The sequence below is a fragment of the Somniosus microcephalus genome, chromosome 3 (assembly GCF_052327205.1).
Source record: "Somniosus microcephalus isolate GS21.2 chromosome 3, FLI_Smic_1.0, whole genome shotgun sequence".
NCBI lineage: Eukaryota > Metazoa > Chordata > Chondrichthyes > Squaliformes > Somniosidae > Somniosus > Somniosus microcephalus.
The window spans coordinates 364,552,397-364,661,179 of record NC_140989.1 but is presented as its reverse complement, the minus strand read 5'-3'; the positions used below and the strand labels follow the sequence as shown (position 1 = coordinate 364,661,179).

The 108,783-nt window shown below is 46.8% G+C and overlaps 1 pseudogene across 1 annotated transcript; it reads left to right on the top strand.

Annotated features, from left to right (window-relative positions):
* The first annotated feature begins 19,215 nt into the window (after positions 1 to 19,215).
* On the top strand, positions 19,216 to 86,088 carry LOC147122394 (di-N-acetylchitobiase-like; annotated as a pseudogene). Its single transcript, XR_015075710.1, has 8 exons — positions 19,216 to 19,315; positions 20,181 to 20,272; positions 47,271 to 47,409; positions 68,933 to 69,141; positions 72,637 to 72,808; positions 72,897 to 72,994; positions 74,519 to 74,680; positions 84,597 to 86,088. The product of XR_015075710.1 is annotated as a di-N-acetylchitobiase-like (transcript).
* The last annotated feature ends 22,695 nt before the right edge of the window (positions 86,089 to 108,783 follow it).

Sequence of the window (108,783 nt, the reverse complement as noted above, 5' to 3'; positions counted from 1 at the left end):
ATTTGTCTCGGCACAGGTGTTAATAACTTCCATGTCGGTAAAACTTTAAGTTTATCTTTTTTCCCCTTTTTTCTTATTTTGTTCAATTATTATATCCAACGGAGTTTTCGAACCCCCGATCTCTGTCAATTTACTATTTCCTGCCCCCATTTTCCCCACTCTTAGTATGTACTTGATTTTTTCCAATTTTGTACGTACTTGATTTAACCGGTTTTAACACTTTATGGGACTCTAACCTCTTTATGGGACTCTAACCCAAAGGACTCTAACCTCTTTATGGGACTCTAACCCAAAGGACTCTAACCTCTTTATGGGACTCTAACCCAAAGGACTCTAACCTCTGTTTTCCCCCACTTTATGGGACTTTCACCCAAAGGAATATAACCTCTGTAACCCAACATATCTGACTTTGAGAAAGTGTGATCACTCAAATTCTTACCTAAAGGATTCCGTCGGCACAAGGCCAGGATCACAGCGAATGCGGCAAGTCACTTCGTAACAGACAGAGCCAAAAGGTAAAAACCTTACCTGCGGCCACTTAGTTGCTCAGTCGTCCGAAAGCGACTCGTCAGCCTAGACCGCTGTGGTTTGGACCGAAGTGCTTTGGAATCCCATCCTCGTCGCCAGAATTGTTAACACCTCGCTTCTGTGAGGAGGATCAACCCCAAACTTGGGGAATCAAGGTTCGCTGCTTTAGGAGACTCAACACGCCGGTCAGTCTATTGTCACTTTCTCAGTAATACACAAAGTCAGAAACTGTAAAATAAGTAAAGTTTTATTCCGGTAACCGGTACTGGACTTCACTCTGAGAAATCCCTTGTGTTTGCACACAAGGAAGTCTCCTCTAGAGTGCGCCCCTAGACTCACGGGGCTACAATATTTATACATTTTCATAAATTGCAAGTCATCATGAGAATACAGAAAACTAGGCGATCACACGCTGCACAAGTCATTTGTTTCTTTTTACAGAGCTCTGTTTAAAATTCACTTTTAACTTTCAACAAAATTCGACCATGAGACTGTCTCCATCAGTTATCTAAACATTCTGTTCCTGTCCTTTCTTATCTATGTGTACTGCATTCCCACAGTCCTGCATCAGTTTTTACATTTAAACTATTCACTGCATGTCAAGTAGTCCATCATGCTTTGCGAATCATTGGTGAGACAGTATGGGATTAATCCAGTTTAACAGAGGCTCTTACTCCCTGTGAGGACGGGAACAGGGCCTGCAGGGAGGATGAGTAACCTGGCCACAGCACCGTGGAACGGGGGGCCATTCAAGTGGGGGGAGTAAAAAGAAATGTTGTAGTGGTAGGGGATAGTATCATTAGGGGGATAGATAGGGTTCTTTTCAGCCGAGAGCGAGAGTCCCGAAGGCTGTGTTGCCTGCCCGGTGCCAGGGTTAAGGACATCTCCTCTGGGCTAGAGAGAAACTTAGAGTGGGAGGGGGAGGATCCAGTTGTCATGGTCCATGTTGGTACCAACGACATAGATAGGACAAGGAAAGAGGTTCTGCTGAGGGAGTATGAGCAGCTAGGGCCAAATTAAAAAGCAGAACCACAAGGGTAATAATCTCTGGATTACTACCTGAGCCACGAGCGAATTTGGCTAGGGTAAATAAAATCAGAGAGTTAAATGCGTGGCTCAAAGACTGGGGTGGGAGAAATGGGTTTTGCTTCTTGGGACACTGGCACCAGTACTGGGACAGGAGAGAGCTGTTCCGTTGGGACGGACTTCACTTGGCCAGTGCTGGGACTAGAATCCTGGCGAATCGAATAACTAGGGCTGTAGAGAGGGCTTTAAACTAATTAGTGGGGGGGAGGTTTCAAGAGAGCAAAAAATAAAAATGTCAGCGGAGAAGGCAATAGAGCAAGGTAGCAGTGGGGGAATTAAAAGCCAGAGCGTGTCAGGAAGGGACAGAATGTATAAAGATAAAGGTAAAGTAGTAAAGGGGGTAAAAGCAGGAATAAATTGTCACAAAACATATTTAAAAGTTCTTTATCCGAATGCACACAGCATTCGTAACAAAATAGACGAGTTGACAGTACAAATAACTACACATGGTTATGATCTGGTGGCCATTACAGAAACATGGCTGCAAGGTGACCATGACTGGGAACTAAACATCCAGGGGTATTTGACAATTAGGAAGGACAGACAGGAAGGAAAGGGAGGTGGGGTGGCTATGTTAATAAAGGATGGAATCACTGCAATAGTGAGAAATGATATTGGGTCAAAGGATCAGGATAGTGAAATAGTTTGGGTGGAGATAAGGAATAATAAGGGGAAAAAGTCACTAGTGGGCATAGTCTATAGGCCTCCTAACAGTTGCAACTCTATTGGTCGGAGTATAAATCAGGAAATAGTTGGGGCTTGTAGTAAGGGAACAGCTATAATCATGGGGGATTTTAACTTTCATATTGACTGGACAAATCAAATTGGACAGGGCAGCCTTGAGGAAGAGTTCATAGAGTGCATTAGGGATGGGTTCCTTGAGCAGTATGTTACCGAACCAACCAGGGGGCAGGCAATCTTGGATCTGGTCCTGTGTAATGAGACAGGATTAATAAAAAATGTCCTAGTAAAGGATCCCCTTGGAATGAGTGACCATAACATGGTTGAATTCCAAATTCAGTTGGAGCGTGAGAGAGTTGGATCTCAAACCAGCGTACTATGCTTAAATAAAGGAGACTATGAAGGTGTGAGAGCAGAGTTGACTAAAGTGGACTGGGAAAATAGATTAAGGTGTAAGACGGTACATGAGCAGTGGTGTACATTCAAGGAGATATTTCACAACTTTCAAGAAAAATATATTCCACTGAGGAAAAAGTGGCATAAAAGAAAAGACAGCCATCCATGGCTAAGTAAAGTAATAAAGGACAGTATCCGACTGAAAACAAGGGCATAAAAAGTAGCCAAATCTAGTGGGAGGATAGAAGATTGGGAAGCATTTAAAAGCCAGCAAAGAATAACTAAAAGATTAATTAAGAAAGGGAAGATAGACTATGAAAGTAAACTAGCAAAAAATATAAAAACAGATAGCAAGAGTTTCTACAGTTATATAAAAAGAAAAAGAGTGGCTAAAGTGAATGTTGGTCCCTTAGAGGACGAGACCGGGAAATTAGTAGTGGGGAACATGGAGATGGCAAAAACGCTGAACAAATATTTTGTATCAGTCTTTACAGTGGAGGACACTAAAAATATCCCAACACTGGACAAACAGGGGGCTATAGGGGGGGGGGGAGCTAAACACGATTAAAATCACTAAGGAGATGGTACTCGGTAAGATAATGGGACTTAAGGTGGATAAATCCCCTGGACCTGATGGCTTACATCCTAGGGCCTTGAGAGAAGTAGCGGTAGGGATTGCGGATGCATTGGTGGTAATTTTCCAAAACTCCCTGGATTCAGGAACGGTCCCAGCAGATTGGAAAACTGCTAATGTAACACCCTTATTTAAAAAGGGAGGTAGACAAAAGGCTGGAAACTATAGACCAGTTAGCCTAACATCTGTGGTTGGTAAAATGTTGGAGTCCATTATTAAGGAAGCAGTAACAGGACTTTTGGATAAGCATAATTTAATCAGACAGAGTCGGCATGGTTTTATGAAGGGGAAGTCATGTTTGACAAATTTGCTCGAATTCTTTGAGGATGTAACAGGGTGGATAAAGGGGAACCAGTGGATGTGGTGTATTTGGACTTCCAAAAGGCATTTGACAAGGTGCCACACAGAAGATTACTGCACAAGATAAAAAATCACGGGATTGGGGGTAATATACTGGCATGGGTGGAAGATTGGCTATCTGACAGAAAACAGAGTTGGGATAAATGGTTCATTCTCAGGTTGGCAATCAGTAACAAGTGGTGTTCCGCAGGGGTCAGTGCTGGGACCCCAACTCTTTACAATCTATATTAACGATTTGGAGGAGGGGACCAAGTGCAACATACCCAAGTTTGCCGACGATACAAAGATGGGAGGGAAAGCAGTGAGTGAGGAGGACATAAAAAACCTGCAAAAGAACATAGACAGGTTAAGTGAGTGGGCAGAAATTTGGCAGATGCAATATAATGTTGGAAAGTGTGAGGTTATGCACTTTGGCAGAAAAAATCAAAGAGCAAGTTATTATCTAAATGGAGAGAAACTGCAAAGTGCTACAGTACAAAGGGATCTGGGGGTCCTGGTGCATGAAACACAGAAGGTTAGTATGCAGGTACAGCAGGTGATCAGGAAGGCCAATGGAATCTTGGCTTTTATTGCAAGGGGAATGGAGTATAAAAGCAGGGAAGTCTTGCTTCAGTTATACAGGGTACTGGTGAGGCTACACCTGGAATATTGCGTACAGTTTTGATTTCCATATTTAAGAAAAGATATACTTGCTCTCGAGGCAGATCAGAGAAGGTTCACTCGGTTGATTCCGGAGATGAGGGGGTTGACTTATGAGGAAAGGTTGAGTAGGTTGGGCCTCTACTCATTGGAATTCAGAAGAATGAGAGGCGATCTTATCGAAACATATAAGATTGTGAGGGGGCTTGGTCGCGTGGATGCGGGGAGGATGTTTCCACTGATGGGTGAGACTAGACCTAGGGGGCATAATCTTAGAATAAGGGGCTGCCCTTTCAAAACTGAGATGAGGAGAAACTTCTTCACTCAGAGGGTAGTAAATCTATGGAATTTGCTACCTCAGAGAGCTGTGGAAGCTGCGACATTAAATAAATTAAAAACGGAGATAGACAGTTTCCTAGCTGATAAGGGAATTAGGGGTTATGGGGAGCGGGCAGGGAAGTGGACGTGAGTCTAGGTTCGGATCAGCCATGATCCTATTGAATGGCGGAGCAGGCCCGAGGGGCCGTATGGCCTACTCCTGCTCCTACTTCTTATGTGTCAGTCGGTCGTAAGAGATAGGTGAACGCCATTCCAAAGGGAGGGGCGATGGCCTCCGTTACCCTAAGCCGATTGAAAGGGATTCGGATTCAGATCCTAATCTGGAGTTGCAGAGATAGGCGTCTCACAGTGTCCAGTGCGGTAATACAAATGATCCCGGAGAAGCCAGTGGGAGCCCCAGGGGAGAGTTTTGTCTTTGTAAAGGGCAGGGCGCCCTGAAATGGGTTTGTTGTGAGTGAGGGATCCGTGCCTTGGAAAGCATCACTGTTCCAATGGCTTCCAGTGAGCTCGCGCTGGCCCTTGAAAATCTGGGGGAGATGGCGTAAATCTCACGCTGGGGCATACCCATATCTGCAGTAGGTCTCCAAGGTGAACAGCCTCTGGCATTTTAGAATATTGTCATTTCTTCTTAGGCAGTCCCTCGGAACCGAGGATGATTTGCTTCCACATTAAAAATGAGTTCTCAGGTGACTGATGAGTCCAATGCGGGACCTAGAGTCTCTGTCACAGGTGGGGCAGATGGTGGTTGAAGGGGCGGGTGGGTGGGGTGCTTGGGTTGACGTGCGCTGCTTGCGCTTGGCTTCCGCTTGCTCCCGGCGAAGAGTCTTGAGGTGTTCGGCGCCTTCCCAGATGCTTCTCCTGCACTTTGTGCGGTCTTGGGCCAGGGATTCCCAGGTGTCGGTGGGGATGTTACACTTTTTCAAGGAGGCTTTGAGGGTGTCCTTGAAGTGTTTCCTCTGCCCACCTGGGGCTCTCTTGCCGTGCCAGAGCTCCGAGTAGAGCGCTTGTTTTGGGAGTCTCGTATCGGGCATGCGGACAATGTGACCCGTCCATCGGAGCTGATTGAGCATGGTCAGAGCTTCGATGCTGGGGATGTTGGCCTGAGCAAGAACACTGACGTTGGTGCGCCTATCCTGCCAATGGATTTGCAGGATCTTGCGGAGGCAGCGTTGGTGGTACCTCTCCAGTGCTTTGAGGTGCCTGCTGTACATGGTCCATGTCTCTGAGGCATACAACAGGGCAGGTATCACTGCTGCCCTGTAGACCATGAGCTTAGTGCCGGGTTTGTGGTCCTGGTCTTCAAACACTCTCTTCCTCAGGCGACCGAAGGCTGCACTGGCACACTGAAGGCGGTGTTGGACTTCGTCGTCGATGTCTGCCCTTGTTGACAGTAGGCTCCCGAGGTATGGAAAGTGGTCCACGTTGTCCAAGGCCTTGTCGTGGATTTTGATAATCGGGGGGTAACATTGTGTAGCGGACCTTTGTCTTACGGATGTTTAGTGTAAGTCCCATGCTCTCATATGCTTCAGTGAAGGTGTTTACGATGGTTTGGAGTTCGACCTCCAAGTGAGCGCAGACGCAAGCATCATCTGCATACTGTAATTCGACGACAGAGGATGGGACGACCTTGGATCTGGACTGGAGGCGACGCAGGTTGAACAGTTTCCCATTTGTTCTGTAAATTAGTTCCACTCCAGTGGGGAGCTTACTGAGGGTGAGATGGAGCATTGCAGCAAGGAAGATTGAGAAGAGCATTGGTGCGATGACACAGCCTTGCTTGACCCCGGTCCGTACGTGAATTGAGTCTGTGGTGGAACCGTTGGTCAGGATCATGGCTTGCATGTCGTCGTGAAGCAGGCGGAGGATAGTGACAAACTTTTGAGGGCAGCCGAATTTGAGGAGGACACTCCATAATCCCTCACGGTTGACAGTGTCGAAGGCCTTTGTGAGATCAAAGAAGGCCATGTACAGCGGTTGATGCTGTTCCCTGCATTTCTCTTGTAATTGACGTGCAGTGAAGATCATGTCCATTGTGCCCCTTAGTGGGCGGAATCCGCATTGCGACTCTAATAATGTAGATAAGAGAAGTCAGCAAGTCAGATCTGTAACTTTAGGATAAGGATTGGCTCTAAGGGCTGGGGTAGTTGGGCTGGGCACATAGTGTGAGGGGCCTCAGTTGGTGCTGTTAGAAACTAGGGGTGCCTAAAATATATATGGTTATGAGAATGAAACTGTAGCACGAATAACACTGTAGTTAAATGATTGTATGTTTCTGCTCGAGACAAGTAAGGGATTAATGTATAAATTGTGCCTTACTGGAACTGTGTAAGTTTCATTTTCCTGGAGACTTGTATTAGACTTTGGAACAAAATGTCTTCAGTTAGTTAAATTAGATGAGACATAACATTCCACACAGGGGCCCATAGCATGGCCTTGCCCTGCCAGGCTTGCTGTCTGTTGTTTGTAAGTTAGGGTTTTGACTTTGTTAATGTATCTTTAATTTGGCCAATAAAGGCCTAACCTATGTTTCTTGCATTATTACTAATAACCATATTATAATGCTAAGGTAGGAATTGGAGTTTGTTTAACAGAACTGCTTGTGAAAATAATTAAAAGTTAATTATAAAGGACATAGAATAGAAGGAATTTAAGAAACCATCTGAGGATGGAATAGTATGTTAGATTAAGGGGAGATAGTTTGGATGGTGGCTGGTTGAGTTAGACAGCTCTGGCTTGGGCCTCTGATTTAATGGCTGCACCAGGGCGGACAAGACAGGATGAGATAAAGGAAGACAGTCCTCAACATGCTGTAAGGCCATGATTGGTCAAGTACAGAAGGCATTTGTAATGGTTGTGAAGACCCCTTGATTAAGGGGGGGGGAGGGTCTTCATCTGTAAGCTTAGACAAAGAACTCGACATGCCATTGGGCACCTTGCTTTATGGGGAACCCCTTTAGGTTAAATGGTCTTGTCCATTATCCTACCTCAGGCCCACCCCTAGAAAGAGAATAAAAGGAAGAGCTAAAGAACTCTTAGCTCAGACCGTGGAGCAAGGGGCTCCAAGAGTGGAAATGGTGGTCTAACACTCTTCAGAGAGTGGACCCATGAGAACCCTAGTCTAACACTTGGGTAGTTCAGAGAAAGAGAGAGAGAGAGAGAGACACGTGAGACAAGAAGGAGAACGAATAAGAAGAGTTGGTCGTGCACTCCAGCCATCTGTCCGATCAGGTCTGGTACCAGCTATTTGTCACGGTCGTATGCTTTTGCTGTATAACTAGTCTGTTTTATTCCATCCTAAACTCTGATTAAACACAATGGGGGAAAAATTCGGTATCGCTCGATTTGGGGCGCCATTATTGGCGGTGCGCAAAGTTTAGTGCCTGGCGCTAATTATTGCCTCCGACTGCAAACTTGGCTTTTATCGCCCCTGGAGGTGATTGGAGCACTAAATCAGGCGCTTCACACCTGTCTTAAGGTGCAAAGGCCGAGGAGCGAGGCGCTAGCTCAGAGCGCTGGTGAAGCAAGGAAGGGCAATTCAAAATAAACCTGGAAAGTGCTGCTCAGTACTCAAAACTCCTTCACACAGCGTTGAATCTCTCCAGAAGTCTCTCTCTCTCTCTCTCAGAATGTGTGGTGCAAAAATGTCACCGACAAAAAAAGGCAGGAAGCGGTCGCCTTTAAATAACGTTCCCCTAGTCCCTTCCCGACTGCAAAACGCTCCCCTCAACCTGTCATTGCTAGCGGCAGGTGGTAAGGCAGGGGGCATTGCACACTTGACTGACGTCACAATCTGCCAGTGCAGGAGATCGTGGTGGTAGTGTTTAGCGCTGCTGCAAAATGTCTAGTTAATTTCGCGGCGTTCGCTACCAAATATCGCGTTCAGGGCGGAATGGGGCGCTGCGCACACCGATGATGTCATCGGTGGTGGCACAGCGCAAATGGCTAACGCCACTATTAGCGCCCCTGCTGAATATCGCGGGAGGCGCAGCCAGTGGCGCTACAGCCACTGACTGCCTCTTTAGGCGCTAACAGGTGGCGCTACTCACCCAATTTTCCCCCCTAAGACTCTAAGATAGGGGTGGGAAATGATTTGGGCTGGAGGACCATTAGACAGGTTTTAGTGAGCTGTTGAGGGCCACACACATAAAATGAACTGTGTTAACAACAACTACCATTAAAATTTGTTACGGCATTTATTGTATAACGAACCATTCATGTAATTTCCATGCTTAATAAAAATACCAACACTTATTAACAGGCTAACGAAGATGATACAGGTTTACGAGTCACATTGAAAAGTGCACAGTCTGTTTATTCATTCTTATAGTGGAAAATGAGAGATCGACTCTGCTTCCACTGGCAATTATAAACAAGCTACAAGGAACAATCAAGGATAAAATCATTGATACAACCTTTAAAAAATTCACATGAAACTGCTACTTTGATGCCTGTGAAACCACGCTAAGAAATAATTAGGTGACATGGAAAATGATTTATACTATAAATTGTACCTCAGTTCAGCCATCAAATTGGGCTTGTTCATTGTCAACATACCTGAGAAAAGCGAAGAGGCCGATAGAGTTTGCGGACTTTCACTTCAGAATGGGCACAAGAAATGCACCATAATAATACACATTTCTTCCCTGAGTGTTAAGCGCTTTGGGTTGTCCTGAGGCTGTGAAAGGTGCTGCAGAAATGCCAGTCTTCTTTCTTTAATACAATAGCAAAATACTGCGGATGCTGGAAATCTGAAATAACAACAGAAAACGCTGGAAACACTCAGCAGGCCAGGCAGCATCCGTGGAGAGAGAAACAGAGTCAATGTTTCAGGTCTGTGACCCTTCGTCAGAACTGGGAAAAGCTGGAGATGTAACAGACATTAAGCAGGTGCAGAGACAGGGGGGTGGGGGGTGGGGGGGGGAGGAAGGAATACACTGTGCTTATGTAAGAGGCAGGAAAGATAAAATGTTGCAAATAGGAATGGCAAAATCATACAGCATGAAAAATGGGGGCAGGGGTTATAGTTTGAAATTGTTGAACTCAATGTTGAGTTCTTTCTTTCTTGGTCTGCCGGTCTCTTTCTGAAGAAACGTCTCAGACACAGCGAGTTGTACCAAGGATGTGGATCTGTGACTCTGTTCGGTAGAGTTACATAGAATGATGGAAAACCGTTTTACATCCCATATCTCAGCAGGACTGAGGCCAACGATGTACCTTCTACAACTGGTCCTGGTGTGGGCTGTAACAAGTTCGATACCTGGCTCTCGGTGTGGGTGCAAAAATGCTTTTATTTTATGAGACCAAATCCAAATACACACAATATCTTTAAATATTGACATACAGAGAAATAAACATACAACCGCGTGCTCTTTCTCTGGGTACAGCACCTTTGTTGCTCCTTCCATTGCTGATTTTCTCCACAAATTGTACAGAAAAGCTTGGAATATTCATAGTGGGATTGTCACGAATCAATGTCAGTAACAATCAATCATCAATAACAGGCGTTATTGAACAAGACTTCTGGAAAGGAGATATTTCCTTCAAAAATAACAGATGCAACGTGTTTTTATCCTGTTAAGTGTTAGCCATGGTATGGAACAAGGGTTAAGTGGCCACAAAAACAAGTCACGAATCCCACATCACGTGCTTCAGCAAACAATTGCAAAGTAGTGTCTGCTGAAACAGTTCCTTGACACATCAAATTCTAAATCATCTTGGGAATGAACAACTTTAAACTTTTCATTCAGTAGAAAGAAACCAAAATTTAATCATATGAGATTAAACCTAATCCTAATCCTAAGTAGTTAGGTATACATGACAACAGTATCTTACAGGGCGCAGGGACACCAAATTCTATCTCAGTGAACTCAGTCCGGCACCAGGAAGCCAAGTGGCAATCCCTGAAACCGAGCCAGTGTCAGCCATGGCTCAGTTGGTAGCACTCTCGACTAGGCCTGTATTCACTAGAGTTTAGAAGAATGAGAGGGGATCTCATTGAAACGTATAAAATTCTGACAGGGCTAGACAGACTGGATGCAGGGAGGATGTTTCCCCTGGCTGGGGGTGTCTAGAACGAGGGTCACAGTCTCAGGATACGGGGTAGGACATTTAGGACTGAGATGAGGAGAAATTTCTTCACTCAGAGGGTGGTGAACCTGTGGAATTCTCTACCACAGAAGGCTGTGGAGGCCAAGTCACTGAATATATTTAAGAAGGAGATAGATAGATTTCTAGACACAAAAGGCATCAAGGGGTATGGGGAGAGAGCGGGAATATGGTGTTGAGATAGAGGATCAGCCATGATTATATTGAATGGCGGAGCAGGCTCGAAGGGCCGAATGGCCGACTCCTGCTCCTGTTTTTCTGTGTTTCTATGTTTCTAAACTCGACTCTGAGTCAGATGATTGTTGGTTCAAGTCCCACTCCAGAGACTTGAACACATAAAAATCTAGGCTGACACTCCAGTGCAGTACTGAGGGAGTGCTGCACTGTCGGAGGTGCCGTCTTTCAGGTGAGATGTTAAACAGAGGCCCTGTGTGTGATCTCAGGTGGGCGTAAAAGATCCCAGATTTCGAAGAAGAGCAGGGGAGTTATCCTGGTGTCCTGGCCAATACTTATCCCTCAATCAACATCACTAAAACAGATTATCTGGTCATTATCACATTGCTGTTTGTGGGAGCTTGCTGTGCTCAAACTGGCTGCTGCCTTATCCCACATCACAACAGTGACTACACTTCAAAAGTACATAATTGGCTGTAAAGCGCTTTGGGTTGTTCTGAGGCTGTGAAAGGCGCTATAGAAATGCAAGTCTTTCTTCTTTCTTGGTCTGCCGGATTAAAGTGCAGAAATGAGTGCTGCCCTCTGTGGGTGATACCTGGTATTACCTTTGTAAGAAGTCACACAACACCAGGTTATAGTCCAACAGCTTTATTTGAAATCACAAGCTTTCGGAGCGCTGCTCCTTCATCAGGTGAAGTGGAGAGATGCATAAAGACACAGATTATATAGTCAGAGAATAATGCCAGGTGATTACAGGTAATCTTTCTAACTGCCCTTTATCACACCTCGGCAGAGAGATAATCACAGCAATCAAAGGTGTGAATGGTGTTCAAACAGGTCAGTCAGGAAAACATTACATCAAAGAACAATGAGGTGGGGTCACAAGGGGTCAAATGTTGTAGATGCTGGGGTCTGTATGAAAAACAAAAAACAAACAAAAAACAATAAAGAACAAAAAAATTTTTTTTTTGCTGGAAATCACAGCAGGTCCGGCCGCATCTGTGTAGAGAGAACAAGCCAGCGACGACTCGAGTCTGGGTGACCCTACGTCAGGTGGGGTTACATGTAGCATGACATGAACCCAAGATCCCGGTTGAGGGCGGATCATGGTATTACCTTGGTTTATTATTTCCAGTTATTCATTTCACCCGAACCGTCCGCCATGGTTAAAGGATAATATCTCCGGTGTACCGAGTCTAACTTCCTCCACCCCTGGCTCTTTCTGAAGAGCAGTCTCAGATGCAGCGGGTTGTACCAAAGATGTGGATCTGTGACTCTGTTCGGTAAAGTTACAAGTTCGATACCTGGTCTAGGTTATGGATGAAACTGCCTTTTATTGTATGAGACCAAATCCAAAAACACAATGGCCTAGAAATTCAGTTGTTAGCGCCAGCCACTAGCACCTTAGGAGGAGAAGTGGGGCGCGAAGTGGCTAGTGCCTGGGCGCGGCGCAATCTGCGCCTCTCGCGAACTTCAGTCAAGATTTAGCGGCGGCGCAAAACCGTAGCACCCGCTCAGCTGCGCGTGCAGATCCTGACGTCATTTCATGGTGCAACGCCCTTGGTGCGCCCCGAACCGGAACTTCAGTGGCGCCGCCCTTCTGTGCGCCTGGCGCCCCCAGCGACTGGTAGAGGGGAATGGTTCCCAGTCGCTGCGGGGCGCGGGGGGCGCTATTTAAAGGGGACACTTCATCCGTTCTTTGTGGCAGCCATTTTGTTCCACTCCTGTGTGAGAGAGAGAGATTTGCAGAGAGATAAAGGGAGAGAGCTTTCTGCTTTGACTCAGCGCTCGCACAGGTACTTCTGGCTTCAGGCCAGAGCTTTGCACTTGGATTTAACTTTCAGTGCCATAGCCTTGAGTCGCCACATATAATGGGAGCTGCAATGGGTGGAAACGTTGGCTTTCTGCATTGCATTCAAAGGGCTCAGAGACACCGAGAGAGCGTGCCAGTCATGGCCAGACAGAGAAGGGCCAACAGGCATCGGCACAGGAGGCCTTACCCACCCAGGGTATACCGCCAGCAGTTCTCATATCTGAACATGTCTGAGGAGCAGTGTGTTCGGAGGCTGCGATTCAGAAGGGAGGTGGTCACAGAGATCTGCCACCTGCTTCAGAAAGATCTGCAGCCACAGCTGAGGAGCAGGACGTCTCTGTCGGTGGCAGTGAAGTTGACGGTGGCTCTCAACTTCTATGCCACCGGCTCCTTCCAATCCGCTACTGGGGACATTGCCAATATCCCCCAGTTCGCAGTACATTGCTGCATCCGCCAGGTGACAAATGCCCTCTTCAGAAGGAGACGTCAGTACATCTCCTTTTCCATGACCCTGGACAAGCAGCAAGAGCGTGCAATGGGATTTGCAAGAATAGCGGGCTTCCCCATGGTCCAGGACGCCATTGACTGCACGCATGTGGCTTTGCGGGCACCTCTACAGAATGCTGAGGATTACCGCAACCGGAAGGGCTACCATTCGCTCAACGTCCAGTTGGTGTGTGACCACAGGCAGCTCATACTAGCTGTCAATGCTCGCTTTCCAGGCAGCAGCCACGATGCCTACATCCTGCGCCAGACTTCTGTGGCAGACATTTTCGAAGCCCCGGCACACCCAGGAGGCTGGCTTCTCGGGGACAAGGGCTATCCTTTGTGCACCTGGCTGATGACCCCGCTCCGTGTGCCCAGCACCCCTGCTGAAGAATGATACAATGACAGCCATCAAGCTACCAGGAACATCATTGAGCACACAATCGGCGTGCTCAAGCAACGGTTCCGCTGTCTGGACCGTTCCGGAGGAGCCCTACAGTAGTCGCCTGAACGAGTCTCCCATTTCGTTGTAGTGTGCTGCATGCTGCACAACCTGGCTATCCTCAGGACTCAGCCACTGCCAGCAGACATTGGAGGACCACCAGAGGAGGAGGAGGAGCACCAAGACGGGAGGGAGGCACAAAGTGCAAGGGCCGTCCATCGGCGGATTATTGCAACTCGGTTCTAGGCCCCCTCTCAGGGAATGGCTTGTGCCAATGAAAGAACATGAATGGAGCCGCTCCGCAAACCCTCAGCCGGTCAAGGCAACAAATTGTCCATGTTTGCACTTTGAACTATCTGAATAAAGACAATTTTTCATTTTACAAACTCTGTGCCCTTCTGCCCTTCCCGCATGACAAACAAATACAGAGAAACCCCCAAAAAATAGTCAGACACATAACTGGCTCTCACAACCTGGAGAAAATGAAAAAAAGTTAAACAAAAATGACCATGATGCTCGGCCTTCATATAAAAAACAAACACAACATTCTCGGCCTTCATATAAAAAACAAACACAACATTCTCGGCCTTCATATAAAAAACAAACACAACATTCTCGGCCTTCATATAAAAAACAAACACAACATTCTCAGCCTTCATATAAAAAACAAACACAACATTCTCGGCCTTCATATAAAAAACAAACACAACATTCTCAGCCTTCATATAAAAAACAAACACAACATTCTCGGCCTTCATATAAAAAACAAACACAACATTCTCGGCCTTCATATAAAAAACAAACACAACATTCTCGGCCTTCATATAAAAAACAAACACAACATTCTCAGCCTTCATATAAAAAAAACATTTTGCCACACCGTCTACTTTTTTGACTGCGAGGGTGATCCGCCTCGCTTCCGCGATTGGCCCCTTCCCGACCTGCAGCTCCTCCTCAATGGGACCCCAGTGGCTGCAGCAAGGCTGGGGGAAGGCTGCTGAGGGTCAGATGGCGAGACGGCAGATGCCCTTGGGGGACGGCCTGGACCAGCTCTGGGCCTGGAGGGCCCGGCTTCTGGCTGCTCCAACTCTGCTTGGGCGGCAGCAGTCTGTCCTATGGGTGGTGGCAGCTGCAGTGGAGGAGTAACAGTGTTGGCTGCAGGAATGCTGCCAACCTGACAGAGCACAGGCACTCCCTGGTCGGCCAAAACATTGGCACTCGCACGGGCCAGCACTGAAGCATGCGCAGCAATCTGCTGAAGCACAGGCTGCTGGGCTGCTGCGGCGCGGCGAGGGCCCCGATGATGCCTGGATGATCCAGTAAGGGTGGCAGCAGTTAGTGCCCGTGTGGCCCTGATCTGTGTCTGCATCACACCAGCCAGTGAATGCACAGCACGACTGAGCACTTGGCTGGAAGCCGCCTGTGCTGCCCCGAATTACTGAACACTCCTTGCCAGTGACTCTATGGAGTCAGGCATCCTTGCCACTGCAGCCATGAGCTCAATGTGCCTGCGCTCAGCCTGGGCACCCATTTCACCAAGGAGCCGCACCTCCTCTGCGCTCACCGTAGCAGGATTGGAGGCTGCACTCACCCTCCGGGCAGAAGGCCGCCGAGCTTCCCCACCCCTCCCGCGTTGCTGCAGCCCACTGGGCCCTGGAGCTTCACCCTCATCAGACCCTTCCCCCCTGCTCCCCTCCAGGGAAGACGTGTCCCCATCATGGCCATGGGCTGCCTCGGCTGAGGGTGGCACTGATGGGCCGGCTTCCTCTTCCTCCTCCTCAAATTCAGATTCACTCACAGTGCCAGCTTGAGGGCCCGCCTCCTCACCTGGCGAATCAACATCTGAAAGCAGGGAGGCACAAGAGTTGCTTTAGAGTGAGGACAGGGCGGCAGCGAGGGAGGCATGAGTGCTGCAATGCACTGCATTGGTTCGAGAGTTGCAAAGGATGCTGGTGTGAGGCGCAAGTGGAAAGAGAGAGGTCAAAAAGGGGATGACCTTACCATTGCTGTCCAGAATGGGGTCGGCATCTCCAGTGGCAACGGGGCCAATCAGCCGGCCTGCCATGATGCGCTCCACTCGCTGCTCCAGGTCGCTGAGCTCTTTAAGGTAAGGACGGCCTCCCCCGGTCCGTCGCTGCTGCCTGCGATTGTGGGCCAGCTTGCCCTGCAAGAGAAAGGACAGACTCTAAGTACACTGTCAAGACCTGATCTTGCCTGCACTGCCTCCCATGGTGGAATAGCCCTGACAGTGTCAAGCCCTGATCTTGCCTGCACTGCCTCCCATGGTGGAATAGCCCTGACAGTGTCAAGCCCTGATCTTGCCTGCACTGCCTCCCATGGTGGAATAGCCCTGACAGTGTTAAGCCCCGATCTTGCCTGCACTGCCTCCCATGGTAGAATAGCCCTGACAGTATGTAAAGTGCTGAATGTGCAAGTGATTTTCATGAGAGTCCCATAGCTGTTGGATGAGGGCTGGGCATTGGGGCTTTCAGGTCCCTTTGGCCATAAAGTGAGGTGCATATGCAGGGATGAGGAGGATACTGGAAAGGGTACTCACCCTGACAACCCGAGTGAGGTCGTTGAACTTTTTTCTGCATTGCACAGGAGTCCTGGCAACCATGCTGTTGGAGGTCACCCTGTTTGCCATCTCCCTCCAGGCTTTTCTATACTCGCTGGGCAGCGGCCTCCTGTCACTATCAGGGAAGAGGACAGGTCGCCTGTGCTCCACTGCACCAACCAGTAGCTTCAGGGCACCCTCGCTGAAGCACTGCGCTCACTCCCTAGCCTTATCCATAGTCCTGGGCGTTGAACTGGTGAAGCAGCTATGTTCAGGCCTTGATTCAGGGCTGCAGTGTGCAGGGTGTGGCAGCCAAACAAATCCACCCTCCCCCTTTAAGAGCTGACCGGTGCCAGCGTGTCTGCCTTCAATCAGCAACTCGCTGCACCTGCGCTGCGCCCGCCCTCGGTGGTAGCGCCTCGGCTCGCCGGCTTAGCGCCTTATGATAGTCGTGCACCACCTGCTTTAGCGCAGCAGCAACCTCTTGGGGCGATGCAACTCAATTTCGGCGAAGGTGGCGCTAAATTGCGCCGGTCGCTAAATTTAGCGAACACCCGGCTGTAGCACCCCAAATGTGGCGATACTGAATTTCTAGGCCAATATCTTTAAATATTGACATACAGAGAAATAAACATACAACTTTCTTTCTCTGGGTAGAGAACTCTTGTTGCTCCTTCCACTGATGATTTTCTCCACAAATTGCACGGAAAAGCTTGGAATCTTTATAGTGGGATTGTCACGAATCAATGTCAGTAACAATCAATCATCAACGACAGGCGTTATTGAACAAGACTCCTGGAAGGGAGATACTTCCTTCAAAAATAACAGATGCAACGTGTTTTTATCCTGTTAACCCTTGTTCCATACCATGGCTAACTCTTAATTGGCCAGAAAAACAAGTCACGAATCCCACATCACGTGCTTCAGCAAACAATTGCAAAGTAGTGTCTGCTGAAACAGTTCCTTGACACATCAAATTCTAAATCATCTTGGGAATGAACAACTTTCAATGAAAAGAAACCAAAAACTTTAATCATGTGAGATTAAGCCAAATCCTAATCCTACACATAGAGGTATAGAGTCATAGAGTTATACAGCACGGATAGAGGCCCTTCGGCCCATCGTGTCCGCGCCGGCCATCACGCCCTGTCTAATCTAATCCCATATTCCAGCATTTGGTCCGTAGCCTTGTATGCTATGGCATTTCAAGTGGTCATCCAAATGCGTCTTGAATGTTGTGAGGGTTCCAGCCTCCACAACCCTTCCGGGCAGTGAGTTCCAGACTCCAACCACCCTCTGGGTGAAAAAGTTCTTTCTCAAATCCCCTCTAAACCTCCCGCCCTTTACCTTGAATCTGTGCCCCCTAGTTATTGACCCCTCTACTAAGGGAAAAAGCTCCTTAGTATCCATCCTATCTATGCCCCTCATAATTTTGTACACCTCAATCATGTCCCCCCTCAGCCTCCTCTGCTCCAAGGAAAACAAACCCAATCTGCCCAGTCTCTCTTCATAGCTGAAGCGTTCCAGCCCTGGTAGCATCCTGGTGAATCTCCTCTGCACCCTCTCCAAAGCTATCACATCCTTCCTGTGGTGTGGCGACCAGAACTGCACACAATATTCCAGCTGTGGCCTAACCAGTGTTTTATACAGCTCCATCATAACCTCCTTGCTCTTATATTCTATGCCTCGGCTGATGAAGGCAAGTATCCCATATGCCTTTTTTACCACCTTATCCACCTGTTCCGCCACCTTCAGGGATCTGTGTACTTGCACACCCAGATCCCTCTGACCCTCCGTCTTGCCTAGGGTCTTACATGACATCGGTATCCTACAGGGTGCCAGGGCACAGAATTCTATCTCATTGAACTCAGTCCGGCACCGGGAAGCCGAGTGGCTGTCCCTGAAACCGAGCCAGTGTCAGCCATGGCTCAGTTGGTAGCACTCTCACCTCTGAGTCAGACGGTTGTTGGTTCAAGTCCCACTCCAGAGACTTGAACACATAAATCTAGGCTGACACTCCCAGTGCAGTGCTGAGGGAGTGCTGCACTGTCGGTGGTGCCGACTTTCAGGTGAGATGTTAAACCGAGGCCCTGTGTGCAATCTCAGGTGGTTGTAAAAGATCCCAGGGCACTATTTCGAAGAAGAGCAGAGGAGTTATCCTGGTGAATATTTATCCCTCTATCAACATCACTAAAACAGATTATCTGGTCATTATCACATTGCTGTTTGTGGGAGCTTGCTGTGCACAAATTGGCTGCCGTGTTTCCCACATCACAACAGTGACTACACTCCAAAAGTACTTCATTGGCTGTAAAGCACTTTGGGTTGTTCTGAGGCTGCGAAAGGCGCTATATAAATGCAAGTCTTCTTTCTTGGTCTGCCGATTAAAGTGCAGAAATGAGTGCTGCCCTCTGCGGGTGATACCTGGTATTACCTTGGTTTATTATTTCCAGTTATTCATTTCACCCGAATGCTCAGCCCTGGTTAAAGGATAATATCTCCGGCGTGCCGAGTCCGACTTCCTCCACCCCTGGCTCTTTCTGAAGAGCAGTCTCAGACGCAGCGGATTGTACCAAAGATGTGGATCTGTGACTCTGTTCGGTAGAGTTACAATAGAAGGACGGAAGACCGTTTTGCGTCCCATACCTCAGCGGGTCTGAGGCCAACTGGTCCTGGTGTGGGCGGTAACAAGTTCGATACCTGGCTCTAGGTATGGGTGCAAAAATGCATTTATTGTATGAGACCAAATCCAAATACACACAATATCTTTAAACATTAGACATACAGAGAAATAAACATACAATTCACTTTCTCTGGGTAGAAAACTCTTGTTGCTCCTTCCACTGATGATTTTCTGTACAAATTGTACAGAAAAGCTTGGAATCTTTATAGAGGGATTGTCACGGAGCAATGTCAGTAACAATCAATCATCAATGATAGGTGTTATTGAACAAAGGTGACGTCTTTCAGGTGAGATGTTAAACCTAGGCCCTGTGGGCAATCGCAGGTGGAGAGCTACCAACGTTTTTGGTTTCTTTCTACTGAATGGAAAGGTTAAAGTTGTTCATTCCCAAGGTGATTTAGAATTTGATGTGTCAAGGAACTGTTTCAGCAGACTCTACTTTGCAATTGTTTGCTGCAACACGTGATGTGGGATTCGTGACTTGTTTTTATGGCCGCTTAAGTGTTAGCCATGGTGTGGAACAAGGGTTAACAGGATAAAAACACGTTCCATCTGTTATTTTTGAAGGAAATATATCCTTTCCTGGTGTCTTGTTCATTGTTTATTGTGGTGTATGTTTATTTCTCTGTATGTCTAATGTTTAAAGATATTGTGTGTATTTGGATTTGGTCTCATGCATTTTTGCATCCATAACCTAGACCAGGTATCGAACTAGTTACAGCCCACACCAGGACCAGTTGCAGAAGGTACACGGTTGGCCTCAGTCCCGCTGAGATATGAGACGCAAAATGGTTTTGAGCCCTTCTATTGTAAATCTGCCGAACAGAGCCACAGCTTTGGTACAATCCGCTGCGGCTGAGATTGATCTTTGAGAAAGAGTCAGGGGTGGAGGAAGTCGGACTCGGCACGCCGGAGATATTATCCTTTAACCAGGGCGGTCGGTTCGGGTGAAATGAATTAACTGGAAATAATAAACCAAGGTACTACCAGGTTTCACCCGCAGAGGGCAGCACTCCTGGCCGCACTTTAAACGGACCCTGGCTCGGTTTCGGGGACCGTCACTCGGCTACCCGGTGTAGGACAGAGTTCATTCAGGTACCATTCGGTGCCCCTGGGCCCACACTAGGATCAGGTGTGGAAGGAATACATTCGGCCTTAGGCCCGCTGAGATATAGGACGGAAGGTAGTTTTCCATCCGACCACTACAACGCCAACGAGCAGAGTCACAGATCCTGCCACTTTTCACTGCCTGCTGAGTCTCCGCTTGCTCGTTGAAACGACTCATTCCCGGAGGAAATCGGACTCGGCTCGCAGGAGATACAAGACTTCAACCAGGGCTGAGCATTCAGGTGAAATGAATAACTGGAAATAATAAACCAAGGTAATACCAGGTATCACCCGCAGAGGGCAGCACTCATTTCTGCACTTTAAACCGGCAGACCAAGTAAGAAAGAAGAAAGACTTGCATTTAATATAGTGCCTTTCACAGCCTCAGAACAACACAAAGCGCTTTACAGCCAATGAAGTATTTTTTGGAGTGTAGTCACTGTTGTAATGTAGAAAACGCAGCAGCCAATTTGCGCACAGCAAGCTCCCACAAACAGCAATGTGATAATGACCAGATAATCTGTTTTTTTAGTGATGTTGGTTGAGGGATAAATATCAGCCAGGACATGGGGAGAACTCCCCTGCTCCACTTCGAAATAGTGCCCTGGGATCTTTCATGTCCACCTGAAATCACACACAGGGCCTCGGTTTAACATCTCATCTGAAAGACGGCACCTCTGACAGTGCAGCACTCCCTCAGCACTGCACTGGAGTGTCAGCCTAGATTTAGAAACATAGAAGATAGGAGCAGGAGTAGGTCATTCGGCCCCTCGAGCCTGCCCCGCCATTTAATGAGATCATGGCTGATCATCCAAACTCAGTACCCTGTCCCTGCCTTCTCCCCATATCCCTTGATCCCTTTAGCCTTAAGAAATATATCCAACTCTTTCTTGAATATATTTAATGAATTGGCCTCCACCGCCCTCTGTGGTAGAGAATTCCACAGGTTCACCACTCTCTGGGTGAAGAAATTCCTCCTCATCTCAGTCCTAAAAGGCCTACCCCTTATCCTTAGACTATGACCCCTGGTTCTGGACTCCCCGGCCATCAGGAACATCCTTCCTGCATCTAGTCTCTCCAGGCCTGACAGAATTTTATAGGTTTCGATGAGATCCCCTCTCAATCTTCTAAACTCCAGTGAGTACAAGCCCAAATGACCCAATCTCTCCTCGTACGTCATTCCTGCCATCCCAGGTATCAGCCTGGTGAATCTTCGCTGCACTCCTTCCATGGCAAGAACATCCTTCCTCAGATAAGGTGACCAAAGCTGCACACAATACTCAAGGTGCGGTCTCACCAAGGCCCTGTACAACTGCAGCAAGACATCCTTGTTCCTGTACTCGAACCCTCTTGCTATGAAGGCCAACATACCATTTGCCTTCTTAACCGCCTGCTGCACCTGCATGCTTACCTTCAGCGACTGGTGCACAAGGACGCCCAGGTCTCTTTGCACTTCCCCTTCTCCCAACCTATTGCCATTCAAATAATAATCTGCCTTCCTGTTTTTGCCACCAAAGTGGATAACCTCACATTTATCCACATTATAGTGCATTTGCCATGTTTCTGCCCAATCACCCAACCTGTCCAAATCATACTGGAGTTTCACGACATCCTCTTCACAGCACACACGCCCACCCAGTTTTGTGTCATCTGCAACTTTGGAGATACTACATCCAATTCCCTCGTCCAGATCATTAATATATATTGTGAACAACTGGGGTCCTAGGACCGATCCTTGCGGTACCCCACTAGTCACTGCCTGCCACTCGGAAAACAACCCGTTTATTCCAACTCTTTGCTTTCTATCTGCCAACCAGTTCTCTATCCAAGTCAATACCTTGCCCCTAATCCCATGTGCCTTAATTTTACAAGCTAATCTCTTATGCAGGACCTTATCGAAAGCCTTCTGAAAGTCCAAATACACCACATCCACTGGTTCTCCCTTATCTATTTTACCAGTTACATCCTCAAAAATTCCAGTAGATTAGTCAAGCACGATTTACCTTTTGTAAAATAACAACAGAAAATGCTGGAAAAACTCAGCAGGTCAGGCAACATCCGTGGAGAGAAATTTGAGTTGACGTTTCGGGTTGGACCCTTCTTCAAAACTGGAAAGAAAAGAAACTAGATCGGAGGCAGGGCTGCGATCGGACAAAAGAATAAAAGAAACAAAAGAAGTAAAAGAGATTAGAAGCTAGACGAGATAGTAATAGGCTGGGATTAGGTGTAAAGTGTACTGGCGGGGCAAAAGATAGCTACCAGGTGTGAGAGAGAAACAAAAGGAAAGGGGGGGGGGAAAAGGAGTGGAACAATTACAAGAGAAAATGAAATGGGGGCCGAGCTTATGATCTGAAATTGTTGAACTCGATATTGAGTCCGGAAGGCTGCAGACTGCCTAATCGGAAGATGAGGTGCTGTTCCTCGAGTTTACGTTGAGCTTCCGTGGAACAATACAAGAGGCCAAGGACGGTGAGGTCCGAGTGGGAATGGAGCGGTGAATTAAAATGACAGGCGACCGGAAGCTCGGGGTCACCCTTACGGACTGAACGGAGGTGTTCCGCAAAGCGGTCACCCAATCTGCGTTTGGTCTCCCCAATGTAGAGGAGACCGCATCGTGAGCAGCGAATACAGTATACTAGATTGCGAGAAGTACAAGTAAATCGCTGTTTCACCTGGAAGGGGTGTTTGGGGCCCTGGACAGTGGGAAGGGGGGAGGTATAGGGGCAGGTGTTACATCTCCTCCGCTTGCACGGGAAGGTGCCAGGCGAAGAGGAAGGGCTGTTTGGGGTGATAGAGGAGTGGACTAGGGTGTCTCGGAGGGAGCAGTCCCTGCGGAATGCTGAAAGGGGAGGGGAGGGGAAGATACGTTTGGTGGTGGGATCACTTTGGAGGTAGCGGAAATGCCGGAGGATGATCCGTTGAATGTGGAGGCTGGTGGGGTGAAAGGTGAGGACAAGGGGAACCCTATCGTGGTTCCGGGAGGGAGGGGCAGGGGTGAGGGCAGAAGTGCGGGAGATAGAACTGACACGGTCGAGGGCAGTGTCCACCACGGTAGAGGGGAATCCTCGGTTGCGGAAAAAGGAAGACATGTCTGAAGCACTGGTGTGGAAGGTGGCGTCGTCGGAGCAGATATGGCGGAGGTGGAGAAACTGGGAGAATGGAATAGAGTCCTTACAGGAAGCGGGGTGGGAGGAAGTGTAGTCCAGGTAGCTGTGGGAGTCAGTGGGCTTGTAGTAAATATTGGTCGATAACCTATCCCCAGAGATGGAGACGGAGAAGTCGAGGAAGGGAAGGGAAGAGTCCGAGATGGACCATGTGAAGGTGAGGGAAGGGTGGAAATTGGAGGCAAAGTGACTGAAATTGTCAAGTTCGGGGCGAGAGCAGGAAACGGCACCGATACAGTCATCAATGTATCGGAAAAAGAGGTGAGGGAGGGGACCCGAGTAGGACTGGAACAAAGATTGTTCCACATAGCCCACGAAAAGGCAGGCATAGCTAGGACCCATGCGGGTACCCATGGCAACACCTTTGATTTGGAGGAAATGAGTGGAGTTAAAGGAGAAGTTGTTCAATGTGAGAACAAGTTCAGCCAGGCGGAGGAGGGTGGTGGTGGATGGGGACTGGTCGGGCCTCTGTTCAAGGAAGAAGCGGAGCCCCTCAGGCCATCCGGGTGGGGGATGGAGGTGTAGAGGGATTGTACGTCCATGGTGAAAAGGAAGCGGTTGGGGCCAGGAAACTGGAAACTGTTAAAGTGGCGGAGGGCGTCCGAAGAGTCGCGGATGTAGGTGGGAAGAGACTGGACAAGGGGAGAAAAGATAGAGTCAAGATAGGAAGAGATAAGTTCCGTAGGGCAAGAACAGGCTGAAACGATGGGTCTACCAGGGCAGTCCTGTTTGTGGATCTTGGGAAGGAGGTAGAAGCGGGCTGTGCGGGGTTGGGGAACTATGAGGTTGGTGGCAGCAGGGGGAAGATCTCCAGAGGAGATGAGGTCAGTGACAGTCTTGGAAACGGTGGTTTGATGTTCGGTAGTGGGGTCATGGTCCAGGTGGAGGTAGGAGGAGGTGTCGGAGAGTTGGCGTTCAGCTTCCGCTAGGTAGAGGTCAGTACGCCAAACAACAACAGCACCACCCTTGTCAGCGGGTTTAATGACAATGTCAGGGTTGGATCTAAGAGAATGGAGTGCTGCAAGTTCAGAGGGAGGTAGGTTGGAGTGAGTGAGGGGAGCAGAGAAATGGAGACGGCCGATGTCACGGCGGCAGTTAGCGATGAAAAGATCTAGAGAGGGTAAGAGGCCAGGGGGAGGGGTCCAGGTAGAACGGGAATTCTGCAAGCGGGAGAAAGGGTCAGTTGTGCGGGGGGAAGACTCCTGGCCAGTGAAGTGGGCACGGAGACGAAGGCGGCGGAAAAAGAGCTCAACATCGTGCCGAGCTCGAAATTCATTGAGGTGGGGGCGTAAGGGGATGTAACACCTGCCCCTATACCTCCCCCCTTCCCACTGTCCAGGGCCCCAAACACCCCTTCCAGGTGAAACAGCGATTTACTTGTACTTCTCGCAATCTAGTATACTGTATTCGCTGCTCACGATGCGGTCTCCTCTACATTGGGGAGACCAAACGCAGATTGGGTGACCGCTTTGCGGAACACCTCCGTTCAGTCCGTAAGGGTGACCCCGAGCTTCCGGTCGCCTGTCACTTTAATTCACCGCTCCATTCCCACTTGGACCTCACCATCCTTGGCCTCTTGTATTGTTCCACGGAAGCTCAATGTAAACTCGAGGAACAGCACCTCATCTTCCGATTAGGCACTTTACAGCCTTCCGGTCTCAATATCGAGTTCAACAATTTCAGATCATAAGCTCGGCCCCCATTTCATTTTCTCTTGTAATTGTTCCACTCCTTTCCCCCCCCCTTTCCTTTTGTTTCTCTCTCACACCTGGCAGCTATCTTTTGCCCTGCCAGTACACTTTACACCTAATCCCAGCCTATTACCATCTCGTCTAGCTTCTAATCTCTTTTACTTCTTTTGTTTCTTTTATTCTTTTGTCCGATCGCAGCCCTGCCTCCGATCTAGTTTCTTTTCTTTCCAGTTTTGAAGAAGGGTCCAACCCGAAACGTCAACTCAAATTTCTCTCCACGGATGTTGCCTGACCTGCTGAGTTTTTCCAGCATTTTCTGTTGTTATTTCGGATTTCCAACATCTGCAGTATTTTGCTATCTTACCTTTTGTAAATCCATGTTGACTTTGTCCGATCCTGTCACTGCTTTCCAAGTGCTCTGCTATTACATCTTTTATAATGGACTCTAGCATTTTCCCCACTACCGATGTCAGGCTTACCGGTCTGTAATTCCCCGCCTTTTCTCTACCACCCTTTTTGAATAGTGGGGTAACATTAGCTACCCTCCAATCCATGGGAACTGTTCCAGAGTCTATCGAGTTCTGGAAGATGACCAGCAATGCATCTACTATTTCTAGGGCCACTTCCTTAAGTACCCTAGGATGTAGATTATCAGGCCCTGGGGATTTATCGGCCTTCAGTCCCATCAATTTTCCTAACACCATTTCCCTACAAATACTGATTTCTTTCAGTTCCACCCTGTCATCAGACCCTATGTTCCCCAGCATCTCTGGGAGGTTATTTGTGTCCTCCTTTGTAAAGACAGAACCAAAATATGTATTTAATTGGTCTGCCATTTCTTTGTTCCCCATTATAAATTCCCCTGATTCTGACTGCAAGGGACCTACGATTGACTTCACCAATCTTTTTCTCTTCACATATCTATAAAAGCTTTTACAGTCAGTTTTTATGTTCTCTGCAAGCTTACTTTCATAATCTATTGTCCCCCTCTTAATTAATCCCTTTATCCTCCTTTGCTGAATCCTAAACTGCTCCCAATCCTTAGGTTTGCTGCTTTTTTTGGCCAATTTATATGCCCTCTCTTTGGATCTTATGTTATCCCTAATTTCCCTTGTTAGCCACGGTTGAGTCACCTTTTTTGATTTATTTTTATGCCAAACTGGAATAAACAAATTCTGTAGTTCACCCATGCGGTCTTTGAATGTTTGCCATTGCCTATCCACCATCAACCCTTTGAGTGACATTACCCAATCAATCCTACCCAACTCGCGTCTCATACCATCATAGTTCCCTTTTATTTAAATTCAGGACCTTAGTCTCTGAGTCAACTACTTCACTCTCCATCTTAATGAAGAATTTGATCATATTATGATCGCTCCGACCCAAGGGGCCTCGCACAACAAGATTGCTAATTAATCCTTTCTCATTGCATAATACCCAGTCTAAGATGGCCTGATCCCTAGTTGGTTCCTTGACATATTGGTCCAGGAAACCATCCCGTATACACTCCAGGAATTCCTCCTCCACAGTATTGTTACTAATTTACCATAACTGGTAAGTTTATTACATGTCTTCTGTCAGTGTTAGTACAACACTGTTCTTTATTGGTCACTAAGGGAGTGAAGGGGAGGGGGAGAGTAGAATATACGCACGTGGCTCAAGGACTTGAGCAGCCAATAATTCATTCTCTTAACTGTTGCCGTCACTGAAGTTTTTCACAAACATTTCATTCATTATGCTAGATACAAAATATACCAGTAAACTATCGATTCAGCATCTAATGCCATTTTGCTTCAACGTGAAACACTTTCAGGTGCATATCAACAAACTACTACACAGAATATTGTGCTTAGAACCAGGCCATTCGGCCCATCAGCCCCATGCCGGTGTTTATGCTCCACACAAGCCTGCTCCCAACCCCACTTCATCTCACCCCTCTTCATCTCACCCTATCAGCATATTCTTCTATTCTTCCTCATGAGCTTATCTAGCTTATCCTTAAAAGCATCTACTCTATATGTCTCAACTATTCCTTGTGGTAGCGAGTTCCACAATAGTAGCCATATAACTCAGATGTGAGGCCAGCAAACGGACTGGCAGTGGTACTAAAGGTAAGTAACGTGAGAGACCGTCCATTCCCCTCTCCCCCAGTCCTGGAGGCTGCCCCGCACCAGCTTGTGTTGGTACCGGCTGCGCAATAATTGTCGTCTGATATAAAACAGCATTTTGAAACCCACCGACAACTTTTCAAACTTGCTGTGAAATAATTTTAATGTTCGGAGAAGTCAGACACTCCCATTCACTCCCTCCCTGTCATTAAACATTAGCTGGCAGAAAGTGGAGCTCTGTACCAGCATCCATCCAGACATAAGAACATAAGAAATAGGAGCAGGAATAGGCCACTTGGCCCCTCGAGCCTGCTCCGCCATTCAATAAGATCATGGCTGATCTTGGGCTCAAAGCCACATCCCCGCCCGCTCCCCATAACCCTTCACTCCCTTATCTTGCAAAAATGTGTCTATCTCCACTTTAAATGTATTTAATGACCCAGCCTCCACGGCTCTCTGGGGCAGAGAATTCCACAGATTTACGACCCTCTGAGAGAAGAAATTCCTCCTCATCTCAGTTCTAAAAGGGCGACCCTTTATTCTGAGACTGTGCCCCCGAGTTCTAGATTTCCCCATGAGGGGAAACATCCTCTCTGCATCTACCCTGTCGAGCCCCCTCAGTATCTTATATGTTTCTTACATGCACAGTATTCATTCACGGCTGACCCCAGTATAACTTTGGTGTGCCCACTCAGAATTACACTCGGCAGAGACTGGGAGCTCCAGCATAACTGCAGCCTTAGTAATGAGATGTAAAGTAAGAGGCAAATTTAGCACTGATAGTAGGAAATTCAAAGAGCGATCAACATAGGGAATGAATTCCCAGATCCGATAGTTGGAACAAAACTTTTTAAAAAATCATTTGTGGGATGTGGGCGTCGCTGGCCAGGCCAGCATTTATTGCCCATTCCTAACTGCCCTTGAGAAGGTGGTGGTGAGCCGCCTTCTTGAACCGCTGCAGTCCGCGTGGTGAAGGTGCTCCCACAGTGCTGTTAGGGAGGGAGTTCCAGGATTTTGACCCAGTGACGATGAAGGATTGGCGATATACTTCTAAGTCAGGATGGTGCGTGACTTGGAGGGGAACTTGGAGGTGGAGGTGTTCCCATGCGCCTGCTGCCCTTGTCCTTCTAGGTGGAAGAGGTCGCAGGTTTGGGAGGTGCTGTCGAAGAAGCCTTGGTGAGTTGCTGCAGTGCATCTTGTAGATGGTACACACTGCAGCCACGGTGCGCCAGTGGTGGAGGGAGTGAATGTTTAAGGTGGTGGATGGGGTGCCAATCAAGCGGGCTGCTTTGTCCTGAATGGTGTCGAGCTTCTGGAGTGTTGTTGGAGCTGCACTCATCCAGGCAATTCTTGGAATCATTTAACTTGATGATACAAAGAGGATAATTTTGACTATTTTATGGATGGGCCGATAGGCCTCCCTCATCTGTAATTATCTTGCTTGTGCATTAAATTGATTACATTGTACGAATGCTTCACCTTTGTATTGAATTCCTCTGACTGTCAGTTTTGATATTAGCCCACTTATCCTAAAAAGGGTTCATGCCGCTGTTAAAATCGAGGCAAATACATTCAAGAAAGAACTTGCATTTATATTGCACTCATGCCCTCAGGACATCTCAAGGCACTATACAGCCAACGAATAATTTCATGAATTGCAGTCACCGTCGTTATGTAGGCAAAATGCGGCCATCAATTTTGCGTACAGTGGAGGTCCCACAAACAGCAAATGAGATTAATAAGCAGTTATAAATGTGTCCTATCCAAAGTTGTTCCCTCAATCAACACTTAAAAAGAAGTAAATTATCTGGTCATTTATGTCAATGCTTTTTGCAGGAGCTTGCTGTATGAAAATTGTCTGCCACGTTTCCTACATTTGCAACACTGACTACAGTACAAAAGTTGACTTTTGAGGTCATGAGAGGCACTAAGTAAATGCAATATTTATATTTTCCTTTATTAGCTACTATGTTTTATGTTGGGGATGAATGTTGGCATGTTGGGAGGAAGGGGGATTTGAGGTTCAGGGGTGAATTTTGCCCAAGATAGGGAGGGAGGGTGGAGAGAGGTACAGGGATGAATGTTGGCAAAGACACAGAGCAAGGGTGACAGAGGTTCAGGGATGAATGCTAGAGAAGAGAGGGAGGTAGGGGACAAAAGTTCAGGGATGAATGTTAGACAAGAGTGGAAGGAAGAGGGGGATGGAGATTCAAGGACGAAAGTTGCTCAAGAGACAAAGGAAAGGGGAAGAGAGGTTCAGGATGAATGTTTGTCAAGACAGGGAGGTGGAGATGGGTGTGGGGGATGTGCAGGGATGAATGTTCGCCAAGATACAGAGGAAGAGGGCGAGAGAGTTTCAGGGCTGAATGTTGGCGAAGACAGGGAGGAAGGGTGGATAGAAGTTTGGGGATGAAAATTTGTTAAGACAGCGAGGAAAGAGGGAGAGAGATTCAGGGATGAATGTTGCCCAAAACACAGAAGAAGCAAGGAGAGATTTTCAGGATGAATGTTGGCCAAGGCAGGGAGGAAGGGAAGAGATAGGTTTAGGGATAAATGTTCCCCATGACATGGAGGAAAGGGAAAGAAGATTTGAAGATGAATGTTGGCCAAGACAAGGAGGAGTTGGGAGGAGCAGGCTCGAGGGGCTGTATGATCTAGTTCTAGTTGAGCAACTTTCGTCCTTGAATCTCCATCCCCCTCTTCCTTCCACTCTTGTCTAACATTCATCCCTGAACTTTTGTCCCCTTCCTCCCTCTCTTCTCTAGCAGGGGGTGGGTGAGGTTCATGGATGAATGTTGGCCAAAACAGGGAGGAAGAGGGGAAAGATGTTCAGGGATGTTATGCAAGACATGGAAGTAGGTGGAGGTGGAATTTCAGGGATGAATTTTGGCGAAGACAGGGCAGAAGGGGTGAGAGGATTAGGGATGAATCATGGTCCCGACAGGGAGGAAGGAGGAGAGCAGTTTAGGGATGAATGTTGTACAAGACCTGGAGGTAGGTGGGAGTGGAGGTTCAGGGATGAATATTTGCCAAGACACGAAGGAAGGGGGGAGAAATGATCTGAGATAAGTGTTGCAAAGACACAGAGGAAGGGGAGAGAGAGGTAAAGAGATAAATGCTGGAAAAGGCATGGAGGAAGGGGTAGATAGAGGTTATGGGATCAATGTTGGCCAAAACATGGAGGAAGGGGTGGATAGAGTTTCACAGATGAATGTTTGTCAAAATAAGGAGGAAAGAGGAGAGAGGTTCAGGGATGAATATTGGCTAAGACGGAGAAACGGTGGATAGAGGTTCGAGGATAAGAACTTAAGAAATAGGAGCTGAACTAGATCATACAGCCCCTCGAGCCTGCTCTGCCATTCAAGAAGATCATGGCTGAACTTTCATATCAACTCCACTTTCCTGCCCAAGCTTTAAGAACAAGCTTTTAAATCAACAGCCAGACCACTGCCTGTAAACTATTCAAACATTAGGCAAGTATTATAGACCTCCAAAAACACGTACAATTGAACCAACAGCCAGAAGAAATGATCTAGCAACTAACCCGAAAATAGTTCCTGATTAAATAGCGCTGGTGAGGGGTCCTTCATAACGCCTAACACGCGTTCAGCAAGGAGTTTGAATATGGCAAGGCTGGTGTCAAATCAGCATTTCATACTGATTGAGATCATAATCTGCCTGCTCTGCATGCTGTTGGCAATCGTTCCGCGCACGCGCGCAAACCACTTTAACAAGATGCCGCTCGCCGCACTTCCCATCGGAAGTGCCTGCTCGTATCTCGGGCCCCACTTTCGAGCATTAGGAGGCCTTGTAGCGCCTATTAAAAGGGCGTTACTGAGCCCAATCTCTCGTCCAAAATGTTTCAAAAACGTTTTCCTTTGCAAAACTTTAATCTGACTATACAGCAAAAATGTATGTGCAAATTGTACAAAGTGTGCTGCTATTTTGGGTTTTCTTCCTCCTGGACATCTTGAACTGAAGTACGTGCCCTGTAAGGTTGCAAATGATGTGACCAGTTGAGGAGATAACATTATTTTCTGAAGGATGCTGACGAATGGTTCATATCAGTTCTGTCACTGTAATATTCTCATTTCTTGTTCAAATGAAAATTCCAAGATAATCAACATTTGTTAGTTGGGTCTCAAAGTTTGCGGTATCTGGAAACTGCAACATTTTCCTGTTTTACTTTACATCTGATATTTTATATTGAGACCAAGTATTACATAAGAACATAAGAAACAGGAGCAGGAGTAGGCCATTCAGCCCTTTGAGCCTGCTCCACCATTCAATGAGATCATGGCTGATCTTCTGCCTCAACTCCATTCATCGGCCCTATCACCATATCCCTTGATGCCCTTACTAGTCAGAAATCTAGCGACTTCTGTTTTGAATATACCCAATGACTGAGCCTCCACAGCCCTCTCGGGTAGAGAAATTTCTTCTCATCTCAGTCCTGAATGGCGTACCCTTTATCTTGAGGCTGTGGCTCCTGGTTCTAGACTCCCCAGCCAAAGGAAACATTCTCCCAGCTTCCACCCCATCAAGCCCTGTAATAATTTTGTATGCTTCAATGAGATCCCCTTTCATTCTTCTGAATTCAAGAGAATACAGGCCTAGTTTACTCAATGTCTTCTCATACGACAGTCCCGCCATCCCAGGAATCAATCTCGTGAACCTTCGTTGCACTCGTTCTATGGCAAGTATATCCTTCCTTAGGTAAGGAGACCAAAATTGTACACAGTACTCCAGGTGTGGTCTCACCAAGGCCCTATATAATTGGAGTAAGACTTCTTTACTCCTGTACTCAAATCCTCTTGTAATGAAGGCCAACATACCATTTGCCTTCCTAATGGCTTGCTGCACCTGCACATTCGTTTTCAGTGACTCATGTACAAGGACACCCAAGTCCCTTTGAGCATCTGCATTCCCCAATCTTTCACCATTTAGGAAATACTCTGCCTTTCTGTTTTTTCTACCAAACTGGATAACTTCACATTGATCCACATTATATTCCATCTGCCATGTTCTCGCCCACTCACTGAGCCTGTCGAGATCCCCTTGAAGTCTCTTCACATCCTCTTCACAACTGAGACTGCCACCTCAGCAAATTTGGAAATGTTACATTTAGTCCCCTCATCCAAATCATTGATATAGATTGTGAATAGCTGGGGCCCAAGCACCGATCCTTGTGGTACCCCACTAGTCACAGCCTGCCATCCTGAAAAAGACCCGTTTATCCCTACTCTTTGTTTTCTGTCTGTTAACTAATTCTCAATCCATGCTAGTATATTATCTCCAATTCCACGTGCCCTAATTTTGTTCACCAATCTCTTGTGTGGGACCTTATTGAAGGCCTTCTGAAAATCCAGATACACCACATCTACCGGTTCCCCTTTGTCTACTCCACTAATTACATCCACAAAGAACTCCAATAGGTTTGTCAAACAGGATTTCCCTTTCATAAATCCATGTTGACTCTGCCCAATCTTACTATTAGTTTCTAAGTGCCCAGTTATTGCATCCTTTATAATAGATTCCAGCATTTTCCCAACTACTGATGTGAGGCTAACAGGTCTGTAGTTCCCCGTTTTCTCTCTCCCTCCTTTCTTAAATAGCGGGGTTACATTTGCTATCCTCCAATTTGCAGGAACCATTCCAGAATCTATAGAATTTTGGAAGATGACAACCAATGCATCCACTATCCCAATGGCCACCTCTTTTAAAACCCTAGGATGTAGGTCATCCGGTCTTTGGGATTTATCGACTTTTAGTCCCATTAATTTTGCTAGTACTGTTTTTTTACTAATAATAATTTCTTTAAGTTCCTCATTCTCGCCACACCCTTGGTTTTCTTGTTTTTCTGGGAGGTTTTTTGTGTCTTCCTCCGTGAAGACAGAAACAAAGTATTTATTTAATTTCTCTGCCATTTCCTCATTCCCCATTATAAATTTTCCCATCTCTGACTGTAAAGGACCTACATTTACCTTCGCCAGCCTTTTCCTTTTCACATACCTATAGAAGCTTTTACAATCCGTTTTTATATTTTTTGCTAGTTTGTGCTCCTATTCCATTTTCCCTTTCTTTATTAATTTCTCGGTCCCCCTTTGCTGATTTCTAGAAAGATCCCAATCCTCAGGCTGACTGCTTTTTCTGGCAACTTTATAAGCTTCCTCCTTTGACTTAATACTAGCTTTCATTTCTTTTGTTAGCCATGGTTGAATCACTTTTCCTTTTGGGTTTTTATGCCCTAGAGGAATATATGTTTGTTGCAAATTATGCATTATTTCCTTGAATGTTAGCCATTGTATGTCCACCTTCATACCTTTTAGTGTAGTGTCCCAATCTACCATGGCCAACTGTCCCTCATACCCTTGTAGTTTCCTCTGTTTAGATTGAAGACCTTAGTTTCAGATTGGACTACATCACTCTCAAACTTAATGTAAAATTCAATCATATTATGGTCACTTGTCCCTAAAGGCCCCTTTACCACAAGATTATTGATTAGCCCTTTCCCATTACATAGTACCAGATCCAGAATAGCCTGTTCCCTGGTTGGTTCCTCCACATACTGATCCAGGAAACCATCTCGCATGCATTCCAAGAATTTGTCCTCCACACCATTAATGGTAATTTGATTTGCCCAGTCAATATGTAGATTAAAGTCCCCCATGATTACCATGAGAATGCGGGGACAGTGTTTCAGGCTGAATATCGGCCAGGACAGGGAGCAAGGGAGGGGATAGAGATTTAAGGATGATTGTTGGCCAAGACATGGAGGTCCGGTTGTGGGGATATTCAGGGATGAAACTAGTGAGAGAGGTTCAAGGCTGAATGTTGTCCAAGATAGGAAGGGATAAGACAGGTTTAGGGATGAATGTTGCCCAATACACAGAGGAAAGGGGAAAAGTTTGAGGACAAATGTTGGCCAAGACAAGGAGGTAGGAGGGAGAGAAGTTGTGGGATAAATTATGCCAAGACAGGGCAGAAGGGGTAAAAAGTTTCAGTGATTAATGTTGGCCATGACCGGAAGGCAGAGGGAAAGAGGTTCAAGGATTAATGTTGCCCAGTCAGGGAGGAAAGAGTTTAATGATTAATGTTGGCCATGACGGGGAGGAAGGGGGGAAGAGTTTAAATGATGAATATTGCATCAGTGACTGAGGAAGGTGGGGGCGGGTTGTGGTGGTGAGAAGCGAGCTTTAGTGATAAATGTTGGCGAAGACAGGGAGGAAGCGGGAATAGAGGTTCAGGGATTAATGTTGCATAAGTCAGATTCAGATAGATTGAGAACAGACCTAGCAGCTCAAAAATGGACATCCATGATGCATTGTGGGCCATCAGCAGCAGCAGAATGGTATTCCATCACAATCTGTAACATCATGGATGCCCAGTTCATGGGCTGGCATATTCCTCACTCTACCATTACCACCATACCAGGGGACCAAATCTGGTTCAATGAGGAGTGGAGAAGAGCATGCCAGGAGCAGCACCAGGCGTACCTAAAAATGTGGTGCTAATCTGGTGAAGCTACAACACAGGACTACATGCATGCTAAATGGTGGAAGCAGCTTGCTATAAACAGAACTAAGCAATCCCACAACCAGCGGATCAGATTAAAGCTCTGCTGTCCTGTCACATCCAGTCGTGAATGGTGGTGGACAATTAAACAACTAGCGGGAGAAGGAGGCTCTACGAACACCCCCTTCCTCAATGATGGCAGAGTCCAGCACATGAGTACAAAAGACAAGGCTGGAGCATTTGCAACCGTCATCTGCCATACATGCTGAGTAGATGATCCATCACGGACTCCTCCTGAGGGCCCCACCATCACAGAAGCCTGTCTTCAGCTAATTCGATTCACACCACGTGATATCAAGAAATGGCTGAGCACACTGGATACAGCAAAGGCTATGGGCCCCGACAACATCCTGACTGTAGTATGAAGACTTGTGCTCCTGAACTAGCCACGCCTCTAGCCAAGCTTTTCCAATACAGCTACAACACTGGCATCTACCTGACAAAGTGGAAAATTGCCCAGGTATGTCCTGTCCACAAAAAGGACAAATCAAATCTGGCCAATTACCACCCCATCAGCCTATTCTCAACCATCAGCAAAGTGATGGAAGGTGTCATCGACAGTGCCGCCATGTAGCACTTACTCACCACTAACTGCTCACTGATGCTCAGTTTGGGTTCCTCCAGGACCACTCAGCTCCAGACCTCATTACAGCCTTGGTCCAAACATGGACAAAAGAGCTGAATTCCAGAGGTGAGGTGAGAGTGACTGCCCTTGACATCAAGGCAGCATTTGACCGAGTGTGGCATCAAGGAGCCCCAGTAAAACTGAAGTCAATGGGAATCAGGGGAATACTCTCCACTGGCTGGAGTCATAACTAGCACAAAGGAAAAAGGTTGTGGTTGTTGGAGGTAAATTATCACAGCCCCAGGACATCACTGCAGGAGTTCCTCAGGGCAGTGTCCTAGGCCCAACCATTATCAGCTGCTTTGAGAAGAGTCAAGGATAAATTTTGGCCAGGACAGGAAGGAAGGGGGGTGGGGGTGGTGTGGAGGAGCGGTTTAGGGATGAATGTCGTGTCAAATAAGGAGGTAGGTAGGGGTGCAGGTTCAGGGATGAATGTTTGCCAGGACATGAAGGAAAGAAGGAGAGAGGTACAGGTAATATTGGTTAAGACAGGGAGGAAGGGGGGAGATCGTTTTAGGGATGAATGGTGCCCAAGATAGGGAGGAAGGTGGGAAGAGATGTTCTGGGATGTGTGCTAGCCAAGACAAGAGGATGGGGTGGATAGGAGTCCGAGGATTAAAGTTTGTCAAAACAGGGAGGAAGTGCGGAGAGGTTAAGGAATGATTATTGCCCAAAACTTGGATAAAAGAGGGATTGAGTTTCAGGATTAATGTTGGCCAAGACAGGGAAGAAGGGAGGGGATAGAGGTTTAAGGATGAATGTTGGCCAAGATATGGAGGTGGGGGTGGGGATATTCAGGAATGAATGTTTGCCAAGACATGGAGGAAAATAGTGAAAAGAGGTTCAGAGAAGAATGTTGGCAAAGACACAGAGGAAGGGGGTGATAGAGATTCAGAGGTAAATGTTGGCAAAGACATGGAGTAAAAGACGACAGGAGTTACGACAGGAATGTTGCCCAAACTATGGCGGAAAGGGAGAGAAAGTTTCAGGAATTAATGTTAGCAAAGACATCAAATAAGCCTGAGGGAGAAGATTTGAGGATGAATATTGGCCAAGACAGGAAGGAAGGAGTGAGAGAGTTTCAGAGATGAATGTTTGCTAACACACGGAGGAAAGAGGGAGAGAGGTACAGGGAATAGAAACATAGAAGATAGGAGCAGGAGTAGGCCATTCGGCCCCTCGAGCCTGCTCCGCCATTTAATGAGATCATGGCTGATCATCCAAATTCAGTACCCTGTCCCTGCTTTCTCCCCATATCCCTTGATCCCTTTAGCCTTAAGAAATATATCTAACTCCTTCTTGAATATATTTAATAAATTGGCCTCAACTGCCTTCTGTGGTAGAGAATTCCACAGGTTCACCACTCTCTGGGTGAAGAAATTCCTCCTCATCTCAGTCCTAAATGGCTTACCCCTTATCCTTAGACTGTGACCCCTGGTTTTGGACTCCCCCACCATCGGGAACATCCTTCCTGCATCTAGTCTGTCTAGTCCTGTTAGAATTTTATAAGTTTCAATGACATCCCCTCTCATTCTTCTAAACTCTAGCGAATATAAGCCTAATTGACCCAATCTCTCTTCATACATCATTCCTGCCATCCCAGGAATCAGTCTGGTGAATCTTCGCTGCACTCCCTCCATGGCAAGAACATCCTTCCTCAGATAAGGCGACCAAAACTGCACACAATACTCAAGGTGTGGTCTCACCAAGGCCCTATACAACTGCAGCAAGACATCCTTGCTCCTGTACTCGAATCCTCTCGCTATGAAGGCCAACATACGATTTGCCTTCTTAACCGCCTGCTGCACCTGCATGCTTACCTTCAGCGACTGGTGCACAAGGACACCCAGGTCTCGTTGCACTTCCCCTTTTCCCAATCTATTGCTGTTCAGATTCCTGTTTTTGCCACCAAAGTGGATAACCTCGCATTTATCCACATTATACTGCATCTGCCATGCATCTGCCCAATCACCCAACCTGTCCAAATTATACTGGAGTTTCTCTGCATCCTCCTCACAGCACACACGCCCACCCAGCTTTGTGTCATCTGCAAACTTGGAGATATTTCATCTACTTCCCTCGTCTAGATCATCATTAATATATATTGTGAATAGCTGGGGTCCTAGCACCGATCCCTGCGATACCCCACTAGTCACTACCTGCCACTTGGAAAAAGACCCGTTTATTCCAACTCTTTGCTTCCTGTCTGCCAACGAATTCTCTATCCAAGTCAGTACCTTACCCCCAATCCCATGTGCTTTAACTTTGCACGCCAATCTCTTATGCGGGACTTTATCGAAAGCCTTCTGAAAGTCCAAATACACCACATCCACTGGTTCTCCCTTATCTATTCTACTGGTAACATCCTCAAAAAATTCCAATAGATTAGTCAAGCATGATTTACCTTTTGTAAATCCATGTTGACTTTGTCTGATCCTGTCACTGTTTTCCAAGTGCTCTGCTATTACATCTTTTATAATGGACTCTAGCATTTTCCCCACTACCGATGTCAGGCTTACCAATCTATAATTCCCCGTTTTCTCTCTACCACCTTTTTTAAATAGTGGGGTTACATTAGCTACCCTCCAATCCATGGGAACTATTCCAGAGTCTGTAGAATTTTGGAAGATGACCAGCAATGCATCTACTATTTCTAGGGCCACTTCCTGAAGTACCCTGGGATGTAGATTATCAGGCCCTGGGGATTTATCAGCCTTCAATGCCATCAATTTCCCTAATGTTGCCTAAGTTAGGGAGGAAGGGTTAGGGGCGAGAGAGGTTCAGGGACAAATGTTGTCGAAGGTAAGGAGGAAGAGGGAAGGATGGTGGGTGGAGGTTCAGGGATGAATGTTGCAAAATGTTAGGGAGGAAGCTGCCCAAGAGAGGTAGGGAGGAGGAGAAGAGAACTTCCCTACAAAGTTACTTTTGACAGTATGAAGTGTGCGTCAATGTTTCACTATTACCACACATACCGAGAAAAAGATAGAGATCCAGGAGATGTCATCACCAGTCACATACCGGTCAGTATAAATACATTATTGCGCTGCGTCTGATGGATTTTCATCTCTGGCGGAGAGGATGCGTTGGAGTTTGGCAGTGGCGCAGGCTCTGGCCTTGGGTGTGCTGTGGGCTGGCGCCCAGCCCAGTAACAGGTGTCCGTGCTCGAATGCGGCTCTGTGCCAACCCCTGGCCGCGGACAATCAGGCCCAAGTTGAGGTGGGTGCCGCGGGCCTTTAAATTCCCTCGTGAAAAGAGTTAGTTTACTTTAAGTTGTCTTTTGAAGTGTATTGAGCACCAACCCATGGAATGGAAATTGGGATGTGAGCTCCTTCCTTTCCTCATGTTGTTCAGTTCCTCTCACTCGCACTGTGGTGGAAGTTCTGAGATTCTCCTCTTTAGGATGTTCTTTCCCCCCTCAGGGGTCGGAGCTCTTTTCCTCAGGGGGGAGGTGGTTGTTAACGTTTCCGAGCACAAAGTACCGGGGTAGCGAGATTAATTTAAAGGGCCCTTGCTGTCATGAGCGGCCTTCTTTAAATGCCGTTGCCATTGAGACTGTCGAGTTCCGGCCTCTTTACCGCTTGGCTCGTTTCAGTTCAGGCCTCGATCTCAGCACAAACCCGGGTTTGAAAGACGCATTTACCAACCCCTGCCCCGTCCTTCCTCCCCTGGAATCAATGTCAGATTACGACTGCGGGGCAGGGGCACAGGCTGTATTGGGATGGGATGGGCTGGGTTGGGTTGGGTTTGCTTAGGGGTCTCGGGCTGGTCCCGTTTGGGTTGGGTGGCTCGAATTGGGTTGGGCTGGGGAGCTCGGACTGGGCTGGTTTGGATTTGGAGGGCTCGGGCTGGGCCTGGGTGGGTTGGGGTCTCTGGTTAGATTGGTTTGGGCTGGTGGACTCTGGGCTGGGCTGTGCTTGGTTGGGTTGAGAGTTCATAGGCTGGGCTGGGCTGAGGCGCTTGTGCTGGACTGTGCTGGGCTGAGGCGCTCGTGCTGGGCTGTGCTGGGTTGGGTTGTAGGTACACAGGTTGGGCTGGGTTGAGCTAGGGGAAGACAGTTCACTGGTCAGGCTCCAGCCTGGGGCACAGTTGAGATACAGGCTGGAGAGTTCAGAGAAGGTTCATGAAGAGGTTGACTTATGAAGAAAGGTTGAGCAGGCTGGGCCTATACTCATTGGAGTTTAGAAGAATGAGAGGTGATCTTATTGAAACATATAAGATACTGAGGGGGCTCGACAAGGTAGATGCAGAGAAGATGTTTCCCCTCATGGGGGAATCTAGAACTTGGGGGCATAGTTTCAGAATTACAGGTCGCCCTTTTAAAACCGAGATGAGGAGGAATTTCTTCTCTCAGAGGGTCGTAAATCTGTGGAATTCTCTGCCCCAGAGAGCTGTGGAGGCTGGGTCATTGAATATATTTAAGGTGGGGACAGACAGATTTTTGAACAATAAGGGAGTGAAGGGTTATGGGGAGCGGGCAGTGGAATGGTGCTGAGCCCAAGATCAGATCAGCCATGATCTCATTAAATGGCGGAGCAGGCTCGAGGGGCCAAATGGCCTACTCCTGCTCCTATTTCTTATGTTCGTATGGCAGGCCAAATATCAGTAATAGGCTGATGGGTGTGGGTTGGGGTCAGTGACAGGTGAAGCTAGTGGAGTGGTAAAAGGGGCAGATCAGATTATTTTTGAAATGCAAAGTGTAAGATACCCTACGTAGGATTTGATTTAATCTCATATGATTAAAGTTTTTGGTGTTGAACCTACATGTTGAACACAAAATGGCGTCAGAGCTTACACCAAGTCCGACTGCTTTTCATCAGTCCACAGCTTCGACTGCTCCTCCCCCGCTCTGGGCTTAACTATGTTGTAGATCGAGTTTCTTAAAGGTGTGATCCTTCTTAAAGGCATGACGCCTGATTTATAGACTACGGACCGAAAAGCGGATTGTGTCCTTTCTGTGATCGGTACGCCACACAGCTCCCCCCAGAATCCGCTAGTAGGGAGTGTACGAACCGGCGTGGCGGCTTGATGGCACGGCCGGAACGGCTCTTGGCGGTTGGTGTCGGGAGCGGGGCGGTCGGACGCGTCGGGCTCTTAGGCGGTCTGCCCTGCGGTGGGGGTTGGCCCACTTGAACGGGTTCATCGGGCTCTAGGTGTGCCAGCTTGAGCCGGTCGACCGACACCTTGTCAGTTCTGCTGCCCACTTCGAGGAGGAAGAACTTGTTCCCCGTCTGGAGTACCTTGTAGGGTCCGTCGTATGGGGGCCGTAGAGGTCCTCGGTGGGCGTCATGGTGCACGAAAACAAATTTGGCCATGTGCAGGCTAGGTGGTACGCGGGTTGCTGGTTCGCCGTGCCGGCCGGTGGGTACCGGAGCAAACTGTTGTGCTCGGTTGGCGAAAGCGCGGCGTTGCTGGTCAGCCGACAAGGGGGTCGTGGCGGTGGGCAGGAACTCTCCGGGTACGCGCAGTGGCTGGCCATACACGAGTTCCGCCGCCAAGGCTTGCAGGTCTTCCTTGACCGCGGAGCGTAGGCCAAGTAGCACCCACGGGAGGCGGTCGATCCAAGCCTCGTCCTCGAGGCTGGCGCGGAGGGACGCCTTCATGGACCTGTGGAATCGCTCGCACAGTCCGTTGGCTTGGGGGTGGTAAGCTGTGGTGTGGTGAACAGCCACCCCGAGGTTTCGGGCGATGGCGGCCCACAGATCAGAGGTGAACTGCGGGCCTCTATCCGACGTCATGTTGGAGGGGACGCCGAACCGAGCGACCCAGGTACCGATGAACGCCCTCGCGATGGCGATGGCGGTGGTGGTGGACGTCAGTGGAATGGCCTCGGGCCAGCGGGTGGTATGGTCCACGATTGTCAGCAGGTGCGTGTGACCTTGTGATGGCGGCAGGGGGCCGACGAGGTCGATGTGGACGTGGTCAAACCTTCTTTCTGGCACGGTGAACTCCTCGAGTGGGACTTTGACGTGCTGGTGGATTTTGGCACGCTGGCAAGCTATGCAGGATCTGGACCAGACGCGCACATCTTTGCGCAGGCCGCGCCAGACAAATCGATTGGCCACCAGTCTAATGGACGCGCGGGTGCCGGGGTGTGAGAGGCCGTGGACGATGTCGAACACCCGTTTTCGCCAGGACGCCGGGACTACGGGGCGGGGTTGCACCAAGGAGGTGTCGCATTTGACTGTGACGGCGGACGGGCCGCAGGCGACGTCGGTCAGTCACAGCCCTGGGAGGGTTGTGGGCGCGGAGAGCAGATCGGGGTCGGTGCGTTGCTCCGCTGCCAGTTGAGCATAGTCCACTGCCAGGTGGGCGCCATGGACGGCGGGGCGGGATAGGCAGTCGGCCACCATGTTGTCTCGACCGGAGACGTGCCGGATGTCCGTGGTGAATTCGAACACCGCGGCGAGCTGGCGTTGTTGCCTGGCTGACCATGGGTCCGCAGATTTCGCCATCGCGAATGTCAGGGGTTTGTGGTCGACAAACGCGGTGAAGGGGCGGCCCTCCAGAAGAAATCTAAAATGGCGGACTGCCAGGTACAGTGCGAGGAGCTCGCGGTCAAAGGCGCTGTATTTGGCCTCCGGGGGGCGCGTTGGCGGCTGAAAAAGGCCAGCGGTTGCCAGGCCCTGTCGACCCACTGTTCATACACGGCGCCGACCGCGTGGTCAGAGGCGTCCGTGGTGAGGGCCACCCTGGCGTTGGGCTGTGGGTGAGCGAGCATGGTGGCGTCGGCGAGCGCCTTTTTGGTCGAGTCGAAAGCGGTCAACATGTCCACCGACCACTCGATCGCCATTCTGTCTTTCTTACCCCAGAGGGCTTCGTATAGGGGCCGCATGAGGGAGGCCGCTCCGGGAATGAAGCGGTTGTAAAAGTTGATCATCCCCAAGAACTCCTGGAGGCCTTTGATGTTGGTAGGCCGGGGGAACTGCTGGACGGCTTGCACCTTGGCGGGCAGGGGAATGGCTCCGTCCTGCGTGATGTGGTGGCCGAGGAATTCGATCCTGCTGAGGCCGAATTGGCACTTGGCTGGGCTGATGATGAGCCCGTGCTCACTGAGCCGCTGGAACAGGGTGCGGAGGTGCTCGATGTGTTCCTGCTTGGAGGAACTAGCTACCAGGATGTCATCCAGGTAGACAAAGAGGAACTTCAGGTCCCGGAGGACCGAGTCCATGAGCCGCTGGAAGGCCTGGGCCGCGTTTTTGAGGCCGAAGGGCATTCGGAGGAACTCGAATAGTCCAAAAGGGGTGATTATGGCCGTCTTGGGAACGTCCGTGGGGTGGACTGGCACCTGATGGTAACCGCGCACCAGGTCGACTTTGGAGAAGACTGAGCGGCCGGACAGTCTAGCCGAGAAGTCTTGAATGTGCGTTATGGGGTACCGGTCCGGCGTGGTGGCGTCGTTTATGCGCCGGTAGTCCCCGCAGGGGCGCCATCCCCCGTCGGGTTTGGTGACGATGTGGAGTGGGGAGGCCCAGGGGCTGTTGGAGCAGCGGATGATGCCGAGCTGTTCCATTGTGGCGAACTCGGCCCGCGCGATCTCCAGCTTGGCCGGGTCCAGCCTGCGGGCGTGGGCATACACCGGTGGGCCTGTGGTGGGGATGAAGTGTTCTACCCCGTGCTTAGCAACTTTCGCGGAGAAGGTCGGGTTGGTGAGGGCTGGGAACTCAGCCAGGACTGCTGAGTAGTCGTCCGTTGAGTGGGCGCGGCACTGCCACGCCATTTTGGCAGGTTGGGGGGGGGCCATGGCGCCCGGGATAGGTGACATGGTGTTCATGTCCACGAGGCGGCGCCGAGGCATGTCGACCAACAGGCCGTGGGCGCACAGGAAATCCGCACCGAGGAGCGGGGAGAGCACCTTGGCGGTGATAAACTCCCAGTGGTAGCGACGGCCTGCGAGGTCGATGGTGACGGTGCGGGTGCCGTACGTCTGGATGTCGGTGCCGTTGGCGGCAGCCAGCGCAGGGCTGTGGCCGCCTCACTGGATCTCAAGGGCGGACGCGGGGATGATGCTGCGCTGCGCGCCCGTGTCGCATAGGAAACGGCGTCCGGAGGCGCTGTCTGTAACGTACAGCAGCGTGCCTGCTTGCCCCACGGCCATCGTGTAGGCCGGTGTGGGGGCGGTTGGAAACGTGCAGGGATGGCTGCAGCGGCGTGCCCGTGTGCCGAACCAGGTATGGAAGTAGCAGTAGCCCTGGGTCAGAGGGCTTGGGGGACGTGGGGGCCTGGTGGCCGAGCTGTGTGGCCGCGCGATAGAGGGTGGAGCGCGCGCCGACGCTGCGGAGGCCAGGTCGGGGGTGACGGCGTGGTTGGAGCCGGCGGACAGGAGCTTATCGGCTTCGTCGGCCAGGTCCTCGAGGTCCGTGAGGCTGGACGCCACGATCGCCGGGCGGATGCTGGGAGGTAGTTGGCGGATAAAGAGCGTGCGGAAGAGGGAGCTGGGCGGTTTCTCGTCGGTCAGAGCAAGCATGTGTGAGAGCAAGTCTGACGGCGTGGAGTCACCGAGGCCCGGGAGGTCGAGGAGGTGGCTGTTGCGCAAAAATTGGGAGGCTGTGAATTTTTTAAGGAGCGCAGCCTTGAGATGTGCGTACTTGCCTTCCTCCGGAGGGTCTTGTAGTGTTGTCCAGACTTTCGTGATTGTGGAGCTGCCCAGGGAGGCGAGGAGGTAGTCGTACATCGTTGCGTCGGCGGTGATGACGCGGAGTCGGAATTGCGATTCGGCTTGAAGGAACCAGGCGGTGGCTAGGTTCTCCCAGAACTCCGGCAGCTTCACAGAAACTGCATTTGTGTCAGCCATGGTTACGCTTAGGAGTCGTCCTGAGCGTCGGGGTCACCAATGTAGGAGTCTACATACTCCTAGCAAAAAATACTGAACTCGGAGAGGTTCAACAGAAAAGGTTTAATTGTTGAGACTACATGTTGAACACAAAATGGCGTCAGAGCTTACACCAAGTCCGACTGCTTTTCATCAGTCCACAGCTTCGACTGCTCCTCCCCCGTTCTGGGCTTAACTATGTTGCAGATCGAGTTTCTTAAAGGTGTGATCCTTCTTAAAGGCATGACGCCTGATTTATAGTCTGCGGATTGTGTCCTTTCTGTGATCGGTATGCCACATTGGTGTCTTTTCACTTAATGAAATGGTTAAAAGTTGTTCATTCCCAAATGCATTAGGGTTTAATTTGTCAGGTTACAATTTAGCTGACACTGTGGTTTAATTGTTTGCTGAAATGACAGGATGTGTAAGATTTGTGTGTGTTGACTTATGTTCATGGCCACATTGAGAAATGAGATAGCCAAGACAGTTGTGAGATAAGAAATGGAACAATGGAGGCAGAATAAAAACAAGTTGGCATCTATTGTTTTGAAGGTATAAATCCTTTCTGGGGGGGTTTTGTTCACAATAACACTTGTCATGGCATAATTAATTATCACTGACCAGTACTTGTGAGAAACGGATTATAACGATCCTAAGCTTTTCTTAACAAGTTTAAAGAGAGTTGGATTCAAAAAGGAACAGCAAAGGTTACCTGTCTACCGGGGGAACCCGAACAGGTAGTATCATTTATTTCTCTGTATGTCTACTGCTCAAAAATAATGGCTCAGATTTAGTGGTGGGTAATGACAGCGAACTGTCAACATTCACCATCATTACCCCTCTGAAACTGCCCACAACTTCAGGATTTACCGCATGTGCAGTCAGTCATTCACTGCTCCGACACAGGCTGCGCTGTGGATCCCCCTCCTATATAGTCGTCAATCAGTGGAACTGACAAAAACTTGTGCTTTTACACGCTAATATCGCTGTTAAATACCCCATTAAAATGTTAAGCCTTGTTGGAATAGGTGTAACTGGTGTTTTAACAGTGTATTGACTACTAAACAACCGTTCTGGCCCTGAGAAAATAATTTTTACATTTGTGGAGTGTCAAATTTCTGCATTATGATAAAATTTACAATTTTTAAAAGAAACTTACTTTTTTTTAACGTTTGTTCATGATATTTCAGCTGCTACCTTACCCCTATGAGAAAGCCCCAATCTTTATTTCACTCTCTGAAACATTTTTTAAGACGTGTGGACAAAAGCTGCTTTTCATTTCCTGGTTTGCTATCTGTGAGAATGCCTCAACGTGATTGGCTGCTTAGACAGCTTGTTGATATCACTGCAGCTCTTTGCTGGGGGTTCCCATTACACAGCACTACAATCAATTGCGCGTTGAGAAAGGCAAACTTCTCGCCACATCTCTGTGGGCAGCTTTGTCTGAGGAGAGCTGTGAGTGCCTTAACTTCGCCGCTGACTGCAAATTAGGGCCATTGTGTATATCTGGACTTTGTTGAATACAATAAATAGAGAAACTTGCAAACCTATATTTAGGTGTTGGAAATCGAACTGTTTACAAAAGAGTATTGTATTATAATATATATGTTAAAGTGTTCGGGCTCGATTTTCCAAGCCCCGAGGAGGCGGGACAGCATGTAAAATCGGAGAAAGTGGGGGCGGATGGCAAACCTGCCCCCATCCTGCCTCCGTGCCCTTTTGCCAGGAGGCGGGAGGATGTGTAACTTCGGGTCCCGTCTCCTGGAGGCGGGAAAGGCTTTTAATCCTTTTAACAGGTAGTTAACAGGCAGAAAAAGGGATTCGTGCCATTTTACCTTCACAGGTGAAGGCTTCCCGACCTCGGAGAACCCCGCCGGGTTGGAGGAGACGCGGAGGAGGTCTGCGGCAGTCAGAGGCACCTGGGAGTAAGGTGTAGAGGTGAGTGATGGGTGCAAGTGTGGAGTGGTAAGTATGCAAGGTGAGTGATAAGTTTAAAAAAGTGTTCACTTACCTTTTTTTTACTTCTGTAGCCTTTAGCCGTGCTGGATCGGGAGAGCGGACATCCACCTCGTCAATTTCAGGTAATGGCTGATGGACCCTCCGATCCATCAGACATCTGAAATTTACTTTTTTACAATGTTTTTTCAGTCCTCACCACAAAAACGAATCAAACTCAAGAGAATGTCAGTGTTTGACAGCTTCACAGAGCTGTCAAACGCTGTCATTTCTTCTTTCAAGAAGTCTTGACAGATAGCACGTCTGACGTTGAGGTGATCTGTCAGTGACTTCCTCCCTAATTGGCCTGCTGAGCCCGCCGGGCGGGCTTAACAAGCTCAATCAGGGGAAAATCCCTCTGAATGGTCAGGCAAGGATGGAGGTGGGACATTGACACGACAAGCAGCAGTCCCGCCTCCAGCTCGCCTCCATTGACAAAATCCAGCCCATAATGTTGGTATAGTTACAGCCCGTATAAAATAGGACAATCTGTAGCATTGAGCAGTGCAAAGATATTTTAACGAGCGCAGCATCAAAAAAATGTGTTTTTAAAATGTTTCTCCAATGTACAGCATCTTAAATCATTTGTGATCTAACTCTTACTGCCTAATACCATGGTTAAGGTTTGTGGTTTTCACAGAATATTGATCCCCAAAACACCAGTTAAAAATCCTGGAATCCCATGTAATAAAAATGGGATTTGAATTATTCTGTCATTGTAAATGTGGTGTGTGTAACCTGTTCCACCTTAAGAGAACTACCTTAAGAGATGTACTACTTTCTCTTGGCTGCTGTATACTGTAGTACCGGTGGTGACCACACCGGTATATAAGCGTTGTGTAGTGATTTACTGGGCAGTTCAGCCCTGACCTCCGAATAGTAAAGACCTGTTAAAGTTATTCTTGTGGTCTGTGTCCAGTGATTTATAATAAGCATAACTGGGACACACAGACTTAACAGTAAAGTGGGACCCTGGCCATGATTAAACTGAATACAGCTTATCAGAACTTTAAAAAACAAACACTGGTGGCAAATGACTATGTAACTGCTATGCAGTTGATGAAGTTAGTATTTACTTCAGAATAATGTTACTAAGTGAGCAGTGTGGCAGCAACAAGAGCTCCACCAATATACCCTGCAGGATAGACGTGTTGACCAGCCCTTCCTTATCATGTCGCCTGGGGACAATTATATTGATAGGGAAAATCTATATTTTTTATTGGCAGTTTTATGCCCTTCATTACCGCACATGACTGATTTGATTTTGTACTAGGTCTTTGTCTTCGATAACGGAGGAACGGATTGGAAGTATTATGATTGGCTTAAGATCACGACTATTGTAGCCATGGGACCGTTTGACCCTGAGCTTTTGTGTCACGCTCATGCAAATGACGTTCGAGTTGTTCGGAAAGGTAACTAATTTTATCACAGAAAAAACAAATGTCTTTCTGCCTTCTACTGCAAGCTATGTTATTGAGGATCACGTAAAGAAACATACAGTGTACAGCCTTGAAACAGGACATAACCAGGGATGGTGAGGGAGGAGTCTGGGACATTGGCTGAAAGTTATGATTCTGTGAGTCTTTTGCTTGACTAGTTTGTTCCTGGGACGTGGGCGTCGCTGGCAAGGCCAGTATTTATTGCCCATTCCTAAATACCCTTGAGAAGGTGATGGTAAGCCGCCCTCTTGAACTGCTGCAGTCCTTATGGTGAAGGTACTCCCATACTGCTGTTCGGGAGGGATTTTGATCCAGTGACAAGGAAGGAACGGCAATATATTTCCAAGTCAGGATGGTGTGTGACTTGGAGGGGAACTTGGAGGCGGTGGTGTTCCCAAGCGCCTGCTGCCCTTGTCCTTCTAGGTGGTAGAGGTCGTGGGTTTGGGAGGTGCTGTCGAAGAAGCCTTGGAGAGTTGATGCAGTACATCTTGTAGACTGTACACACTGCAGCCACGGTGCGCTGGTGGTGGAGGGAGTGAATGTTTAAGGTGGTGGATGGGGTGCTGATCAAACGAGCTGCTTTTTCCTGGATGGTGTCGAGCTTCTTGAGTGTTGTTGGAGCTGCACTCATCCAGGCAAGTGAAGAGTATTCCATTACACTCCGGACTTGTGCCTCGTAGATGGTGGAAAGGCTTTGGAGAGTCAGGAGGTGAGACACTCGTCGCAGAATACCCAGCCTCCGTCCTGCTCTTGTAGCCACAGTATTTATGTGGCTGGATGAGTTAATTTTCTAGTTAATGGTGATCCCCAGGATGTTGATGGTGGGGGATTCAATGATGGTAATGCCATTTAATTTCTGCTTTGTTAACCTGTCCTGGCACATTGAAACATGCCCAGGTCTCTCTCTTCTTGCACCCCCTTTAAAATTGTACCATTTAGCATAGAACATCGAGAAATAGGGGCAGGAGTAGGCCATTCGGCCCTTCGAGCCTGTTCCACCATTCAATATGATCATGGCTGATCCTCTATCTCAATACCATATTCCCGCTCTCTTCCCATACCCCTTTGTTATCTAGAAATCTATCTATCTCCTTCTTAAATATATTCAGTGACTTGGCCTCCACAGCCTTCTGTGGTAGAGAATTCCACAGGTTCACCACCCTCTTGTAATGATATCAGCAAATAGAGATGGTATTTGCCTGTTCGATTATGATGCCTTAATAGCATGTTTGCAGGTATTGATTACTTATGCCTGACCAGCAGAGGTCATGTGAGAGACAAGCAGTTTGGGTTTAGTTTCGGTTTCGTTCTAGATGCATCACAGCATCATGACTCCTGTAAAAGTTGTATAAAAGAGTTGAACAAGACTTTAGATTAAAACTCATTCTCTTTCATAAATGTCTCATCATTGAACCCACAAAGAAATCAATACATGGTGTCAGAAGTGATTGAAAGAGATGAAGAGAAAAAAAAATCTGAAGTTAAATCAGCTCTCCACAAATTAGCAAGCCAAAAGAGAACATCGTTGCTTACCATTGGAGAATAGCTAACGAAGTAAAAAAATGGAAGGATTACACCCACCGGCGACGCTTCAGTTAACAGGTAGTGTGGCTGAAAATTGGAGGAGATTCAAACAACGTGTGGGGTTGTATTTAGCGGCAATCGGAGCTGACGAGAAAAGTAATAAAAAGGAATCGTCACTGTTCTTACATGTCGTGGGTGATGAAGCGCTGGAGGTGTATAATAACTTCACATTCGCTGCTAATGGAGACAGAATGAAGCTAGATAAAATAATGGAACAGTTTGAGGCCTACTGCATACCTAAACGTAACGTGACGTTTGAGAGGCACAGATTTTTCACGTGTACAGAAAACGGGAGAGACTATTGATCAGTATGTGACTGAACTGAGAAACCGAAGCAAATCGTGTGAATTTGGGGGACTGACAGACTCGCTGATAAAAGACAGACTGGTGTGTGGTATTCCGGATAATGGTCTAAGGGAAAGACTGCTAAGAGAGCAAGATCTAGACCTGGGAAAAGCCATAGCACTGTGTAGGGCTACAGAGACTGTGAAGTTGCAGGCAAAGGAGCTGTTCAGTGACAATAGCTGCAACGTGGATGCAGTGAGTAAGAACGGACACAAACGGTTTAACAAAAAGAGCGCCAATGTGAAAAAAGAGGCGTGGCCAGCGAATGAAAATGAAAGGGACAATCGAAAGTCATGTAGTCGATGCGGTACACAGCATCCACCAAGAAAGTGTCCAGCATATGGTAAAACATGCAATAGTTGCAACAAGAACAACCATTATGCCCGTTGCTGTAAGAACCAAGCGCAACAAAGCAAGGTCCATACAGTAGATGAAAGCGAGATAGAGGAGTTCTATGTAGATGTTGTGTCAGAAAACAAAAAAGAAAAAAGAGACTGGATGTTGACACTAAAAGTGAATGACATACACATTCCATTTAACTTGGATACTGGAGCACAAGTTAATGTGATATCAGAGACTGATTTTAAGAAAATTAGACCCAGACCAAAGATACATGGAATCAAAGTGAAAGTGACAGGATACTCAGGTACTGATATACCAGTGAAAGGAAGATGCATTGTCAAAGTAACACACAAGGACAGAGAGCACACGCTAGCATTAATCGTGGTGCCAAAGGATGTGCAAGCCATACTAGGTTTAAAAGCCTGTGAGAGACTGAACCTGGTAAAGAGAGTCCTCATTGTGGAAAGCAAAGGAGAGACAGTCTATGATGAACTGAATGTTGCGTACACACCGGGTAAGCTGATGTATACAGCAGACACGTTGTCCAGAGCTGTTGACCCAGGAGAGCCCGCAAACACAGTGAAAAGACGGATGTACAAGGCAAAAGACAGTGGAACTGACTTCTACCAAAGCATGCTTGTATACCGCACAATGCCGCTCAAGTGTGGTATGTCACCAGCCCAACTCCTTATAGGACGTCTGCTAAGGTCAAACCTACCCATCCCGGAGAACCTACTGAAAACAAAAGAGGGGGAGAAAGTGAGGAAGTTCAAAGAACAACAGAAAGAAAAGCAAAAGTACTACTATGACAGAGGAACACAAAACCTACCTGAACTCCACACTGGTGACCAAGTAAGGTTCAAAGACAAAACAAACACATGGACTCAGAAGGGAACTGTCCTGAGTGAAGTTCAACCAAGATCATACACCATTCAGACAGATGAGGGTGCTGTTCTGAGAAGAAATCGGCGAGATCTTCTCATGGGACCAGCCACAGCAGGTCAAGAGACTGATACTGTTGAACAACCTGATCACACAGCTGAGAACCAATCATCTGAGGCAACAACTCAGATTCAAGGACAATCAATCAGAAAATCCTCAAGACACGTGAAGCCTCCTGAGAGACTCATTGAGCAAATTTAAGGACTATTGTTACAGAAGGAAGTAATGTTATCTTATTCTTTCTTCAAGTTCTAGTGTATTGACATATTTCATGTGAACACACAAAGCAAGGTTAAAAAACCTTGATCATGATAATGATAATGTAAGTTCATTAAGTGTTACAGTTAAAATGCAGATTAATACAAAGAAAACATGTTGTTAGTTAAAAGTAAAATACTTTTGTTTTAAGGAAAGGAGATGTAATGATATCAGCAAATAGAGATGGTATTTGCCTGTTCGATTATGATGCCTTAATAGCATGTTTGCAGGTATTGATTACTTATGCCTGACCAGCAGAGGTCATGTGAGAGTCAAGCAGTTTGGGTTTAGTTTCGGTTTCGTTCTAGATGCATCACAGCATCATGACTCCTGTAAAAGCTGTATAAAAGAGTTGAACAAAGCTTTAGATTAAAAGACATTCTCTTTCATAAATGTCTCCTCATTGAACCCACAAAGAAATCAATACACCTCTGAGTGAAGAAATTTCTCCTCATCTCAGTCCTAACTGTCCTACCCCGTATCCTGAGACTGTGACCCCTCAATCTAGATCCCCCCCCCCCCCAGCCAGGGGAAACATCCTCCCTGCATCCAATCTGTCTAGCCCTGTCAGAATTTTATACGTTTCAATGAGATCGCCTCTCATTCTTCTAAACTCTAGTGAACACAGGCCTAGTCAAATAAATCTCTCCTCATACGACAGTTCTGCCATCCCAGGAATCAGTCTGGTGAACCTTCGCTGCACTCCCTCTATGGCAAGTATATCCTTTCTTAGGTAAGGAGACCAAAACTGCACACAGTACTCCAGGCGTGGTCTCACCAAGGCCCTGTATAACTGTAGTAAGACATCCTTGCTCCAGTACTCAAATCCTCTTGCAATGAAGACCAACATATCATTTGCCTTCCTAACTGCTTGCTGGACCTGCATGTTTGCTTTCAGTGACTGGTGTATAAGGACACCCAGGTTCCTTTGTACATCAACATTTCCCAATCTATCACCATTTAAATAATACTCTACCTTTCTGTTTTTCCCACCGAAGTGGATAACTTCACATTTATCCACGTTATACTGCATCTGCCATGTATTTGCCCACTCACTCAACTTGTCTAAATTGCCTTGAAGCCTCTTTGCATCCTCCTCACAACTCACAATCCCACCTAGTTTCATGTCGTCAGCAACCTTGGAAATATTACATTTGGTTCCTTCATCCAAATCATTGATATATATTGTGAATAGCTAGGGCCCAAGCACTGATCCCTGCGGAACCCCACTAGTGACCGCCTGCCACCCCAAAAAAGACCCATTTATTCCTACTCTCTGGGCTGGATTTTGCCAGCCCTGGGGGGGCGGGTTTGGAGGCGGGACTGCCAGGAAAATGGCAGAATCTGTCTCTAATAGGCCCCACCCCACCTCTTACTACCCACTTACTGTTTACAGGCCGGTAGAAGATTTTTGGGTTCCCTTTTACGTTAATTGTCATTCTACCCTCATATTCTCTCTTTGCCAATCTTATTTTCATCTTCACTTCCCCTCTCAACTTATTGTATTTGGCCTGGTTCTCCCTTGAAGAATTCACCTGACATGCATCACACACCCTCTTTTTTTTGTTTCATCATCCTCTCTATCTCCCTCATCATCCAAGGAGCCCTTTCTTTGGTTCCCTTACCCTTCCCTCTTGTTGGAATGTACCTAGCCTGTACTTGGAACATCTCCTCCTTAAAGATCTCCCATTGTTCCGTGACAGTTTTTCCTGTCAGTCTTTGGTTCCATTTTACCCTGGCTAGATCCTTTCGCATCCCATTGAAGTTAGCCCTATTCCAGTTTAGAAGTTCCACTCTAGATTGTTCCTTGCTCCTCTCCATTGCTAATCTAAATCTTATGATACGATGATCACTCGTACCCAAGTGTTCTCCCACAGACACTTGGTTGACCTGGCCCACCTCATTCCCCAGCACCAGATCCAGCAAAGCTTCCTTCCTAGTTGGGCCAAGAACATACTGGTCAAGGATATTCTCCTGAACACATTTCCGAAACTCCTCCCCCTCCTTTCCCTTTACCCTAGCATTATCCCAATTGATATTTGGTTAATTAACGTTCCCAATATCACCACTCTATAGTTCTTGCATATCTCTGCGATTTCACTGCAGATTTGCTCCTCTACCTCTCACTATTTGGAGGCCTATAGAATACTCCCAATAATGTGATCATACCCTTTTTGCTCCTCAACTCTAAACAAATGGATTCTGTCCTTGTCCCCTCAAGAACATCCTTCCTTTCCAACACTACAATGGCCTGTAATTTCCGAAAGGAGGCTTCCTGCGTGCGGATGTCTCCTATCGGAAAAAAATCTACACACTTACCTGAGGACTCCCGAGGTCCGGACAATTCTGATCCTGGGCCTGTCCACAGGCGAAATGCGCAGGGCCCACAGATCACGTGGGCCAGGCGAGCCAATGAAAGAAGGGAATCCCCCTTCATACTTTTTACAGATAAAGCTGTCAAAAGTATGAATGGGGGTCACTGAAAAAAGACACTAAAACATTAAATAATTTTTTTTTAAATCACGTTTTTAAAATGAGTTAAAATTACAGTAAATTAAATATTTTATAAAATTAAAAAAAAATAATTAAAGTTTTTTACGGGGCTAAAAATAAACTTACCTTTTTTAAAAGTATTTTAAATTATAAATGAATGGAAAAAAAAATTTTTTACTTTTTTAAACTCTTATGCTGGTAAAAGCAGATCATACGCCTGCTTTTACCAGGCGTAAGATTTGTAAGGGTTTTCAGCAGGCGGAGGCTCTGCAGAAAGCGGAACTCTCCCCCCGCAGAGGCTCTTCTCCAGGGCAGGCATCTGATCTGTCAAGAGGATTCTTGACAGATCGAAAATGCCGGTTTTCAGCGCATGTGCTTCGCATGCCGGAAACCGGCATTTCTGATGTCTCTACGGGTGTGTACACAGCTCGTACATACCCGTAGGCATCTGAACATACAGGTCAATGTCTACCTTAATCAGCGCTGCCACCCCACCTCCCTTTTTTCCTTCCCTATCTTTTCTGAACACCTTGTACCCTTGAATATTAAGTGCCCAGTCCTCACCGTTTTTAATCCACGTTTCCGTTATTGCCACAACATCATATTGCCACACTGCTAATTGTGCTTGTATCTCACCAACCTTATTCACCACACTTTGTGCATTTACGTACATGCATTCTAAACCCATTTTTGAACTTTTCATAGCCTGCACGGGGCAGCACGGTGGCATAGTGGTTAGCACTGTTGCCTCACAGTGCCAGGGACCCAGGTTCAAATCCGGCCTCGGGTGACTGTCTGTGTGGAGTTTGCACATTCTCCCCGTGTTTGCGTGGGTTTCCTCCGGGTGCTCCGGTTTCCTCCCACAGTCCAAAGATGTGCGGGTTAGGTTGATTGGCCATGATAAAAATTGGCCCTTAGTGTTAGGGGGGATTAAATACGTGGGGTTATGGGGATAGGGCTTGGGTGGGATGGCTGTCGGTGTAGGGACCGGGTGCTAGGGTTTGGATGATCAGCCATGATCTCGTTGAATGGCGGAGCAGGCTCGAAGGGCCGAATGGCCTATTCCTGCTCCTATCTTCTATGTTTCTATGTTTCTTAGCCTGCTCATATCTAATATGGTACTACTTCTGCCTCTAGTACTACTTTCTTCGCTAGTACTATCCAACACACTCACTCTTTTATGCAGCTTATTCCTCTTTTCTACTCCTATATGTTGGTGCCCATCCCCCTGCCAAGCTAGTTTAAACCCTCCCCAACAGCACTAGCAAACCTCCCCGCAAGAATATTGGTCCCAGCTCTGTTGAGTTGTAACCCATCCGGCTTGTACAGGTCCCACCTTCCCCAGAAACAGTCCCAATGCCTCAGGAATCTAAAGCCCTCCCTCCTGCACCATCTCTCCAGCCATGCATTCATCTGTTCTATCCTCTTATTCCTGTACTCACTAGCACGTGGCACCGGAAGTAATCCGGAGATTACTACCTTTGAGTGAAGGGATAATTACTAGTCCTGGCCCCTTTAGGGCTACCCTGGATCAGGTGTATTCCCCAGACTTTCTCTTTCAACTAAAGTTAGAGGTAGCTGAATCCTAAAGATGCTTAATTGGGTCTAAAGTTTCAGGCTATCTCTCCCTAAAGGAAAGGAACAACCTGAAAATGTTACCGTCCTCCAGATAGCACTTTTAATAAGTTTAGCTAGACTGTAATGTTCTGGATATTATGAGGGTCTGGAAAACTCCCCCAGAATTCTGCAACGCCTCACCAAAGAGTGTACAGAGATTGAGTTTGCGAGTTTGATACAGAAGTACTATGTGAGACAATTCTAAAAATATATATATTTATTAAGGAACCGACATATAATTTACAGTTGGTGATTCAATCGCAACATTAACAGTTCCAAAAACAGAAATCTTACAATTCTATTATCAGAGATCTTTATTCTCACATCTCAACTTCTCTAGTTTTACAGTTCTTAGTTTATTCCAGGATATCCACCAAAATCAAATATAATACAGTTGATCCCCGAGATACAAAGAGTTGTAGACTTACAGAGCTTGCCTCTGAAGCCGAGAATCACTTTGCCCCTTTACAGTGAATCTATCATCCCATTTGAAAGTTCAATTTTTATACCCTTTCTCAGTGGTATTTCCTTTGAAGTTTTCTGCTGATGTAAGCTAATTATTTCTAGTCATTTTTCTGCTGACCCCTGCTATTTTCACAGTTAGATCAGCTTGTAGCATTAAGAATTATGTCTCTACCTTTAGGTGTTCGAAGCTTATCATAAAAAATGGTGTGAAGCAGGTGCATTTATTTGATGTCATTCTTACCAAAGTCTTCTATGCAATTCTTAAGTCACCTCAGCTGGTTGCAACACAGACTTGTGTCTCCTGTCTTTCATTTGATGTCATTTTTACGAAGGCATATGTTTCTTAATCTTTATGTGTTTCTTTCCGAAGTGTAATTATAACACTTTAACAGGGTATACCATTGTGTTCTTTCCAAGGCTTCAGACTATCAGGAACCTCCAACCTCCTGTTTCAATAAGGTTATTGATTCAGTGTCAACTACTTATCTTATCTCACTAGCCTGTATGCTGTTTACAGCTTCTCCATTGTTAAGGCTTTTAGATTTTCAAGCCCAGTATGTCATGTTTTAATAAAGTCAGAATTCTTTTATAGAATGGTGTATTTTTCTGAATAGGTATATTGCTTATTCCTTCACATGAGGTCCTGTTTTTTAATCTTTCCCCATGCTCCCTATTGTCTGCCTGCAGGCCTGCAGAGACATGAGTTCAAATCCCACCACGGCGCTGGGGAATTTAAATTCAGTTAATTAAATAAATCTGGCATTAAAAAGCTAGCATCAGTAATGACGACTGTGCAACTATAGGATTGTCGTAGAAACTCATCTGGTTCAGTAATGTCCTTTTATGGAAGGAAATCTGCCGTCCTGACCTTCGAGGAGTCATCACCCTCACCAGTATTCAATGCTGATTATTGGTTTTGGAGTGCCACACTCCTGGAGGATTCCTGCACTGCTTGCCTCTTCCTACCCTTCTGGGTGGTCACCCACTTGCTATTCTGAACTCTATCTGGCTGTGGGGTTGACCACCTTCCGGATTCTGAATCCAGGAAGTATTCAGCCACCCATATTCCCTGCAGTGATTACAGCTGACCCTCAAGCTCAGAAATCCTCAGCGTCAGTTCAAGCAGCTAGAGGCATTTCCTGCACAAGTGTGCCTCCGGGACATATGAAGTGTCCTTAAGTTCCATGTGGCACAGGAATTGCAGGCTACGGGTTGCAGCTGTCCCTCCATTTTAATTGGAAACTTGAAGTAAACTCCTTAGATATAAGGTGATTTTTTTTATAATTACTGTTAACCAAGTCTAAACTACACTGCTGTTTTTCTATTCGCTCCTCAAAGTGAACTGACCAAATACTATTTACTCAAGCTTAACAAGAACCACTGCCACCCTGGGGGAGTGACAGTGGCTCCGTGGAGCAAGAACCTGCTATCCTCTCTTAGGATAACAGCATTCATCCTCCCACTCTGCCAGTGCTCCTGCTGTTGCCTGTCAGCCAGCCCAGCCCAGACTGCTGCCTCCCATGCCGAGGTGGTGCGGTCCGCAGCCGGGCCTTCTAGGTGCAGAGCTGCTCGAGGTCGTCCTGCAAGGCCATCTGCAGTCTCCTCAACTGAAAGTTAGTAGCCTTCCAGCAGCCATGCTGCAGCCACTTGGGTAGCACTTCATAGGAGCATTAGGACAAGCAAAAGCACACTAAAGACAGGCACTAAGCGAATGCACAAGGTTGATTAGTTAACTTTGTTATGTAATGTTGGATGGATTAATGTATAAAGTTGGATTGGAATCTTTTGTGGTGGCTTTTATTTCAGCATTGTGGTCAAGAGGACACTTGATGGTCAGTAACAGAGGGAAGGTAAGGTGTGGGACTATTGAACAGGGAATTTGGGTTGCGTTCACTGATACCGCAGTCGGCTGAGTTGATCACGGACAGCCCGGCAGAAAGAGGACGTCTGGTTTGCCTCCTCCTCTTCCGCTTCCTCCTCTTCCGCCTCCTCCTCTTCCGCTTCCTCCTCTTCCGCTTCCTCCTCTTCCGCTTCCTCCTCTTCCACTTCCTATTCCTCCTCCTCCGCTTCCTCTTCCTCCTCATCCTCCTCCTCCACTGTTTGCCATATGCCAGGTGGCAAGGGCTATGCCCTCATGATGGCGAGGTTGTGGAGCATGCAGCACACCACAAAGAGTCCTGTGACATGCTCTGGTGAGTACTGCAGGGCTCCTCTAGAGTGGTACAGGCAGCAGAAGTGCATTTTTTTTTCCTTCAGGTACTTATCCAACTCCCTTTTGAAAGCTGTGATTGAGTCTGCCTCCACCACCCTTTCAGGCATTGCATTCCAGATCCTAACCACTCGCTGAATAAAAAAGTTTCTCCTCATGTTGCCTTTGGTTCTTCTACCAAGCACCTTAAATCTGTGTCCTCTGGTTCCTGACCCTTCTGCCAATGAGAACAGTTGCTCTCTATCTATTCTGTCCAGACCCCTCATGACTTTGAACACCTCTATCAAATCGCCTCTCAATCTTCTCTGCTCTAAGGAGAACAACCCCGGCTTCTCCAGTCTATCCACGTAGCTGAAGTCCCTCATCCCTGAAATCATTCTCGTAAATCTTTTCTGCAACCTCTCTAAGGCCTTCACATCCTTCCTAAAGTGCGGTGCCCAGGATTGGAAACAATACTCCAGTTGAGGCCAAACCAGTGTTTTATACAAGTTCATAATAATTACCACACTTTTGTACTCTATACCTCTATTTATGAAGCCCAGGATTCCGTAAGCTTTATTAACCGCTTTCTCAACCTGCCCTGCCGACTTCAACGATTTGTGCACATATACCCCTAGGTCTCTCTGTTCATGCACCCCTGTTTAGGATTGTACACTTTAGTTTATATTTCCTCTCTTCATTCTTTCTACCAACATGTACCATTTCGCACTATTCTGTGTTAAATTTCATCTGCCATGTGTCTGTCCATTCCACCAGCCTGTCTATGTCCTCACTATCCTCCTCACTATTCACTGTACTTCCAAGTTTTGTGTCATCTGCAAATTTTGAAATTGTGCCCTGTACACCCACATCCAAGTCATTAATATATATCAAGAAAAGCAGTGGTCCTAGCACCGACCCCTGGGGAACACCACTGTATACCTTCCTCCAGTCTGAAAAACAACCGTTCACCACTGCTCTCTGTTTCCTGTCACTTAGCCAATTTCATATCCATGCTGCCACCGTCCCTTTTATTCCATGGGCTTCAAATTTGCCGGCAAGCCTATTATGTGGCACTTTGTCGAACGCCTTTTGGAAATCCATGTACACCACGTCAACCACATTGCCCTTATCAACCCTCTCTGTTACCTCATCAAAAAACTCGATCAAGTTGGTTAAACACAATTTGCCTTTAACAAATCCGTGCTGGCTTTCCTTAATTAATTCACACTTGTCCAACTGACTGTTAATTTTGTCCCTGATTATTGGGCTGGATTTTGCCAATGGGGAGCTTTTGGAGGCGGGACTCCCATTTGTCGGGTTTCAGTCCCGCCTCCATCAACTCCTGGCCAACCCACGCTATTTTCCCTTAATTGACCTTGTTAAGCCCGCCCAGCAGGTTTAGCAGGCCAATTAAGGGAAAGCCAGTTCAGAGAACATCAACGTATGATGTTTCAGATGAATTGTCATCGTTTGACAGCTCATTCAAGCTGTCAAACACTGACATTCTCTGTAGTTTGATGAGTTCTTGAATTAAAGACCTCATCAAACCTCATCCTTTTGCAGAAATTAGATGGTTGTTGCATTGGAGAATGCAACGGCCATCTGTCATATCTGCCGCGGAGGTGCGAGACTCTCCACATACCCAACGATTGAAGCCTGCAGGAAGAAACAAAGGTAAGTACACTTTTACTAACACTTTCCACTTACCTCAGATACTCACCTCTCCACACTTGCACCCATCACTTACCTTCACAGCACACTTTTGCACCCCTCCAACCCCCGCAGACCCACTACTCGCCTCGGTGACCCTGGCGGGGTTCGGAGCCTTCGGGAAGCCCACACTTGTGTGGGCAAAATGGGGATAATCCTCTTATCTGCCTGTTAACTACCTCTTAACAGGCAGTTAAGTGGCTGTAATCCCTTCCCGCCTCCTGGCAAGATGGCACGGAGGCGGGTTGGGGGCGGGTTGGGCACGTGCCCCCAGATTCTGCCATTTGCCCAGCAGACCCTCCTCCAAACCCACCTCCCCAGGGCTGGCAAAATCCAGCCCATTGTTTCTAAAAGCTTCCCCACTCCTGAGGTTAAACTGACTGGCCTCTAGTTGCTGGGTTTGCCTTTACACCCTTTTTTGAACAAGGGTGTAACATTTGTAATTCTCCAGTCCTCTGGCACCCCCCCACCCCCACCCCCGTTTCCAGGGAGGTTTGGAAAATTATGGCCAGTAAAATTGATAGACAGGATGTACTAGAAAGGCTGGATATGCTTAGACTGGACAAGTCGCCTGGTGCAGATGGCTTGCATCTCAGGTTGCTAAGGGAATTGGGGGAGGAGATAGTGGAAGTGCTTGCCATAACTTTCCAATCTTCCCTAGATGCGCGGGAGGTTCCTGAGAATTGGTAGTGGTAAATGTGACACCATTGTTCAAGAAAGGGTGTAAGGACAATCGTAGTAACTACAGGCTGGTCAGTTTAACATCAGTGGTGGGTAAAGTTTTAGAAACAATAATCAAGGAAAAAATTTACGGGCACTTGGAGAGGTTTAAGCTAATTAAAGAGAGCCAACACAGATTTGTAAAAGGCAGATCGTGTTTGACTAATCTAATTTAATTTTTTGATGAAGTAACAGAGAGGATTGATGAAGTGAATGCAATGGATGTTGTCTACATGGATTTTCGGAAGGCATTTGATGAAGTACCACATAGAAGGCTGGTTAACAAAATTGAGGCTCATGGAATAGGTGGGTCAGTGGCAGCTTGGATAAGGAATTGGCTTAAGGACAGAAAACAGCGAGTTGTGGTAAATGGCTGTTTTTCAGACTGGAGGGTGGTAGACAGTGGTGTTCCCCAAGGGTCAGTGCTGGGGCCACTGCTTTTTTTGATTTCTATAAATGACCTGGATATTGGAATACAGAGTAGAATTTCTAAATTTGCCGATGACCCCAAACTTGGGGGTGTGGCAAACAGTGAGGATGATACCAATCGACTGCAACAGGACACAGAAAGGCTCGCAGAATGGGCAGACAAGTGGCAGATGGAATTTAATAGAGAAGTGTGAGGTGATGCATTTTGGCAGAAGGAACACGGAGAGGCAATATACAGTTAAAGGCACAGTTTTAAAGAGTGTGCATGGACAGAGGGACCTGGGAGTTAATGTGCATAGGTCCCTGAAGGTGGCAGGACATATTGAGAGAGTGATTAGCAAAGCATATGGGATCTTGGGCTTCATAAATAGAGGTATTGAATACAAAAGTAGAGAAGTTATGCTGAACCTTTATAAAGCGCTGGTTAGGCCACAACTGGAGTATTGTGTCCAGTTCTGGTCACCACACTTTAGGAAGGATGTGAAGGCCCTTGAGAGGGTGCAGAGGAGGTTTATGAGTATGATTCGGGCAATGGGGGATCTTAGCTACAAGCACAGGTTGGAGAAGCTGGATTTGTTTTCATTAGAGCAAAGGAGGTTGAGGGGTGATTTGATAGAGGTGTACAAGATTATGACGGGTTTGGATAGGCTAGACAGGGAAAGGCTGTTTCCACTAGTTGATGGTACAAGGACTAGGGGACACGGATTTAAGGTTTTGGGCAAGAGATACGGGGGGGATGTGAGGAAAATCTTTTTTACGCAGCGAGAGTGAGGACCTGGAACTCGCTGCCGACGGAAGTGGTGGAAGCGGAGACACTCAATGTTTTCAAGGGGAGACTGGATCGGCACTTGAGGGAAATAAACTTGCAGGGCTACGGGGATAGAGCGGGGGAATGGGACTGACTGGATTGCTCTACAGAGAGCCGGCACAGACTTGATGGGCCAAATGGCCTCTTTCTGTGCCTCTATGATTGTATGACCTCCGCAATTTCTTCCTTCACTTCCTTCGGCATCCTAGAAGGCATTCCATCTGGTCATCTGCATTACAGCCAGCCTTTCTGGTACTTCCTCTTTATTTTTGGGCAACAGCTTTGGATGCGACAATGGCACACCCAGCCCAGTCGACCCTGCAATAGTCCTCCCCATTAACATCTGGGGACTTGTGCCAAACTTGGGAGAGCTGTCCCACAGACTAGTCAAGCAACAGCCTGACATAGTCATACTCATAGAATCATACCTTTCAGCCAGTGTCCCAGATTCCTCCATCACCATTCCTGGGTATGTCCTGTCCCACCAGCATGACAGACCCACCAGAGGTGCTGTCACAGTGGTATAGAGTCAGGAGGGAGCAGCCTTGGTCGTCCTCAACATTGACTCCGGACCTCATGAAGACTCATAGCTTCAAGTCAAGCATGGGCAAGGAAACCTCCTGCTGATTACCACCTACCTCCCTCCCTCAGCTGACGAATCAGTACTCCTCCATGTTGAACATGAAACACTGAGGGTAGTACTGGCACAGAATGTACTCTGGGTGGGGGACTTCAGTGTCCATCACCAAGAGTGGCTCGGGCCTGTGGTGAGAGAACCAACACGAGGGAAAAACCTACTTGACCTCGCCCTCACTAATCTACCTGTCACAGATGCATCTGTCCATGACAGTAACCAGCGCACAGTCCTTGTGGAGTTGAAGTCCCATCTTCACACTGAGGACATCCTCCATCGTGTTGTGTGGCACTACCACTGTACTAAATGGGATAGATTCAGAACAGATCTAGCAGCTTGAAACTGGGCATCCATGAGGTGATGTGGGCCACCAGCGGCAGGAAAACTGTATCCCACCACAACCTGTAACCTCATGGCTCGTCATATCCCTCACTCTACCATTACCATCAAGACAGGGGACCAACCCTGGTTCAATGAGGAGTGCAGAAGCGCATGCCAGGAGCAGCACCAGATGTACCTAAAAATGAGGTGCCAACCTGGGGAAGCTGCAACACAGGACTAGATGCATGCTAAAAAGCAGAAGCAGCATTGTATAGGCAAAGCTAAGCAATCCCACAATCAACGGATCAGATCAAAGCTCTGCAGTCCTGCCACATCCAGACATGAATGGTGGTCGACAATTAATCTACTAATGGGAGGAGGAGGCTCCATGAATATCCCCATCCTCAATGATGGCAGAGCCACAGAAGCCAGTCTTCAGCCAATTCGATACACTCCATGTGATATCAAGAAATGACTGAGCGCACTGGACACAGCAAAGGCTATGGACCCTGACAACATCCCGGCTGTTGGGTTGAAGACTTGGGCTCCAGAACTAGCCATGCCTCTAGCCAAGCTGTTCCAGTAGAACTAAAACACTGGCATCTACCCGACAATGTGGAAAACTACCCAGGTATGTCCTGACCACAAAAAGCTGGACAAATCCAATCCAGCCAAATACTGCCCTATCAGTCTACTCTCAATCATCAGCAAATTGATGGAAGGTATCATCGACAATGCTATCAAGCAGCATTTACTCAGCAATAAACTGCTCACCGATGCTCAGCCTGGGTTCTGCCTGGACCACGCAGCTCCAGACCTCATTACTGTCTTGGTCCAAACATGGACAAAAAAGCTGAATTCCAGAGTTGAGGTGAGAGTGACTGCCCTTGACCTCAAGGCAGTATTTGACTGAATGTGGCATCGAGGAGTCCTAGTAAAATTTATGTCAATGGGAAATAGGGGGAAAACTCTCCACTGGCTGGAGTCATACCTAGCACAAAGGAAGATGGTTGTGGTGATTTGAGGTCGATCATCACAGCGCCAGGACATCGCTGCAGGAGCTCCTCAGTGCCATGACCTAGGCCCAACCATCTTCAGCTGCTTCATCAATGACCTTCCCTCCATCGTAAGGTCAGAAGTGGAGATGTTCGCTGATGATGGCACAGTGTTCTGTTCCATTGGCAATTCCTCGGATAATGAAGCAGTCCATGCCCGAATGCAGCAAGACCCAAAAGTCAGGCTTGGGCTGATAAGTGACAAGTAACATTCGTGCCACACAAGTGCCAGACAATGACTCTGCAAAAAGCAAGAGTCTAACCACCGCCCCTTGACGTTCAACGGCATTTCCATCGCCGAATCCCCCACCATCAACATCCTGGGGTCACCATTGACCAGAAACTTAACTGGACCAGCCACATAAATACTGTGGCTACAAGAGCACATCAGAGGCTGGGTATTCTGTGGTGAGTGCTGTAAAGTCTGTAGGTTGTGCAGTAAATAACTTCAGAGACTTTAGAAGTACAAACAAAACAGGTCTTTACTATTCAGAGGTCTGGGCGATTTTTGCCCTAGTTAACGTATCACAACCCTTATATACTGGTGTGGTCACTATCGGTATTACAGTATACATGAGCCAATAAATAGTGCCACCCTGAAGTAGTGCTCTTAAAGGCGAACGGTCACATTCTATAGTTCCCTTAAAGGTAAACGGTTACATACACAACACTCCTCCCTTCCTAGCTTATTACTTACAGAATCCCGTCAAACATACAATCTTCAATTTTATATAAACAGGTTGCAGATATACTCTCGATGGAGTCAACGTCATATAACAATTTACAGATATACTCTCGATGGAGTCAACGTCATATAACTTCATGTTTAACATAACATAATAACATATATAACTTCATGTCAAAACAGATCACAGATTCAGTCTCTGTGGAAAACAGTTCATAGATTCAGTCTCTGTGGTGTAGTCGGTTCACATTGCTGGAGTGACTCATTCAATAGTCCTTCCATGGGTTTAACAGTTTGAACTTCCGAACTGAATTGGCTCCGTTCGGAGGGACCACGTGTGTGATCTGGTAGAGGTAATCATGGTTCAGATGGGTCATCTTCTGTTTCGACTTTTCCTTTTCTGCTTCTTGGAGACTCTCTGGGCTCCACTGTCAGCTGCCAGCTGCATGCGCAGTTCCTCCTTCTCTTCCTCCTTTTTCCGTAGTAGAGCCACCTTCTCCCGATGTTCCGTAGACTTTCGGTGCTCCTCCATGATTTCTGTATGGTGGGAGTCGAAGTTACAAGTTGGGCAGGACAGGACATAGTAATATTCGGAGTCGTCCTGAGCTAGGCCAGCGAGAGGGTCTTCTATGTCCTCCCTACCCAGCTGGACGTCCGCCAGCTTTTGTTCCAAATCCAGACATCTTTCCTGAAGAGACTTCTTCACGTGTTCCGCTTCCTCTAACTTTTTCTGGGCTTTCAGCAAGTTGTTTACTAATGACCTCATTTGTGATTTTAATACTTCAACTTCCTTTGGAGATTGATTGATCGGACTATTCAATCCCTCTACCGGAGCAGTTGTTTCAGCGTTCTGTTGTTCAACCTTGACATGAGTCAGCGTACTTTTGGTATCTAAGGGTTGCTCTGCTGCCATCTTCTCAGTCTGTGTTGCAACCTCGGCTATTTCAATAACTTTTGAGAGCTCCAAACCCTTCTCCTCTGACGATTTAAGCTCATGTTCATGGCCCATTCTTACGGTCTCTGTGTTTCTTACAGTTCCCTTTTCTTCCACTGAAAAGATTTCCAGTTGCATCTGTTCTTCAAGTCGTTGGACCTCGGCCATTGCCGCTTCATATTTATTTTGTGTTTCCTTTAATAATTTAACGAGTTCTTGGACATCCTGTATTCCCTGTTCTGGTATGTCTTCCACCACTAATTTTTTTCCTATGGATTGAATCCCTAACGATGAGTCAGCCTTGGCCTGAAGCTCATCAAACATTTCCTGCAGACTTTGTAATTCTTGCTTATGGTCAACCTTTAGTCGTTCATGTTCTTTCACTAACACGAGCTTTTCGGAAGTTGCCAAGTTAACCCCTTCCAGGATTGTAGTCCGAGCCTGTTCATACTGTTCTTTCAACTCGTTACACTCTGCTTGCAACAAGTCGTAGAGGTGAACTGGAATACCATCCTGACTTCCTGAAGATTCCTCTTCCTTTGGATCGTTCTGTGTATATTCTAGTTCCTGAACAGCCTCAGGGAGATGTGATTGGTACTTGGCCACGATGGCTCTATGGTCGCTCTCTGCTTGAGCGAGCTGTCTCTGTTGTCTTTCCAGGGACTCCCATTCGGTGTCCCAGAACTTTTTCACCTTTTCCATCTCTTGTAGGAGACGGGCACTCAACTGTTCTAATTGTCGTTGTACTTTGACATAACGTTGAGTTCTAGCCCGGTGTTCCTCCGTAATGCATCTGTCTGTAGCTTGAACAGACTCAGAATTCTCTGTCTTTATGCACGCCATCGATTTCCCAACCTTAGTCCGTGAGTTCATGTTAATCTTGTTTTTCATACATAAGCTGGACTTATCGTCTTCCGGCTCGGAGTCTGAGCTGCTTGTCTGCACCGAGTCCTCACTCGTCATTGCTTGTCGGTAGTGCCATTCCATGTCTATTTTCTTGATCCACTCCCGTCCCAGAAGTGGTGGTCCTCCCTCAGGTAGTACGTACAGATACATTCGTGGGTGTTCTTTACCCCTATCTCTCACCTTGACTCGTATTTTTCCCAGGGGGTATACATGATGCCCCGTGTATGTCTGTAATACGAATTTGGTATTTCTTAGGGGTATGTGAGAGAATAGCCGGTGATAGTCCTTTTGGTTGATGACGGATACAGCTGATCCCGTGTCCAGCTCCATTCGTACTTGGACTCCCGCTATTTTTAGTGTGACCCAGATCAACTGTAGATCAGTTACTTTACCCACATGGTGGATTCTCAGACTATCCAGCTCCTGGCTGTTTGGGTCTGAGTCTGAATTTTGTTCGTCTGAACTCTTTTCAGCCACCTGATGCACCTTGTTGTACTTTCCTTGTGGTGGTGGCTTCCTTTGCTTGTTGGTCTTCTTTCCGGACCTGCATACCTTCGCGATGTGACCCAGTTTGCCACATTTCCTGCACTCTTGGTTCTTAAACCAGCACTGATTCTGGTCGTGCGTTGTCTTTCCACAACGGTAGCATTTGGGAGTGCTTGTTGTAATTTGGTCCACCCCGAGTGCCGCCGCCTTTAGCTGCATTTCCTCCGTCCCTTTCGCTGCGGCTTCGTGCGATGAAGCTATGAGGACAGCCCTGTCCAGTGTGAGGTCGTTTTCTTCCAGAAGTCGCTTCTGCGTTCCTTCTTTGGCCAAGCCGCATATGAACTTGTCCCGCAGCGCCTCTGTCAAATTCCCTCCAAACTGGCAGTATTTCGCTAGCTTATGCAGTTCGACTAAGTATTCCGCATTGCTTTCATCTTGCCTCTGGGTTCTGGCGTAAAATTTAAATCGTTCCGCCAGCATCAACGGTGTGGGGTTCAAGTGATCCTTCAACACTGTTACGATCTCTTCGAAGGTCTGGTCCACTGGTTTAACTGGTGCTATTAGATGTTTCAAAAGCCCGTATGTTTTTGCTCCCATCGAATTTAACAAAGTTATTGCCTTGTTGTCATCCTCAATTTCGTTGGCTACGCAATATATTTCTATGCGTTCCACATACGTGGCCCAGTCTTCTATTTCTGCATTAAAGTCATTAATATTTCCTCGCTTAGGCATCTTCTTCTCTTTTTGAGAACAGTACAAGTATTACTTTACTTATTATTAATTTTCTTCTCTCTTCTTGAGAACACACCAGCCTTTCTGAAAAATCTTATTACTTTTCTGAAATTCTTAATAATTTCCAAGATGGCGGTTTCCCGCTTCTTCCTTCTTCTTCAGCGGTTTTCCCCGAAAAATGGCGGCTTTCCCGCGCTTCTCGCTCTCCCCGCCCACTTCAATGGCGGTTTTCCCGCGCTTGGCGGTCTTCACCCGGTCCCCCGACGCCGTCTGTCAGCCCGAGTGCGGTCCTTATCTATAATGCGATCGCTGGATCGCGAAGCGGCTGCCGGCCCTTATCTGTAGATCCGATCGCTCTCGCGGCTCTCGGCCCTTATCTGGAGATGCGATCGCTGGCTTGCAACGCCTCCCGCTCGGCTCTGGCTCCCCCGCTCGCGCGGCTCTCGGCTCTGACACTCCCGCGCCTACTCGCAGGCTCAGCGCTTCGTGGCAGCGGTTGCTGCACGGCTTCTCACATTGCCCGCGGTCCGGCTGTCACCCGACGCCGTTGGACCCGAATGCTTTGCCCTTCTCCTCCAAATACTTCTACCCCGTTTTTTTTTTAAATTTATTTGTTTTAACTACTCACAGTCTCTTCGGCCGCCTTGTTTTAGGCTGATTGGCTCGCTCAAGATGTGGTAGCAGGGTAATCTGTGCCTGTTGCTGCCGCAGCTTTGCTGTTAATCTTCCAGCTTCCAGTAAGTACTATACTTTTAGTAGACGGAGCCTCGTGTTTTCTTTTTGAAGCTCTCTGCTACTGGTTAGTCTTGCCGCAGGGTACGATCGGACTCGTCGCCACTGTAAAGTCTGTAGGTTGTGCAGTAAATAACTTCAGAGACTTTAGAAGTACAAACAAAACAGGTCTTTACTATTCAGAGGTCTGGGCGATTTTTGCCCTAGTTAACGTATCACAACCCTTATATACTGGTGTGGTCACTATCGGTATTACAGTATACATGAGCCAATAAATAGTGCCACCCTGAAGTAGTGCTCTTAAAGGCGAACGGTCACATTCTATAGTTCCCTTAAAGGTAAACGGTTACATACACAACAAGTGCCTCACCTCTAACTCCCCCAATCCTTTCCACCATCTACAAGGCAAAAGTCAGGAGTGTGATTGAATACCCTCCACTTATCTGGATGAGTGCAGCTCCAACAACACTCAAGAGGCTTGACACCATCCAGGACAAAGCAGCCTGCTTGATTGGTACCACATCCACCACCTTAAACATTCACTCCCTCTGCCACCGGCGCCGGTGGCTACAGTGTATACCATTTACAAGATGTACTGCAGCAATTCGCCAAGGCTTCTTCGACAGCACCTCCAAAACCTGTGACCTCTACCACCTAGAATGACAAGGGCAGCAGGAGCATGGAAACACCACCATCTGCAAGTTCCCCTCCAAGTTACAAACCATCCTGACTTGGAAATATATCGCCGTTCCTTCATTGTCGCTGGGTCAAAATCCTGGAACTCCTTCCCTAACAGCACTGTGGGAGTACCTTCACCACATGGACTGTCGTGGTTCAAGAAGGAGGCTCACCACCACTTTCTTGAGGGCAATTAGGGATGGGCAATAAATGCTGGCTTTGCCAGCAATGCCCACATCCCAAGAACAAATAAAAATAAAATGGCCTACAAAGCACTTAAAGACTTCCTGAGAATCTGAAATGCAAGTTCTAGGTAAATCTTCCCTGCCTACTTCCTACTTGATGTTGGCAGTTTTGTCCTGCAAAGTGCCTTGGGACACTATGTTCTGCGAATGATGCTGTAAGTGTTTTTTCTTCATGCTTCACTAGCAAATGTTCCATTGCGATATCTGATTGAGAATGAGAAGCAAGCAGTTTGGATCAATCGTCATGTGCAGTTGGCAAAAAGACAATTCATGGATGGAATCAACTTGGACATGTGGCAAATGATTGCCCCTGGATCTGAAAATTCTGACAAGCTATCTCAATTTGTTCAGGAAGCCACACTAATCTTCCACCAAGAAATACCTGGGTCTCAGGTAAAACAGACATTTTTTTTAAAATGGGGACAATCAATTTAGTTTCTACTTAATTAAAAAGGAACATTGATATTTTTCTGGTTAAGTAAATTGAAATCATGATTTTTAGCTGCTGTTTATTAGTGCATCATCTTGTTATAAGGCTGCTTTGACCATTGCTGAAATTTTAGTTTGAATCATCTTAAACTGGATGTGCAGCAAACTTGGTGGTGCAGCACTTGTAGCCCAGAATTATACAAGCAAATTGAGGCCCAGCTTCCGGGGATGGCATGGTTCGAACTGTATTTTTCACATAAGTTCTTAGAATGATGCAGCACAGTAGGTGGATATTCAACCCATCGTGTCTGTGCCTGCTTCTCTGAAAGAGCTATCCAATTATTCCCATTCCCCTGCTCTTTCTCCACAGCTCTACAATGCTTTTCCCTTCAGGCATTTATCCAATTCCCTTTTGAATGTTACTATTGAATCCTCTTCCACCACCCTTTCAGGCAGCCCAATCCAGATCATCACAACTCGCTGCATAAAAACATCATCCTCGTCTCATTTCTGGTTCTTTTCATAGAAGGCCATTCAGCCCATCGTGTCTGTGCCGGCCGAAGAAAGAGCTCTCCAGGCAAATCCCACTTTCCATCTCTTGGTCCGTAGCCCTGTAGCTTACGGCACTGCAAGTGCATATCCAAGTACTTTTTAAATCCGTTGAGGATTTCTGCCTCTACCACCCTTTCAGGCAGTGAGTATCAGACCCCCGCCATCCTCTGGATGAAAAGAATTTCTCCTCAAATCCCCTCTAAACCTCCTACCAATTACTTTAAATCTATGTCCCCTGGTTATTGACCCTTCTGCTATGGGAAATAGGTCCTTCCTATCCACCCTCATAATTTTATACACTTCAATTAGGTCTCCCCTCAGCCTCCTCTGTTCCAAAGAAAATAACCCCAGCCAATCTAATCATTCCTCATAGCTAAAATTCTCCAGTCCTGGCAACGTCCTCGTAAATCTCCTCTGTACCCTCTCTAGTGCAATCACATCTTTCCTGTAATGTGGTGACCAGAATGTATGCAGTACGCTAGTTGTGGCCTAACTCGTGTTTTATTCAGTTCATGCATAACCTCCCTGCTCTTATATTCTATGCCTCGGCTAATAAAGGCAAGTATCCCGTATGCCTTCTTAACCACCTTATCTACCTGGCCTGCTACCTTCAAGGATCTGTATACATGCACTCCAAGGTCCCTCTGTTACTCTATACTTTTCAGCATCCTACCATTTATTGTTTATTCCCTTGCCTTGTTAGCCCTCCCCAAATGAATCGCCTCACACTTCTCCGGATTGAATTCCATTTGTCACTTTTCTGACCACCTGACCAGTCCATTAATATCTTCCTGCAGCCTACAGCTTTCTTCTTCACTGTCAACCACACGGCCAACTTTCGTATCATCTGCAAACTTCTTAATCATGCCCCTTACATTGAAGTCTAAATTATTGATATATACCACAAAAAGCAAGGAACCTAGCACTGAGCCCTGCGGAACCCCACTGGAAACAGCCTTCCAGTCACAAAAACACCCATCGACCATTATCCTTTTCTTCCTGCCACGAAGCCAATTTTGGATCCAACTTGCCACTTTGCCTTTGATCCCATGGGCTTTTACTTTTCTGACCAGTCTGCCTTGTCAAAAGCCTTGCTAAAATTCATGTAGACGACACCAAATGCACTAACGTCATTGACCCTCCTCGTTATCTCCTCAGAAAATTCAATTAAGTTAGTCAGACATGAACTTACCTTAACAAATCCATACTGACTGTCCTTGATTAATCCGTGCCTTTCTAAATGACGATTAATACTGTCCCTCAGAATTTTTCCCAAAATTTGCCCAACACTAAGGTTAGGCCGACTGGCCTGTAATTACCGCTTCTCCCTTTTTTAAAAACGGTACAATGTTAGCAGTCCTCCAGTCCTCCGGCACCACGCCTGTAGCCAGAGAGGATTTGAAAATGATGGATTTTGGCAATTGCCTTAAATCTGTGACCTCTGGTTACTGACCCTCCGGCCATTTGAAACAGTTTCTCCTTATTTGCTCTATCAAAACCCTCCATAAAGGGAAGAAAAACTTGTATTGATGTTGCACCCTATTACATCCTTCAGAAATGGCCTGCGGTTTACATTCAATGAGTTACTTGAAATAAAGGAACCATTAAGTAGGCAAAAAATGAACATAGAAACATAGAAGATAGGAGCAGGAGTAGGCCATTCAGCCCCTCGAGCCTGCTCCGCCATTCAATGAGATCATGGCTGATCATCCAAATTCAGTACCCTGTTCCTGCTTTCTCCCCATATCCCTTGGTCCCTTTAGCCTTAAGAAATATATCCAACTCCTTCTTGAATACATTCAATGAATTAGCCTTCTTTGGTAGAGAATTCCACAGGTTCACCACTCTCTGGGTGAAGAAATTCCTCCTCAACTCTGTCCTAAATGACTTACCCCTTATCCTTAGACTGTGACCCCTGGTTCTGGACTCCCCGACCATCGAGAACATCCTTCCAGCATCTAGTCTGTCTAGTACTGTTAGAATTTTATAAGTTTCAATGAGATCCCCTCTCATTCTTCTAAACTCCAGCGAATACAAGCCCAATCGACCCACTCTCTCCTCATATGTCATTCCTGCCATCCCAGGTATCAGCCTGGTGAATCTTCGCTGCACTCCTTCCATGGCAAGAACATCCTTCCTCACTGCTTTTTATTGGGTGATGGTTGAAGCAGATATTTATTGTTAAGAGGTTTTCATATGACAGACCTTGCTAACCTGGAGTGTAGTGATTTAATTCAGAGTTTAGGCTCACTAATGCCTTGTTTTTAAGGCAGGGATTACATTAGACATACACATCCTGGTCTGTGCTGAGTTATCTGATCAAAGCTGGGATGTTGGAGGGCACGATTTACCCCTAGTGCCACTGGGCCAGGGATGGTCAAATGAACCATTTGATTGCTAACTGGAAACCTCCCACTCAAATTGCGATCGTGCAAACATTGGGCAAGGACACCAATTGGGTTTGCTCCTCCCCCATGGTCTAATAGCCTGCCAGCACTCAATGTCTGGCCGTGCATTAAAAAAAGCGAGGCCACTTTGGCTCGGTATTGGAGCATGGCCGGCACTTTTGGGATTGCAATATGGCCACAACTCGATGCCTTTAGGAGAGGAGGACAGAAAAATTGGAGGAAAAAAGTTGGAGAGTGGTGGGAAATTGAACCTGATTAATATTTTTAAACCTAGGATCCTATTGATTCGAACTCGCTATTTTCCCCAACTTTATCACTTTATCATGTTCCGTTTGATACAGTTATGACTACTGTAGAACGACTAACCTGTTAAATTCGCAGCTTCAATGAACCATGCACGAGTAGGGTGTGCATATAAAATCCATATAACTACTAGTCATATCCGGTATAAGGTATGTGATGAAAAATTAACTTCCTCTTGTTACTCTTTGGTCCTTAGGTCACATTTAATGTGCCTTGGTCTCCAAACTGCATAGATGGCCGATGCTATGATTTTCTGACAATTGCAAATTCCTGTGACTTTTTATTTGTGCTGTCCTTTGATATGCATCGTGAAACGTCGGCCGTTTGCTTTGCAAAGCCAAATGCGCCCTATCACCAGACTATATCCGGTATGTACAATAAGACCTTCTGGTTCAGGGTCTACCTGCCCTATATCAATGTTAATCTAAGACCCTCATTATTTTTTTGCCCATTTAGGCATCTCCACTTATATCAAGCTGGGTATTGATTCCAGAAAGCTTGTGTTGGGAGTTCCATGGTATGGTTATGATTATGCTTGCGTGCAATTGTTTGAGGTAAGGTGTTGTCATTATCTGACTTTCACTTATCCTAATTATTTAGAATAATCTTTTATAAACTGTCGTCTTATTGTTATGCAAACTGTTCCATTGATTTCCTTTTCTGGAGAAAGATTGGGGAATGCAGATGCTCAAAGGGACCTGGGTGTCCTTGTACATGAGTCACTGAAAGTGAATGTGCAGGTGCAGCAAGCCATTAGGAAGGCAAATGGTATGTTGGCCTTCATTACAAGAGGATTTGAGTACAGGAGTAAAGAAGTCTTACTCCAATTATATAGGGCCTTGGTGAGACCACACCTGGAGTACTGTGTACAGTTTTGGTCTCCTTACCTAAGGAAGGATATACTTGCCATAGAGGGAGTGCAACGAAGGTTCCCGACATTGATTTCTGGGATAGCGGGACAGTCGTATGAGAAGAGATTGAGTAAACTAGGCCTGTATTCTCTTGAATTCAGAAGAATGAGAGGGGATCTCATTGAAGCATACAAAATTATTACAGGGCTTGATAGGGTGGATGCTGGGAGAATGTTTCCCTTGGCTGCGGAGTCTAGAACCAGGGGCCACAGCCTCAGGATAAAGGGTAGGCCATTCAGGACTGAGATGAGAAGAGCTTCTTCACACAGAGGGTGGTGAATCTTTGGAATTCTCTATCCCAGAGGGCTGTGGCGGCTCAGTCATTGGGTATATTCAAAACAGAAGTCGATAGATTTCTGACTAGTAAGGGCATCAAGGGATAGGGCGATAGGGCCGGTGAATGGAGTTGAGGCAGAAGATCAGCCATGATCTCATTGAATGGCGGAGCAGGCCCGAAGGGCCGAATGGCCTACTCCTGCTCCTATTTCTTATGTTCTTATGTTCTTAAATGCTTAGATTTAATTGCACAAGAAATGGGAGTGAAATCAGTTCATCTGAAACTCATCCCTCTGGTACGTTAACTGTCCCATCAGGGCATCTAATTGTATTTTGGAACAGCCCAGTATTTTTGCCTCTGTTAGCTTGTTTGTAGACTATTTAAAAAAAACTTCTCTTTTTTACATTAAGATTTTTAATAGCTGTTCTACCTTTACTTTTCGCTAATTTCCATTTGCATCCTTTGGCTTGCTCTCTGGCTTTACATTATCCATGCTATATAATATATTCTACTGAGGCATCCCTTCTAGGCTGTAAATCTTAAGCATCTCAAATTTTTTATCAAAGCTCATCCCTTTACATATGGAATCATAAGAACATAGGAACAGGAGTAGCCCATTCAACCCCTTGAGCCTGTTCCACCATTCAATTAGATCATGGTTGATCTGTATCTGAACTCCCAACTTCCTGCCTTCATTCCATAACCCTTAATACCCTTGCCTAACGATAATTTATCAATTTTAATTTTAAATTTTCAATTGACCCTTGGGTCCTAATTTTCCCTCATAGCATATACACTGGGATATCAGTCATGCTGTTACTGCATTTTTGAAGTTACCAAAGTAACTATATTCACAAATAATATTTTTTCATCCTTTTTGTATTTTTCAGGCTGGTAGATGTGTAGTGCCACTGGTTCCTTTTGGAAGTGCCCCTTGCAGTTTTCTTTCTGGAACCCAGGTCCCATACCAAGTAATCATGCAACACATGTCCAAATCAATTATCGGCAGATCTTGGGATGATGATCATAAAACCCCATTTTATATCTACATGGTAAGACTATCAATCAAAACACAATGGAGACCGGTGCATTGTAACATTCTTTGTAGAATGCAAACATTCTAGTCTTTCATGATTCAATATTCTCTATGTACAGGATTCAGCAAAGTTCAGAATATTCCGCTTGTATGGTTGAAAATGTGTGTAGTTGGAGAATTGCCAAGAAAATGGAAGTTGATGTACAAAGCACCAGACCTAGTTCACGGTACTATTTCGAGGAAGAGCAGGGGTGTTCTCCCCGGTGTCCTGGCCAGATTATCTGGTCATTATCACATGCTGTTTGTGGGATCTTGCAGTGTGCAAATTGGCTGCCACGTTTCCTACATTTCAGAAAATTACACAGAATATACAGCACAAAAGCAGGCCATTTGGCCCAAGCAGTTTATGCTCCACTCCAGCATCCTCCCATCCTTCCTCGTATAACTCTATCAACTTAACTTTCAATTCCCTTCTTCCTAATATGCTTATCTAGATTCACCTTAAATGCATCTGTACTATTCGTCTCAACTACTCCCTGTATTAGCAAGTGCCACATTATCACCACTCTCTGGTTAAAAAGTTTCTTCTGAATTCGCTATTTGATTTCTTGGTGACTATTTGCTCTTCCCCACAAGTGGAAACTCTCTTTGTCTCTACTCTGTCAATAGCTTTCATAATTTTAAATACCTCTATTATGTTACTCCTCAGCCTTCTCTTTTCAAGAGAAAAGAGACCCAGCCTGTTCATCCTTTCCTGATAGATATAACCTCACAGTTCTGGTAGCATTCTTGTAAATCTTTTTTGCACCCTCTCCAGTGCCTCTATATCCTTTTTATAATCTGGCAACCAGAACTGTACGCAGTATTCCAAGTGTGATCTAACTAAGGTCCGATATGAGTTTTGCATAAATTCTCCACTTTTCATTTTTATCCATCTAGAAATAAACCCTAGGGACTGGTTTGCTTTTTACGAGGAACTCGTGGACTTCTTGGTCACTAGTATTGCATAAGAACACAAAAAATAGGGGCAGCAGTAGGCCATTTGGCCCCTCGAGCCTGCTCCGCCATTCAATAAGATTATAGCTGATCTTCTACCTCAACTCCACTTTCCTGCACTATCCCCATATCCCTTGATTCCCTTAATATCCAAAAGTCTATCGATCTCTGAATTGAATATACTCAACGACTAAACCTCTACAGCCCTCTGGGGTAGAGAATTCCAAAGATTCACCACGCTCTGAGTGAAGAAACTTCTCCTCATCCCAGTCCTAAATGGCCGACCCCTAAATGGCCGACCCCTTATTCTGAGACTGTGACCCCTGGTTCTAGACTCCCCAATCAGAGGCAACACCCTCCCTGCATATCCTATAAGAATTTTGTATATTTCAATGAGATCACCTCTCATTCTTCTAAACTCTAGAGAATGTAGGCCTAGTCTACTCAATCTCTCCTCATAGAACAATCCCCCCATCCCAGGAACCAGTCTGGTGAACCTTCATTGCACTCCCTCTATGGCAAGTATATCCTTCCTTAGGTAAGGAGACCAAAACTGTACACAATACTCCAGGAGTGGTCTCACCAAGGCCCTATATAATTGCAGTAAGACGTCTTTATTCTTATACTCAAATCCTCTTGTAATAAAGGCCAACATATCATTTGCTTTCCTAATTGTTTGCTGTACCTGCATGTTAACTTTCAATGATTCGTGTACAAGGACACCCAGGTCCCTCTGAACACCAACATTTCCCAATCTCTCACCATTTATAAAATACTCTGATTTTCTATTTTTCCTACCAAAGTGGATAACTTCACATTTCTCCACATTATATTCCATTTGCCATGTTCTTGTCCACACACTTAGCCTGTCTATATCCCCTTGAAGTCTCTTTGCATCCTCCTCACAACTTATATTCCCACCCAGCTTTGTATCATCAGCAAACTTGGATATATTACATTTGGTCTCCTCATCCCAATCATTGATGTAGATTGTGAATAGCTGAGGCCCAAGCACTGATCCTTGCGGTACCCCACTATTTATAGCCTGCCAACCCGAAAATGACCTGTTTATCTGTTTTCTGTCCATTAACCAATCCTCAATCCATGCTAGTATATTACCCCCAATCCCATGAGCCCTAATTTTGTTTAATAACCTCTTGTGTGGCACCTTATTGAATGCCTTCTGAAAATCCAAATGCACCACATCCACTGGTTCCCCCTTATCTATTCTGCTAGTTACAACCTCAAAAAACATCTAGTCTGTCCAGCCCTGTCAGTATTTTATATTTTTGAATGAGATCCCCTCTCATTCTTCTAAACTCTAGTGAATACAGGCCTAGTCGACCCAATCTCCCCTCATACGACAGTCCTGCTATCCCAGGAATCAGTCTGGTGAACCTTTGCTGTTATCCCTCTATAGCAAGTATATCCTTTCTTAGGTAAGGAGACCAAAACTGCACACAGTACTCCAAGTGTGGTCTCACCAAGGCCCTGTATAACTGCAGTAAGACATCCTTGCTCCTGTACTCAAATCCTCTTGCAATGAACAAATCTCTCTAAGACTTGAGATTAGAAGAGATTTCTTTTCTACAGTGCAGCGGGTGTATGGGACAGATTTCAACAAATGCAGTTAATGCGCTGTCACTGGGAATAGAATTGAAGGTAAATTGAAGTGTTAAGCATTTACATGATGGTTTCTGTGCTACACTTCCGGAGAGAGTAAAAAGCATAAGATATTAAAGAGTTACTCTTGGAGGTCATTCCCGCCACCAACTCGCTGTTTGTATGTTTGCTTTCAGTGACTGGTGTACAAGGACATCCAGGTCCCTTTGTACATCAACATTTCCCAATCTATCACCATTTATATAATACTCTGCCTTTCTGTTTTTCCCACCGAAGTGGATAACTTCACATTTATCCACGTTATACTGCATCTGCCATGTATTTGCCCACTCACTCAACTTGTCCAAATCGCCTTGAAGCCTCTTTGCATCCTCCTCACAACTCACAATCCCACCTAGTTTCATGTCATCGGCAAACTTGGAAATATTACATTTGGTTCCCTCATCCAAATCATTGATATATATTGTGAATAGCTGGGGCCCAAGCACTGATCCCTGCGGTACCCCATTAGTCACCGCCTGCCACCCTGAAAAAGACCCATTTATTCCTACTCTCTGTTTCCTGTCTGTTAACCAATTTTCAATCCATACCAGTATATTACCCCCAATCCCATGTGCTTTAATTTTGCACACTAACCTCTTATGGGGGACTTTATCAAAGGCCTGCTGAAAATCCAAATACACCACATCCACTGGTTCTCCCTTATCTATTCTACCAGTTACATCCTCAAAAAACTCCAGTAGGTTTGTCAAACACGATTTCCCTTTCATAAATCCATGTTGACTTTGTCTAATCCCGCTGATATTTTCTAAGTGTCCTGTTATCACTTCCTTTATAAGAGACTCTAGCACTTTCCCTGCTACTGATGTTAGGCTAACCGGTCTGTAGTTCCCTGTTTTCTCTCTCACCTTTTTTAAATAGTGGGGTTATATTTGCCACCCTCCAATTTGCAGGAACTGTTCCATAATCTACAGAATTTTGGAAGATGACAACCAATGCATCCACTATTTCCATGGCTACCACTTTTAGTACTCTGGGATGCAGATTATCAGGCCTTGAGATTTATCGGCTTTCAGTCCCATTAATTTCTCCAGCACTATTTTCTTACTACAGGAAACTTTGTGCTATCCGGCACCCATGGGACCGAGCTGCTGCCGTTGCCTCAAAACTGCCGTACTCTCCAGAGTTAATGTTGAGAGATACGGAGATTCTTATCTCCGTATTTGACAACAAACACTGTTGCTTAGCAACAGCTTCTAAAAACTCGGGTGTGGCCTGCAAGCTCTGTAGCTGAAGCTGTTGCTATAGCTACAGACTTGCACAGCTTGACTGTTCAAAAAAAAAAAAAAATGGCTGCTGATTTTTGCCGGTGGCTCCAGATTGCCAGATAGCTCACCTCCGGATAGCACAAAGTTTCCTGTAACACTAATTTCCTTTAATTCCTCCTTCTCACTAGACCCTTGGTTCCTTGGCATTTCTGGGAAGTTATTTGTGTCCTCTTTCGTGTAGACAGAACCAAAGTATTTGTTTAATTGCTCTCCATTTCCTTGTTCCCCATTATAAATTCTCCCGTTTCTGACTAAGAGACCTACATTTGTCTTCACATCGACTCTATTTTCTCTCCACAGATGTTGCCTGGTCTGCTGAGTTTTTCCAGCATTTTCTGTTGTTATTTTGTCTTCACTAATCTTTTTCTTTTTACATACTTGTAGAAGCTTTTATAGTCTGCTTTTATGTTCCTTGCAAGTTTACTCTCATACTCTATTTTTCCCCTCTTAATCAATCTCTTTGTCCTTTTTTGCTCAACTCTAAACTGCTCCCAATCCTCAGGCTTGCTACTTTTTCTGGCAACTTTATATGACTCCTCTTTGGATCTAATACTATCCTTAATTTCTTTTGTTAGCCATGGTTGGGCCGCTTTTCCTTTTGTGTTTTTGTGCCAGAAAGGAATGTATAACTGTTGCAATTCATGCATTCGTTCCTTAAATGTTAGCCATTGCCTATCCACCGGCAAGCCTTTTAATGAAGCTCCCCAATCTATCATAGCCGACTCCCTCCTCATACCTTCGTAGGTTCCTTTGTTTAGATTTAAGACCCTAGTTTCGGATTGGACTACATCACTTTCCATCTTAATGAAGAATTCTATCATGTTATGGTCATTCTTCCCTAAAGGACCCCGCACAACAAGATTATTAATTAACCCCTTCTCATTGCCCAATACCCAATCTAGGATAGCCTGTTCCCTAGTTGGCTCCTCAATGTACTGGTCTAAAAAACCATCTCGTACACACTCCAGGAATTCATCCTCCACAGTATTATTGCTAATTTGGCTTGGCCAGTCTATATGTAGATTAAAGTCACCCGTTATTACTGTAGTAGCCTTGTTACATGCATCTCTAATTTCCTGTTTCATGCCGTCCCCTACATTACCACTACTGTTTGGAGGCTTATGGACAACTCCCACCAATGTTTTCTGCCCCTTGGTGCTTCTTAGCTCCACCCAGACTAATTCTACATCTTGATTTTCTGAGCCAATATCCTTTCTCACTATTGATCTGATTTCATCCTTTACTTACAACGCCACCCTACCTCCTTTTCCTTTTTGCCTGTCCTTCCTAAATACCGAATATCCTTGGATATTCAGCTCCCAGCCTTGGTCACCCTGCAGCCATGTCTCTGTAATTGCAATTATATCGTATCTGTTTTCATCTATTTGCACTGTTAATTCGTCTACCTTATTATGAGTGCTTCATGCATTCAGATACAGTGTCTTTAGATTTGTCTTTTTAACATTTTTAGACATCTTAACATTTTTTTTGTACTATGGCCCTATTTGTCTTATTACCATTTTTTCTTACCCGGACCCTATTTGTTAGTGCACTCCTTTGTTTGTACGCTCTGTCCCTTCCAGACACAATCTGGTTATCCTTACCCCAGTCACTTTCCTGCACTGCTTCCTTGTCTTTTCTTTTTAGCATTCTAGATTTCTCTCCACCAGGAACCCCCCCCCGCCTTATTTAGTTTAAAGCCCTATCTACCTCCCTAGTTATTCGATTCACTAGAACTCTGGTCCCAGCATGGTTCAGGTGTAGTCTGTCCCAACGGATCAGCTCTCTCTTTCCCCAGTACCGGTGCCAGTGCCCCCACGAATCGAAACCCACTTCTCCCACACCAATCTTTGAGCCACGCATTCATCTCCCTGATCCTATTGACCATATGCCAATTTGCTCGTGGCTCCGATAATAATCCAGAGATTATGACCTTGGTGGTTCTGCTTTTTAATTTAGTCCCTAGCTGCTCAAACTCCCTCAGCAGAACCTCTTTCTTAGTACTACCTATGTCATTGGTACCTACGTGGACCACGACAACTGGATCCTCCCGCTCCCACTCCAAGTTCCTCTCCAGCCCGGAGAAGATGTCCTTTATCCTGGCACCAGGTAGGCAACATAGCCTTCGGGACTCACGCTCCTGGCTGCAGAGAACAGTGTCTATCCCCCTAACTATACTGTCACCTACTACAACCACCTTCCTTTTTACTCCCCCCCACTTGAACGGCTTCCTGTACCACGGTACTGTGGTCAGTTTGCTCGTCTTCCCCACAGTCCCCGCACTTGTCCACAAGGGCTGCAAGAACCGCAAATCTATTGGACAAGTGCAGGGACTGAGGCTCCTGCAATGCTACCTCCTGGTCCCCGTACCTGCCTCACTTGCAGTCACACCCTCCTGTCCCTGACCACGTGTCAATTCTAAAGTATTTAAGGGGTGTGGCTGCCTCCTGGAGCAAAAGGTCCAGGTAACTTTCTCCCTCCCTGATGTCTCGCAGTGTCTGCAGTTCAGACGCCAGCTCCTCAACTCGGAGCCGAAGTTCCCCGAGCCGCAGACACTTACCGTAGATGTAGTCACCCTTGACAAAAATGTCCACAAGCTCCCACATATTGCAACAGCAACACATCGTCTGTTCTCCCATTTATTTATTTATTTAATTAATTAATTAGTTTAGTGTTAATCAAATTATTTACCTCGTTTAGTTTATTAAATTAATTAAATTAAGTTTAGTTTTTAAAATTTAGTTATATGTTAACTTAAAACTTAGCCCACAGTCACTACCAATCACTTACCTGCTTTACCTGTGACATCACACTGTAGTTTCCTCTTGTAGTTGCAGGTCTGCTGCTGCTTTTATCCCCACTCTCGGGCCTCGGTCTGTTTGTACTCAGGTCTGCCGCCGCTCTGCGGGAGAAGTTAGGAAAAGCAAGCACCTCCTGCCCCCACTTCACCGAACTGCCACACTTACCAAACTTCCAAGTTGTTCACTCTGTTCCAGCTGCACTCCATCTCAAAGGCAATTGGGGATGGTCAATAAATACTGGCCTTGCTAGGGCCGCCCACATCCTTTAAATGAATTTTTTTTTTTAAAGATCTTGCTGCATACATTTTATTTCCACATAGCGCCCTAGTTCTTTTGCCTATCACCTTAAATATGTGTCCTCTGGGTACCGACCCTTCTGCCACTGGAAACTGTTTCTCTTTATTTACTCTATCAACACCTTTAATGATTTTGAACACCTCTATCAAATCTCTTAATCTCCTCTGATCTTGGGAGAGCAACCGGTGTTTCTCCACATAACTGAATTCCCTGATCACTGCTACCATTCTAGTAAATCTCTTCTGCTCCCTCTCTTACGTCTTGACATCCTTCCTAAAGTGTGATATCCAGAATTGAACACAATGGCCCAGAAATTCGGGTCGGGGGCTTCCCGCGGGTGCAAGCTCCCGACTTGCATTTACCTAGCGCGCCGGCCGTTGAGCTGCAGGCCCCCATGGGATTCCGATCCTGGGCCTGCTCCAGCTGCCGGCGCGCAGTGCTTGCGTATCCCAGGGGCGCAGTTAGTTCGATGCGTCCCCTGGGATCACGTGGGCCATGGAGAGCCAATCGGAGCAGGGAATGCTCCATTCATAAGTCTGACAGGAACTGCTGTCAAACTTAGAAATATTACGGGCCCCTTCTTCGTACAAAACATCACTAAATCTTCAAATAATTTTTTTTTTAAATCACATTTTTTAAATAAACTATAAATTAAATGAAATAACTATTTTAAACAATAATTTAAATTTTTGAAAAAAATAATTTTATTTTCTAACGGGGCTAAAAATAAACTTACCTTGCTTTAAAGTATTTAAAAATAATAAACCTGTGGAAAAAAATGTTTTAATTTTAATTAATTCACCACTTACCTTGTAAAAAGCAGACCTTACGCCTGCTTTTTACATTTCTAACTTCTGCAGACTTACCCTCCCGGGAAAACCTGTAAAAGAAAAACGAAGTTCGATGCGCATGCGCTGCCTCCCCCGTGCACGCGTTCGACCTCTGAACCCCTGCTTTCAGGGGAACGGAAGTGCCAGTTTCCCGCGCATGTGCAGTGCATGCAGGAAACTGGCACTTCCATTGGGCTTACGGGTGAGTACCCCGTGCGTACTCACCCGTGGAGACCCGAATTTCTGGGCCAATACTCCAGCTGAGGCCTAACCAGTGTTTTATAAATATTTGGCATAACTTCGTAACTTTGGTACTCTATGCGTCTATTAATAAAAGAAAGAAAGACTTGCATTTATATAGCACCTTTCATGACTTCAGGATGTTCCAAAGTGCTTTACAGCCAATGAAGTACTTTTGAAGTGTAGTCACTGTTGTAATATAGTATATGTAGCAGCTAATTGTGCACAGCAAGCTCCCACAAACAGCTGTGTGATAATGACCAGATAATTTGTTTTTGTTATGTTTATTGAAGGATAAATATTATCCAGGACCCCCCGGGACAACTCCCTTGCTCTTCAAAATAGTTCCTTGAGATCTTTTACGTCTATGGGGGAGAGCAGACGGGCCTCGGTATAACATCTCATTCGAAAGACGGCACCTCCGACAGTGCAGCATTCCCTCAGCACTGCGCTGGACTGTCAGCCTAGATATTTGTGCTGAGATCTCTGGAGTGGAACTGGAATCTACAACCTTCTGACTCAGACGGGAGTGCTACCCACTGAACAACAGCTGACACTATCCTCAATGTTCACTACATTTCCGAGTTTTGTGTCATCTGCAAACTTTGAAAGAGAATGTTTTCTGGTAGTGATGCCATCGCGTATGCATGTGGCTATACTCTCTCTAGGGATATTACGATGGGACTTTGCGCAGAATATAGAAAGCCACAGCGCGACCAGTTTATAGGAGGAATGGCTACACTATCCACAAGTAAAATCCAGGCTGCAAACTAAACTTGCACCAAGTCATGTTCACACATCGCCCCTGTGCTTGCTGACTTACATTGGCCCCCGAACCGGCAAAGCCTCGATTTATAAAATTTTCAACCTTGTTTTCAAGTCCCTCCATGGCCTCGCTCCTCTCTATCTCTGTAACCTCCTCCAGCCATATAACCCTCGAAGATCTCTGCGTTTCTTCAACTCAGGTGTCCTACACAGCCCTGATTTGCATCGCTCCACCATTGGCTGCCGTGCCTTCAGCTGCCTAGGCCCGAAGCTCTGGAATTTCCTTTCTAAACCTCTCTTCCTCTCTTTCCACCTTTAAGAAGCTCCTTAATACCGAACTCTGCCACCAAGCATTTGGCCGCCTGTTTTAATATCTGCTTATGTAACTTGCTGTCCAATTTTCTTTGATAATGCTCCTGTGAAGCACCCTGGGATACTTTACTACTTACAGACACTATATAAATGCAAGTTGTTCTTGTAAAAGAAGCTAAAAAATGGCATTCTTGATTGTGTCTATTTAAATCATCCCAAAGTGCGTCACACAATAAGTTTCTTTGAAATGCAATAACAGTTATGTAATTGGCTTGAAATCATGCTGTGGAGTGTTAGCGGATGAACGCTTAATTCAATCAAATGAACAGCCTTGCGCTATTTTAACGGCGTCATTAACCTATTCAATTATTTGTACTCTATCCCACGGTGTAATTTCAAGGTCAATACTCTCATTGACTTTGCCAACTTTAGTAATGTAAAAGATTTAAAAAGTTGACATTTCTTCATTTTCGAGGTTCTGTGATCTCAATGAAGGATCAGTGGTCAGACTTTTTCTAAAGTTAGTTTCTATCGGATTGCAGTGGTTTTCTTAATCCATTTCAACAATCCACCTTTTTACCTTTCTTTTCTTCAGCCCACCTAACCTTGTCTTTTAATGCAAGTACAAGTTTAATGTATTGTAAGTAGTGATGCTGAAGATTTTCAGCATTGTGTCTAGAACTGTGCATTGACCCAAACTTAGCTCCTGTCTGTGTAACTCTCTTTGTTTTTTATGGCAGGATGGGAAGATATACCATGAGGTCTGGTATGACGATCCCGAGAGCATTTCAATAAAGGCATCCATCTTGAAGAAATTAAAACTCCGTGGCATAGGAATATGGCGGGCAGATCACCTAAACTACAGTGATGATCCTGTAGCAGCGATGCAAACTGAAGAAATGTGGAATGCTTTGTGCCCTTTCTGAGCAAAATGGCGAGCTTGAACCATTTAATCTTCTCATAATGTGATCATTTAGTTTTGTAAACTCAGCAAAAAGTGAGCTAGCTTCCAACATTAGAAACTAAACCAACGAAGATCTAGGAAACAGATTTCACCTTTTATCTAACTAATGAATTTCTATTCAGTGAAAAGCAAATGTACTAATGCGATTTACACTACAAGATCTGGTTACTTCAGGCAATTTAAGTTATTTACAAAATTTACCAAACCGATATTAACTATCATAATGCTTAATGAAAGTGCAGATGAAAACTTCTCGTCACTAAATACTTACAATTCAGGGAACAACTCAGCTTTCCCACTGGATAATAATCCACTTCTGACATGCAAATGGGTGCTGTCCATTTTATGCACATCGTCATTCTTGATGGTCCTTTTTTATGATTTTATTTTGCCTCAGGTTATCATTTTGAAACTAGATAACTTTTTAATTTTCCGTTTCCTACTTTAGCGGGTGTGAATGGGCCAGCAAATAGTGTCCTGTTTACTGCTCTTTTTTTAAATTGTAATCTAGATTTGTTACAGCACAGAAGGAGGCCATTCGGTCCATCGAGCCCATGCTGGCTCTCTGCAAGAGCACTTCAGCTAGTCCCACTCCCTCGTCCTTTCCCCGTAGCAGTTCAATTTTTTTCCCCTTCAGCTACTTATCCAATTCCCTTTTCAAAGCCGTGGTTGAATCTGCCTCCACCACCCTCTTGGGTAATGCATTCCAGATCCTCACCAGTCGCTGCGTAAAAGAGTTTCTCCTCATGTCACCTTTGGTTCTCCTGCCAATCACCTTAAATCTGTGTTCTCCGGTTCTCGACCCTTCCGTCAATGGGAACAGTTCCTCGCTATCTACTCTGTCCAGACCCCTCATGATTTTGAAAAACTCTATCAAATCTCCTCTCAACCTTCTCTGCTCCAAGGAGAACAACCACAGCTTCTCCAGTCTATCCACGAAACTGAATTCCCTCAGCCCTGGAACTACTCTTGTCAATCTTTTCTGTACCCCGTCTTTCCTAAAGTGTGGTGCCCAGAATTGAACACAATACTGCAGTTGAGGTCGGACCAGTGTTTTATAAAGCTTTTTCATAACTTCCTTGCTTTTGTATTCTACGCCTCTATTTATGAAGCCCAGGATCCTTTTTTAACCGCTTTCTCAACCATATTACAAAACACTGCAACTATTTGTCTTTTTAATCCTCCTGGCTGCTTTACAATTGTCTATTCCTGAAAGGCAATTTGAATTTTTACATGAATATGTATTTCACAAATAAAATGCTGTTTTCAAAGTTCAGTGTTTTGGTTGTGTTGCTCCAGGAAAGTGGGAATTGAGTAAATATAAATATATGGGGATGGACTTAAAAAGAGCAGCTAACATAAAACCTAAAGTCTTTTATATTTGTGGATAGGAGACTGGATAGGCACTTGAGGGAAATAAACTTGCAGGGCTACGGGGATAGAGCGGGGGAATGGGCCTGACTGGATTGCTCTACAGAGAGCCGGTATGGCCTCTTTACAATCTATATTAACGATTTGGAGGAAGGGACCGAGTGCAACATATCCAAGTTTGCCGACGATACAAAGATGGGAGGGAAAGCAGTGAGTGAGGAGGACATAAAAAACCTGCAAAAGGACATAGACAGGCTAAGTGAGTGGGCAGAGATTTGGCAGATGCAATATAATGTTGGAAAGTGTGAGGTTATGCACTTTGGCAGAAAAAATCAAAGAGCAAGTTATTATCTAAATGGCGAGAAACTGCAAAGTGCTACAGTACAAAGGGATCTGGGGGTCCTGGTGCATGAAACACAAAAAGTTAGTACGCAGGTGCAGCAGGTGATCAGGAAGGCCAATGGAATCTTGGCTTTTATTGCGAGGGGGATGGAGTATAAAAACAGGGAAGTCTTGCTGCAGTTATACAGGGTATTGGTGAGGCCACACCTGGAATACTGCGTGCAGTTTTGGTTTCCATATTTAAGAAAAGATATACTTGCTCTCGAGGCGGTTCAGAGAAGGTTCACTCGGTTGATTCCGGAGATGAGGGGGTTGACGTATGAGGAAAGGTTGAGTAGGTTGGGACTCTACTCATTGGAGTTCAGAAGAATGAGAGGCGATCTTATCAAAACATATAAGATTGTGAGGGGGCTTGATCGGGTGGATGCGGTGAGGATGTTTCCACTGATGGGTGAGACTAGAACTAGGGGGCATAATCTAAGAATAAGGGGCTGCCCTTTCAAAACTGAGATGAGGAGAAACTTCTTCACTCAGAGGGTAGTAAACCTATGGAATTTGCTACCTCAGAGAGCTGCGGAAGCTGCAACATTAAATAAATTTAAAATGGAGATAGACAGTTTCCTAGCAGATAAGGGAATTAGGGGTTACGGGGACAGGGCAGGGAAGTGGACGTGAGTCTAGATTCGGATCAACCATGATCCTATTGAATGGCGGAGCAGGCCCGAGGGGCCGTATGGCCTACTCCTGCTCCTACTTCTTATGTTCTTATTATGTTCTTCTGTGTTGTTATGACTCTGACTCTATAAACATATAAATAGTAAAAAGGTAGTCAAAGGAAGGGTGAGGCCGATTAGAGACCAAATAGGAGGTCTTCTTGTGGAGGTAGAGTGCATGGCTGAGATACTAAATGAGTCCATTTCATCTGCGTTCACGAGAGAAAATTGATTGGAAGGAAGTAAGGGTGGAAATTGCGGAGGCTCTTCCCACAATCTTCCACTCCTTCTTAGATATTGGGGCGGTGCCAGTGGACTGGAGGATTGGAAATTTTAAGCCTTATTCAAAAAAGGTGAACGGGATGAACCCGGCAATTACAGGCCAGTAAGCTTAATGTCGCTGGTGGGAAAAACTTTAGAGACAGTAATCCAGGAAAAAATTAATTGCCATTTGCAAAATTTTGCCCTAATAAATGAATGTCAGCATGGATTTGTTAAAGGCAAATCGTGTTTGACGAATTTGATTGTGTTCTTTGCTGAAGTAACGGAGAAGGTTGATGAGGGTAGTGCGGTTGATGTGTGTCTGCACTTTCAAAAGCATTGGACAAAATACTGCATAATAGACTTGTAAGCAAAATTAAAGGAGATTAAAGAGCCAGTGCAGTGTGGATGAAAAATGGCTAAGAGATAGAAAGCAGAGAGCAGTGATGATTGCTGGTTTTTTAGACCGAAGGGAGGTATACACAGGGGTCAGTATGAGTACAACTGCTTTTTTTGATATATATTAATGACCTGGACTTGGGTATACAGGGCATAATTTTCCAAGTTTGCAGTTGACACAAGACTCGGAAATGTAGTAAACAATGAGTAGAATAGAAACAGACTTCAGGATGACATAGACTGGTGAAACGGGCAGACACGTGGTGGATGAAATTTAACACAGAGAAGTGTGAAGTGATACAGGCAGAATGAGGGGAAGCAATGAAAATTAAATGGTACAATTTTAAAGAGGTGCAGGAACAGTGAGACTTAGGGATGTTTGAACATAAGAACATAAGAACATAAGAAATAGGAGCAGGAGTAGGCCAATCGGCCCCTCGAGCCTGCTCCACCATTCAATAAGATCATAGCTGATCTGATCCTAACCTCAAATCTTCTATCACTCTGCATCCACCCGAACCCATGTGATCTCCCGGGAGAGGCGAAAAACCAGATAAAGACCCAATGGCCAATTTGGGAGAAAAAAATCTGGGAAATTCCTCTCCGACCCATCTAGGCGATCGAAATTCTTCCAGGAGATCACTCTGTCCCTATATTTTCTACAGTACTTACCTTCTGTACAGGCGATCTCCACCCCAGCCAGGAACAGGAATAAAACCATCTCCTGAAATCTAACAGAATTAGAACACAGTAGGAGCAGAACAAGGCTACACGGCCCCTGGGCCCGCTCCACTACCCACAGGGCCATGACCATTCCGAACCCAGACTCATGTCCAATTTCCTGCCCGCTCCCCGTAACCCTTTATTCCCTTTACTTCTAGGAAACTATCTATTTCTGTTTTAAATTTATTTAATGATGTAGCTTCCACAGCTTTCTGGGGCAGCAAATTCCACAAACCTACCACCCTCTGAGTGAAGAAGTTTCTCCTCATCTCAGTTTTGAATGAGCAGCCCCTTATTTTAAGATTATGCCCCCTAGTTCTAGTTTCACCCATCATTGGGAACATCCTCACCGCATCCACCCGATCAAGCCCCTTCACAATCTTATATGTTTCAATAAGATCGCCTCTCATTCTTCTGAACTCCAATGAGTAGAGTCCCAATCTACTCAACCTCTCCTCATATGACCACCCCCTCATCCCCGGGATTAACCGAGTGAACCTTCTTTGTACTGACTCGAGAGCAAGTATGTCTTTTCTTAAGTATGGACACCAAAACTGTATGCAGTATTCCTGGGGGGAATTTTATCCTAAAAAAGCAGGTGGGTTGGGGGCTTGGGGGTAGTTAAAGTGTTAAAAGAGTGAATCCCAACCTGAACCCACCTCCAAACCGTCCACTTCTGCTTTTAACAGTGGCGGGACGGGGCGCTGCAAGGAGGCGGGGCAGTCTATTTAAATATTATAATGAGGCTGGAAACCTCTTCTTTAACCTCCATTTTGTGTTTAACTGCAGGTGCTCGGGTTTTGCACACTTAGTAAAGCCTGGCAGCTACAGCAAGGTGAGGGCTGCTGCATCCAGGAGATAAGTGCTTTTACAACTACCCCCTAGATCCAGGGTCCCTGCCTCACCCAACTCCCTCGATCAGAGACCCCTCATGAGGCATCCGATCGCCTTTCCGGACTTCCCCGCCCCCACCGGTGGTCCTCAGTCCGGCCTCGTTCCCCCCTCCCCCACCGATGGTCCTCACACCGGCCTCGTTCCCCCCTCCCCCACCGATGGTCCTCAGTCCGGCCTCGTTCCCCCCTCCCCCACCGATGGTCACCACACCGGCCCCGTTGCCCCCTCCCCCACCGATGGTCCTCAGTCCGGCCTCGTTCCCCCCTCCCCCACCGATGGTCACCACACCGGCCTCGTTCCCCCCTCCCCCACCGATGGTCCTCAGACCTGCCTCGTTCCCCCCTCCCCCACCGATGGTCACCACACCGGCCTCGTTCCCCCCTCCCCCACCGATGGTCACCACACCGGCCTCGTTCCCCCCTCCCCCACCGATGGTCCTCAGTCCGGCCTCGTTCCCCCCTCCCCCACCGATGGTCACCACACCGGCCTCGTTCCCCCCTCCCCCACCGATGGTCACCACACCGGTCTCGTTCCCCCCTCCCCCACCGATGGTCCTCACACCGGCCTCGTTCCCCCCTCCCCCACCGATGGTCCTCAGTCCGGCCTCGTTCCCCCCTCCCCCACCGATGGTCCTCACACCGGCCTCGTTCCCCCCTCCCCCACCGATGGTCCTCAGTCCGGCCTCGTTCCCCCCTCCCCCACCGATGGTCACCACACCGGCCTCGTTCCCCCCTCCCCCACCGATGGTCCTCACACCGGCCGCGTTCACCCCTCCCCCACCGATGGTCACCACACCGGCCCCGATCCCCCCTCCCCCACCGATGATCCTCACTCCGGCCCTGTTCCCCCCTCCCCCACCGATGGTCCTCACACCGGCCTCGTTCCCCCCTCCCCCACCGATGGTCACCACACCGGCCCCGTTCCCCCCTCCCCCACCGATGGTCCTCACACCGGCCTCGTTCCCCCCTCCCCCACCGATGGTCACCACACCGGCCTCGTTCCCCCCTCCCCCACCGATGGTCACCACACCGGCCTCGTTCCCCCCTCCCCCACCGATGGTCCTCACACCGGCCGCGTTCCCCCCTCCCCCACAAATGATCCTCAGACCTGCCCCGATCCTCCGGCCCGGATCTTCCCTCCCCCCGCCCCGATGCTCAGGAATCCGGCCCCGATCCATTCTTCCCTCCCTCCCGGTGCTCTGGCCCCGATCCTCACTCCCTCCTCCGATCCTCCTCCGCCGACCCTGGCCCCCACCTGATCTCTCCCTCCCTTCTTTTTGCAGCCTAGTACCGCAGGCCTAACGCCCGCAGCCAGCCAGTCTCTCCAGCTGAGAATAGCAAAGGTTAAACACTTGTTCAAAAAAGTGTAGAAGGATAAGCCTGTAATTTAAAGGTCAGTCAGTTTAAAGTGGGTGGTGGGGAAACTTTTAGATACAATAATCGGGGAAAAATAAACGGCCACTTGAACAAGCATGAACTGGTTGGGATAAATGGTTCGTTCTCAGGCTGGCAATCAGTAACTAGTGGTGTTCCGCAGGGGTCAGTGTCAGACTCTTTACAATCTATATTAACGATTTGGAGGAAGGGACCGAGTGCAACATATCCAAGTTTGCCGACGATACAAAGATGGGAGGGAAAGCAGTGAGTGAAGAGGACATAAAAAACCTGCAAAAGGACATAGACAGGCTAAGTGAGTGGGCAGAGATTTGGCAGATGCAATATAATGTTGGAAAGTGTGAGGTTATGCACTTTGGCAGAAAAAATCAAAGAGCAAGTTATTATCTAAATGGCGAGAAACTGCAAAGTGCTACAGTACAAAGGGATCTAGGGGTCCTGGTGCATGAAACACAAAAAGTTAGTACGCAGGTGCAGCAGGTGATCAGGAAGGCCAATGGAATCTTGGCTTTTATTGCGAGGGGGATGGAGTATAAAAACAGGGAAGTCTTGCTGCAGTTATACAGGGTATTGGTGAGGCCACACCTGGAATACTGCATGCAGTTTTGGTTTCCATATTTAAGAAAAGATATACTTGCTCTCGAGGCAGTTCAGAGAAGGTTCACTCGGTTGATTCCGGAGATGAGGGGGTTGACGTATGAGGAAAGGTTGAGTAGGTTGGGCCTCTACTCATTGGAGTTCAGAAGAATGAGAGGCGATCTTATCGAAACATATAAGATTGTGAGGGGGCTTGATCGGGTGGATGCGATGAGGATGTTTCCACTGATGGGTGAGACTAGAACTAGGGGGCATAATCTAAGAATAAGGGGCTGCCCTTTCAAAACTGAGATGAGGAGAAACATCTTCACTCAGAGGGTAGTAAATCTATGGAATTTGCTACCCCAGAGAGCTGTGGAAGCTGCAACATTAAATAAATTTAAAATGGAGATAGACAGTTTCCTAGCAGATAAGGGAATTAGGGGTTATGGGGAGAGGGCAGGGAAGTGGACGTGAGTCTAGATTCGGATCAACCATGATCCTATTGAATGGCGGAGCAGGCCCGAGGGGCCGTATGGCCTACTCCTGCTCCTACTTCTTATGTTCTTATTATGTTCTTCTGTGTTGTTATGACTCTGACTCTATAAACATATAAATAGTAAAAAGGTAGTCAAAGGAAGGGTGAGGCCGATTAGAGACCGAATAGGAGATCTTCTTGTGGAGGTAGAGTGCATGGCTGAGATACTAAATGAGTCCATTTCATCTGCGTTCACGAGAGAAAATTGATTGGAAGGAAGTAAGGGTGGAAATTGCGGAGGCTCTTCCCACAATCTTCCACTCCTTCTTAGATATTGGGGCGGTGCCAGTGGACTGGAGGATTGGAAATTTTAAGCCTTATTCAAAAAAGGTGAACGGGATGAACCCGGCAATTACAGGCCAGTAAGCTTAATGTCGCTGGTGGGAAAAACTTTAGAGACAGTAATCCAGGAAAAAATTAATTGCCATTTGCAAAATTTTGCCCTAATAAATGAATGTCAGCATGGATTTGTTAAAGGCAAATCGTGTTTGACGAATTTGATTGTGTTCTTTGCTGAAGTAACGGAGAAGGTTGATGAGGGTAGTGCGGTTGATGTGTGTCTGCACTTTCAAAAGCATTGGACAAAATACTGCATAATAGACTTGTAAGCAAAATTAAAGGAGATTAAAGAGCCAGTGCAGTGTGGATGAAAAATGGCTAAGAGATAGAAAGCAGAGAGCAGTGATGATTGCTGGTTTTTTAGACCGAAGGGAGGTATACACAGGGGTCAGTATGAGTACAACTGCTTTTTTTGATATATATTAATGACCTGGACTTGGGTATACAGGGCATAATTTTCCAAGTTTGCAGTTGACACAAGACTCGGAAATGTAGTAAACAATGAGTAGAATAGAAACAGACTTCAGGATGACATAGACTGGTGAAACGGGCAGACACGTGGTGGATGAAATTTAACACAGAGAAGTGTGAAGTGATACAGGCAGAATGAGGGGAAGCAATGAAAATTAAATGGTACAATTTTAAAGAGGTGCAGGAACAGTGAGACTTAGGGATGTTTGGACCCCTGGGGGGAATTTTATCCTAAAAAAGCAGGTGGGTTGGGGGCTTGGGGGTAGTTAAAGTGTTAAAAGAGTGAATCCCAACCTGAACCCACCTCCAAACCGTTCACTTCTGCTTTTAACAGTGGCGGGACGGGGCGCTGCAAGGAGGCGGGGCAGTCTATTTAAATATTATAATGAGGCTGGAAACCTCTTCTTTAACCTCCATTTTGTGTTTAACTGCAGGTGCTCGGGTTTTGCACACTTAGTAAAACCTGGCAGCTACAGCAAGGTGAGGGCTGCTGCATCCAGGAGATAAGTGCTTTTACAACTACCCCCTGGATCCAGGGTCCCTGCCTCACCCACCTCCCTCGATCAGAGACCCCTCACGAGGCATCCGATCGCCTTTCCGCACTTCCCCGCCCCCACCGATGGTCCTCAGTCCGGCCTCGTTCCCCCCTCCCCCACCGATGGTCCTCAGACCTGCCTCGTTCCCCCCTCCCCCACCGATGGTCCTCAGTCCGGCCTCGTTCCCCCCTCCCCCACCGATAGTCCTCACACTGGCCTCGTTCCCCCCTCCCCCACCGATGGTCCTCACACCGGCCTCGTTCCCCCCTCCCCCACCGATGGTCACCACACCGGCCTCGTTCCCCCCGCCCCCACCGATGGTCCTCAGACCAGCCTCGTTCCCCCCGCCCCCACCGATGGTCACCACACCGGCCTCGTTCCCCCCTCCCCCACCGATGGTCCTCACACCGGCCTCGTTCCCCCCTCCCCCACCGATGGTCCTCACACCGGCCTCGTTCCCCCCTCCCCCACTGATGGTCACCACACCGGCCTCGTTCCCCCCTCCCCCACCGATGGTCACCACACCGGCCTCGTTCCCCCCTCCCCCACCGATGGTCCTCACACCGGCCTCGTTCTCCCCTCCCCCACCGATGGTCACCACACCGGCCTCGTTCCCCCCTCCCCCACCGATGGTCACCACACCGGCCTCGTTCCCCCCTCCCCCACCGATGGTCCTCACACCGGCCTCGTTCCCCCCTCCCCCACCGATGGTCACCACACCGGCCTCGTTCCCCCCTCCCCCACCGATGGTCCTCACACCGGCCTCGTTCCCCCCTCCCCCACCGATGGTCACCACACCGGCCTCGTTCCCCCCTCCCCCACCGATGGTCCTCACACCGGCCTCGTTCCCCCCTCCCCCACCGATGGTCACCACACCGGCCCCGTTCCTCTCTTCCCCCACCGATGGTCCTCACACCGGCCTCGTTCCCCCCTCCCCCACCGATGGTCACCACACCGGCCTCGTTCCCCCCTCCCCCACCAATGGTCCTCAGACCGGCCCCGTTCCCCCCTCCCCCACCGATGATCCTCAGACCTGCCCCGATGCTTCCCGCGCCCCTGCAGCCCTGATCCTCCGGCCCGGATCTTCCCTCTCCCCGCCCCGATGCTCAGGAATCCGGCCCCGATCCATTCTTCCCTCCCTCCCGGTGCTCTGGCCCCGATCCTCACTCCCTCCTCCGATCCTCCTCCGCCGACCCTGGCCCCCACCTGATCTCTCCCTCCCTTCTTTTTGCAGCCTCGTACCGCAGGCCTAACGCCCGCAGCCAGCCAGTCTCTCCAGCTGAGAATAGCAAAGGTTAAACACTTGTTCAAAAAAGTGTAGAAGGATAAACCTGTAATTTAAAGGTCAGTCAGTTTAAAGTGGGTGGTGGGGAAACTTTTAGATACAATAATCGGGGAAAAATAAACGGCCACTTGAACAAGCATGAACTGGTTGGGATAAATGGTTCGTTCTCAGGCTGGCAATCAGTAACTAGTGGTGTTCTGCAGGGGTCAGTGTCAGACTCTTTACAATCTATATTAACGATTTGGAGGAAGGGACCGAGTGCAACATATCCAAGTTTGCCGACGATACAAAGATGGGAGGGAAAGCAGTGAGTGAGGAGGACATAAAAAACCTGCAAAAGGACATAGACAGGCTAAGTGAGTGGGCAGAGATTTGGCAGATGCAATATAATGTTGGAAAGTGTGAGGTTATGCACTTTGGCAGAAAAAATCAAAGAGCAAGTTATTATCTAAATGGAGAGAAAGTGCTACAGTACAAAGGGATCTGGGGGTCCTGGTGCATGAAACACACAAAGTTAGTATGCAGGTGCAGCAGGTGATCAGGAAGGCCAATGGAATCTTGGCTTTTATTGCGAGGGGGATGGAGTATAAAAACAGGGAAGTCTTGCTGCAGTTATACAGGGTATTGGTGAGGCCACACCTGGAATACTGCGTGCAGTTTTGGTTTCCATATTTAAGAAAAGATATACTTGCTCTCGAGGCGGTTCAGAGAAGGTTCACTCGGTTGATTCCAGAGATGAGGGGGTTGACGTATGAGGAAAGATTGAGTAGTTTGGGACTCTACTCATTGGAGTTCAGAAGAATGAGAGGCGATCTTATCGAAACATATAAGATTGTGAGGGGGCTTGATCGGGTGGATGCGGTGAGGATGTTTCCACTGATGGGTGAGATTAGAACTAGGGGGCATAATCTTAGAATAAGGGGCTGCCCTTTCAAAACTGAGATGAGGAGAAACTTCTTCACTCAGAGGGTAGTAAATCTATGGAACTTGCTACCCCAGAGAGCTGTGGAAGCTGCAACATTAAATAAATTTAAAATGGAGATAGACAGTTTCCTAGCAAATAAGGGAATTAGGGGTTACGGGGAGAGGGCAGGGAAGTGGACGTGAGTCTAGATTCTGATCAGCCATGAACCTATTGAATGGCGGAGCAGGCCCGAGGGTCCGTATGGCCTACTCCTGCTCCTATTTCTTATGTTCTTATATTCTAATAAAGGACAGCCAGCACCGATTTGTTAAGGGCTAATCGGGTTTGACAAACTTGATTGAGTTTTTTGATGAGATTACAGAGAGGGTGGATGAGGGCAGTGCAGTTGCTGTTGTGTATATGGACTTTCAAAAGGCGTTTGATAAACTACCACACGCTAGGTTTGTTAGTAAAATTGAAGCCCATGGGATAAAAAGGACAGTAGCAGCATGGATACAAAATTGGCTAAGGGGTGGACTACAGAGAGTGGTGGTGAATGGCTGTTTTTCGGACTGGAGGGAGGTATATAGTGGCATTCCCCAAGGTTCAGTACTCGGATCACTGCCGTTCTTCATATACATTAATGAATTGGACTTGGGCACACAGGGCAAAACTTTCAAATTTGCAGATGACGCGAACCTTGGAAGTGTAGTAAACAGTGAGAAAGATAGTAATAGACTTCAAGAAGACATAGACAGGCTGGCGGAATGGGTGGACACACGTCTGATGAAATTCAACACAGAAAGGTCACAGAGTCATAACGGTACAGAAGGAAGCCTTCGGCCCACTGAGTCCATACCGGCTCTCTGTAGAGTAATCCAGTCAGTCCCATTCCCCCGCTCTATCCCCGTAGCCCTGCAAGTTTATTTCCCTCAAGTGCCTATCCAGTCTCCCCTTCAAAACATTGAGTGACTCCGCTTCCACCACTTCCGTCAGCAGCGAGTTCCAGGTCCTCACCACTCACTGCGCAAAAAAGATTTTCCTCATGTCCCCCTGTATCTCTTGCCCAAAACCTTAAATCTGTGTCCCCTAGTCCTTGTAGCATCAACTAGTGGGAACAGTCTTTCCCTGTCTAGCCTATCCAAACCCGTCATAATCTTGTACACCTTTATCAAATCACCCCTCAACCTCCTTTGCTCTAATGAAAACAAATACAGCTTCTCCAACCTGTCGTTGTAGCTAAGTGTGAGGTGATACATTGTGGTCGGAAGAATGAGGAGAGACCATATACACTAAATGGTACAATTTTAAAGTGGGTGCAAGAACAGAGAGATCTGGGGGTGCTTGTGCACAAATCTAGGAAGTTGGTTGGACAGGTTAGCAAAGCAGCTAATAAAGCATATGGGACCCTGGGCTTTATAAATAGAGGCATGGGGTAAAACTTGCCATCTTAGCGCCGCACGTTAGCAGCAGTAGATGGCAATAATGCGGCGTTGAGAGCTGTAACAACAGCTCCTGTCAAATCCAGTGCCGCACGTCAAATCGGGACACCCCATAGCGCTGCCGATAACAGCGATTGCCGGGGAGTTCAACACCAGGGAGATCGTGACATCAGTCAGTGTGCAACGCTCACTGAACACTCGATCTGCCAAATTGCTTCTCGCCACTTACCTCACTGCCTGGAGTTAACGACGACAGGGAGAGCTGGCGTGCAGCACCAGGAAGCCAGCTCCAGGGATGTTATTTTAAGGGATCAGCCCTAATCACTCGCACCTGAAAGATGCAACCTGCAACACTTGCTAAAAGTCATGGGGGCTGTACTGGCAGTCCACCTCACCCTCCAGGATCTATGGCGGAGGAAGCGGAGGCAACAAGGAAGACGTGTGCAGAGGGAGAAGGAAGAAGACGAGAAGGAACAGGAGTGAGGGAGGAGGCAGCTGGACAATCAGGCTTCCGGACGGGTGGTCCGTGACCGGCTCATCAGACTCTGATTTAAATGAATAAAACACCAGATCCCAGTTGCCCACCACATCCTCATCATACCATCCCTGTGTCATGCCATATTACAACATCCTCCTGGGGTAAAAGGTGAAATGAGAGCCACCACAAAATATTCCAAACTCTATGAATAAATTTATGCATAAACATATCACATGCATTCTAATAACTAATAAGTTTTGTGCCTACCATAGTTGAATAGCTGTCATTGTGTGCAAAGTGTGAGATGTGGGTCTGAGTGTTGGTAGGTAGAGATTGTTGGTGGGTGAGTGCTGGGGGTGTGGTGCATTGAGCAGTGTGTGAATCTTGTGATACAGATGGTGGTATGTCGCATTTATTGAAGGCTTCACTTACCCTGCCCGCCCCCCCCCCCCGCCCCCGTGTGAGCTTCTTAAAGTTATTCCTGCACTGGGGACCACAGTGCTGTCTGTGATGTGCTGTGCCACCTCCCTCCACATAGCACAGCAGACTTGTGGCGGGGGCCTCCTGCCTGTTGGTGGGTACTAGACAGGCCACCTTCCCTCCACCGCTAAAACCAATGCCTCCAAAGCTTCATGGGAAAACCTGCGGGCTCTCTCCCTGGGCAGCAATCTGCCATAGAAACATAGAGGATAGGAGCAGGAGTAGGCCATTTGGCCCCTCGAGCCTGTTCCGTTTAATGAGATCATGGCTGATCATCCAAATTCAGTACCCTGTCCCTGCTTTCTCCCCATATCCCTTGATCCCTTTAGCCTTAAGAAATATATCTAACTCCTTCTTGAATATATTTAATAAGCTGGCCTCAACTGCCTTCTGTGGTAGAGAATTCCACAGGTTCACCACTCTCTGGGTGAAGAAATTCCTCCTCATCTCAGTCCTAAATGGCTTACCCCTTATCCTTAGACTGTGACCCCTGGTTCTGGACTCCCCGACCATCGGGAACATCCTTCCTGCATCTAGTCTGTCTCGTCCTGTTAGAATTTTATAAGTTTCAAGGAGATCCCCTCTCATTCTTCTAAACTCTCACGAATATAAGCCCAATCGACCCAATCTCTCCTCATACATCATTCCTGCCATCCCAGGTATCAGTCTGGTGAATCTTCGCTGCACTCTCTCCATGGCAAGAACATCCTTTATCAGATAAGGTGACCAAAACTGCACACAATACTCAAGGTGTGGTCCCACCAAGGCCCTGTACAACTGCAGCAAAACATCCTTGCTCCTGTACTCGAATCCTCTCGCTACGAAGGCCAACATACCATTTGCCTTCTTAACCGCCTGCTGCACCTGCATGCTTACCTTCAGCGACTGGTGCACAAGGACACCCAGGTCTCGTTGCACTTCCCCTTTTCCCAATCTAATGCCGTTCAGATAATAATCTGTCTTCCTGTTTTTGCCACCGAAGTGGATAACCTCACATTATATTATATAATTATAATATATAACATATTATATAATCCACATTATACTGCATTTGCCATGCATCTGCCCAATCACCCAACCTGTCCAAATCATACTGGAGTTTCTCTGCATCCTCCTCACAGCACACATGCCCACCCGGCTTTCTGTCGTCTGCAAACCTGGAGATATTACATCTAGTTCCCTCATCTAGATCATTTATATATATTGTGACTAGCTGGGGTCCTAGCACCGATCCCTGCGGTACCCCACTAGTCACTGCCTGCCACTCGGAAAAAGACCCATTTATTCCAAGCCTTTGCGGTTACGGAAGACCTCAGGATTGTTATGCGGTGCCCGCAAAGCCACATGGGTGCAGTAAATGGCGCCCTGCACCATGGGGAATCCCGCTATCCTGGCAAAGCCACATGCATGCTCGTCCTGCTTCTCTCTGGTAATGGGGAAGGAAATGTAGTCCCTTCTCTTACTGTAGAGAGCCTCTGTGACCTCCCAGATGCAGGGATGGACGGCGAACTGCGAGATGTTCGCTATATTTCCTGTTGCAGACTGGAAGGATCCGCTGGCGAAGAAATTGAGGGCAATGCTGACCTTGACTGCCACTGAGAGATCCTTCCTCGTCTTGATCTGAGGCTCGAGGTCTGGTTGCAGGAGGTGGTAGAGTTCGGTGGCCACCTCCTTGGTGAAGCAGAGACTTCTAATACACTGCTCCTCGCTTAATTGAAGGTAAGAGCCGTGCTCTCGGAATAGCCTTGGAGGGTAAGGCCTCCTGTTGAGAGCCCTGATGGCCCTCCTCCTCTCTCTGGCCACATGTTCCAATCTTTCCCGCTGCCTGCGCTCCCTCGGCTGTAGATTCTGGAGGGTGAGGTCGACTGCCAGTACAGCCCCCATTAATGTAATGATGTGTAGCACTTTGAAATTTTGTCAGAATAAATGCAACAAATTTTTAGTAGCCACAGCACTCCTGATATTAAAGAACCTTTAAATGACTGAATTAAACTCTTGCACAATCGCAAACTGACAAGGAAGCAGTGAAACAGCACTAACCAAACAGCTGCGACTGATCCCTTTAAATAGCACCCCTGGAGCCGCCATCCGCCTGCTTCACGTCTTTTCTTCCTGTCGTTGACGGGGCGAGGTGCTAAGGCAGGGAGTGATAATAAAGTTGGCAGATCGGGCGCTCAGTGAGCGTTGCATGCTCACTGACGTCACGATCTCCCTGGCGCTAAAGCCCCAGGCGTTAACTGTTAGCAGCGGCACTAAGCGGTGACTGGATTTGGCGTGCTGCGCTGGATTTGCCTCGCCCCGGCGCTACTTCATTAGGCACTAACAGGAGGCACTGACCAACTGAATTTCTCCCCTATAGAATACAGCTAGCCTGGGAACCAAGGTCATGTGTGGCTGTCACTGTATTTGTGGTGTATGTGCCTTTAAGAGCAATTGTGGTGTATGTGCCTTTAAGAGCCCCAGGTGTGCGTAATGCCGGTAATTGCCACTTGGGCTATATAAGCCTGTGTATTGTGTATATCCTTTAGAACCCCCCCCAGACTTGCTTAGTAAATACCTATGAACCAACTCCTGTCTTCAGTGTCTTTATCTACACACGGACACTACAGTGGCGATGAAGTGGAAACGGACTTACCTGCAATTCGGCAGCACCTCAAGGACATCGATTCCTCCAGCGTCCAGAAGACTCAAGGAAGTAAAAGAAACTGTGGTTTCACCAGCTGGCCAAGCTGGTGACAGGTACTGCGCTAATCCTTCCTGGGCGTCAGGCTGGGGCTCCAGCGGCAGGCTCTACAGCTGAGACAGGCAGCGAAATCGGAGGCAAGCAATAACGGACTGGGAGGGTGCACTCGGGAGACGGCCGGCGCGGCAAGCAGATCAGCGTTTAGACCTCCGTCAGGAACGAGTCTCCAAAAGTGAATAAACGGAAACCACAGTAAAACAGCGTTGTTATCGGTAGCAGCGGCGGGAAAGCGCAGGAAGCGCCATATCGTTGCTACAGAGAAAAAAAAAAGCGCGGGAAGCGCCATATCTTTTTTGAAATGCCTAAGTCTGGCAATATTGATGCTTTTGATAATGAAACAGAGCCTAACTTTGGCAATATTGATGTTTTTGATAACAAGATAGAGGATTGGACCACATATGTAGAAAGAGTGGAGGTGTTTTGCACTGCAAATGGAATAGAAGATGAAAAAAAAGCTTCAGTGCTTCTGGATCTAATGGGCGCAGAAACATACAAGCTGTTACGCAACTTAATCACTCCAGCCGAACCGATGGACAAGGATTTTGAGGAGATTGTTGATACCCTACACTGCCAATTCGAGGCAGGACTGGCAGATTCTCTGCAAGACAAATTCATCTGCGATCCCTTAAGTGTAGAAACACAAAAAAAGGTATCTTCTGGAAAAGATTTAACACTGGACAAGGCTTTCAGTGCAATAGGAGCGGCAAAGATACAGCAAAGGCCACAGGACTTCGGCACCCATGAAATGACACGGGGTTTCAAGAGATGTTATCGCTGCGGCAGATCCAACCATGACCAGAGGGATTGCTGGTTCAAAGAAAAAGCATGCAGGCGATGCGGAAAGATGGGACACATTCCACGTGTATGCCGATCTGAAAATAAAAAATCCACTAACGGGAAAAGAATCAATAAGGAAAAGCACAGAAAGGTACAAATGATGACGGACAGTAGCTCGAAAGACCAGAAGAGCGATAGCGACTCCGGGAACAAGAGACTAAGCTCTCTCAAATTACATAATGTAATTGCCAATGAAGATTACCAGACCATTTGGGTTACCCTCATAATAGCAGGGTCCCCAGTTAAAATGGAGCTAGATACAGGATCAGCTCTAACCGTAATAAATCGACGAGATTACGAGAGGCTATTTTTGCATATACCTCTAAAAGACACATCCATTATCTTAAAAACATATACGGGGCAGAAAGTATACCCCAAAGGAAAAATAAAGGTGCCTGTGGTATACAACGGCAAAGAAATACAAAAGTTGTATTTATACATTCTACAAGATGGTGGTCCACCGTTGTTGGGACGTGAATGGATAAGGAAGATACGTTTAGACTGGCACTCCATTCAGGCACTGACGGTGACCAGTAAGGAAAAAAACAATGATGACATCATACCTGAATGATTAAAAGACATCTTGGCCAACGCCAAAGAAGTGTTTCAAGAGAAACTAGGAACCTTAAAAGGCATCACCGCCTCAATAAAAGTGGAAGATGCAGCAATTCCAAAAAATTTTAAGGCAAGACCGGTGCCATACGCAATACGTCCGGCAGTCGAGGCAGAGCTGGAGAATTTGGAAAAGGCAGGCGTATTATCCAAAATAGATTGGAGCGAATGGGCAACACCCATCGTTCCAGTCATGAAAAAAGCATTCAAAAATAACTCTGAGGAACAGAGAAAAATTTGCATCTGTGGGGACTTTAAGGTGACTGTAAACCCGGTCCTTCACACGGTACAGTATCCTCTTCCGAGGATAGAAGATATTTTCGCCTCACTATCCGGAGGAAAACGTTTCACAAAAATTGACTTGGCACAGGCATATCTACAGATGGAGGTTGAGGAGACCTCTAAAAAGTATCTCACAATAAACACACACAAAGGCCTGTACCAGTACAATCGACTGGTTTTTGGAGTAGCATCAGCTCCAGCTATCTGGCAAAGAGCTATGGAGCAAGTCCTGCAAGGGATTCCGGGGACTCAGTGTTACCTAGGCGACATCCTTATAACAGGAGAAAACGACAACGAGCACCTTGCCAATTTGGAGCAGGTGCTCACTAGGCTGAAAGAACGGGGCCTACGAGCAAATCGCCCCAAGTGCGAATTTTTCCAAAATCAGATATCATATTGTGGCTACATAATTAATAAGGAAGGGTTGCATAAGTCACCTGAAAAAATTGAAGCAGTTATAAAAGCCCCAGCACCTGAAAATGTTTCACAATTGAGGTCATTCCTGGGATTAATAAATTACTATCATGAATTTTTACCGAACTTATCAACTATTCTACACCCTCTTAATGATCTTCTACACACAGGAGTGATTTGGAAATGGAACGAAGACTGTAAACGTGCCTTCCATAAATGTAAAGACTTAATCACATCCGAGAAAGTTTTGGCTCATTACAACCCATCACTACCAATCAGACTGGCGTGCGATGCATCCCCTTACGGCATAGGAGCGGTATTGTCCCATAGATTCCCTGATGGCTCAGAACGGCCGATAGCTTTTGCGTCACGCTCATTGAACTCAGCTGAGCGTAACTATTCCCAGATAGACAGGGAAGCACTCAGCCTGGTATGGGGAGTGAAGAAATTCAACCATTACCTACATGGACAAAAATTTACCTTGCTGACTGACCATCAACCCCTCATCTCCATATTCAACCCTAAGAAAGGTGTCCCCATTATGATGGCACAAAGACTACAGAGGTGGTCCCTTTTTCTAGGGGCACACCAATACAACATTGAATACAAAGGGTCAAAACAGCATGGGAATGCTGATGGTTTATCGCGCCTGCCGTTGCCAACGATAGAAGAGGCACCCACAGTAGACCCAGTAGAGATATTCCACTCTACCATAGTGGAATGTCTACCGGTGACAAATTCTGCCATTGAAAGGGAGACCAGAAATGACCCTACTCTCTCACGGGTCTACGATTTAACAATGAAGGGATGGCCAGCACATGGCGAACCACTGTTGCCAGCATTCTCGCAAAGAAGAGAACAGCTGTCAGTATGCCGAGGAACCTTGATGTGTGGATCCAGAGTGGTGATTCCACCCAAACTCCAGGATAAAGTGCTAAAGGAGCTTCACGAGGGGCATCTGGGTGGAGTGAAAATGAAGAACCTAGCTAGGGCGTTTGTATGGTGGCCAGGTATCGATGGAGACATCGAAGACATGACCAAGAGCTGCCTAGGATGCCAGAAGGTCCAAAATGCTCCGCCACAGGCCCCTCTACATCCATGGGAGTGGCCCTCATCTCCCTGGCAAAGGGTGCACATCGACTTTGCTGGTCCATTTATGGACTCAATGTTCTTAATCGCAGTTGATGCACACTCCAAGTGGCCGGAGGTAATAAAGATGTCCTCCACCACCACGGAAAAAACCATCACAGTATTAAGGACCATATTTGCCAGGAATGGGCTGCCGGAACAGATATGTTCTGATAATGGACCGCAAATTGTGTCCGAAGAATTCAGAAAGTTCTTAAAGAACAATGGTGTAAAGCACTACACGTCCGCCCCATACCATCCCGCCACCAATGGATTGGCTGAAAGGTTTGTCCAGACCTTTAAGAAGGCCATAAAGGCCATGGGTAATGAAGACATAAAACTTCAGCACAAGGTGGATAACTTCTTATTTGCATATAGGAATGCAACACATATGGTTACTAACCAAACTCCCGCCATGATGTTCTACAATAGAAACCTAAGATGCCGGCTGGATTTGGTCAAGCCCAACATCCGAAGGGACGTGGAGAACCGGCAGTTTCAGGGCATGAATGAAAGGCCAACTAGGGCCTTCCAGATAGGCCAACCGGTTTTGGCCCGGGACTACCGTACCGAGAAATGGCAGCCTGGAACTATCTGCACACGACTAGGACCACTGATGTATACCGTGGACATCGGAGAAAGGATAATAAGGCGCCATGCTGACCAAATCATCAAGTCATCCGAAAAGGGACAACCTACACCACCACGCTATACATCTAACGATGAAGTAGAGATACCCATATCTACCTCCGATCCGGTGATACTGGAACCCGATGAACCCGACACTGGCCTTCAAGCCAAATCAGCCTTGCCAGAAGAACCTACTACACCACCAGAAACTATTACACCCCCGAGGCGTTATCCGGACCGAGTCAGGAAGCCTCCTGAGAGACTAACTTATAATTAATTAATACAGCAATGTATATTATTTTGCATATAACATGTAATTAATAATTACTTAAAATATGATGTACTAGTTAGCTAGAAGGGGAGGAATTGTGGTGTATGTGCCTTTAAGAGCAATTGTGGTGTATGTGCCTTTAAGAGCCCCGGGTGTGCGTAATGCCGGTAATTGCCACTTGGGCTATATAAGCCTGTGTATTGTGTATATCCTTTAGAACCCCCCCCCCAGACTTGCTTAGTAAATACCTATGAACCAACTCCTGTCTTCAGTGTCTTTATCTACACACGGACACTACAGTATTGGAATGTTAAAAACAAAGGTCAACAGCAAGGGCCGTATCTCTACCTTTGGAGACATGTTGCTTTTGTATTGTCATAACTACCCCAGATATGAGTCTTAATGGTCAAAAACAGATGATGTAAGGGTGTCATCGGACTAAAACCTGCGTAAGACAAGGCGCTGCGGACGAACAATCTTTATGATTGAATTTTGGGTTTGGGAGTCAGCCAGTGATTGGTTCAGGAGGACTCCATAGGTTTTGAATGAGAGTAAGGATATAAGAAGGGGATCTTAACAAAGGGTAGAAGATTTCAGGAGTAGAAGATTTCAGGAGTAGAAGATTTCAGAGGCACAGTAGAAGATTTCAGGAAGAATCAAGGAGACACCCAAGAGATGAAGGGAGACGAGAGACAAGAGACACAGGGTGCAGATTACTCACGGTTGCAGCTTCTACCCAGAGTATGAGTGGTAATATAACTCTCAGTTGTACTCTGTAAACTGCTGCTCGAATACTGTAATGTATTAAGTCTTGCTTGTGCTGAATGAATGTAAATCACTGTCCCCAGTATGGGTCAACATCGAATCACTTGGAACCAGGGTCCCTCTGGGATCTTATCAACTGGCAAGCCTAGCCAGGAGGTTGATTGACAGCTGACTCTTTTTATAAACTATTTGTTACAAGTAAGATCCTAGGACTGGTGTGGTTAGCGCGACCTAGTTAGTTAAGGAAGGAAAACCTTCGGAGGATGTAGGTCACTGCAACCTGCCAGTAGTAATAGCAACAAGTTAGTAGAAATGGCGGGCTTGACAGAAGTAAAGCATGCCAGAGATAAAGAGTTCAGAAAATTCAAAATAGACAAAGTGAAACGCTTGTTAGACTATTCAGCAAGTTTCTGTGCGCAGTGCATGAAGTAAAAGAAGAGAAATATTTAGACGCACAGGGAATAAGAGAAGGGGAACATTTGTAAGTGCAGGAAATAATAGAGGGAAAATGAACTCCACTCATTGCTTTGTAGGGTGACACTCCTGTAGTAGGGTCTGGGGTAGAACGTATAGCCACAAACCACATTGGCAGCATGGTTGCCCATTGGACCTCCCTCTCTAACAGCACTGTGGGTGTACCTTCACCTCACAGACTGCAGCACTTCAAGAAGGCGACTCACCACCATCTTCTCAAGGGCAATTAGGGATGTGCAATAAATACTGGCTTTGCCAGCGACACCCACTTCCCATGAAGGAATAAACAAACATGTGTGTGAGGCATCTGCAGTTTACGAAGGAGGAACTCACACAACTCTTGCAACCAGACCTGCAGTCTCATTCCAGGGCAAGAACAGCACTGCCAGTGGCTATGAAGGTGACCATGGCCCTGAATTTCTTTGGGTCAGGATGTTTCCAGGCTGGAGCAGGTGACATCTGTAACATCTCACACTTCGTCGTCCACTGCTGCATAAGAGAGGTGACAGACGCTCTTTGTGCCAGGAGAGGGGTCTTCATTGTCTTCTCTCTGAACAGATAGAAGCAGGCTGCCGCACTCACGCTGATGCAGACTTCTTGAATCACGAGGGGGCAAACGTCCTCCTCCCCGAATTCTCTGAAGTGATCTGTACCCACCTCCTGAAGGCACGGGCTCCCGGCCAGGTGGGCTGGGTTTCTGCATGCTCTGGGTACCTCAGCCAAGTGGGAAATGATTCATCGTGTGTAAGCCCGGCAGGACATTCGGACATGGGGGGAAAAAGATTACTCCCCTGCTCTTCTTCAAAGGAGTGCCATGAGATCATTTAAGTCCACCTGACAGAATAGATGGGGCCTCGGTTTAACGTCTCATCTGAAAGACGGCACCTCCGACACTGCAGCAGTCCCTCAGTACTGCACTGGATTGTCAGCTTAGTTTATTTGTGCTCTTGAGTGGGATTTAAACACACAACCTTCATAGACTCAGAGGCAAGGGTGCTACCAACTGAGCCATGGCTGACACTCTGGACAAGGAAGAAGTAGATGAGGAGGAAGCAGACGAGCAGGAAGCACAAGGGAATGGTAGCATAGTGGTTATGTTAGTGGACTAGTAACCCAGAAGCCTAGACTAATGTTCCGGCAGATGTGAGTTCAAATGCCACCATGGCAGCTGGGAAATTTAAATTCAATTAAATAAATCTGGAATCAAAAGCTAGTATCAGTAATGGTGACCATGAAACTACCAGACTAATGTCCTTTACAGAAGGAAATCTGCTGTCCTTACCTGGTCTGGCCTATATGTGACTCCAGACACACAGCAATGTGGTTAACTCTTAATTGCCCTCTGAAATGGCCTAGCAAGCCACTCAGTTGTAACAAGGCACTACAAAAAGCAATACTAATAAGAATAAAACTGGAATAATCACCCGGCATCGACGGAGGCACTGGCTTCGGACACCAAAAGTTGACCCTGCAAAGTCCTCCTCATTAACATCTCGGGACTTGTGCCAAAATTCGGAGAGTTTCACAAAGTCAGACTCAAACGTTTCAGCCAATGTCCCAGACACCTCCATCTCCATCACCATCCCTGGGTATGTCTTGTTCCACCAGCAGGACAGACCCACCAGAGGTGGCGGCACGATGGTACAGGAAACTCTTGTTTAAACGGCACCTAAATATCCAGAATTCTCTATTAACCAGCAAAATTCATACTCCGAAAACAACACCTCAATAACCGGCAATGTTGCCGAGTCCGAGTCTCCCGCGGTGGCTGAGTTAGTCAGTGGGGGTAGTTCTCCAAACTGCCACTACTTGGCTTCTTGGCGCTGTCGGAAGTCCAATTACTGTATACTGCACATTTCTTGATTTTTTTATTTTTGTTTCTTAAAAATAGCCTCGGTAGATAACCCTCTCCGTCATCCGGAATTTTTAATCAACCGGCACCATCCCGGTCCCGTCGGTGCCGGATACCAAAGAGTTTCCTGTATACAGTGGAGAAGGAGTGGCCCTGGGAGTTTTCAACATTGACAATCTATATTATTGACTTGGATGAAGGGACCGAGTGTACTGTAGCCAAATTTGCTGCTGATACAAAGATAGGTGGGTTAGCAAGTTGTGAGGAGGACACAAAGAGTCTGCAAAGGGATATAGACAGGTTAAGTGAGTGGGCAAAACATTGGCAGATGGCGCATAATGTGGGAAAATGTGAGGTTATCCACTTTGGAAGGAAGAATGAAAAAGCAAATTATTATTTAAATGGAGCGAGACTACAAAATGCTGCGGTACAGAGGGATCTGGGGGTCCGAGTACAGGAAACACAAAAAGTTAGCATGCAGGTACAGCAAGTCATTAGGAAGGCTAATGGAATGTTGGCCTTTATTGCAAGGGGTATGGAGTATAAAAGTAGGGAAGCTTTGATGCAACTTTACAGGGCGCTGGTGAGACCACACCTGGAGTACTGCGTACAGTTGTGGTCTCCATATTTAAGGAAGGATATACTTGCATTGGAGACAGCGCAGAGAAGGTTCACTAGGTTGATTCCTGGGATGAAGGGGTTGACGTATGACGAAAGGTTGAGCCTATATTCATTGGAGTTTAGAAGAATGAGGTGATCTTATTGAAACATATAACGTTCTGAGGGGGATTGACAGGGTGGACGCTGAG